The sequence below is a fragment of the Leucopleurus acutus genome, assembly GCF_964270905.1.
Source record: "Leucopleurus acutus genome assembly, chromosome: 8".
Taxonomy (NCBI): domain Eukaryota; kingdom Metazoa; phylum Chordata; class Mammalia; order Artiodactyla; family Delphinidae; genus Leucopleurus; species Leucopleurus acutus.
This window is the reverse complement of record NC_139151.1, coordinates 100,384,942-100,525,348: the sequence shown is the minus strand read 5'-3', so window position 1 is coordinate 100,525,348 and position 140,407 is coordinate 100,384,942. Positions and strand designations below refer to the sequence as shown.

Below are 140,407 nucleotides of genomic sequence, written 5' to 3'. Positions count from 1 at the left end.
TAGCCCACTTTGGGGTGTACTGTAGGATCATATCACCTAGGTCTGTGGTGTATTTGCACAGACTGCTGCTTCAAGGATCCCCAAGGGCAGCCTCAGCAACTGCCTTGATATTGGGGCCCACTCTAGTGCTGTTTCCTCCCTTTTTAAGTTTGGGAGACAGATTAGACATTTGAGCTGGTCCCAACAAGAGGAGCACCTTAGGAGAGAGAACGAGAAGTTACACCTACTGTGTGCTCCTTGAGCACTTTCTTTAGAGATGGGGAAAAGCCTCAGCAGTTGTGACTTGCTCAAGGTTAGATCCTGAGATGTCTGCCTCAGGTCCGCTGCTCTTTCCACAGCCGGAAGCTGTGGAAAGCTGTGGGTTGATCAAACACAGCAGGAGCTGCTTAGCCCAGCTGATAGGCCCCTCCATCTCATGGTCCTTGTCCCTGGGGCCTCCCTAGCTCTCTTCCTCCCTCCCTGGCCTGAGCCAACACCTTGGTAGTGTAGGGAGGAACTGACCACTATAACATTCTAGGGGGAAGCAGCACCCTCCAGTGTCTTCACTCAGCTGCCACCATAGCAGGTTCTGCTAAATGCCTTTAAGTGGGCCGGTGGCTCTGGCTCCTGGTGGGTGCACTCCACGCAGCCCGCTTACGCGGAAGAGAGGCGATCTGGCTGTAGCCCGTGGAGTGCGGAAGGTGCCCGGTGGGGGCAGAGCTCCCCAACCAGGGTTAGGGAGAGGTTGCAGAACTCCCATTCTGGGAGAGGACCGACGGCAGAGGGAGAGAGTAACAGCCCTGAGGAGGTTGGGAGTCTAGGGACAGTGCGGGCTTTGTGGAGGATCCGCCTTTATTCACTAGGTAAATATGGCGTTGAGGATACAGTCTCTACTGCCCCTTGAAGGAGGACACAGCCTGCTCTCGACCACCCAGCAGGGAAACCGCCTGCCGTCAAGCAGCGGGCCCGGCGAGAAACCCGGCACACGCTGTGGCTGCCTTATGAATATTCATGACCTTTGGGCCAATCAACGTCTGAACAGCTCAGAGCACGCCAGTTGGCTTACCGCATGCAGATAAGCATCGTAGATGGTATTCCTAAAGCTGGTAGAGACTTAAGTCGGGCTGGAAACGGAACCTTGAGCGGAAAGAGCTCGGTTTTCGGAGGCGTGTACCGCGCGATTGGGCGACGGCTACGTCACTTCCTATCGGACGGGCGGAAGTTGCTTCCCAGCATGTTGCAAATTGTAGAAGTGAGTTCCGGTCGTGGCCGAAGCGGTTGCATTTTGTTAGTACCGGACAGTTGTGATGGCTGCGGTGGATTCGGATGTCGAACCGCTGCCTCGCGGGGGTTTCCGCTGCTGCCTCTGCCACGTCACTACGGCCAACCGTAAGCGGTGCCTAGTGAGGGGGGTGTTTATGGGCTTTCGTCTTTGGGTCCTAGCGAAAGTTAGGGTTATAGGTCATAGTTCTTGCCAAGTCGGTTGGTAGGGTCTCACCTCCGTTTTCTCTCCGCTGTCCGAAGGGCTTACAGAGTGGGGGAGAGTCCCACCATCTTACACCCCAGCTTCCCAGTATCCGAAATCTCGACGACAGAAGTTTCGTTATTTTATTTCCTCTTTAACCGTCATCTATTGGATATTCCCTTTGTGCCTGCTACTCCGCTGGGTTCTAGAGCGGGGAGAGGGGATTTAGAGATGAAGGAGCTCACCACCTAGAGATGGAAACAATTTCAGTACCCTATAGATGTGTTTGGAAAGCTGCCCGGTCACAGAGAAGGTAGTAATTAAGTGAGGGAAGCCCTACAGAGGAGCTTCCCAAAGGCAGAGATGGGTGAAGTAGTATGGTATGCATGTTTGGAACGTGAGTTTGGAAAAGGAGACAAGGTCCTTTTATGACAGCGTGAGAGGCTCAATGAAACCTCATATTCCACTTTTGAAGTCTGGAATCATAATCTCCCCTAAACATGATCTTTCATTCTTTTCCTTTGTGAATGGCACTACCACTTGTCCAGTAGGGCAAGCCAGAAATCCAGGATAGTCTTCTCTGGCCCCACATATACACTGGTGACATCAAGCAGCTGACTCAAAATGTAATAAAAATTTAAAAATCAGCTAAGTTTTCCCGCATTCACCATGTACCAGACTCTCAGGCAAGTGCTATATATGAATAATATCAATGTGGTAGGTACTATTATTATCTCCATTTTATACCTGAGGAGACATGAACAGCGAGGTTAAGTAAGTTGCCCAAGATTTCGCACAGCTTGACAGAGCTGGGATTTGATTCTGGGTAGTGTGACTTCTGATCCTGCACTTGTAATCTCTATAATATACCCAGAAATGATAAATAGTCTAGGGTCCTGATTTATTTAGTTCTTCTATAAATGACCTAGATAGGTTACCTGTTAATTTCTTTACAGTGTGCAGGTGTTGCTCTACCTAGCACTTGTAGATGGTTTAAGAAATACTTGTGGGGCTTCCCCGGTGGCGCACTGGTTAAGAATCCGCCTGCCAATGCAGGGGACACAGGTTCCAGCCCTGGTCCGGGAAGATCCCACACGATGTAGAGCAGCTAAGCCCGTGCACCACAACTACTGAGCCTGCACTCTAGAGCTTGCGAGCCACAGCTACTGAGCCCATGTGCCACAACTACTGAAACCCGTGCGCCTAGAGCCCGCGCTCCACAACAAGAGAAGCCCTCACACTGCAACGAAGACCCAATGCAGCCAAAAAAAAAAGAAATTGAAAAAAAAAAAATACTTGTGTACAGCCAGTTCTCCTGGGAACCACTTAAAATGCTTTATATAGACAAATGGACAAGAGAGGAAGCTGCAAGGAGCCAGGACTTTGTCATTCAAATGTCACATTTTCTATGGCTTGGAAGAATCAGTAGGATCTAGGTATGCCGAGAAAAAAGTCGGGGTAGGTACACTGAAGAGCAATTCGGATGTTTTTGTCCTCACGTTTGTCTTTGCAGGACCCAGCCTAGAGGCCCACCTGGGAGGCCGAAAGCACCGGCACCTGGTAGAACTACGAGCTGCTCGAAAGGCCCAGGGACTTCGAAGCGTGTTTGTCAGTGGCTTTCCCCGGGATGTGGGTTCTGCTCAGCTCTCTGAGTACTTCCAGGCATTTGGACCTGTGGCCAGTGTTGTCATGGACAAGGACAAGGTAGAGTGAGTGGCTCTGGGGGTAAAGAATGAGTCAGGTGTCCTGCACACCAAAAGAAATGGGGCGGGAGACCAGCAGCCTGTTTCTGCTGGTTCCTAATGTGGCTTGCCCTTGGTGGACACTCCAGTACTTGGGCTAGTCCAGCTTTGTGAGTCTCTCACCCTCGCCCCCCCACCCCTGCTTGGATTTTATCAGTTCGTCAGAATTAGTCACTGGGGAACTTGTTGGTCATTTATTTATTCAGTCAGTCTTTTATTTGCCAAATATTTATTAGCTGCTAACTTTGTACTAGGCACTGCTTAGAACTGCATTCTGAATAGTGCATAGGTTAGTCATGGTCCCTGCTTGCACAGACCTTACAGTCTAGTGGAGGAAGTAGACAATTAAATGAGTAACTACTACAGTGAAGTGGGTGCTTTAAGACCACACCATTGGGAGATCTATCCTAACCCTTCAAGAAACTGGTTGATAAACCAGCTAGCAGTTTATTAACTTATGCTGAAAGGTACTGAGGTCATCCGGTCAGAATACCCTGTCCTCTGGACAATGCAAGACAAACAGACTTGTTCTTTGTGGTCCTTTTTGTCTTGCTTCCATGCCGACCTTTTGTCAGAGTCTCTCTAGTCCCCTGGAAAAAGTTTGCCATTGTGGTGATGTGCTCCGTAGTCATATTGTAGCTCTGAGGCTACACTCTGGTTTTGTGGGCTTAGATGATCCCAAATCTACTTAGGAGCTCAGGTCTTCTTTTACCACGCCGTGGGGTCTGTTTTTCTTAGAAATTGCATTCAGCAACCGACTCACAATGGTTTAAACAAACAGGGTTCAGTTGTTCTCTTATAACAAGAAGTCCAGACCTGGGCCGTCCAAGATTTTACTGTTTTCCTGCTCTGTCATTATTGGCATATGGCTCTCACTTCATAGTTGTGATTATGCTGGTTCCACATCTTCCGACAAGAAGCAGCAGCAGGTTGAAGGGCAGACTATCAAAGGCTAGGGTCATCTGAGTCTGATCCCTTCCCCCGCTTTCTTTATTTCCCAGGAAAATATTTCTCAGAGGCCTCTTCAGCAGACATCTCCTTATATTTCATTGTCCAGAACTCTGTCTGTTGCCTGGTTACTCCTAGCTACAGGGAAGCCTGGGAAATGAAGTTTTCTTAGCTGGGCACTTTGCCCCTCTGAGCAAAAAGCAGGGTTCTGTTAGTAAGGAAGTTGGGAGAATGTATATTGGGTGGGCAATTGGCAGTGTCTGTCCCAGGTGACCTCTTCAGAAAGCTCAATGCCACCATTTTTGTTCATATTTATTTCAATTGTAAAGAAAGATCTTTTCCTGAACTTAAACCTCAAGCTTTTGAGGCTTCTATCAATAATTATAACAATAATGACTAAAATTTTTATGGAGCAATTATTATGCACCAATTATATGCTAAGTACCGTATATCTTTTTTTTTTTTTTTTCCGGTACGCGGGCCTCTCACTGTTGTGGCCTCTCCCGTTGCGGAGCACAGGCTCTGGACGCGCAGGCCCAGTGGCCATGGCTCACGGGCCCAGCCGCTCCGCGGCACGTGGGATCTTCCCGGACCGGGGCACGAACCCGCGTCCCCTGCTTCGGCAGGCGGACTCTCAACCACTGCGCCACCAGGGAAGCCCTAAGTACTGTATATCTTATTTAATCTCCACAACATTTCCTTGAGATCATCACTGGGGAAGCTGGAGATTTGGGGGAGTCCCTACTTGGGAGGCAGTCACGAGTTACTTAACCTCTCTGAGTTTCAGCTGCTTAATTTGTAAAAAGGGAATAATAACACATACCTTGTTGTAGGAATCTTATGAGACTTTGAGATAGCTTACGTGAACTGTTCGGTTAATAATAAGCCCTCAGGGGGCACGGGTTCAGTCCCTGGTCGTGGAACTAAGATCTTGCATACCACACAGCGCGGCCTAAAAAAAAAAAACAACTTGCAAAAAAAAAATAAAGACCTCAGTAAATAGTGGCTGTAGTTGGGGATGCTGGTATTGAGAGGAGAAAAATGGCCGGGATACATCCTTCTGAATCTGCTTATCCCACCCTCCCTGATGCCTTTTGTGCCGTTCTTGAGAGAAATACGTGCACACAGACAAGGCCAAGCAAAGAGACACCTAATTGCTAGCTGGGGCTTCGGCTGCAAACTTGGTGTTGCACTGCAGTCTGTTGAGCTGTGTGATTCCTCAGAATCAGAAGATTCACTTGGGCAGGCCCAAGTGGCTGCCTTTCTCCTTAGTTTCACTTTGGTTCTTTGTGCTGTTTGACATAGGGTAGAAGTGAGGGTAGACAGGGGACCCCCTTTTCTTTTTCCCCTCCTTGTATTGTCAATTGATATTATATATTATTAAGATATATAATTCACTGGTTGTTAGTATATTTGGAAGATTCTGCAACCATCATATGATCTAATTCCAGAATGTTTTTTATCACCCCAAAAAGAAACTGTGAATCTATTATCTGTCATTCTCCAATTGTGATTCAGGCCTGTGTGCTGGTGAAGCCATCCCTCTGGTTAATTTTTGTATATGGCGTGAGGTAGGGGTCCAACATCATTCTTTTACATGTGGTTATCCAGTTATCCCGGTTGAGAAGACTGTTCTTTTCCCATTGAATGGTCTTAACACCTTTGTTGAAAATCAGTTGGTCATAGATGTACGAGTTTATTTCTGGAGTCTCAATTACATTCTCTTCATCTGAATGTCTGTCTTTTTTTAAAAAAAACCAATTTTTGGCTGCGTTGGGTCTTCATTGCTGCATGCGGGCTTTTCTAGTTGTGGCGAGCAGGGGCTAACCCTTCGTTGTGGTGCACAGGCATCTCATTGCGGTGGCTTCTCTTTGTTGCAGAGCATGGGCTCGGGAGCGTGGGCTTCAGTAGTTGTGGCTCGTGGGCATAGTTGCACTGCAGCATGTGGGATCTTCCTGGACCAGGGCTTGAACCTGTGTCCCCTGCCTTGGCAGGTGGATTCTTAACCACTGCACCACCAGGGAAGTCGTGAATGTCTATCTCTATGCCAGTACCACACTGTCTTTTTTTTTTTTTTTTTTTTTAATTAAAAAATTGTTTGGGAATTTCCTGGTGGTACCGTGGTTAGGACTCAGCGCTTTGGCTGTCAGGGCCTGGGTTCAATCCCTAGTCAGGGGACTAAGATCCCGTGAGCTGTGCGGCATGGCCAAAAAAAAAGTTTTTTTTAATTGAGGTAACGTTGGTTTGTAACATTATATAAATTTTATGTGTACAACATTATATTTCTATTTCTGTATACCCTACAGTATGGTCACCACCAAAAATTTAGTTTCCATCCATCACCATACAGTTGATCCCCTTTACGCATTTTGCTCTGCTTCTTCCCCTCTGATAATCACTACTCCTCTCTGTATCTATGTGTTTGTTTTTGTTTGGTTTGTTCATTTATTTATTTATTTATCTATTTAATAGATGTTTTTATGGTACATATAGTATTTTATTTTTTAAAAAACTTTATTTATTTACTTATTTATTTTGGCTGCGCTGGGTCTTAGTTGCAGCACGCAGGATCTTTGTTGAGGCACGTGCGATCTTTCAGTTGCAGCATGCGGACTTCTTAGTTGTGGCATGCATGCAGGATGAGTAATATTCTAATATTCTATTGTATATATACACCTCATCTTCTTTATCCATTCATCCATTCAGGGGCACTTAGGTTGTTTCCATACCTTGGCTATTGTAAATAATGCCGCAGTGAACATAGGGGTGCATATATCTTTTTTTTTTTTTTTCCCTGTACACGGGCCTCTCACTGTTGTGGCCTCTCCCGTTGTGGAGCACAGGCTCCGGACACGCAGGCTCAGCGGCCATGGCTCACGGGCCCAGCCGCTCCGTGGCACGTGGGATCTTCCCAGACCGGGGCACGAACCCGTGTCCCCTGCATCGGCAGGCGGACTCTCAACCACTGCGCCACCAGGGAAGCCCTCATATATCTTTTCAAATTAGCGTTTTCGTTTTCTTTGTAAAATAACCCAGGAGTGGAATTGCTGGATTGAATGGTAATTTTAGTATTAATTTTTTTGAGGAATCTCCATACTGTTTTCCATAGCGGCTGAACCACTTTATATTCCCAACAGTGCATGAGGGTTCCCTTTTCTCCACATCCTCACCAAGACTTATTTCTTGCCTTTTTGATAATACCCATTCTAATAGGCATGAGGTGATATCTCATTGTAGTTTTTTTTTTTTTAATCTTTTTATTTTTGGCTGTGTTGGGGCTTCATTGCTGTGCACGGGCTTTCTCTAGTTGTGGCAGGCGGGGGCTACTCTCCCTTGCGGTGGCTTCTCTTGTTGTGGAGCATGGGCTCTAGGCACGCTGGCTTCATTAGTTGTGGCACGTGGGCTCAGTAGTTGTGGCTCGTGGGCTCTAGAACACAGACTCAGTAGTTGTGGCGCACGGGCTTAGTTGCTCTGCGGCATGCGGGATCTTCCCGGACCAGGGCTCAAATCCATGTCCCCTGCCTTGACAGGCGGATTCTTAACCACTGCGCCACCAGGGAAGTCCAGTCTCTTTGTTTTTAAAATTTTGGTTGAGTTGTATAAGTTCTTTATATATTTTGGATATCAGCCCATTATCAGATATATCATTTGCAAATATCTTCTCCCATTTGGTGGGTTGTCTTTTTATTTTATTGATGGTTTCCTTTGTTGTGCAGAAGCTTTTTAGTTTGATGTCGTCCCATTTGTTTATTTTTGCTTTTGCTAGTGTTTCTCTTGCTTGAGGAGACATATCTAGAAAGATATTAAGAACAGTATCAAAGAGCTTACTGCCAGTGTTTTCTTCTAGGAGTTTTATGGTTTCAAGTGTTACATTCAAGTCTTTAATCTATTTTGAGTTTATTTTTGTGTGTGGTGTGAGATAGTGATCTAGTTTCATTTTTTGCATGTGGCTGTCAAGTTTTCTGAACACTGTTTATTGAAGAGACTGTTCTTACTCCATTGTATGTTCTTTGCTCCTTGTTGTAAATTAATTGTCCATATACATGTGGGTTTATTTCTGGGCTCTCAGTTCTGTTCCATTGATCTGTGTGTCTGTTTTTCTGCCAGTACCATGCTGTTTTGCTTATTATGATTTTGTAATATAGTTTGAAATCAGGGAGTGTGATACCTCCAGTTTTGTTCTTTTTTCTCAGGATTGCTTTGGCTATTTGGGGTCTTTTGTGGTTCCTATAAATTTTAGAATTTTTTGTTCTGTTTTTGTGAAAAATGTCCTTGGGATTTTTTTTTCTTTTTTTTTGAGGTACGTGGGCCTCTCACTGTTGTGGCCTCTCCCGTTGCGGAGCACAGGCTCCAGACGCGCAGGCTCAGCGGCCATGGCTCATGGGCCTAGCCGCTCCGCGGCATGTGGGATCTTCCCGGACCGGGGCACGAACCCATGTCCCCTGCATCAGCAGGTGGACTCTCAACCACTGCACCACCAGGGAAGCCCTCCTTGGGATTTTGATAGGGATTGCATTGAATCTGTAGATTGCCTTAGGACATTTTGACAATGTTAATTCTTCCAATCCATGAACATGGAATGTTTTTCTATTTATTTGTGTCTTTTTCAGTTTTTTTCAACAATGTCTTATAGTTTTCAGTGTATATGTCTTTCACCTCCTTAAAGTTTATTCCTAGGTAGTTTATTCTTTTTGTTGTGATCGTAAATAGTTTTCTTAATTTTTCTTTCTGCTGGCTGATTGTTAGCATATAGAAAGAGAACAGATTTTTGTACCCTGCAACGTTACTGTATTCATTTATTATTTCTAGTGGGGTTTGGTAGAGTCTTTAAGGTTTTTCTATATATAAAGTCATGTCAACTGCAAATCGTGATGGTTTTGCTTCTCCTTCCCAATTTGATGCCTTTTATTTCTTTTTCTTGTCTAATTGATCTGGCTAGGACTTCAATACTGTTTTGAATAAGAGTGGTGAGAGTGGGCATCCTTGTCTTGTTCCTGATAGCTTTCAGATTTTCACCATTGAGTATGATGTTAGCTATGGGTTTGTCATATATGACTTTTATTATATTGAGGTGCATTCCTTCTCTACCCATTTTATTGAGAGTTTCTATCATAAATCGGTAATGAATCTCGTCAAATGCTTTTTCTACATCTACTGAGATGATCCTATTTTTACTCTTCAGTTTGTTAAAGTATGTGTCTTGTTGACTGATTCATGGTTGTTGAACCATCCCTGCATCCCACTTGATGGTGTGTATGATCCTTTTAAGGTATTATTGTATTGTATTTGCTAATACTTTGTTGAGCATTTTTGCATCTATGTTCCCAAGAGATATTAGCCTGTAGTTTTCTTTTTTTGTGTTGTCTTTGTATGGTTTTGGTATCGGTGATGTTGGCCTTGTAAAAATAAGTTAGGGGGCTTTCCTGGTGGTGCAGTGGTTGAGAGTCCGCCTGCCGATGCAGGGGACATGGGTTCGTGCCCTGGTCCGGGAAGATCCCACATGCTGTGGAGCGGCTGGGCCCGTGAGCCATGGCCACTGAGCCTGTGCGTCCGGAGCCTGTGCTCCGCAACGACGGGAGCGGCCACAACAGTGAGAGGCCCGCGTACCCCCCCCCCAAAAAAAAGAAAGGTTAGGAAGCGTTCCCTCCTCTTCAATATTTTGGAATAGTTTGAGAAGGATAGGTATTAAGTCTTTGATGGTCCTGGACTTTTGTTTTTTGGGAAACTTTTTGATTACTGTTTCATTCTCCTTACTCGTGATCAGTCTATTCAGGTTTTCCATTTCTTCATGATTCAGTCTTTGAAGGTTGTGTGATTCTAAGAATTTGTCCCTTTCTTCTAGGTTGTCCCTTTGTAGGTTTGTTGGTGTATAGCTTTTCATATTCATAATATTCTCTTACCCTTTGTATTTCTGTGGTATCCATTATTATTTCTCCCTTTCATTTCTGATTTTATTTATCAGAGGCTTATCTCTTTTTTTTCTTAGTGAGTTTAGCTAAAGTTTTGTCACTAGTACCACACTGTCTTGATTACTGTAGAGAGTACCTTTGTATAAGCAGGATGAGGTTCTAGCTTTACCACTGAAGAAAATATAAAAAAATATGGCCTTTTGCCAGAGCAGTTATATTTTTTCTGCTCCTGCTAACGTTTTACCTTAAAAAAAAAAATGACCCAATGAATATCATTAAACTCAACCAAATCATAGCAGCAGTGCTGTCATATTGCTGGTAAGTTTGTTGAAGATAGGGTTTATATGTTTATATTTATGCCTAACACAGTGATCATTACATGGATTCTTTTTTTTTTTTTTATTTTGCGGTACACGGGCCTCTAAACCGCTGCGGGCCCCCCCCCCCCCCCCCCCCCCCCCCCGCCGCTGCGGAGCACAGGCTCCGGACGCGCAGGCCCAGCAGCCATGGCTCACGGGCCCAGCCGCTCCGTGGCATGTGGGATCCTCCCGGACCGGGGCACGAACCCGCGTCCACTGCATCGGCAGGTGGACTCCCAACCACTGCACCACCAGGGAAGACCCTACATGGATTCTTAATATTAAAAAGAGTCTAATTAAAGCAGGAAAAGTTAGGGGGTGAGTCATAGTATTACCAGTGAAATGTCATTGGGAAGACGGGGGTTTTATAAAATAGGTAAAATGAGGTTTTTCAGAGGCAGGCTTGGGTGAGAATAAAATGTATGCGATTTGAGTGAAGGAGATAATTGCTTTTCTAAATATGTTCCCTGGTGGGAATTCCCTGGCGGTCCAGTGATTAGGACTCCACGCTTTCACTGCCGAGGGCGTGGGTTCAATCCCTGGTAGGGGAACTAAGATCCCATAAGCCTCGAGGCGTGGCCTAAATAAATAAATAAATATGTTCTCTGATGTTATGGAAACAGCAAACAAATTTCCCACTTTATATGGTGGTCCCCATTTTAAAGATTCTCACCCACTGTCAGACCATGTGTTTGGATTCTAGGTTCTAAAACCATCATCATTGTCCCTGTTGTGGTTTGACAGGGAGTGTTTGCCATTGTGGAGATGGGGGACGTGGGTGCCCGGGAAGCTGTTCTCTCACAGCCCCAGCACAGCTTGGGAGGACATCGCCTGAGGGTCCGGCCACGGGAGCAGAAAGAGTTCCAGAGCCCAGCCTCCAAGTCCCCCAAAGGAGTGGCCCCCGACAGTCACCAGCTGGCAAAAGCACTAGCGGAGGCCCCGGACGTGGAGGCACAAATGGCGAAGCTCGTGGGGCTGAGGGAGCTGTCTGAGGCTGAGCGGCAGCTTCGGAGCCTCGTGGTGGCCCTGGTGCAGGAGGTCTTCACAGAATTCTTCCCTGGTGCGTCACCTCCCTCACTGTGTCTGAGCCCTCCCTGTCCTTCCTCCCCTGTGTTTGCATCCCCAGTCCTCCCTCAGCTAGTGGTGTTCATTTGCCTGCTTTTCCATCTTTGTGCCCCATTTTGTTCTTCCACCACTTACTCCCTGCAGTGTCTCTTGACCTTTATTCTCTGCTTGGCACCCAGGCTGTATGGTCCATCCTTTTGGCTCTTCCATAAACAGCTTTGACGTCCATGGCTGTGATCTTGACCTCTTCCTGGATCTGGGGGACTTGGACGAGCCCCAGGTATGTGACCATGGAGGCAGCTGTGAAGAGTCAGTGGAAATGGTCATGTCTGGGCAAACACTTGACCTCTCGTGCCTTAATTCCTCATCTATAAAATGGGGGTAATAGGACCTGCCTGAAAGGGTTATTATAATTGGAGAAATGTGAATATGTATGGATATTGGATAGGATAAAATGAATCAACATGGGATAAATGGCATTTGTAACAGGGAAAAAAACAGATTTCAAAATAGCATGTATAATATCTTATTTGGGGAGATAATGGGTTATGTTTTTGCTTATCTGTGTTTTCTAACATCTAATGTACAGATCCTGCCTTGGGAATAGGAAAGGGTCATTATTTTTTAAATAGACTATTTTTTAGAGCTGTTTTAGGTTCATAACAAAATTGAGCAGAAAGTACAGAGTTCCCATATACCTCTCACCCACAAAAGGTTTTGTTTTTTTGCTGCACCTCACAGCTTACGGATCTTAGTTCCCCCACCAGGGATTGAACCCGTGCCCCCTGCAGTGGAAACGCACTGGATTCCTAACCACTGGACCACCAGGGAATTCCCTTTTTAGTCTTATTTAATCTGGAACGGTTCCTCTGCCTTTTTTTGTTTTTCATGACAATAACGTTTTTCTAAAATACTGACCGTTTATTTTATGGCATTAAAAGGTTAATTTTTAAAAAGGCTTGTGAGGGCTTCACTGGTGGTGCAGTGGTTGAGAGTCCGCCTGCCAATGCAGGGGACACAGGTTCGTGTCCCGGTCCGGGAAGATCCCACATGCTGCGGAGCGGCTGGGCCCGTGGGCCATGGCCGCTGAGCCTGCGCGTCCGGAGCCTTTGCTCCACAACGGAAGAGGCCACAACAATGAGAGGCCCACGTACTGAAGGTTAAATGAGTTGATATTTATAAAGCCTTTAGAATACAGCCTGGCACATAATAAGCAGTAATAGATGTATCTTAGGGATGGAATGTTCCCTGGTTAGGGGACCGCAGGTGAGGCAGTTACTCAGCTCGTTTCCATCCACAGCCAGCCCCAAAGGCTGCAGAATCTCCATCCCTGGACTCGGCCCTTGCATCCCCACTGGATCCTCAAGCCCTGGCCTGCATCCCAGCCTCCCCTCCAGACTCACAGCCTCCAGCTTCTCCCCAAGACTCGGAAGCCCTGGACTGTGAAGTCCCTTCCTCCTCTCTGGCACCCCGGACTCCAGACTCTGCTTTGGCCTCTGAGACCCTCGCCTCTCCCCAGTCCCTGCCTCCATCCTCGCCACTGCAGGAGGACCAGGGAGAGGGGGACCTGGGGAAGGCCATGGAACTGGCAGAGGCCCTGAAGGGGGAGAAAGCAGAAGGGGGAGCCATGCTGGAGCTGGTGGGATCCATTCTTCGGCGCTGTGTCCCTGGAGTGTACCGAGTCCAAACTGTGCCATCTGCCCGACGCCCTGTGGTCAAGTTCTGCCATCGGCCTTCAGGTCTCCACGGTGACGTCTCCCTCAGTAACCGGTACCTTTGTTTGAGGGGTGGCGGAGAAGGCCGGATGGGCACTCTGGGGAGGTTGAGGAGGGTGCCCTGCACCAGCTGAGCCTTGAGGTTGTCCTTATTTGGTCCTGTCTCTCTTTCTGATGCTCATCTCATGTCTGGCTTTCATTTCAATGTTTGGAAAGTGTGTTTCTTGGGATACTGTTTTTAAGGATTTAGGAAAGAGTTCCATGGTTGAATAAGTTTTAGCATTGGGAAATGCTGAGTTAAACACGGGCAGGTCTGTCCCTTCCCTCCCTCTCCCCCACTTCCTCTTTCTTCCCTCTCCCTCCCTTCCTATCTTTCTTTGCATGGTAAAGGCTCTGATCAGTCTTACAATAACACGCTCTGCAACCAAGACATTTATAGGAGCAGCGTTTCCCAGGCACGCTTGATTCTTTTGTACACACTGTCTCCAGACCATGTCAGAAAACTCGGGAAACCCTCTGTTGGCCTTCTTCCAGCTGGCCCCCATTACACAAGCCTGGAATAAGAGCTGGGGGTCATAGGTTCCTGAGCCCTAACACCCTTGTCCCCCCCCTCTGTCCCAGGCTGGCCCTGCATAACTCCCGCTTCCTGAGCCTCTGCTCTGAGCTGGATGGGCGAGTACGGCCCCTTGTGTACACTCTGCGCTGCTGGGCTCAGGGTCGAGGGCTGTCAGGTGAGAATGAATCAGGACAGACTTGGGGCTGTGTTCGTGTCGGGGCAGAGGCAGGGGCTCAGGGAGAGAAGGAAGGTGGCAGGTACAGGAACCAGGGTTGCGAAAACTGCCAAGGAGGGGATCAGAACCGCCTCTAATCTAACTGGAATTAATTGATTATTTACCCAGGGAGTGGCCCACTTCTCAATAACTACGCCCTGACCTTGCTCGTGATCTATTTCCTTCAGACCAGGGACCCTCCTGTGTTGCCCACTGTGTCCCAGCTCACCCAGAAAGCAGGTACAGTAGCCCGGCCTCCACCCGCTCTGTCTCGTGAGCTTCATCTCACTTAGACATATTGAGTTTCCCTGGGAATGAGATCTCTGCTATCACTCCCATATCCACCCTCCCCCGCCCCCCCTTAATCTTCGTGCTTCCAGGCTCACCCTCACCTTTTTTACTTTCATAGGTGAGGGCGAACAGGTGGAGGTTGATGGCTGGGACTGTAGTTTTCCCAGGGATGCCTCGAGACTGGAGCCCAGCACCAATAAGGAGCCCCCGAGTGAGTCTGGGGAGCCTGGGAGAGGACTAATAAATGGTGCTAATGACACAGTTACTGGCACACAGCAACCTCGTGGGATAGCTAATATTGTTATTGCTACTTAACAGATGAAGAAACCATGCCTTGGAGTAATTAAGTGGCTTGCCCGAGGCCATGCTGCTGGCAAGGGGAGGGGGCAGTATCTGGGAGCGCCTCGGGAGAGAGGTGTGACCTCCTGTTTATAGGGATCAGAGGAGCCTGGCTCTGGCACTCTTCTGAGCCACTTGGGAGGGAAAAAGAAAGTCCAGCTAAGGGAATGGCTCTGGCACAGGGCTCATCTCACTTCTGGCCTCCAGGTGACCCCTTTTCCCTGGGTTTTCTGTTCCTCCAGGTTCCCTGCTGGCCCAGTTCTTCTCCTGCGTCTCTTGTTGGGATCTTCGTGGCTCACTGCTGTCCCTGCGGGAGGGTCAGGCACTGCCTGTGGCAGGGGGCCTGCCCTCTAATCTCTGGGAGGGTCTGCGCCTCGGTCCCATGAATCTCCAGGACCCCTTTGACCTGAGTCACAACGTGGCAGCCAATGTGACCAGCCGGGTGGTCGGGCGGCTACAGAACTGCTGCCAGGCGGCAGCCAGTTACTGCCGAAGCCTCCAGTACCAGTGCCGTTCCTCCCGGGGTCGGGACTGGGGGCTGCTTCCCCTTCTGCAGCCCAGCTCCCCTAGCTCCCTGCTGTCTGCAACACCCATCCCCTTACCCCCCGCTCCCTTCACCCAGCTCACTGCTGCCCTGGCCCAGGTGTTACAGGAGGCTTTGGGGTGCCATATAGAACAGGGAACCAAGAGACTGCGGTCAGAGGGAGGTGGGACTGGGGAGCCTTCCCAGGGAGGGACAAGCAAAAGATTGAAACTAGACGGACAGAAAAGCTGTGAGGGGGGGCAGGAGGAACAGCAGGGACGTGCAGGGGCCCACGGTGAAGATGGGGTGGAAGAAATGGCGATAGAGGCTGGAGAGTCAGTGCAAGACTGGGCCATGAGGAGCCCTGGGCAGCCAGGGGAGCTGGCCCCGATGACCGGAAAGCATCTAGGCACTGGAGAAGAGGGGCGGTCAGGCCCCGCAGCGCTGGCTGAGCAGGGGCCCAGAGGACCTGAGGCAGCCCGAGAAGGGTCTCAGGCCGAGGCAGGGAAGGGGGCGTTGCTCTCCTCAGTGGGCTGGCGCTGTGCCTTGTGCCACCGAGTGTGGCAGGGGCGGCGGCGTGCCCGAAGACGCTTGCAGCGAATCGAGGAAGGAGGTGGAGCTGGTGCTGGCACGGGAGCAGAGTGGCTGGCAACTGAGGCTCGGGTCACCCGGCAGCTGCGAGGCCTGAGCGGTACTGAACAGACGCCAGGGGCCGAGCCACTCCTGACCTTCGTGGTGTCTGTCTCCCAGGCTGACCAGGCTCTCACTGTGACCCCACTCCGGGATTCTCAAGGCCTGTTCCCTGATCTCCATCATTTCTTACAGGTTTTCCTCCCTCAAGCACTTCGAAACCTGCTCAAGTGAAGATGGGGACCCTAAAGGGCAATAAAGCTGCTAGTTTAATAAACGCTAGTTTCTGCTAATTTCCACCTGGTAATAATCCTCCTTCCCCCCAGTGCTTAATGCAGCCTCTCCCAGGTACCCTCTCTCGCCACCCTAAAATAGGTCTCTCAGTATGTTTCCTTCAGAGCCCAGGAGGAGTGTGTGTTTGGCACCTGGACCCACTCAGTAGAGTTCTGGAAAGATGGAGTGCTGGGTGGGTGGCTTGAGCAGCACCTGAGAAGTACCAAGTTTGCTTCCACATTTACCTTACTGCCGAGTTGTGAATGGTGACAGGGCTTGAAATTTGGATTCAGGGTTCTTCATTCTCTCACTTAATAGAATTCATCCTGTTCTTAAATTGGGTTCAGATCTGAGCATGGGTAAAGGGCGACCCATCCATTGAATTGTCAGCCCTTCCCGGGTGACAGGACGCGGCTGGGTTCTCCCTCAGCCCCTCCCTTGTTGCAGGCCCGAGGACTAGCTCCTCTTCTAAGCAGTAACAGCATCCTTGAGCTGCAAGGTCGTTTAATGGCAAAAAACCTCTTTTACAGAGGGCTTCGGACTTGGGCTCGGGTTAGATGTACAAGCTCTCCTCTAGAAAGAGCCGGAACAAAAGGAACGTGGCACCTCGCCACCTCCTCGCAGTTGCTTCGGCTCCTATGAGTGTCACACAACCACGATGTTCGGGGGTCTGGCAGGACCTCCAACAAATCACCGCGGGCCCCGCGACCCGGAGGGAAACGCCTCTGGGGCCCGGCGCGATGCCGGGCTGGCAGCTCTGCCACGTAGCTGCAGAGGGCCGGCTTTCCAGCTAGTTCTCACAGTCTCCCCACCCTCCGCGCCTTCTACCTCCATGTCGGGACTCGGATTGGGCCCCCCCCTCACCGCGCAGGCGCGAGCTTTTTCCGCGCAGGCCCCAGGCCCCACCTCCTGTTTCCTTTCAGCTGCCGCGGGATACCGAACTGTCGTGCGTAAGCCTTCTATGCCGTCCTCGCTTTCCGGCTGCTGTTTCTCCACGGCTCTCCCCTCCCCCCCACCCCCGCCGTTCTCTCCCTGACGGCTTACTTTGCGGCAGCGCGGAGGGCCCCACCCCCTTTCTCTGCGGAATCACCATGGCGGCTGGGGTAAGTTTGCCGGCTCTGGCAATCCAGGTCACCCTATCCGACGCCATCCTCTGCCGGAGTGGGTCCAGCCGGCGTCAGAGGGTTTCTGGAGCCGAGTGGGGAACTGATCCTGGGTCTAGAGATCGTACTGTTGGAGAGTAGGGCTTCCAGGCCCCGGAGGGGAACTGAGGCTGGGGCTCTGGGAGGCCAAAGAGGTGGAAGGGTCTGGGGTAGAAGAGAAAAGGGATGCCAGATCCTGGCAGTCTGGGACCTGAGAACGGAGTTCGGTTCGTTGCCTTCTCGAGACGTGGGATCCGGGCAGGTTGACAGAACTTTTGCGACCGTTTTGTGGGGCAACAGGAGGGACAGGGGAAGAGGAGGGTCTTTGTGGGCACGTACGGCGGGCCACGGTTAAGGGTCGTCCTGCGGGGAGGTTTGGCAGCGAGAGGAGTCTCCGGACGCTGGAGTCAGACCAGTTGGACCCCGCTGGCTACGTTAATAGAAGGAGAGAAGGAAACCCCTGGGAACCCACTGCGGGACAGGACCGGAGGGATGGTACGCGTGACAAGGAATGAAAGGTTTTTCAGGGAGACCGAGTTGGCTTAGGAAGAGAAGATGCCATTCGGTCTCTTTGTGGCTGTTCGGAGGGGGACTTGGAAATGTCTTGGTTGGTGTGTGTGTCTTGGAAACAAGGGTGATGCTTTTGAAGGGTGAGCGGCTCAGTAGAGTAAGCAGGCGCTCAGTGACCATCAATGAATGAACAAGGGCTCTGGGAAGGGAGGGGTGTGTATTTGTCGGCAGATGGAATCTGAGGGAGCTAGAAGTTGTGCATTTCTTAGAGGTGTATTTGAGGGGAAGAGAACGCTTCCAGAGACGTCCTTACGGAAGGTCACATCTGTCAACAAGCTTTATTTAGCAGTTGGTGTGTAGTTCTGTCCTCGTATTTTGGAGGACTCTGATTACACAAGACTGCAGATACTGAAGAACTAACTTGGTTCACCAAAGGGAGTAAAAGAGTGAGTCGAAACAGATTGGGATTACTCGAGGAAGTTGTTCCCGGGTAACACTTAGGACTGGGACCCTTCTAGTCATTAATGGCTTATTCCCCGCCTTTTCCCCACAGACCCTGTACACATATCCTGAAAACTGGAGGGCCTTCAAGGCCCTCATTGCCGCTCAGTACAGCGGGGCTCAGGTCCGCGTGCTGTCCGCACCACCCCACTTCCATTTTGGCCAAACCAACCGTACCCCCGAGTTTCTCCGTAAATTTCCTGCTGGCAAGGTGAGTAGGGAAGTGGAGAGGGGGCTTTGGTCCTGAGAACCCAAGGAGAACTGAGATTCCATCACTCTGAAGATGACCTCCATCTTTAAAAGGGAGCTTTCCATGTTACTTTTTTTTTTTCACGCTTCAGAGAGTTGAAAACTTTTATTTTGAGACAGTTGTGATTTATTTGTTGTTAAAAATAGTACAGAGCTATTCAGTCATTTCCTGTGAAATTCACAGGCTTCTTTTTATTTGTGGGAGAGAGGATCAGTTTTGACTGATTTCAGTGCAAATAGATCACATGTTTGCTATGAGTAGAATTCTTGCCCCAAGAGGCTTACAGAGATAGATAAATAACCATGCTACATGTAGAAGAGATCAAGTGCAGTGGGGGAGTACTATAATACTTGGGATAATATAGACAGAAATATCAGACTCGGGTTTCTTGCCTTTTGCTTATTTGACTGAGATTATATACAAATATCTAATAGCTAAAATTTGGGGGTCTCTTATGTGAGTTCAGATTGTAGGGGATGGCAAGTTACTCATACAGTTTTGGTTCTTGAGTTTCAGATAGTGTCAAGAGTTTGGTCAGCAAGGGTTCTCAGCCTTATATAAAAAACTTTATTCAAAACGATTGAGTCCCTGGGCATGACTAGTGAGAAACTGCTGTGTATTTACTTATGACTGCTTTGTCCCCAGGTTCCAGCCTTTGAGGGTGACGATGGATTCTGTGTGTTCGAGAGCAATGCCATTGCCTACTATGGTAATCTGCAGTGGCTGGGGAATGGGAAGGTCTGGAGGTGGTGGGGTGCAGGAGAGGGTGAGGGGAGCTGGAGCGGGCAAGAAGAGGAATTTTCAGGGACCTGCACTGGCTTTGACACAGCCCCAAAGTTCTGACCTTTATGTTCCGCCTCTGCAGTGAGCAACGAGGAGCTGCGGGGAAGTACTCCCGAAGCAGCAGCCCAGGTGGTGCAGTGGGTGAGCTTTGCTGATAGCGACATAGTTCCCCCAGCCAGTACCTGGGTGTTCCCCACCTTGGGCATCATGCACCACAGCAAGCAGGTGAGCCTTGGAACTTGGGGAGAAACCAAGAGCAGGGGTGGCGTCAGCTTCTCAGTACCAGGGAGGAAGAAATAAAAAAGATTGAGGAAGGGTGATGCCAAGAATATGTGGATAATAAATACCTAATCTTTGAGCTTTCAGTTGGGAGCGCTGGGCTGTTGATGGTATATGGATTCTTTGTCGGACAGACCCAGTGGAGGTGGGAGGTCTGAGTGGCCAGAGGAGAGGCCTCTGCTCTAGAAAGGTTGTACCAAATGGTAAGGGAGTGGTTAGACCAGATGACCTCTAAGGTTCTTTCTAAAATTCAAAGATATATGCCTACGATCAATGCAGTGGGAAATGAAGCCAGACTGCGCCATGAAGAAATTTAACGTTGAGAGCTTCATTTGTTATACATTTGGAAGGAGCCAGGACTCAGTGGAATAGCTACCTTAGTTCTATTATTGGGGGAGAAGGGCAGGGACAAGGGTTGGTACCCACTGCCAAGTCTGATCATTTTAAATCAATAGGCCACAGAGAATGCAAAGGAGGAGGTGAGGCGAATCCTGGGGCTGCTGGATGCTCACCTGAAGACAAGGACTTTTCTGGTGGGCGAACGTGTGACGCTGGCTGACATCACACTTGTCTGCACCCTGTTGTGGCTTTATAAACAGGTGAAGTTTGTAAAGAATCTGGGTTGACAGAGGGTAGGTGGGGATTAGAAACAGAGTGACAGGCTTGCCAGGTTATCTGTATCCTGCTGATGTGAGGGAGTCTGAGGCAACAGCTAGTCTTTAGGAATTCCAGGATTGAGTACCACTGTTAACGGAAAACTGGGCGCCGCTCCGCGGCATGTGGGATCTTCCTGGACTGGGTCACGAACCCATGTCCCCTGCATCGGCAGGCGGACTCTCAACCACTGCGCCACCAGGGAAGCCCTGGGTTTTTTTTTTTTTTGCTACGTCATGCAGCATGCAGGATCTTAGTTCCCCGACTAGGGATCGAACTCGTGCCCCCTGCAGTGGAAGTGCGGAGTCCTAACCACCCGACCACCAGGGAATTCCCAGTGTCTGCATTCTTTTGTTCCCTTAAGATCATTAATTACAAAGACCTGTTCAAGGACAAGTATTACAGGCAGGTTCAGATCACAAAATGGCTTAGGCCGAAAATGGCTTCTCTTATGTCAAGAAAGTGCCTGGTTCTCTTTTTCCACAGACCCTCTACCCTGTCTTCTCACACCGCAACTGCTTTCCCTCCTGAGAAGTTTGATCCTGTTCTGTTGCCCTTAGTTTCTGTTTGGCAGCTAATACGTTTAGTTCCCGTGTTTCTCAGGTTGCCCGGTTGTGCTTAGTTGTGAAGACAGAGGTACAGGTGATAGCTTCAGCATCAAGATCTTTGGAGGCAGAACTAGGATCAGTTCTTGGCTTCAGTACTTACTGGTTGTTGGGGGGAGGGTGTGTGTGGATTCATTTAGTCCTCTTTTTCCCCCCTGTGGAAGCTATAAAACCAAGGTAGGAATAATCACTGTTGAGGTTATTGGGTTAAAGATGGCATATTGCTGGTTCCTAAACAGCAGCTCTTGGACTGTTGCTGGACCAGAATAGTAATGTGATAACAGCAAAGAAAAAAGCACCTACTACGTGTCAGAGCCTGTGCCAGGGCATAACAAGGACAACCTTAGTGAGTCTTTGCTTGTTGTGTGGGTGAAAGAAATGTAGCCCGGAAGTTGTGGAGTAGGATTTGAACCCAGGTACTGCAGAATCAGCACTGCAGAGCTGACTGCGATGTATCCTTGACAGGATTATTTTCCCTCTGATCTTGGCAAACCGAAAAAATGGTAGATGAATTTTTCATGAAGCTAAGTTTAAGCACCCTGTTATTCTGAAATAAACTTTTTTGCTGTTGACTGTTTACTTTCTGAAGTTTCATGATGCATGTATATATCTCTCACATATCACATAGTTCACATAGAGAGTTTTCATTATTTGCTTGGCAAAGTGAATAGTTCGTAGTTCTCTGTTGGTCCCCAGCCTTTTAAGTTCTATTGACACGTGAAATTATAGGTATGAAATGGCTTTGTAAAAGGAGTAAGGCACAATATAAACATTCCTACCGGGTAGATTCGCAGTGAATAGAGGGTGGGACGAAGCATCCATTAAATTGGATTGGACTGCAGGAGAGAGATGAGGAAGGTAAGTGGGCAGTAGCCCTCCAGGGAAAGCTGGTGTTCTGGGGGCTGAAAGGAAGCTGGAGCTTTGGTGTGGAAAGAAACAAGGGGTTCTGACTGGAAACTCGTCAGGATTTTTCCCTCCGCTGAGTTTATGTCCACTCTTGCATCCTGGCAGGTTCTGGAGCCTTCTTTCCGCCAGGCCTTCCCTAATACAAACCGCTGGTTCCTCACCTGCATTAACCAGCCCCAGTTCCGGGCGGTCTTGGGGGAGGTGAAACTCTGTGAGAAAATGGCCCAATTTGATGGTAAGTCTGAGGAGGTAGGGGAGCGTGCCGGCAGGGTCAGGGGACTGGTTTGCTCAGTCTTAACCCGTTGACTTCCTGTCTAGCTTTTGGGTTATGTGGACCCACAGAACGTAGGGCATCGCATGTAGCAGCTAGTATTTTGTGATACTTGTCTTCTGCACACACATGCTCCCGCTCATTTGTGTTAATGTGTAGAATCATGATGCACGTGTATGTGTTGCTGAGGGTTGCATTCTTGCTCAGGATGTACTGTGAGGTGGTGGCAGTGTAGCGTCAGATCCCTTAGCTCCCGCCCAGCAGGTATCCTCCGTTACTTTGCTTGTGCCTGGCTTGGGAGGGTTGTGGAAAGAGACCAGATGTTGACTTTTCTCCTTCCCTTTGCACCAGCTAAAAAGTTTGCAGAGAGCCAGCCTAAAAAGGACACCCCACGGAAAGAGAAAGCTTCTCGAGAAGAGAAGCAGAAGCCCCAGGCCGAGCGGAAAGAGGAGAAGAAGGCAGCTGCCCCTGCTCCCGAGGAGGAGCTGGATGAATGTGAGCAGGCGCTGGCTGCTGAGCCGAAGGCCAAGGATCCCTTTGCTCACCTGCCCAAGAGGTACGGATGGTGGAGGGTAGGGGGCATGGGGTCCAGGAGGGCCTGTGCTCACCTCTGTGCATCCCCCTCATACTGCTAGGGCCTAGGATTTTAGGCTGTCCATACAAAATTGAAAGATGTATTTTAGTTGCAAATAAAGCAGCTTCCAGACTTTACCGTCAAGAGTTGGGTGACTTTTGAAAGTAGCAAACAAGTTCCTAATGCATCTGGTATTTGAGGATATCAGAACTCCCTTTCTAGCAAAGAAAGCACATGGGTGTGGAGGTGAATTGATTGGTCTTGCGTGCGCACGTTAGGATTTGAGATTGAGAACGCTCGGAACTAATGCACTGAGGGGCGCAGGAAGGAAGAAAATGCAGAGAGCCTCCGTCTGCTCTGCTCTGCTGCTTTGCTGAGGCGGCGGACACCATGTCAGTGTCCTCTGATTGTCTTTTTGCTATTCTGATGCATCAGCCTATATAAAAATTGCTCACTTTAAGAGAAAGGATGATGACCATGGCTACGTAGTGTCTGTCTGGTTTATTGTTTCCCAGCGTGGGGGAGTTAAACCCCACAAGGAGAAGGAAGTATATGGGGTGGTCATCTGTGTCCTCTTCTCAGTCACCATAGGGGTTCCTGGAAGAAAGAATGCAGTAAAGGGGGGATTTTTAGTGTGAAAAAAGTGGGACAGCCAGTACTTGCCCAGTTGTTCACCATCAAATCTTTCTTCAGTCACTGCTCCGGGCCATCTTATTAGAATTTCAAGCAATATGAGAAATGTCTTTTCCATGGTCACGTCACTTAGTTCGCTTTTCTGTTTTTCTTGCCCATTTTACCTTTCCTAAAGCCATCTATCCTTTCACTAGTTGGTTTGTTGGGGTGCAACAGTGTTTGACCTCCCCATTTTGTAGTGGTTTGTATTTGGGATGAAGGAGCACGCACTGGTGGTAGGCATAAGAAGAAGTATGTGGAGTTGTAAGCGACCTAGTACTGGATGGTTGCCATTAGGAACCGCTGCTTCCCCATTTGGGGAGCAGCTTGGGGTGTAGCTGAGAGCTCTTACTCCCAGGCACTTCATACAAGAAGGCTCCTAACGCAGCTGCTTTTTAAGGATATAGTCCTTTCTGAATCTAGCACAGGGGCAGGTCAGGAGTGAGCAGCGTTTTTGGTATCTGTAAGTAAGCTATGATAACCAACCCAAATTATGTACACCCTTGTAACATAGGTACTGCTAATAGCTAGAGATATTCATGTATATTGGGTCTGTACACTGGGCAGAAAATAAATCAGGCAGTAAACTTAAAATCTTTAATAAACTTAGCATTTTTTTTAAAAATAATTTTTTAAATTTTTTGGCCGCGTTGGGTCTTCGTTGCTGCACACGGGCTTTCTCTAGTTGCAGCAAGCGGGAGCCACTCTTGTTGCAGTGCGCGGGCTTCTCATTGCGGTGGTGGCTTCTCTTGTTGCGGAGCACAGGCTCTAGGCGCGTGGGTTTCAGTAGTTGTGGCACGCAGGCTCAGTAGTTGTGACTCACGGGCTTAGTTGCTCCGCGGCATGTGGTATCTTCCTGGACCAGGGCTTGAACCCGTGACCCCTGCATTGGCAGGTGGATTCTTTTTTTTTTTAACAGTTTTATTGAAGTATAATTTCCATTATGAAGTATAATTTCCATTACGAAGTATAATTTTCCATATAAAATTCAGTCGTTAAGGCTTCCCTGGTGGCGCAGTGGTTGAGAGTCCGCCTGCCGATGCAGGGGACACGAGTTCGTGCCCCGGCCGGGAAGATCCCGCATGCCGCGGAGCAGCTGGGCCCATGAGCCATGGCCGCTGAGCCTGTGCGTCCGGAGCCTGTGCTCCGCAACAGGAGAGGCCACAACAGAGGCCCGCGTACCGCAAAGGAAATAAAATAAAATAAAATAAAATTCCGTCATTATAAGTATATAGGTCAGTGCCTTTAACTAAATTTATAGATCTGTGTAACCACAAAAATTAAATTTTAAAACATTTCCAACACTACAAAAGTTCACTGGCAGGCGGATTTTTAACCACTGTGCCACCAGGGAAGCCCCAGCACTTTTTTTGTTTTCTTTTGTATCATTTGGGAGTGCTTATTAGTACTTATTCGTTACATTACCATGGTGTACTCCTGGGCTGCCAAGATGATTTTCCCCAGGATTCTTAATGACTCAAAAGTGATGTCTTCAAAGACAAGACTCATTTGTCCAGAGTTAATTTTAGTCCTTTTAAGACCTTCCAGCTACCCTAAGCCTGTGGTCATTTGTTTGGTTTTTTTAAAATTTTATTTATTTTTTTATACAGCAGGTTCTTATTAGTTATCCATTTTATACATATATCAATCCCAGTCTTCCAACTGTGGTCAGTTTGGGGAGAAAAGTGGACACATGGTCATAAATAATAAAGTTCAAACAGCTCAGGAGAGAGTGAAGAAACACTCCCCAGCCCTAATTTTTTTTTTTTTTTTTTTTTTTTTTACTGAATTTGTTACAATATTGCTTCTGTTTTATGTTTTGGTTTTTTGGCCCTGAGGTATGTGGGATCTTAGCTCCCCAACCAGGGATCGAACCCACACCCCCTGCATTGGAAGGTGAGGTCTTAACCACTGGACCACCAGGGAAGTCCCCCCCAACCCTACTTTTTGGGTGGTTGAGGAAGTAAAGCACCTCAGATGAGGTCTCTGATGTGCATTTGGGAAGGAACCTGGGACCTCGGGTTAAAGGACAGATTCTCTGCTTTGCTACATTGCAGCAGTGAGCAATTCACACCACTTAACCTTACTGGTAAAGGGAGGGATGGTAACATTCTCTGACTCTAGGGTTTGTTGACATTAATTATATACTAATGAATAATTGAACCAATTAAACATTCAGTATAAGGGGGTTTAATAGATTTATGGCACATTCATGCAGAAGATTATTTAGCCATTAAAACATCTGCAAAACATTCTTGAGAGCCAGGCAGTATTAAGTAAGCAAATTGTGTAAGGCACAGAATTACATGCATCATCTTTGGAAAATTGCTAGTGGGAAATACATTAAAATATTAGTTATCTTGTTTGCTGGCATAGTGAGTGATTTTCTTCAGTCAGTATGTGTTTTTATAATTGGAAGGAAAGAAAAAAAAACAGAAGCCCTACCATGGGGGAAGGAAGCCCTACCTCTTCTGAAGCTGGCATCCTTGGCTCGGTGTGCCAGATTGCTTCAAAGATACCTGAACTTGTTTCTGAGCAGAGTAACTAAAGGACACGGGTGTAGGCCCTTTGCAAACATTCACTTACATTGCCGTCATATTATAGTGTGTGTAACCTGAAGAGGCCTGTGTGATGGGGAGGGGTGGGGGCAGCGACTTGGGTGAGTCAGGAACTGAGGGTGACTCTTGGATAAGAGCCCGGGGAGGGGCCGGCCAGGGGAAAAAAAAAAAGAGTCCTCGCTGTGAGTCTCCACCAGGGGGCAGCAGCTCGCCGTGTCTTTCTTCGGGCAGATCCTGGGCCCCACCCTCCACGTGCCAAGCATATTTAGGCTGGGGGTGGGGGGATACGGGAATGCCCTGGGCGCCTTTCATACCCCCCAGCTCTCCTCCCTTGGAAGTTGATACACGTCTGCCAATCCAGTGACCCTGCCTTTAAAGCAGTATATTTGAGTGGAAATGCCCTTAGTTTCTCTTAGCATGGCAACGTTGCCGCAGTAGGACCTTCTCCACCTTGATCTCCTTGCTTTCTTTCCTTCATTTAGTACCTTTGTGTTGGATGAATTTAAGCGCAAGTACTCCAACGAGGACACACTCTCCGTGGCGCTGCCGTACTTTTGGGAGCACTTTGATAAAGACGGCTGGTCCCTGTGGTACTCTGAGTACCGCTTCCCTGAAGAGCTCACCCAGACCTTCATGAGCTGCAACCTCATCACTGGTGAGCAGAGGGTAGCTCTGGGAAGAGGAAGGGAGGAGACAAGGTAGTGGGTGACATGATTTCAAAGGCTGAATGTTCTTCCTTGCCCTTCAGGAATGTTCCAGCGATTGGACAAACTGAGGAAGAATGCCTTTGCCAGTGTCATTCTGTTTGGAACCAACAATAGCAGCTCCATTTCCGGAGTCTGGGTCTTCCGAGGCCAGGAGCTTGCCTTTCCGGTGAGGAAGGTGCAGGGGAGGGGTCTTGTCTCTTTAGGGCGGGGCGAGGGTTTGGGAAGTGCACTCGTATTCCTGAGCCGGTGGGCATTCCGGAGAGTTCAAGGAATGTGTCCACGAAGGAGCTGTCATGTTCGCAGGAGTCCTGGGGTCTGATGACGGGTGTCTGAGCTGGAAATAGCAGGTGTGGGGCAGCGGCCAATAGCCTGACCACATGCTTCTACCTGGCTTTTCCTCCCCAGCTGAGTCCAGATTGGCAGGTGGACTATGAGTCATACACATGGCGGAAACTGGATCCCAGCAGCGAGGAGACCCAGACACTGGTTCGAGAATACTTTTCCTGGGATGGGGCCTTCCAGCATGTGGGCAAAGCCTTCAATCAGGGCAAGATCTTCAAGTGAACATCTCCTGCCATCGCCTAGCTGCCTGCACCTGCCCTTCAGGGAGAATGGGGGTCATTAAAGGAAACTGAACATCGAACCCTCTCCTGCCCTGCCTCCTTTGTGGGTGATGGCTTCTTCAAAGGGGAGTAGATATGTTGAAGCAGGGTGTTGTGTATACCTGCAGGACCTCCCTGTGTAGGAGAGAAGTCAGAACAGCAAAAAGAGAGGCCTCTCCTCAGTTTTGATTTTTTTTTTTTTTTTTTAATTGCCTTGCCTCTCCTGTGATGACCATCTTCTAGCCTAGCTGGGAGAGATTGGATGTAGTTAGGAGGTGGTGACACGGGGCTTTTGCAACTACCTAACTCCAGACCTTCCCGCGTGAAGGGGGAGAATACCTGCCGATGGGGTGAGAGCACAGCATGCAGAGCGACTTAACACTACTTCCCGCAACTGCCCTGTGAGGTGGGGCAGCAGCCGTATCCCAAGAGTCAATAGTTTCAACACTTCAGACAAACAGCGAGAAGAGACTCCTTGGAACAGATACTGGCCTGTGGCCCCTGACCTGGCTGCGGATCATCTCTGGGGTATCCCTACTTTCTAACAAGGAAGTGGGGTTCAGAGATTTAAGCAACTTGCCTGTGATCACACATCTTAGGTGGTGGAGACAGGGTTTTGAACCCAGTGGGTGTCCCTGGAGCCTGTACCCTAAAAACGCCCTAGCGCTTCCTGCAATGTAGAGCAGTCATAAATGTCTTTTAACAACCCTGCTCAGACCAGTGGTTGCTATTTTTTCTCCTTTGAGCTTAATTTTTTGTCACACCCTTTTCAGGGATAACTTGCCCCTACTCTGATTGTCTTTTCTGTGTCTTCTGAAGAGCATTAAGGATCTCTCTGTAAATTTAACAGCTCAGGTGAAGTTGGAAACCTGGTTTGATTCACATTTTGAGGCTTTGGTCTCCAGGTTGTGGTTTTCTGAGTGGTTATTTTTTCCCATCCCTTAAGTCCAAGCACAAAGCAAGGGCAGGGGGTCTTGGCTTGGGAGGGGAAGAAGGTAATTAACCTTTCCCAGTACAGGTGGGGGCTGCTAGCTTTTGAGGGAGTAGGACTGTAATCTCGCTGGTGCCTTAACTGCAGTTGGGGTTCTGTGAACAAGTGCGCAGGGGAGAGTGGCGGTTTGGAATCCAGTTGGGTGAGGATGGGTTGATTCTTGCGCAGAATTTGCACCTTGGTAGTTGTGAGTTGGTTCCAGACTTGCCACCTGTCTTGCTTCTGAGCATTCTGGGCTCCTGGAGGATAGGAGCTAGAAGTGCTAGGTGCTGGCCAGGGTGTGCCCTGAGCTGGTTGCCTGCGCCTCACAGAACCAGTCAGACTCCCCTTCCGGGTTCCATTTCCCTCCACACCCTCTGCTCCTTGGCTTGTGTAATTTCCACGACCTTCCTGGTATCCTTAATCTTCCCAGGACCTGAAGATGGAGGCAGGAGATTGAGCTGTGCAAGGAGGTTTGCAGGGTTAGGCCCGAGAGGCCCGGGGAAAAGGGGGCGGCTTGGGCAGCGGCGGGCCTGGCAGCCCACGTGCATGGGGGGCGGTTCTGGCCTGTGGGGGGGGCTGGACCGCCTCCTAGCCTCCCTCAGACTGCAGGCAGAGTGACTCATCCACACGTCCTTCTTCTTGTGCCTGTAGCTCTGGCGGTTGGTGCCGAGGAGTGTGGCCAGGTTGGTTGAGGCCAGGCCTGCGCTTGGGGGAGGGCCAGGACCCACAAGCAGGAGGTGGGGTGGGAGGCCCAGAGGAGAGGGGGTTGTGTGGCCTCAGGAAGGTTTGCTGTTGGCCTCCAAAGGGTGGTGGTGGGGGCTCTACCCTGCCGGGGTGGGCAGGAAAGAGATTAATATCAGGAGATTCTAGGGCAGATGTGGGGCGGGGAAAGGGGGAGTACAGCTGTAGTTAGGTCGGTCCCCGCCCTGCCCCGGGGAGCCCTGAGTCACCACCGCACCGCCTGAGGACTCGGGATCTCTCCAGGATCCCACCGGGTGCCCGCCCCGCCCTCCGTGCTGCGCTAGAGCCCCGCCCCCCGCTCCTCCCAGTGCGGGGTGGGGGCGCTCGGCCCCGCCCGGCTCGCTAGCCACAGCCAGTGAGCCTGCGCCGTGGGGACGTCTCCCGTGGTGGGGTCGTTTTCCAGACGTGCCGGGGAGGCTCACCGTGCAGCTGGCGTCCCCGCGCCCACGGTGCTGCTCAGGCCGGCAGGGGCTGGGGTCGCGGGGCGGAAAGGGAAGGGGCCGCTGCGAGTGGGTGGAGAGCTGAGGACAGGGCAGGATCTTGGAGAAATGGGATAGGATGGGGGGAGGAGGAGGAGATTTCACCCACTTACGGAGCCAAATCTCAGAGCCTCCAGAAAGGGAGGGTGAGAAACTGGAGAGGGGGCCGGGGCTCAGACGTGCGTTTGACTGCAGATACAATCTACAGTGGCTGGAGTGTGAATGGGAGGCTGAGACTTGGTTTAGCTCGTAGATAAACCAGTTATAAACTGGTTATAAGCGGCTGTTTATTTTAGCTTTGTTGGCGTTTCTGCTTAAGTCACTTATTAAAAAGTCAAAAGCCTTTAAAGTTCTTCCAAGAAACACCTAGGTTGTCTTTTCTTCATGTCCTGGTTGGAGCTGGACATCTGCTGCTCACACTGGGTCAGTCCCATCCATCCCACCAGCTGCCCACATGCCCCAAATGTGCCACTTCCCCTTTTGAAGGGTGGGGGAAGGGTCTAGAATGTTGAAGGGAGAGGAGTGAAGCGCTTTGAAGACTCCACCCAGTCATTTCTGAAATTAATACCGTGATTTTCATGGCAACCTTTCATGGCATGTCCTCAGAACCCGAACTTTCCCTCCACACATCAGGTGGGTGTTCCTGGGTGACTGTGGCTTACCTGGCTCACCCCATCAGTGGTACCTGCAGGACACTGTAACTTCCCCAACTTGCTTTGGTCCTCTATGTTTTTTGGTTTTTAGGTTTTTAAAATAAATTTATTTTTGGCTGCATTGGGTCTTCGCTGCTGTGCACAGGCTTACTCTAGTTGCGGCAAGGGGGCTACTCTTTGTTGCGGTGCGCGTGCCTCTCATTGCAGTGGCTTCTCTTGTTGCGAAGCACGGGCTCTAGGTGCGTGGGCTTCAGTAGCTGTGGCGAATGGGCTCAGTAGTTGTGGCTCGTGGGCTCTAGAGCGCAGGCTCAGGAGCTGTGGCGCACGGGCTTCGTTCCTCCGCGGCATGTGGGATCTTCCCGGACCAGGGCTGGAACCCGTGTCCCCTGCATTGGCAGGCGGATTCTTAACCACTGTACCAGCAGGGAAGTCCCCTCTCTGTATGTTTGAATGTAATTCTGGGGCACCCACCTTATTTATTCTTCCCCTAATGCTATGGAGCTAAAATATTGGTGCTCCAGAAAGGTTAAGAGAAACTATGCCACCTGCTCTTGTCTGTTTGCTCTAATCAGGCTGGCATGGCTCCCAGAGAAGGCTGTTGTTTTACTCCAGTGGAATGACTGGGGTGTCCCAGTGCCTCAGCACGCAAGGGGTGGGTGGAGTGGGGGTAATGGCGGTTGCTGGGGAGTAGCTCTGTATTCATTTGAATCTCTTGTAAGAGAGAGAATGCCTTGGGCAGGTGGGGCTGGTTCAGTGGCAAAGGTATCCTTGGTGACCCTGGATCTCTACATGTTCCTGGATTTTTTTCATTCTTGTAGCCCTCTCCCCTCATGTGGCCGCCCCCTTTTGTTTTGCTGATTTCCTCAGGATTCCAAAGGGAGCCTGTTGACCTTACTTTGTTTTACACGATGGGCAGCAGGCCTTGCGCTGAGCGGGAGCTGGATGGTCATTAAGGGTTTGGGGCTATTTCTGATCAGATCTCCCATGGAATGTGCCTCCCTCTACTTCCAGCTGCCCCCTCCCCTCCGCAGCAGGAACAGCTGTCATGTGAGGGCCTCTCCCGCTGGCTCAGCCCTTTTGCAATCGTTTGGCTGGCTCTGCCTGGATGGGGGTGGATAGTGAGGATGGGCAGAGCCAAGGGGTAAACGAGGGGACACGGCAGGGCAGGGGAGCCATTGGAGGGTAGGGAGGGCTACGGAGTTGAGGGCAGAGGGGTTGCCAAGGCCAGGCAGGAGGAGTGGAAGCTAGACCAGGGAGGTTAGGGTGCTCATCGAAAGACGTGGGGCCCACACTGGGATCGGAAGCTTTCTAGGTGTAAGGGAGAGTTGGTTATAGCGGGACCCTGGCCAGTCATTCTCCAGGGAGATCTGCATTTCCCCTGATTCACAGGAGAGCCACGGGGTGCTTTCCTGCCCATTGGCCTGTATTCAGGACCTGAGTCACCGAGTTGCCTAGAGTGTTGGCTGTCCTATAGTGGCGGTTCCTGTGCGGTTCCTGTGCCTGTACCCCATCCACTCCTACTGTTAGGACAGGGGTTAGCAAACACGCCCCTTTTATCCCGCTGTCTTCAATAGCAACTTTCCATCTCTTTGACTCAGTCTTACAGAATGTACCTCGGGGAGACCACAGCAAGTAGTCCCTTTCTTTTACCCAAGAGAAAACTAGAGCCCAGAGAGGGGAAGTGACTCATCAAGGGTGCATGCTTCTCTTTCCACAGTTCTTGCAGCCGCTCACCGAGTCGCTTTTGCTCCTAAGAAGAGGAGGAGGACGCATCCCTCAAAAGCTATGGACAGGGGCTTCCCTGGTGGCGCAGTGGTTAAGAATCTGCCTGCCAGTGCAGGGGACACGGGTTCGATCCCTGGTCTGGGAAGATCCCACATGTCACAAGCGACTAAGCCGGTGCGCCACAACTCCTGAGCCTGCGCTCTAGAGCCCATGAGCCACAACTACTGAGCCCATGAGCCACAACTACTGAAGCCTGTGCTCCTAGAGCCCATGTTCCACAACAAGAGAAGCCCACACACCGCACCAGAGTAGCTCCCGCTCGCCGCAACTATAGAAAGCCCGCGGGCAGCAACAAAGACCCAATGCAGCCAAAAAGTAAATACAATTTTAAAAATTAAAAAAGAAAAAAAGCTGTGGACAAAGTACAGTAGTTTTGGAAGCGAGGAGAGGGTTGTATCTAAGGCTGCCAGCAGCTCGAGTAGGCAGCCCTGACCCGGGAAAGGATTATGGAAGTGGAGCAGGTCCTGGGGCAGGGGCAGGCCCAGCAATCCAAGTCCCGGGGCGGGCAGAGGGCACAGGGTGTAGCAGAGGCGGGACTTCGAGTGACAGGAACCTCAACTATGTGGTGACTCAGGCTCTGGGCAGCCTAGGCCCTTCCTTCCCTGCTCAGCCTGCTTCTCCTTAAACTGGACTTGAGAAGTATGGGCACAGGAGGGAGAGAAACCCTGGGCTGGTCTTCCCTTCCCTGGGGAACTGAGGGAAAAGCAGAGGAATTTGGAAAGGATGGCAGAAAGGCAGATCCCAAAAAAGGAGAGAGGAGGCTGGTGTTCCCCTCTCCCAGCCCCTCCCTCCCTGCTGCCCGCTCCCTGCTGCGGAGGGGAGCTGCCTGGGGCGTTGGCTGCTCTGTCCATTCCAGCTCCCTCCCTCGGCTCCTGTTTACAAGTCCATCCGCCCAGTCCCTGGCTCAGCTCTGGGCTCTTTTTTTCTCTCTCTCCCTCCCTCCCTGTACAGCCTCATTCAGTCCTGTTTTGCCACTTCTTTTCCTTAATCTTGGGTCTCCATTTCCCATTGTCTTTTTGCTCCCCCAGCATCCCGGCACCCACAGCTCAGGTGCCTCTCGGCCATCTCTCTCTGCCGCTGGGGATCCAGCTGTCTTGATGTGGCCGCCTGCCCCACTCTCCCTGCTCACATCTGTTCCCCGTCTCTTGCCTAGACAGCCTTTCTTTGCCTTCTTACATCCCAGAGTCTCTACTCAGGGCCCTGTGTCTCATCTCTTGTTCTCTAATCAGCTTTAACTTGGGTTCTGCTTGGGCCTGAAGATTTCAGTTAGGACTGAGTATAATGGGAGGGTTTCCGGTATCCTAGCTGTCTGATCTGCGTAATTCAGGAACTCCTTATTTGAAGCCTGAGGTTTAACACAGGCTGGGATTTGAATTGAGCTGGAGAAGGATGGTTTGACTTGGCTTCCTATTTTGGGTTTGGGTTAGGAGTTTGGGGTTTGAGAATTGCTTAGAAAATGATGTTTGGGTCCCAGAATCGCCCAATAATTTTGCTGTTCCACTAGGGAAGATGATAGATTAGAATCAATGACAGTGAATGGAGAAGGACCTGGTGCTTGGCAGGGATGCTCATCTCTGGGCTGGTGTGGGTATGGGGTAGAGGTGGGGTCTGGGAGATCCCAGATGGCTCGAAGAAGGGGTAACAGTAATTTCTGTGCTTCTAAGGCTGACATGCCAAAGGGCCCTCATCCGGGGAAAAAGTCTGCTTTCAAAGAGACTGCAAGCAGACTGCACACTTCGCTTCCTTTCTGGGATCAGAGTTTAAAAGCCATGATGACTCTTTGAGCAGTTGGCTTCTTTTCTTCCTCCTAACACACTGATTTCAGAGAAGGGGACTGTGGAGAGAAGGGAGGGGAAGGGGAATCCCCTGGCATGGGGCCTGCCCACGGAGCTCCCCTTTGTGGTTGCTATGGAAACAGGCATAATAAGAACAAAACAGAGGCACGTTGCCTGGCAACAAAGGAGCCCAGGGTTCATCACACACATACTACATACATATCAGGGAACCCCCAGGGAGGGCGTGACACTTCTGGGGAAGCTAGGGTATCCCAGTGATGAGGAGTCCTAGAGCTTACCTAGCTTTTCCAGTGAGTCTGGAGGACTGGTGTGGGATGCTTCTGAAGGATGGTGTAGTGGCAGGGGAGGGCTCACGTCCTCTCAGATCCCTGGGTAGCCCTTATTTTGACAGGAAAGTCTGAAGCAAAGGTTTTCTTTGCGATGTTGGAGCCAACTGAGGGGACTCATAACTAAAAAATAGTGTGTCTGTGTGGGAGGAAGTAAGGTAGGGGTGTAAAAGATATGTAAGAAAAGATAATGTCCAGTTTTTCCAAAGCATAGGACTCAGAGTACAAGGTAAGGTGGCATCAGAGGATAGATCCTTCTGGACTGAGCGCCTTGAGGGCAGGGATTCCATCTTGCCAAGTACTCCATTACCTGCACAAGCACCACCAGCACCACCACCCCCAGCGGCCCCTGACCCAGTGCTGGACACAGTGAATGTTTGTGCAGCTGCATGAAAGACCTACACGTGGGGGAAGTGCTCCCTGAGGCTGAGAGCAAGGGGAAGCTGACTTCCCCTCATGGGAATCACGGGGTACAGGATGCTGTTGTATAAAGAACAAGGGCTTTGGGGCCATTTATACCTGTAGTTCATTCACTCATTCACACATTTAACCAAGTGTTCTGGAGTGATTGCTTGGTGCTAACTACTGCTCTAGGCGTGGCGTATACAGCAGAGAACAAAGAATTCCTGCCCTCGTGGAGCTTAGATGCTGGTGGGAGCTTTGACTCCTGTTTCTGAGGGTTGTGTGATTTTAGGTAAATCACTGCCCCTCTCTGAGACCCTTTCCTTCCTGCATGTGAGGATTAAATGAGCTGACACGTCAAGTGCCTGCAGCAGTGTCAGGCACAATCCCCACTGAGGTAGCTTCGGGGAGTGAAAGCTGGGGGCTACGGCAGTGGGCGGAAGGAACAGGGTTGGCAGAAATTTCTAAAAGTGTGTGTCTCCAGTTGCACCATTGCCACCTGTTGAAGATACTCCCTTCGCCTGGGCTGAGGAGGCTGACCTAGGAAACCCCAGCTTTGGTCTGGCAGGCACGATCATGGCTTTTTAGAGGGCAGGGTCTAGGTTACCGCTTATCTACCCTCCTAGCCTAGAATGCGGCAGGAGCCAGTCCCCAGGACCACCTCCCAGCAGGTATCCTGACCCTCCTACCGCTGAATGAAGTACCTGGACAGTAATCCCTGCTCTGCGGCTGCTCCCCGACCATCCTCTCCGCCTTTTTCTCTGTTGACCAAGAGGGTGGCCGGGACAAACAATGGAGCAGATAAGTTGGCTCTGAGCCCAGGACACTAGCCTCTGCTCTTTCACTCCTGGGGGGCTGATGGCGCCCAAGCTGAGGTGAGGGGACAATATCCACACCGTTCCCCACTCTTCCTTTCCTGCTCCAGCCACCTCCCTCCAAAATCCCATGGCCATCTCTCCAGAGCTATCTTTCTGAAAAACCTACCTGCAAATCAGCTCCCGTCTTAATATGCACTGGAAACCCTTGTACTTTCAAGGAGCCAAATGATTCATTTTGTAAAGTTAAAATCCTCCGGTAAACTGTTAACAGTGATTACTTTTGGGGAGAGGGACTGGGTGGGGGGGGAGATGTCTACTTTTTTTTTTTTTTTTGCGGTACGCAGGCCTCTCACTGTTGTGGCCTCTCCCGTTGCGGAGCACAGGCTCCGGACGCGCAGGCTCAGCGGCCATGGCTCACGGGCTCAGCGGCCATGGCTCACGGGCCCAGCCGCTCCGCGGCATGTGGGATCTTCCCGGACCGGGGCACGAACCCGTTTCCCCTGCATCGGCAGGCGGACTCTCAACCACTGCGCCACCAGGGAAGCCCGAGATGTCTACTTTTCTGTACTGACATTCTTCACCCTATGGAGGTATTGATTTTGTTTCAGAAACAGCAACAAGGATTATCTGACTTGTAGGATCACAGGCCACTTTGTCTGTATTCTTGGTTCATATTTAAAAACTGAGTAAATGTTATTTAAAATGAGATAAAATTTAAAAAGCCATTGGTATAGGAAATAATTAGCTCTTGGTCTCTATTTTTATTTTTTAAAGCATCCCAAAGTTGAAAAGTTTAGATTTTTTCTTTAAATAAAGTAGGTGCTGGGAAAGGGGTGCAGACCACAATGGAGGTGGAGGTGATTCTTCAGAAAGTCTGCGGTTTCTGATTGTGTGCTTGTGATATGGGTGGTGGAACCGACTCTGCTGCGGGTTTGAGTCACTGTGTGTGTGTGCGCGCGCGCGCGCGTGTGTGTGTGTGTGTGTGTGTGTGTGAGAGAGAGAGAGAGAGAGAGAGAGAATGAGAGAATGCTGGTGCCCAAGTCTGTGCTTTGCCTATGTGTCTGTGCATGTCTATGCTTGTCTGAATGTCTACACATGTGTCTCCACCTTTCTGTGTCCATTATCTGAGTGTCTGCCTGTCTGTGGCTCCTTTGGCTATCTCTTCCCTCCCCCATGCCTGTACCCTGTGCTGGTAACTGGACCTGGGACACAGCCCCCAGGGCTGGCAGCAGAGTTGGCTGCTGGGTATTTTTAGCCTGTAAACATGCTTGCCATTTCAGAGGACAGGGCCGCTGGTCTCAGCCCCAGCCCACTCATGATCATACAGCGAGGAGGGCGCTCCCTGCCGGGGCCAGGTCTTCTCAGGTCCCCAGCCTGGGGTCTCCCTTCTGCACGCAGCATTCCAGAAGGAAGGAAAACTGGCTTCGCGTGGGTAGTGGGTGGCCATCCAGGAAGGAGGATAAGAGAACTCACGGGGTAGAAGCAAATGAGGGTGTAGGCAGAAGGCCCCTGCACCCCGTCATTAAGCATTTAATAAAATCTCCGTGTAGTTAGAAGTGCCTGTGGGAAATGGCTTAAATTTGGAAACTCTGCGTCCGGCCAGTGGGGTGGTGGAGGGAAGGGGTCGGAGAAGAAATAGGTAGGAAGAGAAAAGCGGGGGGCAGGGAGGTAGACAGCGGGCTCTGCTCCTCCAAGGGGTGCAGGCCTGACTCCGGTGTCGCTGCAGCGGCCGGAGCAGCAGGGTGGCACGGGGGGCACTGGTGACCCTGACTCCAGCAGGTGGGGCGAGCGTCTCCAGGCTGGTTCTGTGGGGGGAGGGCCCCCAGAAAGAGGGAAGGTGAGAAATGCGCGCGGCTGCGTGGAGCCTGGGAACCGAGTGAGGAGCCTGGGGCCGAGGATTTGAAGGGTAGCTGCCCGTGTTGAGAGAAAACTCAAAGGTCCGCGTCAGGCTGGCGGTCGCGGCTGAATCACCCAAGTCCCCCAGCCGCAGCCTGAACCCCTTGGTCCTTCCTGAAAAATGGGCTGATTCGCAGTTCCAGCTGTGAGGATGAACCTCAGGGAGCTTCGAGGAGTTTCTTGCCGAAGAAGCCACATAGCGCATCCTTTGGGGGTAGATCCAGGCCCGGGCCAGGACGGGGGGCAGTGGATGGGGGGAGGGGAAGGCAGCACCTCGGACGTGCGGCGTCCCCGGGTCCCCGCGGCCCCCAGTGCCCTCCCAACAGCGCGTTCCCTGGTGCCTCCAGGGTTGGCCCCGCTCACCAGTCCCAGCCCCGCTTCGGCCTCGCCCGGCCCCGCCCTCTCCCCACCGCTCAGGGCAGACCCGCCCGCCCGCCCCAGCCGGAGTTACAAGAGCCGCCTCCGCGCACGGGGGCCGGGCCACTCGGAGCAGCTCCGCCGCGGGGACTGCACCGCCCGCCCTGCCGGACCCGCCCCGACCGGGGCTCGCCGCCCGCAGCAGCCGCAGCACCGCGACCTCGGGCCCTGCGCTCGCTATGGCTGTGCCCTGGGGCTGAGCGCGCAGGTAGGGGCGCCGGGCGCACCTCGGCGCAATCGGGGAACGGGACTCCGGGAACGCGCGAGGGGAGGTGGGTGGCAGGGCTTGGGCGAGGCGCCTTGGGCGGGTGTCACTGGGAAGATTCAGTTCGGCGCAAGGTGGGCAGCCCCGGGCCGCACGGGGAGGCGACGCGTCGCGTCCTGGGAGCCGAGCTCTGCCTCCGGAGTTGGGTCGCTGGTAGGGGCGCAAGTTGGGCAAAGTTGGAAAATCGCTCCGAGACGCGGTTTGCTCCAGTCTGTCTTTCTCTCGAGGGCTGGCTGTGGTCCCTGCTGCACGGCCGGGCGCCCGTTCTTGGCCTGGTGGCCCCTGTCCCACCCCCTCCTTCTCCGTGGGGCGGTGGCTGAGCGCGCTGCTTCGTTCCTATTCCATGTTTACTGGAGAAGTTTCCGAGATCGCGGCGCGGCCCCTCGGCCCCGCCCGGCGCCCCAGCGGCCCCGCGCCGCGCACCCCCTCCGCCGTCCCTCCCCGCGCCCCACACCTCCGCCCCTGACTTCGCGTCCCGGGTCCTCCCGGCCCCACCCAGTTCTGCACCACCAGCCTCTCCTTTTCTTGCTCCGAGCGGCCCCTCAGCCTCCCTCCAGCTGCCCCGCCCTAGTCTTGCCCCTCTGTGTTCCCAGCTCCAGAAAACTCCCTTCTTCCGCTGGGGTCGCTGAGCCTAGGAGTTTGCAGCTCGCCCGGCAGCGGGACGGGTGGGAGTGGGGGTGGGGGACATAATTGGAGAGATGCCTGCGCTGGGGTGGGCGGGGAGGGGGGCTGTGCCGCGGCATAGCCCTCGGGACCGCCCCTTCCCCTTCCGAAGCGGCGCTCTCTCCCCAACCCCACTCCCAAACCCGGCCGGGTGGGACGGCCCCCGCCCCAGCGCCTGGCTCGGCGCCAGCAGCCTGAGGAATGTGGTGGTTGGAGCCGGTGACTAATTCAAACCAGAACTCGGGGAGGAGTGGTGAGGGGCAAAGGGGAGGGCGGCGAAGGGGCTGGTTAGGGAGGCGGGGGCAGGAGCCCGGCTGGCGTGGGAGGAGGGCTCAGCTGCCCTCCCTGGCTGGAGCCCTCCTCTCCAGAGACGCGCTCCTGGAGAGGCGGCTGGGGGGCGAGGTCCTGCCGTGGAGTTGGAAAGGCACTGGGCTTAGGGTGTGTTCAGAGAACTGTGTTATGTAAGGCTTTCCCATGCAGGGAGAGGGTGTGCAGTGTGCGAGGGCCGGCCCTCCGCTGGCGGGCTCGGCGCCCCCTGCAGTGCCAGGGCCTTGGGAGGCGGGGGCGCAGCCCTTTGGCGTCTCTGGCCACGAGGGACACGTGGGGTCTGAGCAGGGCTGACTGTGCCCCATGCGTGGGAGGGGAGCCGAATGGGCAGATGGGGCATCTCACGGCACTAGCTGGGCCCCAGCACCACGTGGGGACAGCTCTGGCGCCTCTGCACGTTGTGGCCACGGAGAATTGTGTGCCTCGTGTGTGTGCCTTTCACAGGGCGTGGCTGCCACCGAGGAGGAGGTGAGGTGCCCCCAGGGAGCCTGCCGCTGGGTGCCCTGCTCTGTGGAGTGGATTTGTGGAAAGGCAAAGTGGGATCTTCCCATGGCAGTGAGGTCCTTAGAGAATGACCTGGGCTTTCGGGAGGAAAAGGGACCCAGATATTTACCTCTGGGTCCCCAGCACTGTGCTGGGCTGCCAATAATTGGTTTTGAAACAGTTTATTAGAATCCAGCCTCTGACTGCAGGGGTCGCATGCCCTGTGCACAGCCTAGCACAGGATAGGGATTGGGTTGATTCTGTGGGACACAGTGACGCATTGGAGGGTTGCGGTGACAGGTGACGGTGAGGGATTTCAGGGAAAGGAGGGAAGGACTGAAGATGCCTTGGAAGGCATTTTAGGGCCTCCTCACCTGTAATGGGTCTAAATTCAGGGAGTAGATTCTGCTTTCATTCCGCCCCTCTTCCCCTGCCCCCCATGAGGGAAATCTGTGGGGCAGGGTGTGGCTCTCACTTCCTTTCCGAGGCTGAGCGGGGCAGCTGCCTTCACCTTGGCACCCAGGGGTGATGGGTTGGGCCAGCACTTGGTTGGTGTGTGTGCAGAGTGGGGAGTAGAAGGGAGCCCCAGGCTGAGGGGGTACCTCCTTGCTCTGAGCTGGGAGCTGTGGGATGAGGTAGCGGGGAGAGGACCTGGGACCATGAGAGCTGGGCTAGCAGAAGTCAAAGGGTCTGGAGTATTGGCAATGCGGATTGGAGGGTGCCTGAGCCCCTCTGCAAAGCCCTGTCTTTAAAGGTTATATGCAGGGACATTGTTCAGAGAACCAGGACACAGAGGGAGCCACAGAAGTCATGTGGGGCTTAGAGCTGCAGCTGTGGGCCCACAGCAGTGAGTCAGGGGTCCTGGTTTGGGCAACTTCTTGCAGAGCTAACCTCACAGAGCTGAGAACTTGTACCAGCCAGACTTGGTTGAAGGGCATGCGTCTACAGGTCCAGGGCTCAAAGTGGGACCCAATAGAGTAAACCATGGGGGACTTGTGGAAGGAGAAAGCCAGAATCAGCCAAGGGCAGGGTATGGGCCGGGGGTCCCCAGGGTCACCCGAGTCCCAGGAAGGCCGTGGGTGGAGGTGCTCGGGCACTGCTGGGCTGGATTCTTAGGCTCACTCGGAATTGGCTGGCTGGCCCTGGCAGAGCACGCCACCCAGAGCCTGAGGAGCTTGTTTGAGGGGTTGGGGCAAAGCTGTGGGAGTGGAGGAGTGTGTGGGACTCTGGGGTGTGGCTGTCACTTTCTTCAGAACCTGGGAACCACTGGGGGACGGACAGAGAGGCAGACTGGGAGAGCTAGTCTGACTCCTGCTGGGAACTCTCCCATGCCGGCTCCGTCCTCCCCACCACACCTGGAAGCCCCAAGCTTCTCTCCCTGGAGCTGGGCTGATCAGGTACGTGTGCACACGGGGAAAGGAGGTGGCCCCTGGAGAGCGGTGAGAATGGGACGTTTCAGCTGGTGGGTGTCTGGGGCCTTCTGTTCTCCCTCTGACCCCCATGGGCTTTATCCAGGCTCCTAGGGAGCTGCCATTTCCCTGGGCGGCGACCATCCCGCTGGGCTCCCTGGCCTTCCTGAGAACAAGCGGTTTCCTCCAGGCCTGGGCGAGCCGGAGGAGTTGTGAGGACCACGCCGGGGGGAGGGGGCACAGCGGGCTCAGCAGGAACGTGTGTTTTGATTGAGCCCCTCTTCCTCCCTGCTGGCCTCAGTCCACATCTGGGGGCCTGGGCTGTTGTACTGGAGGTCTTGGGTCCGGGGTCCCTGTTTCACTGTGGCCTTGAGTCCCTGTGACCGCTAGTGTCACAGCAGAGAGATACGTGTTATTACCTATGAGAGGGTGTCTCTGGCTGTGCTCACTGGTCCTGGATGTGTCACCTCTGCTTGCGTCTGGGGTTTATAGAGCAGGGGACAACAGTGGGACTCTGTCCCAGTGGTGGAGGTTTCATGGGGGCTTCAGGGGCTGTAGGTAAGGGCTCAAGTAAGTTTCTCCATCCTGGACAGGTTCCAGGCCCTGGAGTTTGTGTCCAGAGGCCCCAGGGAGGGTGAGCACAGCCGTGGGAGTGAGGCTGCGCCGATCCAGGCTGAGCGACGCGCCGCACAGGGCCGGTCAGGGAGGGGCATCCTGCCCGGTCCCCGGGGGCTGGAGCGGAGGTTCTAGGGAAGGGGAAGCGCCTGGTTTTGCGTCCTGGCCGGGCTGGGTGGGGGGGGGGTGGCTCTTTGGCAGCTGAGCCGAGTGGCCTGGCCCCGAGCCCCTGCACTAGCGTGACCCGACCTCTGGGCGGAGAGATCCGCCTTGGTCTTGTCCGCGGGCAGCTCCCAAACTGTAATCTACCCCCGGGGCGAGACCCGGTGAGACAGCGAGCTCTTCTTCACCCCTTGCCCCAGTCAGGAGGACCCCCCCATCCCCCAGCTGCTGTCTTAATCCCAGCCATCCAGGGTCAAGGCCCACTCTTCCCTGGCGAGGTGGCCAGGTGTGGGGACTGCCCGCTGGAGAATGGAAGCTGTCCCCAGTCCCTGCCAGAAGGAGAGGGGAGTCCGTCTTGGTCAGGGGAGGAAGAAGGAATCTCTCTCCCTGTTGGAAGCTTGAACTTGGAGCGCTGGGGCTGCGGGAGTGGGAGGGGCCAGGGGACAGAGGGTGGAGAAAGGTGGCTGGGCGGAGCCCTGAAAGCGGCTGGCTGGCTGGCTGGCTGGAGTGGGGGTGGGGGGCTGCTCTGGAAGTCGAGGGGCAGGAAACTCTAGTGTGATGGTGAGGGGCCAGGGGAAGGGGCTGACGTGGAGGAGAGGGCTGGAGTGATGAGGCTGGAAAAACTTGCTCCAAGTGGGAAGTGTGGGCGGGACCAGCAGCCCCGGTAGCCAGGGAGGAGCTAGGCGGGCGCACGCGCTAGAGGGAGGCACGGAATCTGGGCACCAGGTTAACAGGTAGAGGCTCCCTCCATGATGCGCAGGTCCTGGGGCCGCGCAGACAGGTGTCTGTGGTGAGCTGGGGGAGGCAGGGGCTGTGGGCCTGCTCTGGGCTGTGAGGAAGGGGGACTGAGGAGTGTGTCTGCGTGCCCGGGTTGTGTGTGCTTCCCTGTGTGTCTTTCTTTGATTGCTTCTCCAGTGCCCATGTCGCCTGTGTCTTGCAATATGTTCGTCAAATTCTCCCTGATGATTCGCCCTCCCCAACACACATACCCCATTCAAGTTGAAAGTGCCCCCTGGGGGTGTGCCGTCCAGAATCAGCTGACCTCAGAGTTGTTGGTTCCAGCGTAGACTCTGAATGGAACGCGGTGCTACTCCAGTTAGAATGGGGCAGGTTGTTTTCCAGACCAAGGTCTGGCGGCTGCCTATGTGGAGGTCCGTTTGGAGGCTTCGGCGCTGGAAGAGAGGCGCCCCTGTATTCCTCCTTGTTCCTCTGGACCTGGGATTTCCCAGTGAGTGGAAATGTTTGCCTTGCCCTGCGGGTGCCTGTCTCTAGAGTGGGTCTGGTGCCTGCCAAGCCCAGAAGGGGATGATTCTCTTGGTCTTCACCGGCTGGGGTCCAGAGAGTCTGCAGGTGAGCTGGGTTCCGGGTGGCTCAGGATCTCTGGCTCCTGGGAACACAGCGTTGATGAGCCTCAGAACCAAAAGGGCCCTCGGATCCTGGGCTCTGGGGTGCCTGGGACCCTGCCCATTCTGGGCTAGCTGTCCCCAAGCTGGGCCAGGACAAGGCTGGTGTGTGGGCAAGAAGCTGATGGCCACTCCCCCTTGCCCGTGTGCTGGTGCACCTTGACGGGCATCACTGCTTCCTGGGGTCTCTACCCGCGCCCCTACCCGAATCTCAGCCCCTCTCTTTCTGTGTGTTTCTGTCCCTCCGAGACATCCTCCTCCCACCACGTCTGCTCCCTCTGGATGAGCGTGGAGGCCTCTCCGCCTTCCTGTGGACGTGCCTCTCCAGCTCTCACTCTGCCCCCCTCCAGTATAGGTCTCTCGGTCTCTCCCTCCCGTGTATCTCCCTTGTGCATCTTTCTCTGTGGTTTCTCATCCTCTCTTGTGTGTTTATTTGTGCCTTTGTCGCTGTCCGTGGGTAGAGAGGCCTTGGAGTCAGAGAACCCCGGGCTTGTATTTCAACTCTGTCTCATACTCGGGCAAGTCATTTTACCTTGGGGCCTATTTCTGCACTCTAAAACCAGGATATTAATTCTTAACCACATAGGGTTGTTTGGGGAAGGAAGGGGACCCCTTGGTGTCCTGGGGCACCATAGGAGCTCCGCAAAGTTCTCTTTCTCTCCCCCTGGGGCGGGGCCGGGGGCGGGGCCGGGGCCGGGGTGGGGGTGGCGGTGGCGTTTTCTTTTAATGCGGAGCTTTCTCGTCCTTGTGACTGCCCGGGGAGTTCGTGAGCGTAGACGGCCTCTCCGGGCGTGTCTCTCTTTTCTCCGAATGTCTCAGCCCCTGGTCCTGGTTATAAGTGTTCACAGCTTTCCCGCTGGTGGGAGTCTGTGGCTCTGGTGTGAGTCACCTCATTGTTCCGAGCTTGGGGACTGCTTCCCCCTGGCCTGTGTGTACGGTGGCCCGGTTTGCTCGTGTGCTGGTGGAAGTTTCATTGCTGTCAGCGTCCTCCCCACCGTGGGTGGGTGTGCTTCCTTCTGCCTTGGAGTGTCACCTCCTGTGTCCCGCCTGTGCTGGGCATATGGCCAAACTTCTGTCCCTCTGCTGGGTGTCTTGACTCCGGGGTTGGTGCGTGGAGGCCTTGAGGCCCGTGGGCCTGACTCTCGGGTGTGTGTGTTTATCAGTTCCTGTCATCTTGACGCTGACGCTGGCTGCGAGGTTGTCTTCGGCTGCTGCAGCAGTTAGGCTGGGTCCCCTCCCTGGCTGTTTTCTTACTGGATCTTGGGCAGAAGGGGCTCTGTTTCCTGGGAGCAGTGGGAGAACATGTTCCTCTGGAGGTAACACCTGGCGGAGACCATCTTCCTGGGGCAAAGAGTCTGTTTCCTGGGCCTTGTCCCGGATTTGCCTGGGTGTTGCCCCCAGTCTGCAGAGGTGGCATGGGCACAGCCCTGCTGCTCTGCACATCCTCCTTTGTGGTTTTGAACTGTCAGGGCAGCTTCGCTCTTCTCTAGCCGCTTCTGGCCTGAATTACACTCTGTCCCTGCAGCCTCAGTTGCGTATCCTCTCTACCTTGAAGCTGGAGTGGCCTCACCAAATCACTCCTTTTTTGCCCTCCAGGCAGCCCTGTGTCTTAGAGGGTCTCCAGTCCAGCCCATCCCATCACGAAGGTTACTGTGAGCCAGTGTCGGGTGGACTGCGGGCAGGGAGCTAGCAGTCCTGGGTTCTAGGGCCCCAACACTCCGCCATTCTCAGGGCTCTGGACCTCGCTATCCCCATCTGTAAATAGCAGGTGGTGCTGTCCCACAGGACTTTGCAGCGGTAGAAATGTTCTGTACTTGCGCTTCTAATATGGTAGCCCTGCGTGGCTGTTGAGCTCTTGAAGTGCGGCTACTATAACCAATGGACTAAATGTTTAAGTTAAATTAACTTACATTTAAATAGCCACATGTGGCCTAAGGTTTCTTCCACTCCGAGGGCTTATGCCACTTGACTGAATGTGTGGAATTCCCCAAAGCTCCAGAGACCCTGCTTTGGGCAGCAGCAAGGTGGAGCCCCAGCCCCCCAGGTAGCTGGCTTCACCTGACTTGTGCGGGAGGAGAAGGAAGGCCCATCTGGGCTCGGTACGGGCCCCAGGGGTGGGCGAGATGGAGGGCTGGGACCCAAGTGCAGAAAATAGGCCCTTGCCACCGTGGCCTCGAATTCCCTATCAGCACCCCCGTGCCCGGCCAGGTCAGATGAAAGAGGAGGGGAGTCTTTCCTGGCTGTGCCAGGAGGTGAGGCCTGAGCCAGAGCAGGCGTGGTGGTTGGCAGCCCTGCCTGGCCGGGAAGCCAGCGGGTGCCCTGCCAGGGCCAACCTGCAGCCTTGGGTCCAGCGCCTCCTCTTCTCACGGACTGTGGCCCTTTCTCTGCTCACGATGGCCTCCTCGCTAGCCCCAGGGGTTGAGGCATGTGGTACATCCGTCCTGAGCCTCCCAGCTGTGCTTCCCTGGACTCCGGGCCTGGGGCTCTGTGCCGAGCAGCTGGCAGGGAAGCCCCCTGCCTCTCACCGGGCCCCAGCCCCTCTGGCACCCGGGGGTCTGGCCCGTGAAGCACTTGGTCGATCGGGTTTGAGGCGTGACCCTTGGCGTGTCTGGAGCTACTGCGGCCGCAGTGACTCACTGGGGAAGGAGGGAAGGTGGGGCTGAGACGTGGGCGAGGGTGAGCTGTCTGGCTTGCTGCCCCATCGCCGCCTGCTGGCTCAGCACCAGATGCTGGGCTGAAAAAAGGGGCCCTGCTCAAGGAGGAAGAGGGGCGTGCCAGTGCAGGCGGTGGCTTCGGGGATCTGAGAAGCCCTCGGGTGGAAGCCCTTTCCTTCCCTGCCCTGCCTGACTCCTTGTCTGCAGGGCTGGCTTCTCAGTGCTGGACGCGGGGGAAGGCACCATTTAAGCTCCAGCTTGCTGTTTCCCTATGGGTAGGGTCAGCGGGACTTCCAGTAGGAAGGAAGGAGGTGAGTTCCTCAACTCACACCTGTGCCAACTGGCTGCCGCTGGCCTCCTAGCCGGCACCTGTGCTGACGTAACTACCGCGTGAGCGAGTGCAGGTGGTTGGCGAACAGGGTGTCTGTGGCTGTCTTGACCCGTGTTGTGATCTGCCTGACACTGGAAGTCCTAAGTGCCTATGAATTTCCATGAATCCCGTCCTCAGAGGCAAACTCAGCACCTTCAAGACTCCATTTAGATTTCATTCCCCCAGAAGGCTCCCAAGCCTTCCGGAACATTCAGAGGCGAAATTGGTCATGCCCAGAGCACCTTGCTCATAACTTATATCCGGGACAGAAGCTAAGTCTTTTAACTCTCCATATCTGGCACGTGGAGTGCATTCAGTAAACGTTTGGAGGATGCATGAGTGAAGTGAGGTGATAGCCTGACGCAGTGTAGAGTTCAGTGCTGGGCTGAGCTGTGTCTGTCCCTTGCTAGACTTCTCGGCAGTGTCCTGTACAATGTTGGACATACAGGAGACGATCAGTATGCCTGTATTTATTGATTGGTTGGCTAATTTCTGGGTGTCAGCAGATTTAGGGCGGAGCTTTGGGCGAGGTTCTCCACGATTTAGAGCACCCCCCGCACGGTTTCACAGGCGTACTTCTGCGTGTCTGGAGGCTGGAGGCCTGCCTGGTGTCTTCCCCGGCGCCTCTGCAGCCGACAGTTCATCCCGTGGCTGGAGGGTGTCTTTGCTCCCTCAGTGCCCGCACCTATGGGGGCCTGGTTTCAGGGCCCAGCAGGTGTAGCCAGATGGGCCCTGACTCACCACATCCTTGAGGCAGCACAGCTGGACCACAGCCTCTTGGGCTTGAGCTGGTGCTGGGGGGCCTGGGGCTTCCATTGTTTGGCCTCTGCCTGTGGCAGGGCTCCTGGAGCTCGCAGCTGGCGAGCGTCCCCCTGGTTCTGAGGCCGGGGTTAGGGTGACCCGGAGTCACTCACTGTCGGCCACTGGGGGAGGGAGGGCACCACCAGCCCTGCTTGCAGGTTGCCAGTGGCCCCCAGTGCCGGAGAGTCTGAGGAGGGGTCTTGCACAGGTTAGAGCTGCAGGCCTGATATGGCATCGGAGGAAGAGTTACAGGCTCAGAGCCCGATCATAGCTGCTCTCTCACGGTGCACCCCCGGCCGGCTGGCCTCTCCGAATCTCAGTTTCCCCACCTGCACTATGGGGGCTGAAGCTGTTACAAGGGACCTAATGAGAATGGGGTTGTTGGGAGGCTCCGATGGGCCAGAGCTTTTCTCACATGCTTTCTCTTGCTCCTTCAGTCCTCATGGGAATTCTTTATCGTCTCCATTTTCTCAGATGAGGAAATGGAAGTTCAGAGAAGTTAAGTGACTTGGCCCGGGTCACACAGCCGGGAAGATGCAGAGCCAGGATTTGAATCTGAGTCTGGCCTCTTCCAAACCCCCTTCCTGTGATCCCAGGCTGCAGAGTCTTGTGTGAATGGAGCTGATGACAGTAGCGGGGTTGGGGATTTGGTTTGGCCCGGGGGGGGGGGGGGGGCAAAACAACCGGCCGTCTCTTGCACAGCAGCTGGTCGGGGTTTCGACAAGCCAAGTGCTGAGTGTGAGCCCGAATGTGACCTTCTCCCTAGGCTGTGTGACCGAGATTCCCAAGAGAGAGACACTCCGAGAAGAGGAGAGGAAGGAGGGGCGGGCTTCTGGCAAGGCATCCGCTCCTGAACCAAGTCCTGCCAAGGTCCGTAGGAGGGAGGGTGACGAGGGCGGTGGACGTGAGAGGATGGGGAGGGTAGAGACCCGGGAGGCACGTGCTATCGGGAGGCAGGGCCGGGGGGGACAGGACGAGGGGCCGGTTGCCTCCGCTGCGGCTGTGTCCACCGTCCACCTTGGGAGCCCGCCCACAGTGGAGGCAGGCACCTCGGAGACAGTGCCCCACGCCCAGGGGGATCCCTGGCTTCCCCATCCCCTCATGCCCCCACTGCCCCGTTTCCTTACCTCATCCAGATGGAGAAGGAGGAAGAGACGACCCGGGAGCTGCTGCTGCCCAACTGGCAGGGCAGCGGCTCCCACGGGCTGACCATCACCCAGAGGGACGATGGCGTCTTTGTGCAGGAGGTGATGCAGAACTCCCCTGCGGCCCGCACTGGGGTGGTCAAGGAGGGTGAGTTACCTCGGGGTGCGGGCTGCTGCTGGGGCGGGGGGGGGGGAGGGTGCTGGAGGGAAAGGCAGGGGCAGCACAAGTGGGTGGGTGGTTGTGGAGGGCTGGGTCCCAGTGGCATCGAGATGGCCGGTACCTAAGCCCTGCCCTCCCCTGCCCGCTCTCTATCCTCGGTTCCCTCACAGTCCTCGCGGGAGGTGGTCCTGAGGACTGGTGGACGCGCCGTCCTCTGTTCCGACTCCACCACCCATGAGCTCTGCCACTTTGGGCAAATTAGATGGCCTCTCTGCCTCAGTTTCCTCATCTCTACAATGGGTGTTACCACACGTGCACGTCAGTCTGAGGGCCCGGCACAGAGTGGTTGTGTGTTGTTTCCCCGAGACCCTGGGTGGTCTTACCCGCTTCCCGCTCCTCCCTGCTCAGGGGACCAGATCGTGGGTGCTACCATCTACTTTGACAACCTGCAGTCCGGAGAGGTGGCCCAGCTGCTGAGCACCATGGGGCACCACGCCGTGGGCCTGAAGCTGCATCGCAAGGGGGACCGTTCCCCTGAGCCCGGCCAGACCCGGACCTACGATGTCTTCAGCTCCCACAGCCCTGACGTGGTTCTGGTGAGTGCCTGGCCGGCTGGCCGTGCCCTTAGCTCCCCCGACCACGCCGACGGGCTGGTCCCCCTTCCTGAGCCTCTGTCCGCCCGCTGGGCAGCTTGTCCTTCCTGGCTTCTCTCCTGCTCTCACCCTCTGCTCTCTGTAGAGCCAGCCTGTTTCTCCTTTTCACGTGTGGCTGCCGCTAAAAGTCTTCTGTCAGTCTCTTCCGAGGGTCCCCGCCTGGGGACCCACTCGTTGGTCTATTCCTCGGTGCCAGGAGGAAGTTGGCTGCTTTGCAGGCATCTTTGAAATGATTTCACAGGTGCCCAGTTCTGCCTCACAGACATCATTTTTCTACTTCCAGAGGCCTGGACTCATCTGTGAGTCAGAGGCTGGGCAGCAGAGTGCCTGAGGGACAGTTCTCTGCTGCTTCTGATGGCTTGTTTATTTAACAAATAATGAGTCCTCAAAGTGGAAATGTTAACCCTGGCACAACCAGGCTCAACAAATGCTTTCCGAAGGGTCCCTGGGAGGATTCCCCTGCAGATTAAACACACAAGCCAGGCAGGTGAGAGGCGAGAGGTGAGAGCTGAAGGTCCAGTCAACACGGAGCTAGTCACCGGGAGGCGTCCCTGAGACCTGCTGGGCCGATTCGAATCTAGAATTGATTGTAGATCCTTCTCCCAGACGCCACTGTCCAGGAGTCTACCCGTCCCCACTCCCCAGGGCTTTTGCTTACCAGAGATTCCCCAAGTAATTTCTGTTCTCCTCCTGTGGTGTGGCCGTCAGCCCCTCTCTTCAGTCCCCTGTGCTGTGTCCCAGGAGGCTCCGTGGGCCTCCCTTACAGTCCCGGCTTCTTTGGGAAACAGGCAACCATGCTGTGGGCTGGGCTGCGGCCAGGCGGCTGTCACTCACGCAGACGCTGCTGCAACCTGTGGGGGGCGTGTGTTTCTGCAGAGCGGGGATGACGAGGAGTACCAGCGCATCTACACCACGAAGATCAAGCCTCGGCTGAAGCCGGAGGATGGAGTGGAAGGGGAGCCTGGGGAGACCCAGAGCCGCACCATCACGGTGACCAGGAGGGTCACAGCCTACACTGTGGACGTGACAAGCCGCGAAGGCGCCAAGGACATCGACATCAGCAGCCCTGAGTTCAAGATCAAGATTCCACGGCACGAACTGACTGAAATCTCCACCGTGGATGTGGACACCCAGCCTGGGAAGACAGTGATCAGACTGCCCTCGGGCTCGGGGGCACTGTCCCCCACCACAGGCTCCACTGTGGACATCCAAGCAGGGTCCATTTCCACTTCAGGACCAGAGCTCCAAGGTGCTGGCCACTCGAAGGTCCAGGTCACCGGGCCTGGGATAAAGGTGGGAAGCCCGGGTGTCAGTGTCAGTGCAAAGGGCTTGGACTTAGGTAGCAAAGGAGGGGTCCAAGTCCCAGGGGTGGACGTTCTGTCTTCTCTTGGGGGTGGGGCAGCAGAGTGGCAGGGCCCAGCTCTTGAGAGTGGCAGTGATGGGAAAATTAAATTTCCCTCCATGAAGCTCGCAAAATTTGGTGTCTCAACAGGGCTTGAGGGTCAGGCCCCAGAGGCAGGGTTGAGTGTTTCTGCCCCTGAATTCTCTGTGGGGCACAAGGGTGGCAAGCCAGGCTTGACCATTGGCGGGAACATCCAGACCCCTCAGCTAGAAGTCAGTGGTCCCTCTGCCAGTATTAAGGGGCTTGAGGGGAAGCTGAAGGGCCCCCAGATCACTGGGCCATCCCTTGAGGGTGACCTGGGCCTGAAAGGTACCAAGCCACAGGGGAGTTCAAGGGTGGACATCTCTGTGCCCAAAATCGAGGGCAGCATCGCTGGCTCCAGGGTGGAAGTTCAAACTCCTAACATTGATATTCACGGGCCAGGGGGCAAACTGAATATGCCCAAGGTGAAGGCCCCCAAATTCTCTGTATCAGGTTCTAAGGGAGAGGGAGCGGGCATTGATGTGACACTTCCTGGGGTCTCTGGGGATGTTGGCCTACCTGAGGTTGCTTCTGGGGGACTGGAAGGGAAGGTGAAAGGTCCTAAAATCAAGACTCCTGAAATGATTGTTCAGACACCTAAAATCTCCATGCAGGATGTGGATCTGAGCCTCAGGTCCCCTAAACTGAAAGGAGACATTAAGGTTTCTGCTCCTGGGGTTCAAGGTGATGTTAAAGGCCCTCAAGTGGCAGTTAAAGGCGCCAAAGTGGACATAGAGACACCCAGCCTAGAGGGGACCGTGACTGGCCCCAAGTTTAGTGGTCCTTCTGGGAAAGAAGGAACCTGCAAGATCTCTATGGCAGACGTAGACTTAAATGTTGCCGCACCAAAGGTGAAAGGGGGTGTGGATGTCACGCTTCCAAAAGTAGAGGGGAAAGTCGGTGTCCCTGAAGTTGATGTCAGAGGCCCCAAAGTGGATGTCAGTGCCCCAGATGTGGACATTCGTGGTCCGGACTGGAACCTGAAAATGCCCAAGATGAAAATGCCCAAGTTCAGCACTCCAGGAGTTAAAGGGGAAGGGCCAGATGTAGATGTGAATCTCCCCAAAGGTGATGTCAGTATTTCAGGGCCCAAGGTCAGTGTGGAAGCCCCAAATGTCAACATAGGGGGCCTGGTGGGCAACCTTAAAGGCCCTGATGTTCAGCTGCCTGAAGTGAGTGTCAAGACACCAAAGGTCACCATGCCTGATGTGGATTTGCATGTGAAAGGCCCAAAGGTAAAAGGACAGTATGATGTAACAGCAACAAAACTTGAAGGAGAGATGAGAGGCCCCAAAGTGGACATTGATGCCCCTAATGTGGACGTTCATGGCCCAGACTGGCACCTGAAGATGCCCAAGATGAAAATGCCCAAATTCACTGTGCCAGGGTTCAAAGCAGAGGGCCCCGAAGTGAATGTAAACCTGCCTGAGCCTGACGTGGACATTTCTGGGCCCAAGGTAGATGTCTGTCCTCCAGATGTGAGTATTGAGGGACCAGAGGGGAAATTGAAAGGACCCAAGTTTAAGATGCCTGAGATGAATATCAAAGCCCCGAAGATCTCCATACCAGATGTGGACTTACATTTGAAAGGCCCTAGTGTAAAAGGAGAATATGATGTCACAGTGCCGAAGGTGGAAGGTGAGATTAAAGTTCCTGATGTTGAACTTAAAAGTGCCAAACTGGACATTGGTGCTCCAGATGTGGACATTCAAGGCCCAGACTGGCACCTGAAGATGCCCAAAATGAAAATGCCCAAGTTCAGCATGCCCGGCCTCAAAGCAGAGGTCCCAGAAGTGGATGTGAACCTGCCCAAGACTGACATTGACATCGCTGGACCCAAGGTGGATGTTGAACTTCCAGATGTGAGTATTGAAGGACCAGAAGGAAAGCTGAAGGGTCCCAAGTTTAAGATGCCTGAGGTGAATATCAAGGCCCCCAAGATCTCCATGCCTGATGTAGATTTGCATATGAAAGGTCCCAAGGTAAAAGGGGAATATGATGTTACAGTGCCAAAGCTGGAAGGGGACCTGAAGGGGCCAAAGGTAGACGTCAGTGCCCCAGATGTTGGAGTTCACAGTCCTGATTGGAACCTAAAGATGCCAAAGATGAATATGCCCAGATTCACCAGGCCCAGCCTTAAAGGAGAGGGCCCAGAATTGGATGTGAACCTGCCCAAGGCTGATGTTGACATTTCTGCACACAAGGTAGATATTAGTGCTCCAGATCTGAGCCTTGAAGGACCAGAAGGGAAGTTGAAAGGCCCCAAGTTTAAGATGCCTGAGATGCACTTCAAAGCTCCCAAGATGACCCTGCCAGATGTTGACATGGATTTTAAAGGACCCAAAATGAAAGGGAATCTAGATATGTCTGCACCAAAAATAGAAGGTGAGATGAAAGCTCCACATGGGGACATCAAAGGTCCCAAAGTAGATGTTAAAGCACCAGATGTGGAGGTTCAGGATGCAGACTGGAGTCTGAAGATGCCCAAGATGAAAATGCCTAAATTCAGCATGCCAGGCTTCAAAGGCGAGGGCCCAGATGTGGACATGAAACAGCCCAAGGCTGACATTGAGGTCTCAGAACCCAAGGTGGACATTGAAGCCCCAGATGTGAGCCTAGAGGGGCCAGAAGGAAAGCTTAAGGGTCCCAAGTTTAAGATGCCTGAGATGCACTTCAAGGCCCCCAAGATCTCCATGCCTGATGTGGACTTACACTTGAAAGGCCCCAAAGTCAAAGGGGATGTGGATGTGTCTGTGCCCAAGATAGAAGGTGAAATGAAAGTGCCAGATGTGGACATCAAAGGCCCCAGAGTGGATGTTGATGTTCCAGATGTGGATGTTCAAGGCCCTGATTGGCACCTGAAGATGCCCAAGATGAAAATGCCCAAGTTCAGCATGCCTGGCTTCAAAGGAGAAGGCCCGGAAGTGGATGTGAACCTGCCTAAAGCTCACATTGATGTCTCAGGACCCAAGGTGGACATTGAAGCCCCAGATGTGAGCCTTGAGGGGCCGGAAGGGAAGCTCAAGGGTTCCAAGTTCAAGATGCCTGAGATGCACTTCAAGGCCCCCAAGATCTCCATGCCTGATGTGGACTTAAACTTGAAAGGCCCTAAAGTCAAAGGGGATGTGGATGTGTCTGTGCCCAAGACAGAAGGTGAAATGAACATGCCAGATGTGGACATCAAAGGCCCCAAAGTGGACGTTGATGTTCCAGATGTGGGCGTTCAAGGCCCCGACTGGCACCTGAAGATGCCCAAGATGAAAATGCCCAAGTTCAGCATGCCTGGCTTCAGAGGAGAGGGCCCTGAAGTGGATGTGAACCTGCACAAGGCTGACATAGATGTCTCAGGACCCAAGGTGGACATTGAAGCCCCAGATGTGAACCTTGAGGGGCCAGAAGGAAAGCTTAAGGGTCCCAAGTTTAAGATGCCTGAGATGCACTTCAAGGCCCCCAAGATCTCCATGCCTGATGTGGACTTACACTTGAAAGGCCCCAGAGTCAAAGGGGATGTGGATGTGTCTGTGCCCAAGATAGAAGGTGAAATGAAAGTGCCAGATGTGGACATCAAAGGCCCCAAAGTGGATGTTGATGTTCCAGATGTGGATGTTCAAGGCCCCGACTGGCATGTGAAGATGCCCAAGATGAAAATGCCCAAGTTCAGCATGCCTGGCTTCAAAGGAGAAGGCCCAGAAGTGGATGTGAACCTGCCTAAAGCTGACGTTGACGTCTCTGCACCCAAAGTTGAGATTGAAGCCCCAGATGTGAGCCTTGAAGGTGCAGAAGGGAAGCTCAAGGGTCCTAAGTTTAAGATGCCTGAGATGCACTTTAAGCCTCCGAAGATCTCTATGCCAGACATTGATTTAAACCTCAAAAACCCCAAGGTGAAAGGTGATGTGGATGTTTCTCTGCCCAAAGTTGAAGGCGGTCTGAAAGGGCCAGAGGTTGACATCAAAGGTCCCAAAGTGGACATTGACGTCCCCGACGTGGATGTTCATGGCCCAGACTGGCACCTGAAGATGCCCAAGATAAAAATGCCCAAGATCAGCATGCCTGGCTTCAAAGGAGAGGGGCCTGAAGTGGATGTGAACCTGCCTGAAGCTGACATTGATGTCTCAGGACCCAAGGTGGATGTTGAAGTTCCAAATGTGAATATTGAAGGTCCAGATGCAAAACTAAAAGGTCCTAAATTTAAGTTGCCAGAAATGAATATAAAGCCTCAGAAGATATCCATGCCTGATGTTAGTCTGCATTTGAAAGGCCATAAAATGAAAGGAGATTATGATGTTACGGTTCCAAAAGTAGAAGGAGAGATTAAAGCTCCTGACATTGACACCGAAGGTACAAAAGTAGACATTAATGCACCAGATGTGGGAGTTCATGGTCCAGACTGGCACCTGAAGATGCCCAAGATAAAAATGCCCAAGATCAACATGCCTGGCTTCAGAGGAGAGGGCCCAGAAGTGGATGTGAACCTGCCCAAGGCTGAGATTGACGTCTCAGGACCCAAGGTGGACATTGATGTTCCAGATGTGAATATTGAAGGTCCAGAGGGGAAACTAAAGGGTCCCAAGTTCAAGATGCCAAGCATGCATATACAAACACACAAAATCTCTATGCCTGATGTTGGACTTAACCTGAAAGCCCCTAAACTGAAAACTGATGTAGATGTTTCTCTTCCCAAAGTGGAAGGAGACTTGAAAGGTCCTGGAATTGACATAAAATCCCCTAAAATGGATGTGGATGTTGGTGATATAGATGTTGAATGTCCAGAAGGAAAGCTTAAGGGTCCCAAGTTTAAGATGCCTGAGATGCACTTCAAAGCCCCCAAGATCTCCATGCCTGATGTGGACTTAAACTTGAAAGGCCCCAAAGTCAAGGGGGATGTGGATGTGTCTGGGCCCAAGATAGAAGGTGAAATGAAAGTGCCAGATGTGGACATCAAAGGCCCCAAAGTGGACATTGAGGTCCCAGATGTGGACGTTCAAGGCCCCGACTGGCACCTGAAGATGCCCAAGGTGAAAATGCCCAAGTTCAGCATGCCTGGCTTCAAAGGAGAAGGCCCCGATGTAGATGTGAATCTACCAAAGGCTGACATTAATGTTTCTGGCCCCAAAGTGGACATTGATACTCCTGATTTGGATATTGAGGGACCAGAAGGAAAATTAAAAGGTTCTAAATTTAAGATGCCTAAGTTGAATATCAAAGCTCCCAAGATATCCATGCCAGATGTGGACTTGAATTTGAAGGGACCCAAACTGAAAGGAGAGATGGATGCTTCTGTGCCAGAACTAGAAGGTGATCTCAAAGGTCCGCAAGTTGATATCAAAGGTCCTAGTGTGGATGTGGAGGTGCCTGACGTTGATCTGGAAGGTCCTGATGCAAAGTTGAAAGGCCCTAAGTTTAAGATGCCAGACATGCACTTCAAAGCCCCCAAGATTTCCATGCCTGATGTAGACTTACACTTGAAAGGCCCCAAAGTCAAAGGGGATGTGGATGTGTCTGTGCCAAAATGGGAGGGAGATTTGAAAGGTCCCTATGTGGATGTGGAGGTTCCTGATGTTGATCAAGAATGTCCTGATGCAAAGTTGAAAGGACCTAAGTTTAGGATGCCTGAGATACACTTCAAGGCCCCCAAGATCTCCATGCCAGATGTGGACTTACACTTGAAAGGCCCCAAAGTCAAAGGGGATGTGGATGTGTCTGTGCCCAAGATAGAAGGTGAAATGAACGTGCCAGGTGTGGACATCAGAGGGCCCAAAGTGGACGTTGATGTCCCAGATGTGGACGTCCAGGGCCCAGACTGGCACCTGAAGATGCCCAAGATGAAAATGCCCAAATTCAGCATGCCTGGCTTCAAAGGCCAAGGCCCAGATGTGGATGTGAACCTGCCCAAGGCTGACATTGATGTCTCAGGACCCAAGGTGGACACTGAAACCCCAGATGTGAGCCTGGAGGGGCCAGAAGGAAAGCTTAAGGGTCCCAAGTTTAAGATGCCTGAGATGCACTTTAAGGCCCCCAAGATCTCCATGCCTGATGTGGACTTAAACTTGAAAGGCCCTAAAGTCAAAGGGGATGTGGATGTGTCGGTGCCCAAGATAGAAGGTGAAATGAAAGTGCCCGATGTGGACATCAAAGGCCCCAGAGTGGATGTTGATCACCCAGATGTTGATGTTCAAGGTCCCGACTGGCACCTGAAGATGCCCAAGATGAAAATGCCCAAATTCAGCATGCCTGGCTTCAGAGGCGAGGGCCCTGAAATGGATGTGAACCTGCCCAAAGCTGACATAGACGTCTCAGGACCCAAGGTGGACATTGAAACCCCAGATGTGAGCCTGGAGGGGCCAGAAGGAAAGCTTAAGGGTCCCAAGTTTAAGATGCCTGAGATGCACTTCAAGGCCCCCAAGATCTCCATGCCTGATGTGGACTTAAATTTGAAAGGCCCCAAAGTCAAAGGGGATGTGGATGTGTCGGTGCCCAAGATAGAAGGTGAAATGAAAGTGCCCGATGTGGACATTAAAGGCCCCAAAGTGGACGTTGATCACCCAGATGTTGATGTTCAAGGCCCCGACTGGCACCTGAAGATGCCCAAGATGAAAATGCCCAAATTCAGCATGCCTGGCTTCAGAGGCGAGGGCCCTGAAATGGATGTGAACCTGCCCAAAGCTGACATAGACGTCTCAGGACCCAAGGTGGACATTGAAACCCCAGATGTGAGCCTGGAGGGGCCAGAAGGAAAGCTTAAGGGTCCCAAGTTTAAGATGCCTGAGATGCACTTCAAGGCCCCCAAGATCTCCATGCCTGATGTAGACTTACACTTGAAAGGCCCCAAAGTCAAAGGGGATGTGGATGTGTCTGTGCCCAAGATAGAAGGTGAAATGAACGTGCCAGATGTGGACATCAGAGGCCCCAGAGTGGATGTTGATGTCCCAGATGTGGATGTTCAAGGCCCTGATTGGCACCTGAAGATGCCCAAGATGAAAATGCCCAAGTTCAGCATGCCTGGCTTCAAAGGAGAAGGCCCGGAAGTGGATGTGAACCTGCCTAAAGCTGACATTGATGTCTCAGGACCCAAGGTGGACATTGAAGGCCCTGATGTTAATATTGAAGGACCAGAGGGAAAGTTGAAAGGTCCTAAGTTCAAGATGCCAGAGATGAACATCAAAGCCCCCAAGATCTCCATGCCTGACTTTGATTTGCACCTGAAAGGTCCTAAGGTGAAAGGAGATGTGGATGTTTCTGTGCCTAAGGTGGAAGGTGACCTGAGGGCCCCTGAAGTTGACATCAAAGGCCCCAAAGTGGACATTGATGTTCCAGATGTGGACGTTCACGGCCCAGACTGGCACCCGAAGATGCCCAAGATAAAAATGCCCAAGATCAGCATGCCTGGCTTCAGAGGAGAGGGCCCAGAAGTGGATGTGAACCTGCCCAAGGCCAACATTGATGTGTCAGGACCCAAAGTGGACATTGAAGGCCCTGATGTTAACATTGAACGACCAGAAGAAAAGTGGAAAAGTCCAAAGTTTAAAATGCCTGAAATGCATTTTAAGACTCCAAAGATACCCATGCCAGATATTGATCTTAATCTAACAGGTCCAAAGATGAAAGGAGATGTGGATATCACATGCCCCAAGGTAGAGGGAGATTTTAAAGGACCTGAAGTTGACCTCAAAGGCCCCAAAGTGGACATTGATGTCCCTGATGTGGATGTTCAAGGCCCAGACTGGCACCTAAAGATGCCTAAGATGAAAATGCCCAAGTTCAGCATGCCTGGCTTCAAAGGAGAGGGCCCCGAAGTGGATGTGAACCTGCCCAAGGCCGACATTGATGTGTCAGGACCCAAAGTGGACATTGAAGGCCCTGTTGTTAACATTGAAGGGCCAGAAGGAAAGTTGAAGGGTCCTAAGTTCAAGATGCCTGAGATGAACATCAAAGCCCCCAAGATCTCCATGCCTGACTTTGATTTGCACCTGAAAGGTCCTAAGGTGAAAGGAGATGTGGATGTTTCTGTGCCTAAAGTGGAAGGTGACCTCAAGGGCCCCGAAGTTGACGTCAAAGGCCCCAAAGTGGACATTGATGTCCCAGATGTGGATGTTCAAGGCCCTGATTGGCACCTGAAGATGCCCAAGATGAAAATGCCCAAGTTCAGCATGCCTGGCTTCAAAGGAGAAGGCCCGGAAGTGGATGTGAACCTGCCTAAAGCTGACATTGATGTCTCAGGACCCAAGGTGGACATTGAAGGCCCTGATGTTAGTATTGAAGGACCAGAGGGAAAGTTGAAAGGTCCTAAGTTCAAGATGCCAGAGATGAACATCAAAGCCCCCAAGATCTCCATGCCTGACATTGATTTTAATCTGAAGGGCCCCAAAGTGAAGGGTGATGTGGATGTGTCTTTACCAAAAGTGGAAGGTGAGCTTAAAGTTCCTGAAGTTGACATGAAAGGTCCCAAAGTGGACATTGATGCTCCAGATGTGGACGTTCATGGCCCAGACTGGCACCTGAAGATGCCCAAGATAAAAATGCCCAAGATCAGCATGCCTGGCTTCAGAGGAGAGGGCCCAGAAGTGGATGTGAACCTGCCCAAGGCTGAGATTGACGTCTCAGGACCCAAGGTGGACATTGATGCCCCAGATGTGAATATTGAAGGTCCAGATGCGAAACTGAAGGGTCCCAAGTTCAAGATGCCAGAGATGAATATCAAAACTCCTAAGATATCAATGCCAGATTTGGACCTTGATCTTAAAGGCCCTAAAATGAAAGGAGAGGTGGATATTTCACTTCCAAATGTAGAAGGTGATTTGAAAGGGCCTTCTCTTGACATCAAAGGCCCGAAGATAGATGTAGATGCACCAGATATTGATATTCATGGCCCAGAAGGCAAATTAAAAGGTCCAAAGCTGAAGATGCCTGATGTGCATGTAAACATGCCCAAGATCTCCATGCCAGAAATTGACCTGAATTTGAAAGGCTCAAAACTTAAGGGAGATGTTGATGTTTCTGGACCCAAATTGGAAGGTGACATTAAAGCTCCCAAGTTAGATGTAAAGGGCCCAGAAGTGGACATTTCTGGTCCTAAGCTCAATATTGAAGGCAAGTCAAAGAAATCTCGTTTTAAGCTTCCCAAATTTAATTTTTCAGGCTCCAAAGTTCAGACACCTGAGGTAGATGTCAAAGTCAAAAAGCCAGATATTGATGTAACAGGTCCAAAAGTTGACATTAATGCTCCCGATATTGAGGTCCAAGGAAAAGTGAAAGGATCCAAGTTCAAAATGCCTTTCTTGAGTATTTCGTCTCCTAAAGTGTCTATGCCTGATGTGGAGTTAAACCTGAAAGGTCCTAAAGTCAAAGGAGACTTAGATGTTGCAGGTCCTAATTTAGAAGGTGATTTTAAAGGACCCAAAGTGGACATTAAGGCACCAGAAGTTCATCTTGATGCACCTGATGTGGATGTTCATGGTCCAGACTGGAATTTGAAAATGCCCAAGATGAAAATGCCCAAGTTCAGTGTGCCCGGCTTAAAAGCAGAAGGGCCAGATATGGCTGTGGATCTGCCAAAAGGAGATATCAACATAGAGGGTCCCAGAATGGACATTGAGGGCCCAGAAATCAATGTGGAAGGTCTAGAGGGAGGCTTAAAAGGTCCCAAATTCAAGATGCCTGATATGAATATCAAAGCTCCCAAGGTCTCCATGCCTGATGTGGACTTACACTTGAAAGGCCCCAAAGTCAAAGGGGATGTGGATGTGTCAGTGCCCAAGATAGAAGGTGAAATGAATGTGCCAGGTGTGGACATCAGAGGGCCCAAAGTGGACATTGATGTCCCAGATGTGGATGTTCAAGGCCCTGACTGGCACCTGAAGATGCCCAAGGTGAAAATGCCCAAGTTCAGCATGCCTGGCTTCAAAGGAGAGGGCCCCGAAGTGGATGTGAACCTGCCCAAAGCTGACATTGGTATTTCTGGCCCCAAAGTGGACATTGATGCCCCAGATGTGAATATTGAAGGTCCAGATGCGAAACTGAAGGGCCCCAAATTCAAGATGCCAGAGATGAATATCAAAGCTCCCAAAATGTCCATGCCTGACCTTGACTTTAACCTGAAGGGCCCCAAACTAAAGGGTGATGTGGATGTGTCTTTGCCAAAAGTGGAAGGTGACCTCAAGGCCCCTGAGGTGGACATCAAGGGCCCCAAAGTGGACATTGAAACTCCTGATATTAACATTGAAGGCCCAGAGGGGAAACTGAAGGGGCCCAAATTCAAGATGCCAGAGATGCACCTGAAGGCGCCCAAGATATCCATGCCTAACATTGACTTAAACCTGAAGGGGCCCAAGGTGAAGGGTGATATAGATGTTACCCTTCCCAAGACTGAAGGAGATCTGAAAGGCCCTGAGATCGACATCAAAGGTCCCAAAGTGGATATTGATGCTCCAGATGTGGATGTTCAAGGCCCAGACTGGCACCTGAAGATGCCCAAGATAAAAATGCCCAAGATCAGCATGCCCGGCTTCAAAGGAGAGGGGCCAGAAGTGGATGTGAACCTACCCAAGACCAACATTGACATGTCAGGACCCAAGGTGGACATTGAAGGCCCTGATGTTGACATTGAAGGCCCTGATATTAACATTGAAGGACCTGAGGGAAAGTTGAAAGGTCCTAAGTTCAAGATGCCAGAGATGAACATCAAAGCCCCCAAGATCTCCATGCCTGACTTTGATTTGCACCTGAAAGGTCCTAAGGTGAAAGGAGATGTGGATGTTTCTGTGCCTAAGGTGGAAGGTGAACTAAACGCCCCTGACGTTGACCTCAAAGGCCCCAAAGTGGATATTGATGTCCCAGATGTGGACATGCATGGCCCAGACTGGCACCCGAAGATGCCCAAGATAAAAATGCCCAAGATCAGCATGCCTGGCTTCAGAGGAGAGGGCCCAGAAGTGGATGTGAACCTGCCCAAGGCTGACGTTGATGTCTCAGGACCCAAGGTGGACGTTGATATTCCAGATACGGATATTGAAGGTCCAGATGTGAAACTGAAGGGCCCCAAGTTCAAGATGCCTGAGATGAACATCAAAGCCCCCAAGATCTCCATGCCTGACTTTGATTTGCACCTGAAAGGTCCTAAGGTGAAGGGAGATGTGGATGTTTCTGTGCCTAAGGTGGAAGGTGACCTAAAGGCCCCTGAAGTTGACATCAGAGGTCCCAAAGTGGACATTGATGCCCCAGATGTGGACGTTCATGAACCAGACTGGCACCTGAAGATGCCCAAGATAAAAATGCCCAAGATCAGCATGCCCAGCTTCAAGGGAGAGGGGACTGAAGTGGATGTGAACCTGCCCAAGGCCGACATTGATGTCTCAGCACCCAAGGTGGACATAGACACTCCTGACATTGATGTTCATGGTCCAGAAGGGAAACTGAAGGGCCCCAAGTTTAAAATGCCTGACCTGCACCTCAAGGCACCCAAGATCTCCATGCCTAACGTTGACCTGAATCTGGAGGGCCCCAACATAAAGGGTGATGTGGGTGTTACTCTGCCCAAAGTTGAAGGTGACCTCAAGAGCCCTGAAGTTGATGTCAAAGGTCCCAAAGTGGACATCGATGTCCCAGATGTGGATGTGCATGGCCCAGACTGGCACCTGAAGATGCCTAAGGTGAAAATGCCCAAGATCAGCATGCCTGGTTTCAAAGGAGAGGGCCCTGAAGTGGATGTGAACCTGCCTAAGGCTGACATTGATGTCTCAGGACCCAAGGTGGACGTTGATGTTCCAGATGTAAATATTGAAGGTCCAGATGCAAAACTGAAGGGCCCTAAATTCAAGATGCCGGAGATGAACATAAAAGCCCCTAAAATCTCCATGCCTGACCTTGACTTTAACCTGAAGGGCCCCAAAATGAAGGGTGATGTTGATATCTCTCTGCCCAAAGTTGAGGGTGATCTCAAGTCCCCTGAGGTGGACATCAAGAGCCCCAAACTGGACACTGACACTCCTGATATCAATATTGAAGGTCCAGATGGAAAACTGAAGGGGCCTAAATTTAAGATGCCAGAGATGAACATTAAAGCCCCCAAGATCTCCATGCCTGACTTTGACTTAAGTCTGAAAGGGCCAAAGGTAAAGGGGGATGTGGACTTTTCACTGCCTAAGGTAGAAGGTGATCTGAAAGGGCCAGAGGTGGACATTGAAGGTCCTGAAGGGAAACTCAAAGGACCCAAATTTAAGATGCCTGATGTCCATTTTAAAACCCCACAAATCTCCATGAGTGACATTGATTTGAACTTGAAAGGACCTAAGATAAAAGGAGAATTGGACACTTCCATCCCTAAACTGGAAGGAGATCTGAAAGGCCCCAAAATAGATGTTAAAGGCCCTAAGCTGGACATAGACACTCCTGATTTTGACATTAATGGTCCAGAAGGGAAACTGAAGGGCCCCAAGTTTAAAATGCCTGACCTGCATCTCAAGGCGCCCAGGATCGGTGTGCCTGGCTTCAAAGGAGAGGGCCCTGAAGTGGATGTGACCCTGCCCAAGGCTGACATTGACGTCTCAGGACCCAAGGTGGACGTTGATGTTCCAGATGTGGATATTGAAGGTCCAGATGCGAAACTGAAGGGCCCCAAGTTCAAGGTGCCAGAGGTGAACATCAAAGCCCCTAAGATCTCCATGCCTGGCATTGACTTAAACCTGAAAGGACCCAAAGTAAAGGGAGATGTGGATGTTTCTCTGCCTAAGATGGAAGGTGACCTCAAGGGCCCCGAAGTTGATGTCAAGGGCCCCAAAGTGGACATTGATATTCCAGATGTGGACGTTCATGGCCCAGACTGGCACCTGAAGATGCCTAAGGTAAAAATGCCCAAGTTCAGCATGCCTGGCTTCAAAGGAGAGGGCCCCGAAGTGGATGTGAACCTGCCTAAGGCTGACATTGACGTTTCAGGACCCAAGGTGGACGTTGATGTTCCAGATGTGAATATTGAAGGTCCAGATGCAAAACTGAAAGGCCCCAAGTTCAAGATGCCGGAGGTAAATATCAAAGCTCCCAAAATCTCCGTGCCTGATGTCGACCTGGATTTGAAAGGATCCACAGGCAAAGGAGGTTTCGATGTGTCTGTCCCTAAGATTGAAGGGACTTTCAAAGGCCCCAAAGTAGACCTTAAAGGTCCAGGTCTGGATCTTGAAGGCCCTGATGCCAAACTCAGTGGCCCACATTTGAAGATGCCCTCACTGGATATATCTGCCCCTAAAGTAACTGCACCTGATACTGATTTGCATCTCAAGGCACCCAAAATTGGAGTTTCTGGTCCCAAATTAGAAGGCGGTGAACTGGACCTCAAGGGACCCAAAGTTGATTTCGAAGCTCCGAGCTTAGATGTACACGTGGAGAGCCCAGATATTAACGCCGAGGGGCCAGATGTGAAAATTCCCAAATTTAAGAAGCCCAAGTTTGGGTTTGGGGCCAAAAGCCCCAAAGCTGACTTCAAATCACCTTCCCTCGACGTGACGGTTCCTGAGGCAGAGCTGAATGTTGAGGCTCCTGAAATTGGTGTTGGTGGCAAGGGCAAGAAGAGTAAGTTTAAAATGCCTAAAATTCACATGAGTGGTCCTAAAATTAAGGCCAAAAAACAAGGATTTGATGTGAATGCTCCTGGGGGTGAGATTGATGCCAGCCTCAAGTCTCCTGATGCAGATGTCAACGTCGCAGGGCCGGATGCCTCTCTTAAAGTCGACGCGAAATCTCCCAAGACCAAGAAACCTATGTTTGGAAAAATGTACTTTCCAGATGTCGAATTTGACATTAAGTCACCTAAATTTAAAGGTGAAGCTTCCCTCCCTGGCCCCAAAATGGGGGGTGAAATCCAGGCACCTGACCTGGATGTTTCCTCACCAGAGATTAACGTGGAAGGTCCTGACATCAAGCTGAAGGCTCCCAAGTTCAAGGTGCCAGGTGTGGATGTCTCAGGGCCAAACATAGAGGGCGACTTGAAAGGCCCCAGGGTGCAGGCAAACTTGGATGCACCTGACATCAACATTGAAGGCCCAGATGCTAAAGTCAAAGCACCATCATTCAGCATTTCTGCCCCTCAAGTCTCCATCCCTGATGTGAATGTTAACTTGAAAGGACCAAAGATGAAGGGTGATGTCCCCAGTGTGGGACTGGAAGGACCAGATGTAGATCTGCAAGGTCCAGAATCGAAAATTAAGTTCCCCAAGTTTTCGATGCCCAAGATCGGCGTCCCTGGTGTGAAGATGGAGGGTGGGGGAGCGGAGGTCCAGCTGCCCTCTCTAGAAGGAGGCTTGAGCGCACCAGATGTTAAGCTCGAAGGGCCCGATGTGGCTCTGAAAGGGCCAAAAATAGACTTGCCTTCAGTGAACCTCTCTGCGCCAAACGTCTCTGGACCTGACCTTGACCTGAACTCGAAAGGACCAAGTTTGAAGGGAGGCCTGGATGTCTCTGTTCCCAGCATGAAGGTGCATGCTCCTGGGCTTGACCTCAGAGGTGTCGGTGGAAAGGTGAAGGTGGAAGGTGATGGTATGAAAGTGCCTGGAACTGATGCCACAGCAATGCTTGATGTCGGTGCGCCAGATGTGACCCTGAAGGGACCAAGCCTGCAGGGAGACCTGGCTGTCTCTGGTGACATCAAGTGTCCTGAAGTATCAGTAGGTGCTCCTGACCTAAGCTTGGAGGCACCTGAAGGTGGTATCAAACTTCCTAAGATGAAGCTGCCCCAGTTTGGCATCTCCGCTCCAGGGTCCGACTTGGACATCGGCGTCAAGGGGCCACAAGGCGCTGGAGAACTAAAGGGGCCCGGCATAGATTTGAACCTCAGAGGCCCGAACCTGAAAGGGCCTCAGATCTCTGGCCCTCAAATCTCAGCACCAGATGTGGACTTGAACTTGGAAGGACCAAAAGCAAAAGGCAGCCTCGGGGCCAGTGGTGACATGAAAGGCCCCACGGTTGGAGGAGGTCTTCCGGGCATCAGTGTTCAAGGCCTAGAAGGAAACCTCCAGACGCCTGGAATTAAGTCATCCAGATGTGAGGTGGAGCTGCCAGGTGTGAATGTGAAACTCCCAACCGGGCATATTTCTGGTCCTGAAATCAAAGGTGATCTGAAGGGTTCAGGAATAGGTTTCCACGGGGCCCTTCCTGACATTGGCATGAAAGGGCCTTCCTTTAACGTGGCATCTCCTGAGTCAGATTTTGGTGTCAGCTTGAAAGGCCCGAAAATCAAAGGAGGCATGGATGTTTCAGGGGGTGTCAGTGCCCCAGATATCAGCCTGGGTGAGGGGCATGTGAGCGTCAAAGGTTCCGGCGGGGAGTGGAAAGGACCCCAGGTCTCCTCTGCTCTCAACCTGGATGCACCTAAGTTTGCCGGAGGACTTCATTTCTCAGGACCAAAGATAGAAGGAGGTGTCAAAGGAGACCAGATTGGACTTCAGGGTCCTGGGCTGAGCGTGTCTGGGCCTCAAGGTCACTTGGAAAGCGGATCTGGAAAAGTAACATTCCCCAAGATGAAGATCCCCAAGTTCACCTTCTCTGGCCGTGAGCTGGTTGGCAGAGAAGTAGGGGTGGATATTAACTTCCCTAAAGCGGAGGCCGGTGTCCAGTCTGGTGCCGGAGACGCCGAGTGGGAAGAGTCTGATGTAAAACTTAAAAAGTCCAAAATCAAAATGCCCAAGTTCAACTTTTCCAAACCTAAAGGGAAACCTGGTGTCACCGGCTCACCGGAAGCGTCCATTCCAGGGTCCAAAGGTGAGCTGAAGAGCTCCAAGGCCAGCCTAGGCTCTCTGGAAGGAGAGGCAGAAGTCGAAACGTCTTCGCCCAAAGGCAAATTCTCCTTATTCAAAAGCAAGAAGGCACAGCACCGCTCAAATTCCTTCAGTGAAGAAAGGGAGCATTCTGCGTCTTCTACCCCTCCGGGAACTTTGGAGTTCGAAGGTGGGGAAGTGTTGCTGGAAGGCGGGAAAGTCAAAGGGAAACATGGGAAGCTGAAATTTGGTACCTTTGGTGGATTGGGGTCAAAGAGCAAAGGTCATTATGAGGTGACCGGGAGTGATGATGAGGCAGGCAAGTTACAGGGGAGTGGAGTGTCCTTGGCCTCTAAGAAGTCCCAACTGACATCTTCTAGCAGTGACAGTGGGACTAAAGTTGGCATCCAGCTTCCCGAGGTGGAGCTGACAGTTTCCACAAAGAAAGAGTAGCAGGCCTCTGTGTGTGTGTACATATATGTATAAAAATACATCAGCCTTGGGTGAGTTTGTATATAAACTCCAAAGAGAAACACGCCGACAGCCTCAGCAGTAACGCAAACACCTGGCCTCTGGCAGGGGCGAGCGCTGAAAAGACCAGCGCCTTTAGGCTCCTCCTGGAGCTTTACAGATAGGTAAAGAGTTCTAAGTTCTTCGTCCAGCCCGTGTGCAAAGTCAACAGTATTTGCCTTAAGATTTCAGGTTTTTGTTTTTGCATTGAACGCTGAGAGCTCCTGTTTACTAAGCAAGCTTTTGTGTTTATTATCCTCATTTTTACTGAACATTGTTAGCGTTGGGGTCATGGAAACCCACTTTTTCATTGTAATGACTTTTGGGGCTTCTGTTAGTCAGGGTGGGGGGTGGAGAAGGCAGTAGAGGGGGGCCAGACCTTCATTTCTCCTGCCGTCGGATCAACTCAAACAGGAAACATCCCAAGATGGCTGAGAGGAGCCGCCAGGCGGGGCGTGTGGGTGTTTCTAGAACTCTTTAGCGTTGCTTTTTCTTCCCCAGGGGTGGCGGTCCCAGCCCGTTTGGGGCTCACGATGAGAGGGAATTTAGAGTCTGTTTGCAAATTAGCCAACCCACCGACTCGACACGAGGGCCTTCCATTCTGTGTTGTAAGAGAAATGTTTTCTTTGTGATCGCCACGTTCCTGATATTAATTCTGATTTCTTTTAACAAATGTTATCGTGATTAAGGAAATTTCCAGCACTTTAATGGCAAATTAATTGAGAATGTAAGAAAATGGATGCTGTCAAGGGCAAATAAAGCTGTTTATTAACCCGGATGTCCTGTGCCTTTTATATTCTGTAATGGGAGGATGAGGCCTAGGGAGGCTGCATACCCAGCCCCGACAGGTCAGACTGGGTCCCCTCAGTGGCGTTGCTAGTTGCATTAGTGGGTGATGGGAGGGGTTCTTTGCTTCTCGATTCTCATGGTGAGGCTGGTTGTACCATTGCTGAGAAGTCAAGAGAGGCTGGGCACGCTGGCAGCCCGAGCCCCAGGACCTGCCCACCAACTTGGCATCCTCAGATAGGAATATACGATTCAGAAATGGTTCAGACGTGAATGGAAGGAAAGGCCTATGGAATGGCAGAAAGGGATCTGACCGTGGGTCACAGACCTGCCAGCTGTTCCAAACTTGGCTGTAGGTTTGCTGGCTGGCCTCGTTACCTGCCCTTCTGGGCCTCAGTTTCCCCTTCGAAATAAGGGTGCTGATCTCGAATCACATGTCTTTATGCTTCCTTCTAGTCCACGTGAGCGCTAAACTTTATGAAAAATCTCTTCTGACAGAAGTCCCCTCCCCCACCCCCTTTTTTCTGGCCTTCCCTTGAGGCACGCAGGATCTTAGTTCCCCGACCAGGGATCAAACCCACGCCCCCTGCGTTGGGAGCACAGAGTCTTAACCACTGGACCGCCAGGGAAGTCCAAAAGTCCCCTTCTGATTTGCAGCTCTGTAGACAATACAGAGTGGGGGGACCTTCTAGGAACTGGCTTCTGATGTTGGTCATGGCTGGGCAGAGGGCAGCGCCTTCTTAGGCCAAAATGATCGAACCAAGCTCATTCCCCTTGCCATTCCCCAGAGCTGCTTCCTTTCTGCCAGTGGAAGCAGCTCTGTACCTCTCCCATCAGCCCTGGAGTGGAGATACCAGCTCCAACCCCCTCCTGCCCTCTCCAGAGCCAGCTTATCTGCGGGTCTCAGCGCAGAGCAGCGGGATCTCCTGCCCAGCGTGAAATCCACCTGCCCTCGCTTGGATTTCAGATGGGCCCTTGCCAGCTTCATCCACTCCCGCCTCAGCCAGCAGAGCCTGTGTCCCTGGGGGGCTTTGGAGCTCACGGGTGGCTCTTGCTTTTGGAAAGAGATAGGTAGCAAGGGAGGTGCTTGATCCCCTGTGGCTTTTTAAAATATTTTTTAAAAATTTTATTTATGTATTGAAGTATCGTTGATTTACAATGTTGTATTAGCTTCAGAAGTATAGCAAAGTGATTCGGTTTTATATAAATAAATAAATATATAGATATATATTCTTTTCCAGATTCTTTTCCCTTGTAAGTTATTACAAAATATTGAATATAGTTCCCTGTGCTATACAGTAGGTCCTTGTTGGTTATCTATTTTATATATAGTAGTGTATATCTGTTAATCCCATACTCCTAATTTATCCCTCCCCCAGCCCCCGTGGCTTTTTAAAAGCTGATTTTGTGAATTGGGCAAGAGTTTCCTCACCCATAAACTAGGGGTAGCATCCACAGGCCCAGAGTCTGTCTGTTCAGGTATTTGGGTTGTCTGCTGTGCAAGGGCATCGCATTTAAGGGTATAGCATTCATGTCACAGCCATTTGTTTGTTTATTGAGAGCATGAGGGTGGGCATGGAGTCCTAGGGAGGTGGGTGTGAGCCCCTGCACACACACTGAAAAGCTAGAGTGTGCACACGCCCACTGGCACACGTGCCTACACGCAGCTGCCTTCCGTCCTAACCAGGTCTGGGCACCCCACAAGTGTGCTGCTTTCAACCACGGCTCAAATCCCAGTTCTCCGTTCTGAAGCTGATGAGTGTGGAGTGGGACAGAGCGTGCAGATGTGTGGTCCTGGCGTCTGGAGGGGGGATAAGTGGGTGACAGTGCGGTGCACTTGTGTACACAGCCAGGGGGATGCCCACTGGGACGCTGGAAAGATCTCCCAGGCAGAACTACCCAGATTGTCCAATAATATGGCAATTAAAAAAATTTTTTTTTAGCTTGAGGAAGGGGTGATGTACACTAGTGTGGCCCTCAGCGTCCATTCATTCAACAAGTATTTTTAGAGCATCACGTAGTTAGATGCTGTCCCTGCCCCCTGGTCTCAGAATCCGCCTCTGCTGACCTCCACAGACCAAATGATGTGATGGATGTGGGACACTGGAACACTGGAAATACACACGTGTAAGTGACGCTTCTACCAGGGATGATGAGGATGATGGTGATGTTTCCCTGGACTCTCAGGGTGAGATCTCATTGGTTGGGACAGTCAGGAGTAGTGGGTCAGATGGATCAGGAACATGGCAACGGGCCATTCAAATGTGAGAAACTTCCCAGCTGCCCTCCTCCCACATCAGGCCCAGGCTGGAGGCAGTGACCACAGGACAGGAGCCCTCCCTGCTGCAGTGACTGTTACCACCGGAAGGGGGAACAGGGAGGAGGTGCCAGGGGGTGGAGACGCATATGGAGGGCCCATCCCAGCGAGCTTTCCTTCGCTTGTTCTGCCCACCCACTCTCAGTTCCCCCCTTCCTCCGTTCTTCCTGACGCCTTCTCACTGCCTACCTGATGGGGATGGTCCAAGTTATTCCCCAAAGTCCTGCAGGGCCCAGATTCAGGAGGTCTTAATACTCTGAGGTCCCAGTTCTGGGTCCTTCCTTGGAGTTCCAGCACGGAGCCACAGCAGGGCCTGCAGCCTGACAGTGCACCTTGCTTTAAGCAGTGTGACTGACTGTGGGCGTGGCTAAGGGGACGTTTGGCAAATTCAATTCTTTTTTTTTTTTTACTTTTTTTGGCCACACCCCACGGTATGTGAGATCTTAGTTCCCCGACCAGGGATCGAACCTGAGCCCCCTGCATTGGGAGTGCAGAGTCTTAACCACTGGACCGCCAGGGAAGTCCCCAATTCAATTATGTTGAAATGCACCCCATGCTCACAAAAGGCAGTGTATGTTTTTCACCAGCTCAAACTCATTTCTGTACGTGTCAGGGTCGGTCCCTACAGGAAACGTTCGTGAAGACAACTCAGCCACAGAGAATTTAACGGCGGCTGTTCGTGCAGTAGTGGGCCAGGACCAAGCAGCCAACAAGGGGTGGTGAGACCCCCAGGGACAGCGGGGGACTGGTGCTACCCCTGGGCAGGAAGGGGCCTGGGAAGAGATGGTATTCCTGGAATCTAGCCACGAGGGGCCACAGCATCTGCCAGGACTGCCTGCCATGAGAAGCAGGAAGAAGCTCCCTGACCTTTCCTTCTGCTGGTGCCTTGCGCTGGAGGGCAAGCGAGCCCAGGTCTTTTCTTTTAAAAAAAAAGTTTATTTATTTGGTTGTGCCGGGTCTTAGCTGCGGTAGGCGGACTCCTTAGTTGTGGCGTGTGAACTTAGTTGCGGCATGCATGTTGGCTCTAGTTCCCTGACCAGGGGTCGAACACGGGCCCCCTGCATTCTGAGTCTTACTCGCTGCACCACTGGGGAAGTCCCGAGCCCAGAACTTGCGGGTAGAGGGATCGGCCTTCCGCAGGCACAGAGCAGGGCAGAGAAGCACGGAGAAGGGGTCTCAGGGTGGATGGCGAGACAGAGAACGACCAGGACAATGCCCTCATCCTCATTTTTCTGTTTGGCAAGTGTGACTGACTATGTATTGAGGTTTCTTAAAATAGCCACGGTTATGTGGGGTGTAGCTAAGGTATGATCATAAAGTAATATGACAATTTTTGTTTTAAACAAACACACTTATACTCGGGAGGTGCTACACTTCTGTGAAAATTTTACGGTTAAGAATATTTTTGTCCCCTCTCTTTTGGAACTGCTCTCAACATCACTTGTGCATTTAAAAAAGGAACAATTTCCTTGGGGAAGCACAAATCTTCCTCTCTTGAGGCCTGCAAATGGCCAAAGGGCCTGGAAGATCCTCCAGGGTGTCCAGGACAAAACTCTGAAAAGACCACTAGCCTGGGAGTAAGTGGGATTCGCCATGACCTTCAACAAGTGAAGGCCCCTCTTTGAGCCTCGGTTTACTCATTTGTAACATGGATAAGGCATGCATTCTCTAAGGCCCTTGCCAGTTCCAATAGTCTATGATCTTTTCAGAAGCAAGGCTGGTTAATTAGGTGGATGGGGCTGTTTGGGGTCAAAAACAAGGCATGATTATAATGTAGCGCAACTAATTTTCCCATGTGGCTGGTAAACCAACTCAAATGTTTTGAGCAACAGCACTGTTGAAATACTGCTATGTCTCTAGTGGCCCAAAGCCAAGGCACTGCACCCCCAGGACTTTGCATGTTGCTGGCACGTGCGTCTCATTTCTCAAGTCCCATCTTAGCTCTCTGGCATTGCGTGTTAGCTGTGACGTGAGAGATGCTGCTCAGCTTGTAACTGACGTTCCTTTTTTTTTTACAGTGTATTTATTTATTTTTGCGGTACGCGGGCCTCTCACTGTTGTGGCCTCTCCCGTTGCGGAGCACAGGCTCCGGACGCGCAGGCTCAGCGGCCATGGCTCACGGGCCCAGCCGCTCCGCGGCATGTGGGATCTTCCCGGACCGGGGCACGAGCCCGTGTCCCCTGCATCGGCAGGCGGACTCTCAACCACTGGGCCACCAGGGAAGCCCTACAGTGTATTTATTTTGAATTCAGACCTACAGAGAAGTTGCAAGAATGACACAGTGAATAACCATATAACTTTCACTTAGATTTCCCAGTTTTACCTTGTTGGTTTTAATCTCTCTCTCTCTCTCTCTCTCTCTCGATGTTATAATTATCATTATATCTGCTGAATCATTTGAAAGTGGATTGCAAACATCATGACCCTTTACTCCTAAATCCTTCAGCATGTATGGACATTCTCTTATATAACCACAAGATAAGAGCCAAATTCAGGAAACTTAACATTGTTATTATTATCTGACATATTGCCCATATTTAAATTTTACCAATTGCCCCAGTAACTACAATTTCCTTGTAGCAATGTCTTTTTTCCCATTTAGGCTTCAACCACCTGTGATCCCACGTGACCTTTAATTGTCATGGTCTCTTTAGCTTCTTCAGTTTGGAACAGTTCCTTTGCTTTTTGTTGTCATTTGTGACACTGAGATTTTTGAAGTGTACAGGGCCAGTTGTTTTGCAGCAACGTCCCTCGGTGTGGGTTTGTCTGAGGATATTTCCTCATGCTTGGGTTCAGGTTATGTGTTCAGGGGCAGCGATCCCACAGAAGTGGAGTGGGGTCACTGCTCAGGACCCTCATGACTTGGAGCCCTCGGTGAAGGAGGAGATTGCCAAGTTTCTCCATTGTAACAGCGCCAAGTCTTTTCCCCCTTTGGAATTAACAAGTAAACCCAAGTTTTCAAGAAAGAAGTCCAAGTTTGGGCAAGTTTATTTTGCAAGCAAAATAGGGCTGAAAGGGCTGGTGGCCTTGAAAGGGTTGGTGGCCTGCGTGCCTCGGCCTTGGCGTGCTTTCCGGCTGCTGTTTGGAAACTGGAGTTCTGGCTTTGGGCTTTGCACCACAGAGCAGCTCTCTGTCTGTCCTCATCAGGACAAAGAATTCAGTGCATGAATGCTTGCCACGGGTTGGGAATGCCAGAGCTGTTTACCGGCCTCTGAATCGCCCCGTGGAGTCAGGCATTTGCTAGAGCTTCCCAAGGCTGACTGATGCCAGCAGAGGTGCTGCCGTGAATGGGCCAGAGCAAATGTGTGTGGAACATTCTGCTGAGGCCGGTGGTTTCAATTCCCTTTAAAAATCTCTGTTATTTTCCACCACAAACTTGAGACCTGGCCTTAATGGAAAACCTCCCAGCAGCGGGGCTGAGGATCGGAAAGGGTTAAGAACGAAGAGCTTCTCTCAGGACAGGGACTGGTGGTCCACAAGGTGCCCATCTCTTGAGATCTCATGCTGAGTTCTCACTCGGCCCCTGGCCAGAAGGCTATAGAAAAGTGAGGTTCAGAGAAGTGAAGCAATCCGTCTCCACCCTTAGAGCTGGAAGAGGTGACTCTGTCTAGGTCAATCCAAGCTTACTAATTAAAAAAAAAGCATTTTGGGACTTCTCTGGTGGTCCAGTGGTTAGGACTCCATGCTCCTACTGCAGGGGTTCCATCCTTGGTTGGGGAACTAAGATCCCGCATGTCAGGGTGTGTCCAGAAAAAAAATAATTTTTTTTAAATTTAAAAAAGCATTTTTCCCCCTTTCCCCTGATGCCATTGCTGTTTCCCTGAGGAACCCGGGAATTTTTTTCTGTGGAGGTTTTAGGAAATGGAAGCTGTCTTTCAAAATTTGTAGGGCCTTGACCTTTTGAGAACTGAAGCAGTTATTAAATACTTATGGGCAAAGCCCGTTTCCTCAAGGAGACTACAAGGGAATAAGTAAGGGAATAATAAGGGAATAATGATGATGATGATAATGATGATGGTAGCTATCAGTTCTGCCACTTCCTAGCTGTGTGATCTTGGGCAAGTTATTGAACCTTTCTGTGCCTCACTTCCCTTATCTATAAAATAGTGATGATACATTACCTCTCTCAGAGCAGTTTTGTGAGGAGGATGTAAGTCAACACATACAGTATAATGTATTTGGCATATAGTAAGTACTGGAAGTGTTAGCCATTTCTATTGAATACTTACTTTGTGTTAGGCATTGTATATGTATTGTACACACTTTATCTCTTTTGATTTCTACAACCCTATGAGGTCGGTATTACTTTCCTCAGACACAGAAACTGAGGCTCAGAGAGGTTAAGCAATTATGTTCAGGGTCACACAGCTAGTAAGTAGCAGAAACTGGAAACCCCGGCAACTTGGCTGGTTTCTGGTCCAGCCCAGAAAAGGCTCTTATTCATTTGCCCATTTGCGGGGTAAGGGCAGGCTCCAGGCCTCAAGTGAAGTGAACCCTTGGCCCAGGTTCAACCTTGTCAGCTGCTGCCAGCCCCTCCTCCCCAGCGTTACCCTGGGTTTTTTCCCCTCCTGAGTATTCACTCTTCCAGGATGATGATAAACAAGGGAGAAACGACAATCAAAGCATGTACATTATAACTGCCTCACCCACTGTCCCTGACGGCTGTCCAGGAAGCCTGGAGGCCCCTTCCACCACCCCATCCAGTGGACTGGCTGCCCCCCAGCTTCGGAATGCAGGCCAGCTGAGGCCTCTGGGTATCCTCTCTTGGGGAGGACCTGGGAATGTGAGGGGGCTCCAGAGAGGAGTTTTGGGCAGGAGAGTTGGTCCCAACCGTGGACAGTCTCCCTCATCCCTTCGCCTGCAGGCCTCCTGGGCTCCAAAGCTGAGGCTAATTGGAGCCCAGCTGGAGAGAGAACTCGCTAATCGTGAGCGGTGTGAGCGGAGCACTATGCTCTGTCCCACCCACCAGCGGCGCCCCGCCCAAGGGGAAGGAACTGAGGCCTCCACGAGTTTGGACCACGGGCTCTTTCCTCCGGAGATTATGGGGGCCCGAGGGAAGAAGGAAGTAAAAAGCAATCTATGGGGAAAACCGAAATGCGAGGCCGGGACAGGGCAGAGGTGGATGCGGCGTGGCCGGTGCCGGGAGGGAGAAGGCAGCAGGGGAGGAGCAAAGCCCCAGGAAGGGGGACGATTTGGAACGAGCAGCTGGGAGCGTGTCAGGGCGTGCGGAGGGAAGGAAAGAAGAGAGGACCTACAGGGAGCAGGGACTGCGCCGAAGGGCTTTGAGGGGACTTTAGCCCCGCTCCCTATCTAAGTCCCTCCTAGCGCCCCAAATGAATTTACCACCTAAATAAAACAGCATTCTTGCAACTTCAAGTTCTTCCGCTCCAACCAGAAACCAGGTGACACCCTTAAGCCCCCCATAATGTAATCATGGGGCCGCCATTTTCCAGGGAGTAAGAGAGCCTTCCGGAGACTCGCGGTCCCGGAGAAGTGAGAGGGAGCATGGGAGGGAGGGACGGGGTGGGGGGGGCGCACAGGACAGTCTCTAGGGAGCATCTGACGCCACGCCCCGTTCGGCCGAACTGCCAATTGCCAGGCCGCATCCAGGTCCCCGTGACTCGTTGCCAGGCAGATTTCTATCCACCTCTGGGCTGCTGCGAGCCACCAGCCCAGCTTTGGCCGAGTGGGGTACGGCGCGGGGCACAGCGGGGAGGAAAGAGGGGAAGGAAGACCGGGGGTGGGTGTGGGTGAGGGGCGTGGTGCGTCGAGAAGTTGCTGGAGGCCAGGTTCACAGCGCCCAGGGAGGGCGCGGCCGCGGGAGCTAGCCACCTTACCCTGGTGGGTCCCTAAGTCCTAAGCCTTGCAGGGACACGAGCTTTTCCCTTAGTCAATCGACAGCTTTGTACTCTGAGACACTGCTGTGCTGGCGGGTGCCGGGGCCCTGTATGTTAATTCTTTGGGATATTTACATTTAAAAAGAGGACTTTGGGGCCCTGAGATGTGGGTCCCTCCTGGTGGTTATTTCAGGCCTTTGGGCAGGCCAGCTCTGGTATTTTGGGCCTGGAAAGCCTTTCAGCAAAGCCTCACACACAGCATGGGTAGGTGCCCACCTTGCTTTCCCCTCTGGGGGCCTGACATGGCCCCTCGCCTGTAGCCCGGCATTCAGACTCTTGCCTTTTTGTTTTTGTTTCGTATGGCCACGCTGGGCGGCTTATGGGATCTTAGTTCCCCGACCAGGGATCTAACCCATGTCCCCTGCAGTGGAAGTCCAGAGTCTTTACCACTGGATCGCCAGGGAATTCCTGTCCCCTGCCTGTCTTAAGGTCCCCCACTGCAGGCCAGGTGAGGGAGGAGGCTTTTGACAACCCCTGGCTTTCCAGCCAGTGCCCTGTGGCCTGGGTTTGGGGTTTTACCTGGGGGTGTGGTCTCCACCAGGGCGCAGGGCCACCATCCTGGCCTCCATCCTCCGGCTCAGCGGCCGGGCAGTGGGGAGGGCTGGAATGCGAACAGGCGGGAGAGAATATTGCCAGGGCTTTTTCTGCTTGTAAGAGTGCAAGTTCGCTCACAACTTGAATTTCAAGTGGGCCCTTCAGGCAGATTAGGGATGTTAAGTGAGAGAGTGGAGGCATTCGGTGTGGATTGACTAAATTCCTAGAAAATAAATTCTAGGAATTTAGCTGCGGGAGGGAGAAGTGTCAGGTGGGCATTGTCGGTGCCACGCGTGGCTGGGGTTGGAGCTGCTGCTCCAGGAGGCCTGGAGGGGGAGAGGTGGTGTTTTTCTTTCCTTCTTCTATTTAAACACCCTGTGTTCCAAAAAGTGCTTGTTTCTTGAATCTTATCTAAGAGACAAATGAATGCTTTTAGCTAAAGTTAAAAAAAATTATTATTATTTGAAAAAACTGAGCTACAGTTCTCTTACGGAGGAGAACCAGTCCCTCCAAATAATGGAACCGCCCTTTGGTAACTGCCCTTTGTTTGAAGTAATTATTGTCCCTAAAAATGGGAAATTACACGTTACTGTTTATCAGAAGGAAATAAACACCTTGGGCTAACAGGGTTCTTGCCACTGGATGGTGATTCCAGACCTTGCCAGCAACCCAGGGAAACAGCCTGCACTGCATGTTTTGCTCACACACACTTTCGGTGTTTTGCGATTTTTTAAAGGGGAAACGTCTGGATTCCGTGCGTCCCCCAAAGATTGCTTGCCCTGTTCTTGTTATGTAATCGTGGAGAACTGATAGGGCTTTTCTGGTGGCTGAAATAAGTACAGGAAAGAACACGGGGGTGGGGGGTGGGGGTGGGGCGTGTCTGCCGCTCCCTTTGCTCTGATGTGGATGGGCCCCTTCTCACTAAGTGAGTGAAGAGTTGGCCAGGGATGCTTTATAGAGACAGCATGTAGGTTCACAGAGGGAAGAAAAGGTCTTGGAGGTGGCCCTGGGCGTGTCTCAGCCTTTCGGGCTCCACCCAAGGCCCCAGGGAGTCCTCGAGCACTCCCCTATTTTTTTTTATACTTTTATGAATTTTATTCAATAACACCTGTATAGATTCACGTAATTACCACCACAATCAGGAGAACCTCCTCACGCCCTGAAACCCTTAGCTCTCCCTTTATAGTCACACCATCCCTCGATTCCCTGGCAACCACAAATCTGTTCTCCCTCAGTATAGTTTTGTCTTTTTGAGAATGTCATGTTAAAGGAATCGCACAGATCATGTGGTCGGTAACCTAAGACTGGTTTATTTCATTCAGCATAATGAACTTGAACTTTATCCAAGTTGTGTATATTGATAATTCATTCCTTTTTATTGCTGAGTATTATTCCATTGTATGAATGTACCATAGTTTGTTTATCCATTAAACTGTTGAAACACATTTGGGTTATTTCCAGTTTGGCACTCCCCTCTTTCTAACTCTGGTCCTTGTCCGCCCCTGCAGCCTCAAGCCGGCCTCTCCAGCCACACCCAGCTCTTTCATCTCCTGCTCTCTGGCCCCCTGGCTTTCAACAAGCTTCTCTTCCGCAATCCTTTGGGTTTCAGCTTAGGGAGCACTTCCTCCTGGAAGTCTGCTTCCCCTGACTCACAAACAGCGCCCCCCGTCCTCCCCCCACAGTCTGTGCACCCACGTTGCTCTGTACTTTCCTGTTCTCAGCACTATTCACATTAGATCATCAGTAACTGGTTGCTTGTCTAGCTGCCTCCGCATCAGACTGTCAGCTCCGTGAGGGAGGGAGGCGGTCAGCTCATCCACCATCATATCGCCAGCGCAGTGCCAGACAAATGGTGCACAGCTTGTGGCAGAAACTCCATCAGCCCTCCTGTCACTGTCTTATCACTTAATACCCTTCCCCTTAGCGACACGGACTCCTATTTTCCTTCTGTCCATTACCGCATATTTCCCTGATCTCCAATGCATTCCCTTAGACTTTGGGTAAAAACAATCCAATGAAAACAAACAAAATGAAATCCAAAAGCAAACGAAAGAAACAAACACCAGAAATGATTCCTTAACAAGTTATTATGCAAGTTGTGCAAATCAGCTGCTCTCCTTGAGCTGTTCATGGGCCTGACCTAACTTCAGTAAAGGATGGAAAGTCAGCAAACTTCAAAATCCACACTTTTCCAGCATGTGGGACTGCCTTGTTGGGCTGGAAAAGGAGGTAAAGCAAAAGCTTGGAGACTCAATCTTGTAATAACCTATAATGGAAAACAATCTGAAAAAGAAATATATATATATATTTATATATGTAATGGAATCACTTAGCTATACATCTGAAACTAACACAACATTATAAATCAACTATACTTCAATAAAAAAAAAAGGCTTGGAGACTGAAAAAGTGAAGAACTGATCTAAGAAATGTGGGGTGGCTGCTTCAGAGGGGGTGCTGAGTGGGGAAGAGACCTGTGGGGCTTTGGTGGGAGACGCAGGTAGGTCACGGGTGGGTTGGAGATGGCCCCCACCAGAATTACAGCAGAGATTTGATGGCCAAGAATTGCAGTTGATGAAGGGGGAGGGGAAGAAAGCTGGGGTGTGAAGGAGGAGGAGGGTCCCCAAATCTGGTCAGTTTGGTCCAGTACCGGTGACGGACACCTGAAATGTCAGTTAAGTCTGGAAAGTGTGACCTTTGATTATTCTGTTCCCAATTGATTATTTTGTTTGTATTAAAAAATGCATCTTTCGGATGCGATTCTTTTTTTTTTTTAATATTTATTTAGGGACTTACCTGGTGGTCTGGTGGTAGAGAATCCGCCTTACAATGCAGGGGAGGCCAGTTTGATCCCTGGTCAGGGAACTAAGATACCACATGCCGCAGGACAACTAAGCCCGCGTGCCATAACTACTGAGCTCGCACACCTCAACTAGAGAGCCTGCGAGCTGCAAACTATAGGGCCCACGCACTCTGGAACCTGCGTGCCACAACTACAGAGCCCACATGCCCTGGAGCCTGTGGGCCACAACTAGAGAGAAGCCTGTGCGCTGCAACAAAGTGTCCGCGTGCTGCAACTAAGACCCGACACAGCCAAAACCAAAAATAAATAAATAATTAATAAATCTTTAAAAAATATATTTATTTATTTGGCTGCACCGGGTCTTAGTTGGGGCACGTGGGATCTTTGTTACAGCAAGTGGAATCTTTAGTTGTGGCATTCAGGCTCTTTTAGTTGTGGCATGAGGGATCTAGTTCCCTGACCAGGGATCGAACCTGGGCCCCCTGCACTGGGAGCACAGAGTCTTAACCATTGGACCACCAGGGAAGTCCCTCGGGTAAGATTCTGATGCCCTGACTAGGCTTTGTTATTTATCATTTATTTATTTATTTGGCTGCATTGCGTCTTCCTTGCTGCGCGCGGGCTTTCTCTAGTTGTGTCGAGCGGGGTTTACGCTTTGTTGTGGCTTCTCTTGTTGCAGAGCACAGGCTCTAGGCGCGCGGGCTTCAGTTAGTTGTGGCACACAGGCTTAGTTTCTTTGTGGCATGTGGGATCTTCCTGGACCAGGGCTCGAACTTGTGTCGCCTGCATTGGCAGGAAGATTCTTAACCACTGAGCCACCAGAGAAGTCCCTAGGCTTTGTTTTAAGGGAGCAATACAAAAAAAAAAATCACCGTCATTTTTCTCCCCCATCCCTTCCTTCCTAGTGAGATTTGTGACCAGAAATCCCAGCCAGGATGTGCAGAGTTGTGTTTTCCCCCTGAAGCAAGGTGGGGCTGACCCTCTCTCCATGGCAGCTCACTGCCACCCTCCACCCAGCTGTTCTTTCTGAGCTGGACAGACACAGTGACAGTGGCTCCGATGCCAGTGCAGACTGTTGCAGATTGAGACAAAGCCCTTGTGTATTTTGCTGGGAAGCACTTGGCTGTGAAATAGTGACATGTGAGCAGGGGAGCACATGTGGTGTCTGAGCACATGGCACTCACATCCACGCCTTTCAGGGCGTTTCCAAGTCTCTGTTGAGGACAGTGAGGCTGGGGTTTGCCAAATGTGTTTATCTTCTCAGGTTTGGGCAAAGTCCTTCTAGAAAGTAGATTTGAAAAAAGAAAGAAAAAAAGAAAAAGAAAGATTTGGAGGCACTGAGATCAGAAATCTCCCGGGGAATTGTGTATTTTAAAGCAATGCCATGTGTTTAAGCAATGTACACCCCGAGTTGCCAAGAGAGAAACACCATTGCAGCCCCATGCAGACTTGTGCAAATGGTAGATGACCCAGGTGCCTTATGCTGGTTCCTTGTTCACAGACCAGGCTCCTGAGCTGGGAAGGACTTGCCAGCCGAGAGCGAGAAGAAAGCATTATTATTTTAATAATTAAAAAAATTTTTATTCAAGTATAGTTGATTTACAATGTTGTGTTAATTTCTGCTGTACAGCAAAGTGATTCGGTTATACATATATATATATACACACACATTCTTTTTTAAAAAAATAAATTTATTTATTTATTTATGGCTGCATTGGGTCTTCATTGCTGCATGCAGGCTTTCTCTAGTTGCGGCGAGCGGGGGCTACTCTTCGTTGCGGTGCACGGGCTTCTCATTGCGGTGGCTTCTCTTGTTGCAGAGCACAGGCTCTAGGCGCGCGGGCTTCAGTAGTTGTGGCACACGGGCTCAGTAGTTGTGGCTCGCAGACTCTAGAGCTCAGGCTCAGTAGTTGTGGCACACGGGCTTATTTGCTCTGTGGCATGTGGGATCTTCCCAGATCAGGGCTTGAACCCGTGTCCCCTGCATTGGCAGGCAGATTCTTAACCACTGTGCCACCAGGGAAGCCCCATATATGTACGTTCTTTTTCATATTCTTTTCCATTATGGTTTATCACAGGATATTGAATATAGTTCCCTGTGCTATACGGTAGGACCTTGTTGTTTATCCATTCTCTATTGAAAGGATTATTTACTATGTGAAGTGGTGGGTCAGGAATCTCCCCGTTGATTCTCTGAGTTCAAAGTGGAAAAGAAATGAAGTGGAGGTGATTCTTTAGCTTGAGGTCCAGTCCAGTCAACTGGGCATGGTGGTTTTAAACCCACTTGGATGTTATAAATCATCAGACCTCTGCAAAGCTGCTCACACCGCCCTGCGTTTCTCCCCGTCTTGCTCTCTGAGGTACAGCACGTGGGTCTGGGAAGAACAGGTTCAAACCTGACACTGATCTTTAACAGAGCCAGTCTTCCCTAGCAAACATGACTTTCCAGAATAATTAGATTACCTTTGCCTCCCAGCACCCGTGTGAACTGGCATCACATGACGCTGGCTGGGTCAGGGTCAGCTGGGGCATCCCTGGGGCCTCTGAGGGATGATCTGAAGGCCTCAGGAGAGGCTGCCCGAGCCTGAAATCTCTCCCTTACTGGCTTTTTAAGGATGTCCGCCATTTCACTATTATTGAGTCATTCCTCTGTGTGTACCCCAGGGCCCGCTCCTTGCCATCATTCTGTGGAGGCAGGCTGTTCTGGGTTATAGGATTCCCTTAACCCTCTCTCCTTAAACTGTATGTTTAATCTCTTGAGTAAACCACAGATTCAGTTCCACTTTTTCTTTTTCCAGTTTTATTGACATGTAATTGACATGTAATGTTGCGTTAGCTTTAGGTGTACAAGGTAATGATTTGATCTGTGTATATACTGTAAAATGATGACTATGGCAAGCTTCGTCTCAGTTCTGCTTTTTCAGGTTAGACCTCTCTGGAGTCACTTCACCTGTCCTATTCCCTATTCCATTCAGCTCAGACCGGAAGCAAAGCAGAAATCAGGTGCCCTGGTGTCGGGGACAGAGGGGCAGAAGGAGGGGAAGTGAGGATGCTGAGGAAGGACAGGCTCTCACATAGCTCCCAGCACAGTCAGGGCTGCTGGGCCTTGCTCTGGCGCCAGAGGACACTTGAAGGGAGAGACGGGCTCCCCGCTTTTGGCCAAGGTGGAGCAACGCCTGCTCCTCCACGAGCTCCTTTCCTCTCTAATCTTCCTTCCTTCCACTCACTTTCCTCTTACTCTCTGTCCCTCTGTCACCCTACTTGTTGGCTCTCAGCCATCATCATTCTAAGTGGCCCCGTGCAGGAAGGGAACTCTCCTCGGTAGCCCTGAGGACCCAGGCCTCCGAAGCCAGACCAGAGCTTGGCTGTCCCCTTCCCTCCTTCCGTACTTGGTTCTCAATCCCTTCACAAGGCCTGGGGAGTGGCACTGGAGCTGCCCAACTGCAGACGCCTCTTCCTTTTTCCCTGGCCTAGAAGAGCTGACCCTGCCTCTGGGCATATTTTATCAACCCCCCAGCTTCTCTCCCAGAGACACGCGCGCAGCAACGAAGACCCAACGCAGCCATAAAAAAAAAAAAAAAAAAAGACCATAGCATATTGTTTTGCAATTTGCTTTTTTCCCCTTAACAATATGTTTTGGAGATGTTCTGTGTAGGTAAATACAGATCTGCTTCATTCTCCTTCACTGTTGTGAAATATTGCATAGCCTAGATGAAATATTGTATGTTGCATGTTGTTTCCCGTGTCTAGGAACACCCCAGCACACGCCATTTTGAGCACATGTACAAGGATTTCACTCAGATACCTAGCAATGGAATTGCTGGGCAAAGGAGCACATGCATTTAACATTTTAATAGCTGCTCCCAATCGCCCTCCCAAAAGGCAGTATCTATGTACATTCTGGGTATGAAAGCCCCTGCTTTCTCTATACCCTTATTTGTTTTTATTGAGCTCTTTTATTTTTTACCAATCTGTTGGTCAAAAAAACATGATTTCATTGTTAGAATAAAAACTTCAGTTCAATCTTCCTGGCCAGGAAACTGTGAGCGATTCACATTAGTAACATAATAACATGTACAGTAATAACACTATTTAACCACTGTGTGCTTTGTTACTATTTTACAGGGAGTGAGTAACTAAGCCGGTCTCTACCCTTTTGCAGGGGAATCTCGTTATGTATCAATTTTCTCCACACACTTCACTGTACCTTTTAGATGTAAAACGCCAGCGTCTGGGGTCTTGGAGGGCCTCTGGGGAATGCCCCACCCAGTCCCCCATCCTCTCTTCTCTGGAATGGCTCCAAAGAGTTCTTTGGCCACAGCCTGCCCTTCCTTCACATCCGTTCCTGCCACACAGTGGTCATGCCCTGGAATGATGATGCCAATTGTCTGGTCTGACACAGCAGTGCATTCTCTGCTCCCGCCTCTGGGTTTCTCCTTTGATCAGCGTGGGACACGTCAGCAGAAGTCGTTGGTTTTGTCCCTTGCTTGACTTAGATGATGCCAGGCTTATCTTCTGGTACATCAGAAACTGTACCACCAGCTGGATCCTGCCTTAATCTTTTCCAAGCTCACATGTCATCTAATACAATGTTTTCCACAGAGGAGTCCCTTTTATTTATTTTTTATTTGTTTTGGCCACACTGTGCAGCATGCGGGATCTTAGTTCTCTGAGCAGTGATGGAACCCTGCGCCCCCTGCAGTGGAAGCGTGGAGTCTTAACCACTGGACCGCCAGGGAAGTGCCGGGGAGTCCCTTTTGTTTGTTTGTTTTTGTTCGTTTGTTTTTTGCGGTACGCGAGCCTCTCACTGTTGTGGCCTCTCCCGTTGTGGAGCACAGGCTCCGGACGCGCAGGCTCAGCGGCTATGGCTCACGGGCCCAGCCGCTCTGTGGCATGTGGGATCTTCCCGGAGCGGGGCACGAACCCGTGTCCCCTGCATCGGCAGGCGGACTCTCAACCACTGCGCCACCAGGGAAGCCTGGGGAGTCCCTTTGAAAAGGAAAAGCTTTAAGAGCATTTAAATTTTTACACCATTTAATTTCATGACTCTTTCTCTTCCCCATCTCCACCTCGATGTCTTGGGTTCCTTGTTCTATTTTTCTCATCCTCTGTACTCAGGAAGATAGCAAAATGGTGGCTGTGAAAGGATTTTTCTCCCTGAAAGTTTCCTCTGGACACTGTTCTCTGTTACTAACAAGACACACCTTAGAACCACTTAGTGCCTTAATATTAATCTCTGGGGATTGAACTGGACTCACCACTCAGTACGGCTGTATTTAATAGAGGCTTCCTTCCGAGGCTTACATTTTTAGAGGGATCATAGGATTTTAAGGCAGGGTGACTTGTTCTGATGGTTTCAGGTTAATTTCCTATTTGTATCAGATTAATTTCCTATTTGTATCAGAAAACCATTTGCTTGCTGGTTTGATTATCTCCTTTCCTGAAGTCAATTGAAACCGAATTTGGTTTCTACCCCTTTATCCAGTCCGGCTACTACAGAATCTTTGTTTTGCCAGTTCAGTAATATTATTCTCTTGTTTCTAAAGTGCTCTAGTTCTGGCTGTGAGTTCCGCCAACAGGACAGTGCAAGGCAATCGATATAATTAGCAAAGAACCATATTTTCTTCAGGATAACTTCTTCTTTTGGATATTTTGGTAACTTTGCCTTGGACTTTTTTTTTCTTTCATATTTTCTAGTATATGCTGGGAAACATAAGTGGATGGTTTAATAGTTTTGCGTGGGGGTTCATGAACCAGGTGGCCTGGGTTCAAATCCCAGCTCTGCGACTTCCTAGCTGTGTGACCTTGGGCAAGTTACTTAAGCTCTCTGTGTCTCAGTTTTCATGTCAGTGGTTGTTAAAGAAATGCAAGTATCATTCAGTCAAAAAAATATTCCTTCCTTCCTTCCTCCTCCCTCCCTCCCTCCCTCCCTCCCTCCCTTCCTCCCTTCCTTCCTTCCTTCCTTCCTTCATTCCTTCCTTCCTTCCTTCCTTCCTTCCTTTGTCAGTCATCTATTCAAGCCACAAACTTTTCCAGAGTGCCTGGGACAATGTGCTAGGCTCTATAAACAGGGATACAAAGACAAATAATCCATGGTCTCGGCCCTTAGGAAAGTCTAATGAGGGATGTGCTTGTTACTTATGGTGAGGATAGATCACCTGGAAGAGGAAAGCATGAATAAGAAAATTGACCAATTTGAAGTTGAAGATCCAGACTCATTCTTTCATCAATCTCCAAGTTACTTTCTCCCGAGAAAGAGTAATTTCTTGGGCTGATGTTCAACTTGAGCAAACACCTGAAAGGAACAGCCTGTGGAAGCTACTGATAGTAACTCTGTTCTCCACAAACTGGTTTCCATGTTGTTGCCAGACAGGATTCTGGCATTGGCCAGGGAATCCCGTGCTCAGGTAGGCTTCCCTTCCTCAGGGGACCCCCTACTCTGAGATGGTGGTGACCCTTGCGTTGGAGATCTACCACATAGGCTTCAGGAACTCTTAGTGGAATTCAATCCACTGGTTAGAGCTCCTGCCGCATGGCATCCGGGTCAGTTGTGGTACAGAGAAAAGATGCAGAGTGGACAGTAACACACCCTCCTTTCTACACGTTCCTCACTTGACAACATCTTGTTCCTCAGTATTGAATTGCACCTTATCTCTTTTCTTCTGCCACCGCCAAACCCTTGAGGCCAGGGACTGGGTCTGCTGTACTGATGAACCTGAGATGGCATTGTCCCCTTTCTATGAGGGTCACTGGACTTTCACAGAAGGATGTCTTTCAGCTGATGCCAGCTCCCTTCTTAAGATCCTGTTATCTCTCCTACAGGCAGAGCTTCCAAGTGATGGGTGGGCTGGACTGAGATGCGGTGGGGCGTAAACGTGGGGCTCCTCGTTTTTTTTATATATTAGGCATTTGAGAAACGTTAATTGGTTGGGTGATTTGATGTGCGACTGGTAACAACCCTTGTCCTTGTTGTTAGAATGCACCACAGCCATCAGCCCTGGAATGCAAAGACCAGAATAAACCTGAGGAAGCCACCAGCCAAGCCCGGGCAGAGTCAGTCTCCACCCCAAACACAGGTGAGAGAAGTTTCGTGGGCCCCGAAAGAATGGTAACTTTAATTGTAATAATGATACCTCCATCCAGACATGAGGCTCATGGGAGCCTGTGCAGATGACCATGCCTCCCTGGACCAGAAGCCACACTCAGGAGAGAGCTGGCTCGGAGCACCAGGGCCCCCCCACCTTCCTCTCTAGGACCTAGAAATTCAAGTCTTCCTCTCTCCTTTCAGCTGTTTGAAAAGCCTGTGGAAAACGCACAGAAGAATTAGAAGAATATAATTGACTCCTTCTAAAGGAGTCTCAAGGGTTTCTTTGTATGTAGGGCTGTTAACATGTGTGGCATATGAGGAACATTCACACGGCTTATAGGACAGTATCTGTTGAATTCAGGGTGGGGCAGAGACCAGAGACTCAGAACTTAAGGATTAGTAGCTACTTCTAGTGAAGAGCCACAGAGTTGAGGAAAAAGTATTTTGGATCCTGTAGCGGAAATGCTTTCTCCAGAGGCGAGACGCCCACATGAAGGGGGAGATGAGAGGAAGAAGTAACTGTGGGAGGTGGAAATCCTGCTCATGGGGATCTTAATTTGGGCCATAGTCAGGGTTGGGGCTCACTGTATTTGAGGTAGTTGCGAACATTTAAAAATCAGGCGATTTCCAGAGAATCGGGAACGTGTTCAAGAGGACTAGCCTAGCTTCTCTTGAAATGTTGAACTCGCCACCGAGCCTGCATCTCACGCGGCACCACCAGCTGGAGCAGTCACTGTTCGTCACTGGGGAGTATTGGGGTTTCCTGTCCCTTCGCCCCTGCAGACGCCGCCCCCCCCACCTCCTCCATCCCGGCATTAGCCTTATCCCTCCAGGGGTTCTGTGCATACCCTTCCCTCACCTCCCTCAGTCACCCCTGCTCTCCTCAGCACCCCACCTCTATCTTGGCATCTCCTTTCGGCAAATAAATACACTCTCGCCCTTCCCCCTTTAAAGCAACCCTCCTTCAGCCCCTCCCGCCCTTGCTGTGGTGTTGTCCTTGTAGAGCCAACCTGCTTGGAAAGGTCACCTGCTTTCTCTATCACCTCTTCCTCGTGCCCCACTCATGCCAGCGCCCCACCCGCTGCTGTGGGGCTTCCCCCGTCTCCACCCAGAGGGGCTATTGCTCATCCTTCATTCTGCCCAGGGTAGTCTCAGGGCGTTTGGTGCTGTGTCCTTCCCCTCCCGGAATCCCCCTCCTCCCCTGGCTTAGTGATTTCTCTCTTTTTTCTTTCTTTTTTTTTTTTAAGACTTATTTTTTTTGAGATTTATTTATTTGTTTGTTTGTTTGTTTTTTGGAGGCGTTGGGTCTTCGTTGCTGCACGCAGACTCTCTCTAGCTGCAGTGAGTGGGGGCCACTCCTCACCGCCGTGTACAGGCCTCTCACTGTGGTGGCCCCTCCCGCTGCGGAGCACGGGCTCTAGGTGCGCGGGCTCAGCAGTTGTGGCACACGGGCTCAGTAGTTGTGGCACGCGGGCTCAGCAGCTGTGGCGCACAGGCCTAGTTGCTTCGCGGCATGTGGGATCCTCCCGGACCAGGGCCCAAACCCGTGTCCGCTGCACTGGCAGGCGGACTCCCAACCACTGCGCCACCAGGGAAGCCCTCTTTTTCTTTTTTTTTGACCTCACTGCACAGCTTGCGGGATCTCAGTTCCCCGACCAGGGACTGAACCCAGACCACAGCTGTGAAAGTGCCAAGCCCTAACCACTGGACCGCTAGGGAATTCCCTAGTGATTTCTCTTCTGTCTGCATGGTTAGGACGACCTTCCCAGGCCCCTTATGGCCTTGTCTCTTCCCGCGAGCTCACAAGTGGCAGAATTTCCCGAGGACCTGTCCTGGGCTCTTTATTTTTCTCGCTCTGGACTCTCTGGGCAACCTCTTGGGGCTGCTGATTCTGAAGCCTGCTTTCCATCACTGGGCCCACCTGCGCCTCCCCTCACCCTGCCAACCGGACCCCCGTCGAGTTTTCTCTGCCTCTGATCAGCTCTGTAGCCATCTGGTCGCCACACCAGCACCCCCCCTCCTTAACATCCCTGACATCTTAGGTTTTCATTATTGACTGCAGTTGCCACCATTATTTACGGGTCCGCCTGTCTTAGACCTTTTCCTCCACAGAGGGAGTGAGCTTTAAGTAGAGGCCAGTCTAAGAGAAAACTCGGATCATGTTACTCCCGTGCTTATAATTCTTCAGAGGCTCCTCTTGGCTTTCAGGGTGAAGTTCATGTCTTTGTCTTAGCACCCAAGGCTGCCATGACCTGCTTGCATTTCAGCACCCACGGCTTTCCCATGTGCACCTGTCGCCCCACGTGAAAGTGCTTGCTGGTACCCAAATTCATGATGTTGGTCCCTGCTCCTGTCTTCACAATTCTCCCCAACACTCTTTCTGCCCCCCGTTTTTCTGGGCCTTTGAGTCACTACCTCAGACCCCCTGAGCCTCTGGGTCTGGGCTCAGTGCCCTCCTGCGGTGCCGGGCACCCCCATTTCAACTCCCACAGTACTGGGCTTCTGCTAGACTTCACATCCCCTGGGGACCCGGGAAGGTCCCCTGCACAGTATGCCTGGCACATACAATAGAGAGATGACGGCAGCTTCCGTCATCTGGGACTGGCTTCCGTCATCTGGGACTGGCTTCCCAGCTCTCACATGGCTGCATACTCCTCGTCCTTTTGGGAGCAGCTTAGACTCTCACAGTGTTTGCATTTCCAACGCAGCACTTTTTTCTAGTACGATGTACTTCAACATTTATTAAGTGTCTCAAGATTTAAAGACGATTGGGATTTGACCCCTTTCCCCAAAGGACCTGTTATACACCGGATGCATCACATCTATTCACTCAGTAAGCATTTACCGACAGCCAGCACAGAAGGAGGTAGAATTCATGCAGCCAGGCACGGGGATTCACATAAAGTCTGCGGAGCTTAGAAGAACTCGCTGGGGCTTTTCATCTTCGCGAGCTTTGCTTTCAACGACGGGAGAAAGATTACAGCTGTCCTTGCTGGGACTCCTCTACTGGCCAGGTTACAGGCTTTTCCCTGATCACAAACGTTTCCTTTGAAACCTGCCTTCACGGCCCTCACTTTCATGGACTTTGAAGTGGGAATTTCATGTAAACCTGACTTCAGCTGAAACGAACATTTCCTGCCCCCGCCATTGGCCTCGGGCTTTCTCTACTTCAGCTTCTCAAGAGGTTTCTGCCCTGTCCCTTAATAGTTAAAAACAGAACAGAGCTTGGGGTCGGCTTTCTCACAGCAGCACTGCTGTCAGCTGTTGTCATAAAGAGTCATTTTGGTAAATAAGCAGAAAATCAGTGTGTTTGATCAGAGAGCCGTGGCTGGACTTTGTGATAAGACCGTGAGGTTCAGACCAGTGGGACTTTTGCTCAAGACCTCTATCTGGCCACGTGGTGTCTTAAGTGCCTAAGAGGGTTTTGAAAGATGAAATGCTGGGAAGTTGAATCTATAAATGTCCACCCCCAAAGTCACAATGTTTGCACGTCACACCGTCTGGCATTGAGAGCTGGGTAGCCTCGTGGTTAAGAGCTCCGCTCCGGAACTGGGCTGCCGGGGTTTCAATCCTGTTTCTGCTACGCTAACCTTCTGATGGGACGGGTTCTTGTTTCCCCATTTGTGAAATCAGGATGATTAGAGTATTTCCCTTGTGTGGTGGTTGTGAGGATTAAGCCAGTTAGTAGCGAGCAGGGCTTAGACACAGAGTAAGTACTCAGTAACGCGACCTCTTGTAATTACGCCCCTTTATCGGCTCCACACAGGATGTTAAACACAATGACTTTCTCTGGGTCACCAGAGCCGTCATCAGATCTCCCCACCTTTGCTGGTCCACAGCATCCCTGCTCCCGTTGTTTCAATCCTCTTTCCTTCTCTGGCGTCTTATTCAAGTCCTCTCTCTCTCTCTCTTTTATTGGCTGTGCTGCATGGCTTGTGGGATCTTAGTTCCCTGATCGGGGATCCAACCTGGGCCCCTGGCAGTGAGAGCACCAAGTCCTAACCCCTGGACCACCAGGGAATTCCCAGTCGTATCTCTTTCATATGTTCTTTCTGCCTGGAATAGGCTTCTGTTTCACCTCTGCCCCTCCCCCCGTGTTCTGTCTCTCTCGGTTGAAGCCCTCTTGGCGGATTACGTGCAGATATTCCTGCAACCACCACTAACCATGGGGAAACTCTAGGATGATTTTTTTTTGTTTTTTTGTTGAGTTTGTATTTATAAATCTCTAAAGCCTTTATTTATTTATTTATTTATTGCACATTCGGGATCTTAGTTCCCTGATCAGGGATCAAACCTGTGGCCCCTGCAGTGGAAGTGTGGAGTCTTAACCACTGGACCGCCAGGGAAGTCCCTCTAAAGCCTTAGAGAGCCCTTGCCAGTGGACTAACCTGTGAGATTGCCATCTAATTTTTTTTTAATTGTAAAATATCCATAAGATTTAGCGTTTTAACCATTTTTAGGTGTACAGTGCAGTGGCATTAAGTACATTCACGTTGTTGTGCAGTCATCACCATTCTCTGTCCCCAGAACACTTTCATCTTCCCAAACAGAAGCTCTGTACCCATTAAACAATAACTTCCCCTTTTCTCCCTCCAGTTCCTGGCAACCACGATTCTGTTTTCTGTCTCTATGAATTTAACTACATTACGTGCCTCATATTGGTGGAGTCATACATTTGTCCTTTTTAAAAAATATTTATTTATTTATTATTTTTGGCTGCGTTGGGTCTTCATTGCTGCACGCGGGCTTTCTCTAGTTGCAGAGAGTGGGGCCTACTCTTCGTTGCGGTGTGAGGGCTTCTCACTGCAGTGGCTTCTCTTGTTGTGGAGCACGGGCTCTAGGCGCACAGGCTTCAGTAGTTGTGGCTTGCGGGCTCTAGAGCGCAGGCTCAGTAGTTGCAGCGCACGGGCTTAGTTGCTCCGCGGCATGTGGGATCTTCCCGGACCAGGGCTTGAACCCGTGTCCCCTGCATTGGCAGGCGGATTCTTAACCACTGCGCCACCGGGGAAGCCCCATACATTTGTGCTTTGATGGCTGGCTTACTTCACGTAGCATAATGTCTTCAAGGTACGTCCATTCTGTAGCATGTGTCAGAACCTCCTTTCTTCTATAGGCTGAATTGTATGTACAGGTCACATTTTGCTTATCCAGTCATCTGTCAATGGACATTTGAGTTGTTTCCACTTTTTGGCTATTGTGAATGGCACTGCCGCGAACATTGGTGTACAAGTATGAGTCCCTGCTTTCAATTCTTTTGAGTGTTATGCCCTGTGGTGGAATTGTGGGATCATATGGTCCATCTCTTATGCAAGGTTGACTTTATAAATCAAGATCAGAGCTTGAACACCTGGTGGGAAAATTCTCTCTTTACCTCCCTTCTCCCCCACCCCAGGCCCTCCCACGGACTTTATCTCCATCAATGTCAACTCTACCCTCAGGCGCTTCAGGCTAAAACTCTGGCGTCATCTTGGACTTCTCGAATTCTTTTACAACTCATGTTTAGACAGTGAGCAATTCCCATCGGCTCCATCCTCCGTACCCAGAATCGAGTCACTTCTCACCATCCCGAACATTGCGGCCGGATCCAGGCCACCACACCTCATCTGCATTATGACAATTGTTTCCTAACTGGCCTCCCTGTTTCAGTCTTGGTCCCCCTCTGGTCTCTTCTGAGCACAGCAATAAGTTCAACCCGTGAAAAACATTAGTCAGATAATGTCATTCCTCATTCCAGCATCTCACTCCCCATCTCACTAGAGGCAAAATTTAAGTGCTTGCAAAGGTCTGTTGGCCCTCACTGCTCATCTGACCCCACCTCTCCTTCCCTCATCAGCTCAGGCCACAAGTGTCCCCTTGCTGTTCCGCCTCAGGGCTTCTGAGTTTGCGGAGAACTATGCCTAGAATGTTCTTCCCTTGACAAACTCTTCGCCTTCCAATGTCACGTCTCTAGAGAGCCCTTCTCTGAAAACTTACTTAAAGTAACAAGCCCTTGCTCTCCTGATTCCAGGCGTCACCCATGCCTTTTACCCACTTACTTATCACAGTCTGACACATACTCCCTCCCTAATCTGTTCCTTTCCTTCCTCCTCACTAGAATGTAAGCTTCATGATGTCAGGGGCTTTGTTTGGTTTCCTGTCATATCCTCAGTGCCTGTAACAGTGCCAGGCACACACTAGGTGCTCAGTTAGTATCTGTTCAATGAATGGATGGATGGTGCTCTGAGGTCCCCACCTTAACGGCCCACAGATGTTCCTAGTCTCTGAGAGTTATGCAGACGTATGAAAGTCCCATGGCTACCAGGCTCCAGTCTCATCCTTCTGGCCCAGGGCAGCTTCAAAATGAAGCAAACTGGGTTGATCACTTTTTGCAGCCCCCTTTAGCCTTAGTAGTTCTTGTAAATGCCCCTGATCACTGCAAGGATTTATCCTATAACAAACAGCCCTTCAAAAACCTGTGCCAAAAAAACCCCAAAACAAAACAAAAAACAAACCTGTGCCGTATCTGAGTTCCCCAAACTGAACTCTGTGGGCATCTTCTGAGGGGCTCAAGGAGTCTACACAAATCAAATAGTGTTTTTACATTTTGATGACAATCTGAGGGGAAAAAAAGCCAACAAATTCTTGGTCTTTCGATGACTGCCTTACAGCTGAGGAGTGTCATATAAGTGGTTCCAGGGTGGCTGCATGTGTGTGTGTGGTATTCTTGGTGCCCAGGGATGCCCTGAAGTGATGGGCTTTCATTTTTATTTGTTCAAACTGGGGTCGCTGGTTCGTGAATGTCTTCTTGCAAATCCATGATAATTTTTTTTCCCCTGTAAATGTGTCTGAAAGATATGTATCCAGACTGCACAGCTAATAACCCTGAGCTACTGTGCAGGCTGAAATACAACACCAGGCTAGAAATCTTCCAGGCTCCAGGTCTCAATTTTACATGGGTCTGAGTCAGCCTAGGGCAACAGGGTATGAAGCAGAGGCAAGAATATCGGTCTTAGAGTCAGGAGACTGGAGGTGGCACCAATCTCGGTCTCTGAACTAACCGTGTGACCCTGGGTTTGTCGGCCCACCTTTCTGGGTTTCATTCTTCCTCTATAAAATGAACCAGAGACTCTGAGTCTCTTCCAACCCTGACAGTCTCTTTTGTGACATATGTTGGGGAGAAATGCCCATTTGGACACCAGGAAAAATACACTGTTGGCACCAAACCCTGGCACCAACAGGACTGGCCATGAGGATAATAGTGACACTTACTGAGGTGTCCATTCAAGGCTCGTCTTCTCTGAGTGGACTTTGCTGAGGATTCTACCTAGAAATCCCACCTCCATCTCTATCCTTTTTACCCTAGTTGATTTTTCTTCATATTCTTCTCCTGTGCTTTTGAGGAAATCTGACCTTTATTAAGGTTATTTCTTATTATCTGTCTTCTCCTTCTAAAATTAAACTCTATAAGGGAGAGTCTTTTGTTTTTTTGTGCAAGGCTGTGCTCCAGTGCCTTGGAATGGTGTCCGTCCCTTACTGGGTACCTGATCCACATTTTCTGAATGATTTGGGCACCTCCTCTGCTTTGGGTCCTGTGCAAGGTGCTTTACATTTTAATCAATAAGTGCATGAAGTAAGTATTATTATTAGCCTCGTGTATTGGCTGAGAAAACTGAGGCGTCACAAAAATCAGGTAACTTGCCTGTAAGTGTCACAGCTGAAACTTAAACCTGGGTAAGTTGCACACCTTCTTGTATTCATCCTTAGCTTTGGCACCTCTCAGCCAGGAGGGCTCTAGTGCCAAATGCATGAAGCACAGATGGGCTATTCTGTGGCTCCATTTTTTTTCCTTCTTTTGTGCAGCTCTGTGTACAGGGAAGGGGAAATTAAACTCTCATTTATTGAAGAGACTATCTTTTTCCCATTGTATAGTCTTGGCTCCTTTGTTGTAAGTTAATTAACCATAAATGCATGGTTTAATTTCTGGGCCCTCTATTCTGTTCCATTGATCTATGTGTCTGTTTTATGCCAATGCCATACTGTTTTGATTACTACAGCTTTGTAATATAGTTTAAAATCAGGATGTGCGATGCCTCCAGCTTTCTTCCTTCTCAAAATTTCTTTGGTTATTTGGAGACTTTTGTGATTCCATAAAAATTTTGGGATTTTTTTTTCTATTTCTGTGAAAAATGCCTTTGGAATTTTGATGGGGATTGCTTTGAATCTATAGAGTGCTTTGGGTAGTATTGATGGAAATCAAACTCTCAGAGTCCTCCTTGACTGCCTTTGCTTGCTCTGACTGCGAAAGAACTCACTGTGCAGAATTGCAGAACTGGGTGGTTTGTTAGCTATCCTCTGGTTCCACCAATCCCTTCATTTTAAAGTGGAAGAAACGGAGACCCAAAACAGCTGAGTGCCACATAACTCCTGTATTGTCTTGATCTATGGACTGATTCATGAGCTTTCAGTGGTCTGGGTGGTAAACCAGAAGGCCCTTGGCAGCAAAGCTGGGAGCCTGCACAGTGTCAGGGGCCCACCCCACCTTGATACTGTGGCCATCTGCTGGCCCCTTGGGCCCTGGGCCTTTGGGGTCTTCTGTTACTTGGGTGCTGTTCAGTTTCCAGGGAGCAGACACTGGCTGAGGGCCCTGCCTCTGGTCAGACCACCCCCCCAGACAGTGCTTCTTGATGTGAAAACCATGTCTGTCAAAATGTCATCTTCTTGGTGTTCAAATGTTCCAGGAGGATGGGTTTCAGGACCATTCTGTGGGCATTTTCATGTCTTCCTGTTCCTGACATGTTGTCCCTATCTTTTCCCTCCTGGGTCTCTTAGGGGTTAAATGCTACCAGGAAGAAACAGGGCAAGTTCTCCCCCTTATGCTGAAAGTAAAGAATGAGGAATAGTTTCTGTTCATGAATAAGCTGTTGCTTATTGATGTTCTGATCACAGAAAAAATGTTCTTGTTCCTGTTTGTTACACATGAAATTGCAGCGAACAGTACAAGACTGACTATAATTAAGTACTTGAGTGATGTGGTCTCTATTATACCAGGTGTAGAAATTCAGGGGAAAGAGTCTTGGAGAGGGATGAAATGGTCACGTAATAATAAAAATGAAATAAGAACTAACCCTTATCAAGTGCTTTCTGTGTGTCGGGCACGATACAAATGTTTTACGTGACTTGAACTCATTTAATCTTCTCAGTAACCCTGCGAACGCTGTTCATCTCCATTTTCCAGTGGAGGAACCTGAGGCACAGAAAGATTGAGTAATTTGTTCAAAGTCATACAGAGCTGGAAGTGCAAAGCCAGGATTTGAATCCAGACAGCCTGGCTCTGGAGTCTTTTCTCCTAAATACTGCACCTAATGGCCTTGATGAAGGCTTTGTGAAGGAGATGAGACTTGAGCTGGACCTTGAAGAAGGAAAGGTCTGACAGCGTGGGGACATATCTGAGTGATGGAGTGGGCATGGCAGACCCCAACAGGGAGGAAGGGACTGGCCTCACTCGGCAGAGTGCGTGTACTGGGGAGCAGCAGGGAAGACGGCGGGGCAGTAAGTTGGGAACAGATTATAAAAGGTCTTAGCATCTAGTCAGAGGGTTTAGACTTGATCTGGAAGGACCCAGCCTTCGAAGTGTGCTGAAGGATGACTTGCTAGAAGCAGAGGTTCGGGGAGGTTTTTTTGGTGGCAGTGGTAGGTCTGAGGGTAGGAGGTGCGGAGGCAGGAATGAGGCGCTGGAGGGTGGAGCCTAGAATGCTGGTCTCAGCTGGGCCAGCTTGGGAGGGAAGATGCATGCAGAGTGGGAAAGATAGGGGACAGACCGGAAGGGCTCGCACCACCTGAGATCACCATGATGCAGTGACATTCTGGGCAAGCAGGGGCCCCGCACCCCAGAGCTGCACACACCTGGCCCAGGAGTGGAGGGGCTTCGGGCCAGTGGCTGCCCCAGCACTAAGAAGTATGCCTGAACTGCCCCGCATCTGTCTGCCCTGCTCCACCCTCAGAGCACAAAAGGGCTGCGCTTCCCCTGCACCCTCCAAGTCCTGCACACCTTTCTCGTGGCCACCCCAACCTAGGACCCCACAGGGAGGGGAATTCTGGAAATTCCACATACAGAGCAGATTCACTTTTCTTTCATTCTTCTCTTTCCCTCCTCAGCGATTTGACTGAAAGGGCTTCCACAGATGCAGCATAAATTTTCTCAGCGAATCAGTTGTAGCCAAACATCATATCTGAGGATCTCCCGCCCTCCCTGCAAGTTCTTGATAAATCTCACCTCTTCTCTGAACTTCCTGAAGTTTCATCTGTGCCACTCCCATCCGGGGCACGCGGTTTTCTACAGCTGCATCTTCTGTGCGAGTTTGCTCGGGCCTCCAGGACCAGATGGCTGAGCAGCAGACGTTTGTTTTTCACAAACCTGGAGGCTAGAAGTCCAAGATCGAGGTGTGGCAGGGTGGGTTTCTCGAGGCCCCTCTCCTTGGCTTATAAATGACGGTCTTTTCCTGTCTCCACGCGGTCGTCCCTCTGTAACTGTCTGTGACCTTATTTCCTCTTGTTATAAGCACACCGGGGTCATGTGGGGTTAGGGCCCACCCTAATGATCTGATTTTAACTTAACTGCTTCTTTAAAGACCATCTTCAAATACAGTCACTTTCTGAGGTACTGGAGGTACTTCTACATGTGAATTTGGGGGGCAGGGGCCACAATTCAGCCCATAACACCTTCCTTCTCGTGCAAGTTACCTCAGGGTGAAGGGTCAGCCCAGCAATTACCCAGGCTGCGCTGTTCTTACATCCAGTCCCTCATGAGAGACAGCCTCTGGGCTTTTCTGTGAAGGGCGTTATTTACTGAGGCCCGGTTTCCTACGCAGTGTCGCAGTGTCGTCCTTCTCCAGGCCAGGAGCTTTCTCCACGCAGGCATTCCAACTTGGTCAGATCCGAAAGTAGTAAATCCAGGGGAGTTTTTTTTTTTTTTTTTTTTTTACTGTGTGCAGAATTCCTGGCATAGCAGAGAGCTCAGGAAGGAAGGCCCTGTTTGGGGCCAGAGATCAAGGCTTTGGAGGCTTACCCCTCGGAGAAAGGGTTAGGCCCTCCTCTCACTAATCCTGTTTGCTCGATTAGCCTCTGAATTGATGTACCTAGAATGACGCACTTTGTCACAACCAATGATTTAATGTAACCCTTGAGCTTTTTTTTCTCCCACCCTTAGAGTACCAGTCACTGGGGGATCTAGAAAGGAGTAGAGAGGCAAGATTGGCAAAGGGGAGGGTTCTGTGGCTCTCAGGGTCCAGGACAGGTCACTGGGTCCAGTCTGCTCTCCCAGCGGGCACCAGTGGGGGCCAGAGGGCTGCCCGCCTGGCAGGAAGTGGGGGTCTGGGCGAGGTGAGGCTTCCCAAGCCCTGCCTACTGTCCTCCTGCTGGAAGTGGGGAGAGAGTGGGTGACAGCCTTCTACAGATCCAGCAGAATCAAGCCACAAGGGCACCGGGCATCTTACTCCCTCTTCTCTAGATTCCAGCTCCCAGGCACCGGCCAAAGTTGCCATCGTTTTTTATTAAAGTGAAAAACACTTCACTGAAGTGAACTATTCGAGATATGAATATTCTCCAAAGCCATTTTGGAAATTTTTCAAGAATAATTTCTTAGGCAAAACAGGGAAAAGGACAAGATTGCACGCAGGGCTGGATGACCCACTTGGAGAGCCGGTTCTAGAAAGAGGACTTTGATTTTATGCTACGGCCTCACGCAGAGGGAAGGAAGGGAGCGGGAGGGTTGGGTTGGAGGGCTGGAGGCCTGGCCCTTCTCCAGGGTGTCCTCCTTGGTACGTGACAGGCCCTTGGGGAGACACCTTAATAAAGGGGTCGCGAGCAGCCTGGCAGCCTTCCGACCCTCCTGGTACCCAAGACAAAAGTGTTAGCCTGAAGTGACTCTTTAGGTGACTTCCTAGCACATTTACCCCTTTACAGACCCCAAACTACGCAAGTAAATGGACCTCTTTTAAAAACATAAAGGTATTAAAAACATCCAACTCTCTTATTACGGTAAGTGCTGAAGGAGATGCACTTTGTAATCTTAGCTGTCACATTAGTGAAACACTTTTATCCCCAAAGGCCTGGGAGGTATTATTTTAAAGCTATTTTTGTACTAGTGTAGACTTTCTTCTTTTCTAAACATGGCTAGAGGTGGTCAGTTTGGGAAAAGTAGAAGAGGAGAAAAAAGGAAAAGAAGAGACACTTTCGTACCAGTGCTCTCCTGATGTCTGGAAGCCGGTAGAAATGGCCTGAGTGAGAGCTGAACCAAGGGCCCTGGGTCGGCGGCGGAGGCTGGGAGGGGCACTGGCAGGGCCGGAGGGGTCCAGTTTTGGTGTGAGGCGGCCTTGGGGCCTGCCCTACCCCCCTCCCAGCCCGTGGGCTCTTGCTGAGAGGAATGGAATGTGTGTGCGGACCGGACCTGCCAAGCCGAGGCCTCTGAGAAGTCAGGACCCTCCTTACCTATTGCCAGATGTTGTTTCTGGCAGGTAACTCTCCGGAGGCCTGAGCATGGGGGAAGGGAGACCCCTGCGGTGTGCAGGCGCAGGGACCTGAGGGATGACGGAGGGCAGGTCCCGGCTCAGCTTGGTACCCAGGCTGCTCAGGAAGTGTTTGCGGACCGACTGTCAAGTTCACTTTTGTTGGGCAGCTCCCACACTCCTGGCACATTGCATTCCTCCTCTAGTGTAATCGCACAAGAACAGGTGAGGAAAGTCTCACGTCCATTTCCAGACAAGGGACTTGGGGATCCGCACGTTCTGTGACTTGACTGAGGTCGCACAGCTAAGAGGCCATGACATTCCCGGCTCTCATGCTGAGGGGCATAAGAACCACTGGGGAGCCGGTTAAAAACGTGGGCTTCCCCGCACCACTCAAGATTCTGATTTTGTCACAGCATTTTTTTAAAACTGTGGTAAAGAACACAGAATAGAAAATGTACCATTTAACCATTTTGAGTGTATAGTTCAGTGGCATTAAGTACATTCGCATGGCTCTGCAACCATCACCACCAACCATCTCCAGAACTTTTTTCATCTCCCCAAACTGAAACTCTGCCCCCATTAAACAACCATGCCCCTCCCCCTCCCCCAGTCCCTGGTGACCTCCGCTCTACTTTCCGGCTCTGAATTTGACTACTCTAGGGACCTCTGTAAGTGGAATCATGTAGTCTGTGTCCTGTTGTGTCTGGCTTATTTCACTGTCACAGTATTTTAAACAAGGGCCCCTGGCCATCCTCATGTAGGGGTCTGGACCTCTCTGAGGAATTCCGGCAGAGGCTGGGAGGCGGGTGAGGGGAAACGCCTTCCTGGCACAGGCTTTGCTGGCTGAGTTTATATGCATGGGAGGGCTGGGATGAGTCAGGGAGTGCTGGTGGAGAGGTAGGAAGTGGGAGGTGACGGTATGGTGTCAGAGGGACCCTGGGGTGGGCAGTGGCTGGTTTCTGGCAGGCATTGCTTAGGGTAGGGTGTTGACCAAGGCCTAAGAGCTCAGGGCGGGAGGACGGGAGGGACAGTTGTGTGGACTGGTCAGTTCAGGGAAGGCTCCCCGTTTCTTCTTAGCTTCTCTTTCTCCTAACTGCTAAGGAGGATGGAGGTGAGGCGCGCATACACTGCGCCTGCGCACGCATCGCACTCTCCCGCCCCCCACCCCCCACCCCCCACCTGGCTGCGGTCTGCCTGGCCTCCTATTGGTTGCCTGGCCCGGGGCCGGTCTCCCTCCGTCTCTGTACCTCTCTTTCCCCATTTATGACATTTATAGTTACAGTACCAATCGCATAGGTGTGTCGTAAGGATTAAATGAGAGAATTCCTGCAAGGGCTTAGAACAGTGCTTGGCACAGATTAAGCGGCCAATAAATACCCAGCATAACGCAGAGGTTTCTGGTGGGGCTGTGATTTGCCCCGACTGTTTGTTTTTTTCATAGTAACGCAAATACAGACTCAGAGAGGAGGTGGAGGACTTGTAGCCGCAGGGTGTACTGATAACACGGGTAGTGAGGGTGGGCGCTGGTGGGTGGTCCCCTTGCCAGCCTGAGCCCGTTCCACGTCTTCTGCTTGGTTTCAACCTCTCTTTCTCTCAGCCATATGACTAAGAGGTCGTCGGCAAACCGGGAAGAAGGTTCTTACCAGAACCCTACCATGCTGGCACTCTGATCCCAGACTTTCAGCTTCCACAGCTGTGAGACAGATTACTGTCGTTTAAGCCACCCGTCTATGGTATACAGTGTTTGTCATAGCAGCCTAAACCGACTGAGACACAAGGGATGGGGCTAAACATCCTACAGTGCACAGACCCGTCTCCCACAGCAAAGAATTATCCAGCGCAAAATGGTTTTTTTATTTTATTTTGGCTGCGCCAGGTCTTAGTTGTGGCACGAGAGGTCTGTAGTTGCAGCGTGCGGACTTCTTAGTTGTAGCATATGGGATCTAGATTCCCGACCAGGGATCGAAACCGGGTCCAGGCCCCCTGCATCGGGAGCGCGGAGTCTTACCCATGGACCACCAGGGAAGTCCCAGCACGAAATGTCTGAAATGTCACTTCGAGGCACTCTGCTCAATGGTAGCTTTTTTTTTTTTTTTTTAATATTTCTTTATTTGGCTGCACCGAGTCTTAGTTGCGCCACACAGGATCTTTAGTTGCGGCATGTGGGATCTAGTTCCCTGATCGAACCTGGGCCCCCTGCATTGGGAGCGTGGAGTCTTAACCCCTGGACCACTTAACCACCAGGGAAGTCCTGCTCTAGGGTACCTCGAACTGTGCTTGCAGCCAGAAAGCCCTCCTGCAAGGACTGCCGGCATCCCCATAGTTCCAGATGGTGACCCTTTTGTCCTCATCCCTATGGCTGCAGGAGGCTGACGCTCATGCCCAACTTCTCCTGTAGTGGTGCAGATAAGCTCAGAAGTTCTTTAACTTGCCGTGGTAGACCACTGGCGGAGCCGGCATCTGGGGCGTGGCAGGGAGGGTCAGGCCCGAGGGGTTGCAACAGACCCATGATCTCGTATGATCTATGTATTGAATTGACATTCACCAACTGGGTTAGCACAGGGTTATTGTGGATAACTGGGCTGTTTAGAAGTCCCACTGCTCCCCCCTCCCCCACCCGGAAAGAACAGAGATGAGTTGAAGATTGTCAGGAGATGATGATCTGCTGCAAATGGTCATTCACAAAGTTATTGACCTGCCCACCTGCGATGGCCACTCATTGGACCCTTTACTCAGCACTCAAGCCTCACTCCGTGGCTGCATGACAAAGCAATTGGATGATGCGATGAGTTTTAAACTTCTCAGCTTTTGCGGTTTTGGTGGCTAGGAACCAGAGCCCTAGTTACAGGAGTGTTTTCTAATCTCTATGGGGTTTTTCCATGTAATTTTTGGTTTATGATCCAGCGCTCATACGTGGATGAGCTGTACTTTCTGCTTTCCCCGTGTTGTCCACTTTGTAAACTTGAATGGTTTCACGTGTCACCTTCTCTGTCCCTGACACCTCTCCCTCTTGTGGAATGACCTGTTCCTTTACTTGTACCCACACAGCCCGTTATGCTGTGAGAGCCCATAGCTCTCATTATAGTCTGGTTATGTCAATATAATCCCAATATGAGGAATATAACTCACATAATTCTCCCCAATGGAAGAAGATTGTGGAGGGGAGGGACTACATGTTTTCTCATCCTTGAGCCCTCAGTACCGGGGCTGGGTCTGACCCAGGATCAGGCTGCAGGAAATGTTTACTGAGCTGAACTGAACTTCAAAGGAGTAAAGCATGTGCAACGATTTGATGGTGAAAATGGCAGATCTGGGCCACTCGATAGATACATGGAGGAAAGAAAGACACTGCAGCAATTTCTAGCAGGGTATGTGGAAACTGCCTGAAAGCGTGTCCATCTTTCTTTTTCCAACCCACTACAGCTGCTAGCATGCATTCCTCAGTGTCAAAAGGCTTGAGTGTTTCAAGATGCATTTTTGGAATGCTGGGCTAGCCATCGAGAATTTAAGATGTTTATAGGATATGCTTTCTGGTGAGATCACTGCAAAAGTTTGAATTGTAGAATATGAATTTTCTTTTAAAGAAATGCAATTATATTACTTTGAAGACTACACTAAGTGTAATTGAACTAAGCTGAGAGGAAGGACCTAGGCTTTGCATAACCACCAAGTAAACTAGGTCTTTTAGAAGAGAAACTTGGGGACCTTAATGAGTATACAAATGATTCATAATTAGCAGGCATGTTGTTTGTAAATAGTTTATTATCCCACATAGTTTAAATGCTTCCTCATTTTAGATATACGATCAATTTGCTTAATAGCCTCTGTTTAAACGATCACAAATACTGGATCAGGGATATTTAAAAATTTTTTATTTTATTTTTATTTTTGGCTGCGTTGGGTCTTTGTTGCTGCGTGTGGGCTTTCTCTAGTTGCGGTGAACGGGGGCTACTCTTCGTTGCGGTGCGCGGGCTTCTCATTGCAGTGGCTTCTCTTGTTGCGGAGCATGGACTCTAGGCGCACGGGCTTCAGTACTTGCGGCATGCGGACTTTAGAGCACAGGCTCAGTAGTTGTAGCGCACGGGCTTAGCTGCTCCGTGGCATGTGGGGTCTTCCCGGACCAGGGCTCGGACCCATGTCCCCTGCATTGGCAGGCGGATTCTTAACCGCTGCGCCACAAGGGAAGTCCCGGCATGTTTGAATTGATACGTTTTTGTTTCATTCATTGATCTAACCAGTATTTATTGAAAGCCCATTATGTTCCAGACCCTGGGCATAGCAATGAGCAAAATCAAGTCCTTGTCTTCTTGGAACATTCTAGTGAGGCGAGGCGTGATAAGGGTTGCAGAAATCCAGATGGCTAATATTCTGTATAATTAACTTGTATCAACGCAAGGCACTTTTGTGTTGTCCTGGAATAGCTAAAGATGGATACATCATTAGAAACACATTCCTGGTCTATAGGACTTGGAGATAAAAACAGAGAGAATGACACCTTCACCCTCACCTTGGATTTCTTCCATTAGGGACTGCTCACACTTATAGTGCAAACCCTTTAAAACCACATCACCCTTTGGTTCATCCGCAGAAATGCGTTGGTGGCTTGTGTATACCCAACACTTCTTTGCAATTAACAATTACAGTGATTTGCATGAGAAACGATTTAACACTCATGGGAGTAAAAGGTCATTTTCAGGCTTGATTCCACTGACCTTCATATCAAAGGCGCTCAGCTGGATTGCCAGTTTTTACTTATTCTGCCCATTCTTTTGGCAGATTTTAGAGAGCAGATATTTTCAGAGTTGGTGGTTCAAAAAGTAGCAAAATACATGGATTTGGAGTGAGAGGGCCTGTGTTCACGTTATCCACCCACCATTTATTGGTCAGGTGACCTTATGAAGCTCCTCTAACCTGTAGACCTTAGTTTCATCATAAAAATGTGGCTAAAACTGCCTGTGCTGGTTACTTCGGGGGTGTAAGTGATTTATAATAATTTATAAATGAAAGTGTCCTATGTTGAATGAACATGGGCTGTTGCTATGATAATTTATAGCACACTTCCATGACTTTCTCCAGTAGTTTTCAGTTCTGTAGCTTTAATAAATAGGGACAGAGAAAACTGCTGACCCACTGGGCGTGGCAGCTGCGTTTTCAAGAACTGTTAGTCCTAAGGAGGGATGAGGTGTAGGGCTAGAGACCAGAGATGAAATGAGAGGGGAGGGCAGGTGTGGTGGGAGTGAGGAACAGCCGGTGGCTGGGCGGGGGTCTGTGGTTATAGAGGGAAAGTTCTTTTTTTTTTTTTTGTTAATTATTTTATTGAAGTATAATTGATTTACCATGTTGTGGCAATCTCAGCTGTACAGAAAAGTGACTCAGTTATACACACACACACATTCTTTTTTTAATATTCTTTTCCATGATGGTTTATCCCAGGATATTGAATATAGTTCCCTGTGCTATACAGTAGGTTCTTGTTTTTTATCCATCCTATATATAAGAGTTTACATCTGCTAATCCCACACTTCCTTCCCCCACCAACCTCCCCCTTGGCAACCACAAGTCTGTTCTCTATGTCTGTGAGTCTGTTTCTGTTTTGTAGATAGGTTCATTTGTGCCATGTTTTAGATTCCACATATAAGTGATATCATATGGTATTTGTCTTTCTGACTTACTTAACTTAGCATGATAATCTCTAGTTGCATCCATGTAGCTGCAAGTGGCATTATTTCGTTCTTTTTTATGGCTGAGTAGTATTTCATTGTGTGTATGTACCACATCTTCTTCATCCATTCATCTGTCGATGGACATTTAGGTTGTTTCCATGTCTTGGCTATTGTGAATAGTGCTGCTATGAACATAAGCGTGCGTGTATCTTTTTGAATTATAGTTTTGTCCGGGAATATTGCTGAATCATATGTTAATTCTGTTTTTAGTTTTCTGAGGAAGCTCCACACTGTTTTCCATAGTGGCTGCACCAACTTACATTCCTACCAGCAGTGTAGGAGGATTATAGAGGGAAAGTTCTGCATGTAAGATACTGAAAGTGGAGTAGTTTCAGGCCCTCTTAAGCCCTAGGGTGCCACCCAGCAATGGGGTTGCTGAGACGAGGTCCCAGCTACCCTGTTTTAGAATGCAGGAGGCCAAGAGGCCGTTTTAGAAAGACTTCTATTTAAAACTTTAAATGTCTATCCCTTAAAGGTTTCATCTTCAGCCATTCAGGAAATTCTACTCTATAAAGTGACTCATTCATTCCCCGAGGGTTCCACAACGCCCAGGTTTTACTGGGCCAACCACAGAGACGTCCATTCCTGGAAGATTGTTCCCATTTTGTCATGGACTTGGAGGGAATATTTTTGAATTCTCAATTATGCAGAACTCAAAACACTTTTTTAGAAATTAGTTCTAAAATCCTTAGGTATTGTCCTTCTCTTACTCTTGAGTATGAAAATTGGAAATGTCTTATGATCTCCAGATTAAATAATCTTAATGTGCTTAAAAAGGCAATTTAGATTCCAACCCTACTGCGATACAGACACCCCCTCTCCAGGACATCCCAACCACCTTCCCTCCAGTTAGTGGGGGATCCTTTGATCTTCTTTCTTTCTTTTTTTTTTTATAAATTTATTTATTTATTTACTTTTTATTTTTGGCTGTGTTGCGTCTTTGCTGCTGTGCGCGGGCTTTCTCTAGTTGCAGTGAGCAGAGGCTACTCTTCATCGCGGTGCGCGGGCTTCTCATTGTCGTAGCTTCTGTTGTTTTGGAGCTCGGGGTCCAGGTGCACAAGCCTCAGTAGTTGTGGCACACTGGCTCAGTAGTTGTGGCCTGCGGGCTCTAGAGCACAGGCTCAATAGTTGTGGTGCACGGGCTTAGTTGCTCTGTGGCATGTGGGATCTTCCCGGACCAGGGCTCGAACCCGTGTCCCTTGCATTGGCAGGCGGATTCTCAGCCACTGCGCCACCAGGAAAGCCCTGATCTTCTTTCTGTAATCTCATCCTCAACCTTAAAATCCCACTGTCCTCACCTCTCTGCTTCCAAAGCTCAGGGCTTAGCTTCCTGCTCTTCTCTATCCACTAAAGAAAGGCTTATTTTCCCTTGAATCATTTTTTTCTTTTTTTATTGAAGGATAGTTGGTTTACAATACTGTGTTAGGTTCAGGTGTACAGCAAAGTGATTTGGTTACACATATATATTAAAAAAAATTCTTTTCCATTATAGTTTATTACAAGATAGTGAATACTGTTCCCTGGGCTGTATGATCATTTTTTAAAGATATGACAAAAAAGCCAAATTTTTACCAATTATTTCAGACAACTCAAAACTGTTGAAAGGGAAAAGTGGGCGTCACCCCCGATGCCCTCTCCAAGGTAAGCCCCACTTGGCCTGGGTATGCACTCTTTCTGGGAAAGCTCTCCAAGGCTGAAGGCTTCGGGACAGGGTCTCTGGATCCAAGTGTCCAGCTCTTTGTGGTCCAGCCCACATTTCTGCTGGACACTGTCACGTGAGTCCCTCATTTCAGATACAGCAAACCTTAAGATCTGCTGCAGAATCCACTTCTATAGCCACTGTGGACAGGCATTAAGTGACCTGCAAGACAGGTTTCCTGTATGTAACCGTGGGAACTACCTTGGACCTCTGTGTGCCTCAGTTTCCTCATCTGTAACGTGGGTTAGAGCACCATGATCCCTCACACACTCTTTTGCTCTGATCAGTCTATGCGTCCAGCCCCCTCCTCAATTAATATTTCTAGTTTCCCTTCCTGCACGGGTCATTTTTTTTGCCCAGCAGAAGGGCTTGTGGAGGAGTGTGGAGAACAGGAAGACTGAGGTCACCTTTGGGCTGTTAGCTGTGTGACCCTGACAATCATGTGGTCCTCTGGACCTTAGTTTTCTCATCTGAGAAATGGGGGACCAGGGCTGTCTGATCTCCAGGAGACGTTCTGGTTCTCCTCTGAACCCCATGATTCTCATGACCTCCTCCTGCCCAGGGTGACCCCTCTGATCCTGAGGGAACAGTCAGCTCAGCGTAGGTGTTTGCTTCTTTCAGCACACAGTTGCAATGGTAGGTTTTGGGGAGGGGACAGTCTGGGGAAGATGGGCCCTTTTCTAGAGCCCCTGAGTCAGTTCCTCATGGTCTGACTTCCTTTTTTCCTTTGAAGTGTTGTGAAATCTCAGCATATCACCCACGCTCACGTGCGGCTCTGAGAGCATCCCAACACCATTCCAATCCCAAGTACGAGTGATTTGGAGTGATTTGGATATGCGTCCTTGCGTGGGGTTTTGAAGGGGCTATAGGATAACCAAACATCCCGGCTTGCCCTGGACTGTCCTGGCTTTAGCCCTGGAAGTCGCATGTCCCAGGAAACCCCTCATCCACACCAGGATGGTTGGTTCCCCTCCCTGTGGTCCCCATCAGGGCCTGGCTGATTTCCCCAGTGGGACGGGCCACGGTTAAATAAAGGAGTCAGCACGGCAGTGAGTCTCAGAATCAGCTGGGGTTCTGGACACATACAGATTCCTGGGCCCCATCCTGGAGGGTCTGAGTCAGTAGATCTGAAGGGGGGGCCAGGAATTTGATGTGATCAGGCCCCCAGGTGGGTCTGGGGCGGGTGGTTCAGGTTCCACACCTGCTAGGCTTGGGGAAATGGAGGAGACAGAGTCAGCTCCTGCTCTTCTGACACAGGCAGGAGCCAGGTAGAGCCAGAACTCCCTCTGATACGCAGGGGAACGAAATCAGAGCTGTAAAGTGAGTAACGTGAGTACTGGCCAATGTTTTTCCCTCCTCCCACCCTCCAAAGTCATTCAGTGCTTACAAAGCTGGGCTCTGTTCATTATGAGGGCTGGCGTGGCATGCTTTGGCAGGGGTCTGCACAGAGGGTGGGTTAGTTGCAAGAAATGGCCATCGCCTGAGGCTCGCATCAGACTCTCCTGTCTCAAAACACCCCTGCACCGGGTGACCCCTCTGGTGAGGGGACTGAGGGGGACCATCACTAAAGCCCCTTGCGGCTCTGATGTTCTGGCCCCGGGCGGTGAGGAAGTAGCCCTGTCCTTATTCTTGGTGGGCAGCTGTCACTGCTGTCGCTTACAAACTAAGCCTTATTCTAAGGTGAAGTGATGCTCTGGTGTCCTCAAGGGCCCTTAGTGATAGGGTTGGTGGAACAGGACCTGGAGGTCGGGTGGCCGTAAAGGGCTCACTTATCCTCTGGGTTCGGGGATGCTCCCTTGTCCCTGATGCCAAAGGATAAAGTGGCAGAGATGTCCTTTTTTTTTCTTTTTCTAATTGAAGTATAGTTAACTTACAATGTTGTGTTAGTTTCAGGTGTACAGCAAAGTGACTCAGATATATGTATTCTTTTTTTCAGATTCTTTTCCCTTATAGTTTATTACTGAATATTGAGTATAGTTCCTGATGTCTTCTTATTCACACCTCGCATTGTTATTTCGATGGTCTGGTTTTCCACAGTCTCTCTGTCCATGGTCGTTCTGAGGGCGCTGGCTGGTGGTGGAAGATGATATTCTTTCCAAACCCTTTGGTGGCCTCAGAGTTAACTTAGAGCTTCTGACTGTGCACGTGGCAGTGCGTTTAGACACAGTCCTCCTGCTGAGATGTGTTCCAGGAGCAGCGCCCCTACATCCGGACCTACAATTCAAACTCCAGCTCCTGCTTCCAGTCTCCTCCAGTCCCCACTCCTCTGGGTGAGCTGAAACCCCCCCTGAGGGCTCTCTCTCCTCCTGTGGACACCAGACTGTGACCTTCTTGGAAGAAAGTGGTGCAGTGCCAAGTTCAAGTCCTGGGTTCAAATCCTGGCTCTGCTATTGACTAGCTGGGTCTCCAAGACAAAAACATGGCAGGGACTGTGATGGTTCTAATGAGGCGGTCGCTAGGAGACTGTTCTGCCAGTTCCTTCCCACCTTCCCCACCCCTCAAATAATAGCAACTAGCAAGAAACTACAGGAATCTAACAGACCCTTAATCCACTAACCCCTTCTGCAGACAATGCAAAGGAACAGGCTGTGCGGCATCGTGGGTAGGACCTCTGGCTCCAGAGAGGGGCTGCCTGCATCCAGTTCCAGCCCCCCCACCCCCTACAAGCTGTTCTTCCTTAGCCTCAGTTTTCCCCTTGCCTTGTAGATAGGGTTGTGTTATTAAATGAGGGACCATACGTGAAGTGTTTGGCACGGTGCCTGGCACATTGTAAGTGCTCAATAAACGTTAGCCATTGCTATTTTTGTTATTGTTGCTATTGTCTGCTTTAGAGAGGGCCCCCTGGCATGCTGGGTATTGGCTGGTGCGAGTGAACTGTGCCAATAAAGCCAACCCCGGCCAGAGATGGATGCTTAATAGGATGTATGGCCAGCATCTGCCGCGCCCTCCCCGGTTGCCGTGGTTACTGACCCGGGCACCTGGTTCTCTCTCTGTTGCTGGTGCCTCTCCAGCTCAGGTCTAGGTGACGCCATTCCAGCCTGGTGTCGTTCCATGACTGCTTCTCTGCGGTCCCCTCCTGGATGCTCTGGTTTCAGTTTTGCTCCAGCTGAGCAGAGGCAGACCCCACAGGTGACAGAGTGAAGGGTGAACTGGAGGGACCAAAGGCCAGGTGTTGGTTGAAAATCTCCAGGGGAGGCACGGTGAAGGCTGGAAGGGCACGAGCCATGGCAAGGGAGAGAGGACAGCTTTAAGAAGTGTTCTGAATTTAGAACTAATAGGATGTGGCATTCTAACACATGAAGAGAAGAGAGGAAGTGAAAAATAACTGATACTTCTAACTTGAAAAGCCCTATTCTATTCTTTCTATGCTTTACTCAATGGATCGCATCAATTCCTGTGACTTTAAAGACCGTTTCTAGGCTGATAATCTCCAAATTCTCAATTCCTTGAGCTCCAGCCTTGCCCCCTTCACTTGGATGTCTCTGGAGGCATTTCAAACTCAGCATTTCCAAAATGAAACTCCAAAAATGGCTTGCCTCCCTCACTCCCAAATTCTTTTCTCCATCTCAGTAAATTGTGCTACTCTCCCTTGTGTCCAAGGTAGAACATATGAGTGTCATCCTCCATGCCTCCCTTTTCCTCATCCCTTGTATCCCACTCACCAGCAAGTCCCATCATGTGCATCTTGGGACTACATCACAAAGGAAACACACCATCTCTCTCCATCTCTACTGCCACCATCCAAGGCCAAGCCACCACCATCTCTCACGTGGGAGACTGTGAGTCCACACTGGGCTCCTGCTTCCACTCTGGCTCCAAATTCCAGCCATTTGTTTTAGGAACACAAATTTGACTGTTCATCCTCTTACCCAGTGATTTCCAACTGCACTTAGCATGACAATCACCACCATCCCATGGCTCACACTTTTCTATCCTGGATCTCACCTTCATCTGACTTCCCGCCTCCCATCACTCAACATCCTTCTCGTCGTCCTCTTTATTTATTTGTATTTATTTATGGCAGCGCTGGGTCTTCGTTGCTGCACGCGGGCCTTTCTCTAGCTGCGGCGAGAGGGGTCTACCCTTCGTTGTGGTGCGCAGGCTTCTCATTGCGGGGGCCCCTCCCGTTGCGGAGCACGGGCTCTAGGCGCGTGGGCTCAGCAGTTGCGGCTCGAGAGCTCTAGAGCGCAGGCTCGGTAGTTGTGGTGCATGGGCTTCGCTGCTCTGAGGCACGTGGGATCCTCCCGGACCAGGGATCGAACCCGTGTTCCCTGCATTGGCAGGCGGACTCCCAACCACTGCGCCACCAGGGAAGCCCCTCATCGTCCTCTTTAGCCAATCATTTCACTCAGAGCGCTCACTGTTCACAACTTGACATTTTCACTTGTTCATCTTGTTCATTGTTTGTCTTCCCCACTGGAGTGGCAAGCCTACAGGCAGCCTGGCACAGAGAGGTGCCAACAGGCATTTGTTGAATCGATGAACAGGTGGCTGATGGGGCTATGCGCTTAAGGAGCACAGGGGGCCAGGAGAACGCTGATAGTCAAGGGGTGGCAGAGGGGCTGTCAAGGGGACTTGAGACCAAGGGATAGGGAGGTAGTGTCAGTAAAAAGAGAGGAGTACCACATTGGTAGGGTATACTTTTGGCTGCAGGTAACAGCAAAAGTGTCCAGTGGTGATGTAGACAAGAGGGATTATTTTTAAAATTAAAAAATTAAAGTATAGTTGATTTACAATATCGTGTAAGTTTCAGGTATACAGCACAGCAATTCAGAATATATATATTCTTTTTCAGATTCTTTTCCCTTATAAGTTCTTACATAATATTGAGTGTGGTTCCCTGTGCTATACAGTAGGTCCTTGTTGGTTATCTATTTTATACATAGTAGTGTGTATATGTTAATCCCAACCTCTCAATTTATCCTTCCCCCCACCCCCTTTCTCCTTTGGTAACCATTAGTTTGTTTTCTGTGTCTGTGAGTAAGAGGGATTCTTTTTCTCACGGTTGAGATGGTCAGTAGCAAATCTCTGGTCAGTGCCACTGAGGTCCTTTTCAACTCCCCTCAGCTTCAGGCATCACATCCTCACACGACTGAGTTCAAAGACAGAAAAGGGAGCAGCCTGGGCAGACATTGTCCTCACGGCTCCCTCGTATTGGTGGGGGTGGGTGGTGGTAGAGGGGTTGTCCCCAGAAGACCCCCGTTTATCTCCCCCTATATCCCGCTGGTCAGAAAGGACCCATGCTGCCCTTGGACCGGAAGCTGTGCCCATCTTGCTGAAATAAAAGAATCTCTTTCCTGTCCTTGAACTAAGCTGGGATTCTGCCAGCGAAGGAGAAGGGAAATGGCTTTGAGTCAGCAACAAGCAGTGCTGGCCCCAAGTACATCTCACAAGGAAGAGTCTTTTCCGTTGGGTTCACTGCTACAGAGAGGTCAAATGGGATGGGTGTTGAGAAGTGGCCGCTGGATTCGATGCTTGTAGACTATTTGTGGCCCTTGAGAGGCAGCTCCCATCGAGTAGCCGGGCTGGGCTGCACCTGGCAGGGGCTTAGGAATCCCTGGGAGAAGCTCAGGAGATGAAAGTGGGCTACAGGAAGTTTGGAGTTAAAGCGAAGAGGAGAGATGGGACGGTCTCTGGGCACAGGAGGCAGACACAGGAGGTCTGACTTTTCATCCGGGACAGACTTGAAGATGTTTATAGGCGGAGCAAAAGAAGCCAGCAGGAGAGAGAGGGTAGGGATTTTGAAGCAAGATGGGGTCGTTGATTCCTGTGCTCTGAAAGAAGTATGGGAATGGGATCAGTGCACAAGAGGTGGTGGCTGTTACTGGAACAAGTGGGGAGGCTTTTCTGAAGAGACTCAGATGCCTTCTGAGACTGGGAGGAAGGAGGAGGGAAGTGGGGAGGACGGTGAAGACTCCCAGGAGAGACAGAGATTCCTTATTTTCCTTGATGTGACAATGGGCTCACTTAGAGATTGAATTCATGATATTGATCTTTCCATCAACCCATCATTTTAACATCTGATATAATAGACTCTAAAGAGACAGATCACGTTCCTGTGGTCGTACACCGGAAGGTCCAAGGACAAAGCCTATCCCTGAGTTTTCTTGTTCAGATGGACGCAGCCACCCAGGACGTGGTCAGGGGCATGGCTATTGCATGATGCAATCCAGAGGGTGGAGGTCACTTCACACACAGCATGGAGCTGCCAGATCCTGTAGCCGACGGGCAGCAGGGCGGAGAGGGAGAGTCCTGGGCTGCACACAGAGGACTTGGGAGCCAGGTCAAGGTCCCCCACTTACAGGCTGGGGTTCGCTGGCATCTTCCAAGCCTGAGCTTATCTGCTGGGGGGTGGGTTACGGTGCTTGTCTCCTCCCTCCGCTGCCCACAGTTATAAAACATGCTGGCTTCTCACAGGGATGAAGGGAATGCCTTCTTGCCCCGTCACCACCCCTCTATGGGGAGTTTGGACCCTGCTCGGTAGCCCCTGGAATAGGATGGTACTTTCTTCCCCATTAGCCCTGGCCTGTCACTTCCGAAATCCTTCCCCTTGTGTTTCACGGGATGATGGCGCAGCGCCCAGCTCGTAGAACTGGGAGCCAAACCTTCTCCTCTGTTTACTCAGATCGTAGCTATGGCTGCAGCAAAAAGCAAACAGCAGTTTGACTAGATGCATGAGCTCAATATTCCACAACCTCGGAAGCTCGTGTCTGCTTACGTAGGAGGCATAGCACACAATATTATGTTGAAGTGACTAATAGCCCCAACAGAAAAAAAAATGCATTTTTAAGAAAAAGTTCTTAGCAGGCATGTTCAGATGCTGAGTTGGTTAGACTGACACTAGTTCTGTGTGTCTCCTCTTCAGAATCTCCTTCCTGTCCATCCCCATCACATGCTGCCTCGGGGTGTGGGTTCTGAAGGGGACATGTCTGCCATGTGGTTACCCTCTTTACCCAGCCCGTGGGGTAGGACTTTGGGCTCCACACACGTTCACGGAGTCGCTAGGGGAGGCTGATGCTGGTAAGAAGTGAGGAACAGAATCATTTGATCCCATTAAAGCTGCCATGATTGGATCAGTCCTGCGCATTGGCTGGGTCGCCTGGACCCCGCTTCGTCATTTCTAAAGTGGACCCCACTTCGTCATCTCTAAAGTGGGACTAACGATAGTTTCTCCGGCACGGGATGGCTGTGGAGAGTCAATGAGTTTATACCTGTGAAGTGTTTAGGAGGATGCCCAGAGGCAATCAGCTACTCAATCAACAAACACAGAGCGCCTGTAACTTGTCCCTGTTGTGCCCTGTGGGAAGGAAACCCCAGATGCGTCTATGCCCTCGAGGAACCAGCATCTATCTGGAGAGGGAAAATTGGACACTGTGGACATCAATAGAGAACAGTGAGGCCTGGGGGAGCAGCCTTTCCTGTAGCGAGGACGTCCTGGAGGGTGAACAGCTGCTGGGTGGGGTGCGCTGTCAGCCAGCCCTGCTTAATCTCTTGGCAGCCGAGGCAGGGAGAAAGGAGAATCTGGTATTCATTGTGTGGCTGTTTCTGATTTCCTTCTGCTTTTGAGATCCTCTTCTGAGAGAGAACAATGGCCCCAGAGGCTCAGGCTTCCTTGGCCAGGTACCCGCCAAGCTCTGGGGGGAGGCAGCGCCCAGAAGGAGGCAGCAGCCAGCCGGGCACTCGCAGGCGGGTAGCGTTTCATTCCCGTCTTCTGAGCATCTCTGGGGACACCGGGTTTTGGTGGCTAGTTCAAATCCCAGCCTATTATTTATCATTGTATCCCTGGGGCTTTGAGTGAGTTCTCCCAATCTCATTTGCGAGTATTCTTTTAAAACTTTCTCTATTTGACAAGGAAGAGCAGTCCTTCCTGTACCACCAGGAAGGCAGTACCATCAGAGGCTGAGTGAGCAGAGGGGGCCGTCGAACACATGGGACTCCCTGTGGGCTCTTGATTTTGGAGGCACGAGGTTGCTCCCTGCCACTGTGTCCCCAGCAGGAGGTGGAGAGTGCAGGGTCCTCGAGCACATCGTCCAGCCCACAGACCAGCGCCTGGGAGGGGTCCTCAGCGGAGGACCCCGGGGCTGGCGTTTCCCCAGCTGGTGCCTCGTAAGGCCAGCTGGGGGCAGAAGACCGAGGACTGTGTCCAAAGAATGGGGTGGGGTTTCCTCATTCCTCTCTGTCATCACACTTGGCCTCTTGTTTGTGGATTTTAGTTCATTTAGCGGCCTTGCTGGATTACTCTTTCATCACCAGAAAGCAGAGAGAATCCAAAAGTGACTGACCCACATGTGGAAAGGGGCAGAGACAGCCGGAGGGCCACTGGATTACGATCTTCAAGTCTATTGAGAAAGAGGCTCTGAGGACGGCAGGTCAGCGTAAGAGGAGGGAGGGGGAGGCACAGCCCTGCAGGGGCTCGGGCAGGGGTCAGCTGTCTTCAAGATGTGACAAGACCAGGGCAGGGTTGCCCAAGCTTAAGTGACTCCAGTGCCATCATCACAATTTCTGCCACATCCACATGCCATCGTATACTATTTGTTTAGTAACTGTCTTTAAATAGATTTATTTTAAAAACCGTACTTAAATAAAAAACTTACATTTAATTAGAAAAAAAAATCTTTATGTAATTACCATAAATGAAACCCAGAATTTTTCTAATAAGCACTGAAACAAGTTCATAACTGTTAAAGTAAAAATATTCGTCATCAGGCTTCCCTGGTGGCGCAGTGGTTGGGAGTCCGCCTGCTGATGCAGGGGACACGGGTTCGTGCCCCAGTCCGGGAAGATCCCACATGCCACGGAGTGGCTGGGCCTGTGAGCCATGGCCACTGAGCCTGCGCATCCGGAGCCTGTGCTCTGCAAGGGGAGAGGCCACAACAGTGAGAGGCCCACGTACTGCAAAAAAAACAAAAAACAAAAAACAAAATATTTGTCATGTACCACTAAAATTTTGACCACCACCCAGAGCTTTGCGTAAGTTCTTGGTGTAGGCTTTCTTTTTGAAATTTATTTTTATTTAACAATTTTTAAATTGAAATATAGTTGATGTACAGTATTCTGTTAGTTTCTGGTGTACAGCAAAGTGATTCAATTTTATATATATATATATATATATATATATAATTTTTCAGATTCTTTCCATTATGGTTTATTACAGGATATTGAATATAGTTTTCTGTGCTGTACAGTAGGACCTTGTTGTTTATCTATTTTATATCTGTTTTGTACTTGTTAATCCCATACTCTTAATTTATCCCTCTTCCCCCTCCCCCCTTTGGTAACCATAGGTTTGTTCTCCATGTCTGTGAGTCTGTTTCTGTTTTGTAAATAAGTTCATTTGTATCATATTTTAGATTCCACATGTAAGAGATATCATATATTTGTCATTCTCTGTCTGACTTACTTCACTTAGTATGATAATCTCTAGGTCCATCCATTTTGCTTCAAAGGGCATTATTTCATTCTTTTCTTTATGGCTGAGTAGTATTCCACTGTGTGTATATATATCTTGGTTTTTACACACCAGGCTTTTACACACCAGGGGGTCCACGCGTGTCTGAGGGGGGTGAGGTTGACATTAGCTACAAGTAAGGAGCAGGGTGATTTGTGTTGACTTGTCACCCCATAAAGATGCTTCAGGAGAGGAACTGCTGCTTGCCCAAGGTTTCCCCAGGCCCCATACCCGCATCTCCAACATGGGAGAATGACAGTGTCTCCGGGGGAGGATGGACTGAATTCATGTATTTACAAGGTATTTAGAACAGCGTCCAGTGCACAGCAAGGTCTCGACAAGTGTTAACGCCCACCATGACTTGAGAGATGCTGGCTGAGGGCTCTCGGCTACCCTGGGCATCCCATCGCCTGTCTTCCTGGAGACAGGGCCAGGACTGACAGGGTCTTGGGGTTCCCTCCCCCTCTCATGGTCTCTTGCTCTGTAACTTCTCCACTGGGACAGGTGTGGCCGGGTGGCCTGACCATCATTTACCTCATGATTATAGGATTAAGTTAGGATGCAGTCATGGCATTAGTCAGCACGAAACATCCCCGTTGGAACTGGTGGTCATCTGTGTCCACTGGAGGCTCTGGCATGGCTCCCAGGGACAGGCACTCATGGTGGATCTGGGTCTGCACCTCCATCTGAGCAGCCCCGTGTTGTTTCTGGAATGGGACTCACAGCTTGGAGAAAGAAATGAGCTGTGGGAAGCAATCCCAGGTTCCCCGGTGGGACTGGAAATACTGCTTCAGGCCCTGGAATTTTACTTTCCTGTTTGGCCTGGCACTCGTCCTCCCCTCCCCCAGCCCGCCACATATTCGTCTCGGATGCATCCTCTCCCTCCCCCTCTCGAATCCGTTTCCTCATCTGTAAAAGTGGAGGTTGTGCTAGATGGTATCTGAGGCCCCTTTGAGCTTGAGAAAGCTATGATTCACCTCTCAGCCACCCCCTCACTTTTCCCGCGGGCCTCTTGATTGACACTGAGAAGAAAGGTAGGAAGGAAAAGAGAGAAACAGGGAGAGCCGTGCATCCTACAGTGTAGGCACCGGCCCCCACGACACAGAAGTATCCGGTCCAAAATGTCAGTAGTACTGAGGCTGAGAAACCCTGCTTTAGGGAAGGAGAGCCAGAAGGAAAGAAATGATTTAAAAGGCAAATGTATAACAAATGTGCCCGAGATGATAAGTGATTAGACAAATGATAATGAAAGGGAAAATTCAGGGAGCACAGGAAATGCATGGGAAAAAGGTGTATAAATGGGGAGAGAAAACATCGCTAGGGTGGAGAAGGATGTGTTTGTAAGGTGATCACGGTGTGGGTTGTGAAAGCGAGCTGCTGGCCTGAGAGTATAAACCAGCGCTGGGGGGATTGCCATCCCCCTTCCTTGGTCACTCTGGAAGATGCCGCTCCTCTGCAGCTCCTCCTATGGAATTTCAGCAGTGCAGCCAGTCAGCAATGGTGCCTGTTAATGCCACCAAGTGGCTTTAAGGTAACAGGCTGGATGGTCCAAAGACTTAGGCAGTCATTACCGTGTGACCATTATCATGCTTCATTTTTTCTGTGAGACCTTTGCTCCTCATTGAACTAACAACCACTCAGTTCTCTCCAGCTCCAGAGGAAGACACCACGAACACACGATGAAAAGAAACTAGCATAGAGTGTATTCATGACCGCAGGGGTAGGTAAACATTTCTAAAAAAGAACACCAAAAGCACTTCTAACCATAGAAGAAAAATGGCTACATTGGACTGTATCAAAATTAGAAGGCTCTCTTCATAATAAGGTACCATGAAAAACATGAAAAGACGAAAACGCTAATTCAAAAAGATACATGCACCCCAATGTTCATTGCAGCCCTAGTCACAACAGCCAAGACATGGAAGCACCTCAATGTCCACCGACAGAGGAATGGGTAAAGAAGATGTGGGTGTATATGCATATATTTACAATGGAATGTTACTCAGCCATAAAAAAGAATGAAATAATGCCATTTGCACATACATGGATGGACCTAGAGATCATCATACTAAATGAAGTGAGTCAGACAGAGAAAGGTAGACATCATATGATATCGCTCATATGTGGAATCTAAAAAAATGATACAAATGAACTTATTTACAAAATGGAAATAGACCCACAGACATGGAGAACAAACTTGTGGTTACCAAAGGGGAAAGGGAGGGGAGGGATAAATTAGGAGTTTGGGATTGACAGATAAACGCTACTATGTATAAAATGGATAAACAATAAAGCTCTACTGTATAGCACAGGGAACTATATTCAATATCTTGTAATAACGTAGACTGGAAAAGAGTCTGAAAGAGAATATATATGTGTGTATATGTGTGTGTGTGTGTCTGAATCACTTTGCTGTACACCTCAAACTAACACAGCATTTAAATCAACTATACTTCAATAAAAAATAAATTTTAAAAGGCACCATTAAAAACATGAAAAGGCGAGTCTTGGTCTCAGAAGAAGATGTCTGCAGTACATATAACTGGCACAGTATTCATTTCCAGAGTAAATGAAGAGCCACTAGAAATCAGTAAGAAAAAGGCGAATGACCCAATAAAAACTGGGCAAAAACCTCACGGACACTCACAAAAGAGCACATCCAGATGGTCAAAGAAACTATGAAAAGGTGCTCAACATCATTACTCATCAGGAAAATGCAAATTAAAACCACAGGAAGCTCCCACTACACAGCCACCAGAATGGCAAAACTGAGAGCGGGCACCAGGCGTCACTGAAGACAAGGGGCCACTGGAACCCTCACGCATTGCTGTGCGGGGTGTAGGAACGGCACAGCCGCTTAGGAAAATTGTTGGGCAGATTCTAGTAAAGCTAAACCTTTCCCAGGCTAGAACCCAGTAATTCCACTCCCAGGTACACAAACCCAGTGCCCGAGCTGACAAAAGGATACGTATAGAGTGTTCAAAGGAGAAATTCCCTGGCGGTCCAGTGGTTAGGACTCCGTGCTTCCGCGGCAGGGGGTACAGGTTCGATCCCTAGTCGGGGAACTAAGATCCTACATGCCACGTGGTGTGGACAAAAGATTAAAAAAAAGAAAAAAGAATGTTCAAAGGAGTTGTCTCCAAATCCCATCCACAGAAGAGGGGACATAGATTGTGGTATATTCATACAAGGGAGTGCTACACACACAACCATGACAGAAGACACGTTGTCTGAGTCCATTCGTATGAAATTCAAGAAGAGGCAAAGCAAAGATATGGGTCAAATCATGGTCGTAGCTGGTGGGCATATGGATTGAGATGTGCAAGGGGGAACTTTCTGGGCTGCAGAAATAGTCTGTCTCTGGACTGGGGTGGTGGGTATACACATGCATATAAACGTAAATAATTATCAAGCTGTCCATTTAAGATGAGTGAGTTTTATGTACTTTATATATGTTATGCTTCGATTAAAAACAATGAAAAGACGCAGATTCTTATGTCCAAGTGAAGTAATAACAACAATAATAATGTATTGAATACCTTCTATGTGCCAGGTGCTTTATACAGATTATTTCACTTCATCCACCCAAACTCACCTGTCGGCCAGGGATTATTCTCATTTTACACGTGAGGAAACTGAGGCTTCGAGAGGTTCACTAGCTTGTCTGAGACTCACAGCTAGTAGGCGCCGGGGCCAGGACTCGAGCTCCACAATCCAAGCTCTTGCCACTCGGCTTGGGATCTCAGAGTGATTCTTTTTTTTTTTTTTCCGGTACGCGGGCCTCTCACTGCTGTGGCCTCTCCCGTTGCGGAGCACAGGCTCCGGACGCGCAGGCTCAGCGGCCATGGCTCACGGGCCCAGCCGCTCCGCGGCATGTGGGATCTTCCCGGACCGGGGCACGAACCCGTGTCCCCTGCATCGGCAGGCGGACTCTCAACCACTGCGCCACCAGGGAAACCCCCGTAGAACATTTTTGAGTAGGGAGGTGTACGAGGAAGCCCGGACGTGCACACCCACGTGGGAGGGAAATCGACTCGGTCAGGAGGCCAGTGAGGAGAGAAACGTGCGGGTCCAGGTGGAGATGAGTTGGGTGCACCTCAGGGTGGAGGTGGTGGGATGGAAGGAAGGTGCAGGTAGATGGGGAAGGGGGTGAAGGAGTCCTCAAATCTGGGAGCCACTCTTCTGAGTTTACGAAGCAGGGAGAAAGTCAGTTTGGAGATGATGAAAGGGATTCCTTAATGGCTAAGACCAGAGGGCGTGCATCTCATCCCGCCCTGCTTCTGCACCTCCTTCGGCCTGCTATCGGCACATTCTCAAGAACACACTGTCCTCTTCTGGCCTCAGACTTGCACAGGGCACCCGAAGGACAGACACTGGCTTTCTACAAGCTTCCTTTCCACCCTTGCCACACGGGAACCCACAGAGGGAGATGTGTCAAGACCCAAACAGATCCCACAGCGGAATCGTTTCCATATAGGCCCCTCCCCAAAGTAAGAGTTTGTTGAGGTGCTCTTCCAAGGGGTGGGGGGACCTTTTTTGTTCAGCCTGTGAAAAGTTAACAAAAGGCCTCCCGATTTTATGGAGAGATGCAAACAGTGTTTTGAATAAAAATCCCTTTGTTATTGTTGTTTTACAGAGCTGTAGCCGTGGCCAGGAAGAAATCCGCCCCCTCTGAAGGCTGTTTTTGTGACTGTTCTTGGGAGCATTGTTCTAAAAATGGGAAATTACATATCACTGTGCCAAAGGAAACAAACACCTGCAATTAGAGGAATACCTTCCACGCGGTGGCTTTTAGAGTCCCGGCCAGCTCTGGACGAAGGGCTGCTGCGCCAGTTCTTTTTGGTGCGTTTCTTCACTTCTAAGGGAATCGGGTTTGTAACCAGAGTGGGCTTTGGCAACGATGGGGCTCGGGTGGTGGTCCTTCACTTATTCACTCAGTAAACATCTATCAAGCATCTGTGCTGGGTCAGTCTTGGTGGTTTTCACTACTCCCTTCCCTGGCGTTGTTAAAATTACTGGGAGCGTTGGCTACAGGCAGCGACTTTCTGACACTATTTTTCAGAGTCAGTGTTTGACTTCTGCCCCCAGATGAGGGGGTACCAGAGAGAACACCAACGTCTCTCCTTCCTCTCCTTTCTTTCTCCCCTTCCTCTCTCCCTCCTTTCTCTTCCTTAGTTACAGAAGTAAAACCGCTATTTTCAACATGTCAGTCAATACACTTCTTTAGGCAAAGGACTTTTCTTTTCTTTTGTTTTTCTTTGGCCGCGCCGCGTGGCAGGCGGGGTCTTAAGTTTCCCCAACCAGGGATGGAACCCGTATCCCCTGCAGTCTAACCACTGGACAGCGAGGGAATTCCCAGGCAAAGGATTTTTCAAAGTTTCCGGTCACTGGGGTACAGTCTGAAATTGTTGTCTGTGGTGTAAGATATCGAAAGATAAATTTTTGGTTATCTGGTTAATATTTAACATTTTCAGCATCAATATAATTGCAAAATAATCAGGTCTTGAAATGTATTGATCGTGAAACGAATACATTTTAGATGGATTTGTGGTTTCAAAGAATCCAGTTTCCTAAGCTGATCTCATCTCTATGAGAAACAAGAACGAAGAAGGGAGCGATGGGAAACAATGAGCTTCTAACTTTTGGGAAAGCGTTGACTTTGGTTAGAACTTCCTGCCCATGAAGTGCTTGCCTTCCTCCAATGGGTTGGCCAGAGAGTGATGGCAGGTCCCACCGGGAAGTAGAGAGATGGAATAAAAAGGCTCTCCAGTCCCGTAATGTACTTAATCTACTGTCTTAGTTTCCAGATGGGTCTTAACTTAGCCACTGGAGGAAGAGCCTAGGAGCTGAGTCTTGAAGGAATCTTAAGGTTGCCAGATTTAGCAGATGATAATACAAGATGTCAGGTTAAATTTGAATTTTTTTTTAGGTTTTTAAAAATATATATATTTATTTGACTGCACTGGGTCTTCGTCGTGGCATGCGGGACCTTTAGTTGCGGGATGTGGAATCTAGTTCCCTGACCGGGATCGAACCCAGGCCCCCTGCTTGGGAGATCAGAGTCTTAACTGCTGGACCACAGGGAAGTCCCTAAATTTGAATATTAGTTAAATAATGAATTTTTTTTTTTTTTTTTGGAATAGCTATGTCCCAAACATTGCATAGGGCACGGAGGATGGAGCTTGGGTCTTCAAGTGACTTTGGGAAGGGGAGACATCATAGTCTGTGGAGGTGGGAACAGCATGGGTTTGTTGCCTGTTTAAATATTCATGTGTGTGCCTCATGGTAATGCAGGGAAGTGTCACCCGAGGAAGGAGGTCTGCCCGCCAGGAAGATGGTCTGTTCTGGGCTGGTGGCATCAGGAGATTGACCCTTTGCTCTCCCTTCTCTGGGCTGGCGGGAGACAGATGAGAAGTGGGTCCTGGTTGTCCCTAGATAGCACTGCCCGGGTCTGCCTTGTGGTTCTGTGGCATCAGGACCTGCCTGAGGGACACGATGAGAAGGGCTCCATGTCCCGAAGGCGGCTGCACACTAACTGAGCATCCAACCAAGAGCTTCAATGAGAAGCACGTGGGTGGATTAATCAATCAGAGGCTAGTGGACCAGACGGCGTATCCTCCCCTGTGGACGGGCGTCAGGAAGGTCGGGAAGTAAGCACAGACTTAGAACCAGTAAGCGTTCTTCCATTGCTTTTTCTCCCTGCTCAGGACCTCTGTGCCTCCCTCGCACTGCTATCCATCCCCTCCTCTTTGGCACAGGATATCAGGTTAGATTTCCACGTCCTACACGACACTCAGATTCTGGTCCTGCCCCCCAGATGACTCCCTCATCACCTTGCTGGAGTGTAGGGTGTGGCTGCATTCTTTTCTCCTAGTTAGAGACAACCTCTTGTTTCATCCCCATAGATAGCTCACCCCATCTACCATCTGTGAATTTACCAGCCTAACCTGAAGGGCAATCTTTTTTTTTTAACATCTTTATTGGAGTATAATTGCTTTACAATGGTGTGTTAGTTTCTGCTTTATAACAAAGTGAATCAGCTATACATATACATATATCCCCATATCTCCTCCTTCTTGCCTCCCTCCCACCCTCCCTACCCCACCCCTCTAGGCGGTTACAAAGCACCGAGCTGATCTCCCTGTGCTATGCGGCTGCTTCCCACTAGCTATCTATTTTACATTTGGTAGTGTATATATGTCCATGCCACTCTCTCACTTCGTTCCCGCTTACCCTTCACCCTCCCTGTGTCCTCAAGTCCATTCTCAACGTCTGCTTCTTTATTCCTGTCCTGCCCCTAGGTTCTTCAGAACCTTTTTTTTTTTTTTAGATTCCATATATATGTGTTAGCATATGGTATTGGTTTTTCTCTTTCTGACTTACTTCAATCTGTATGACAGACTCTAGGTCCATCCACCTCACTACAAATAACTCAATTTTGTTTCTTTTTATGGCTGAGTAATATTCCTTTGTATATATGTGCCACATCTTCTTTATCCATTCATCTGTTGATGGACACTTAGGTTGCTTCCATGTCCTGGCTATTGTAAATAGAGCTGCAATGAACATTGTGGTACGTGACTCTTTTTTTTTTTTTTTTTTCTTTTTTTGCGGGACGCGGGCCTCTCACTGCTGTGGCCTCTCCTGTTGTGGAGCACAGGCTCCGGACGCACAGGCTCAGTGGCCATGGCTCACGGGCCCAGCCACTCTGCGGCACGTGGGATCTTCCCGGACCGGGGCACGAACCCGTGTCCCCTGCATCGGCAGGCGGACTCTCAACCACTGCGCCACCAGGGAAGCCCTACATGACTCTTTTTGAATTATGGTTTTCTCTGGGTATATGCCCAGTAGTGGGATTGCTGGGTCATATGGTAATTCTATTTTTAGTTTTTTAAGGAACCTCCATACTGTTCTCCATAGTGGCTGTATCAATTTATAATCCCACCAACAGTGCAAGAGGCTTCCCTTTTCTCCACACCCTCTCCAGCATTTATTGTTTGTAGATTTTTTGATGATGGCCGTTCTGGCTGGTGTGAGATGATACCTCATTGTAGTTTTGATTTGCATTTCCTGGAGGGCAGTCTTATTTCCAATCCTTGTCCACTGCTGTACCCCCAGCGTAGGTGGGGGAAGCAGCAGGATTTGAGGCCAGAGCACCGGGGAGGACCAGGCTCTCAGGAGGGCCTCCTGGGCCAGGCGAAGAGTCTGGAATTTATCCTGTAGGAGCCTGTTAGCAAAGGGAAATGAAGGCTGCAGATGGAATGAAGGTTGCTAATCAGCTGATGCTGAGATGAAGAGACCATCTTGGATTACTGGGGCGGGCCCAGTGCAGTCACAAGGGTCCTTCCGCATGGGAGAAGGAGGCGGAAGAGGAGGCCAGAGGCAGAAGAGGAGGCTGCACTGCTGACTTTGAAGGTGAGAGAAGGGGCCACGAGCCAACGAATGAAGGGGGCCTCTAGAAACTGAAAAAACAAGGAAAGAGACTCTCCCTTAGAGCCTCCGGAAGGAACACAGGCTGCCAACACTTTGATTTTTAGTTCAGTGAAATCATTTTGAATTTCTGACCTCCAGATCTGTAAGATAATAAATGTGAATTTTTTTAAAAAGCCATTAAGTTTGTGGTGATTAGTTACAGGAGCCATAGGGAACTAGGTTAGAGGCTATTTGCAATACTCCAGGCCACAGATGGTAAAGCCCTGCTACTGGAATCAGAGTAGGGAGAAGGGGACACATGCAAGGTAAACTGAGAAGAGACAGACTCAGAGACCAATGGACACATAGGGTCAGAGGTCAAGAGATCCTTCCTCTGGCCCCAGTGCCCTGAGGCCTGACCCTCATCTTCTTTCTCCCAGGGAGTCCCTGACCCGCATCTCCATCCTGTCCCAGAGCTGAAGGACTATCTACATGTGTCACCAGGGCCATAAGAGGGAATTTTAAAGGACTCTCTGTAGCTACATGTCTCGCAGTCACACAGGATGCTTGGGTGCGGCAGGCACATACCTTTAGATATTTTAGGAGTTATCTAGGCTACTGTCATAGGCTAGGCATCCATTCACTTGATGGGGGACGAATCTGAGTTCCAAACGCCTGGTTTATCCATTCTGATGCGACCGTGCATGCTAAGCTGAATCTATTTTCAGATTTATTTATATTTGCACGTACTACAGCTTTATAATTTTAGTTTGCTCACAGAAATCCATTGGGTAGCTAACTCCTAATGATTCATGCTCACATTGTTTCCACGTGCCCGCTGGTGCGTTCCGTAAGTGCCTGGGAGGAACGTTCCCTAATTACACGTTGCAGAAGGCATTTTTTGTGTGGCCGCTTCCTCATCAATCAAGGTTTTCTTTATCATTTGTCTGAAGCCATTCTGAACAGCAGTCACCCTACGGTGAATTACTACCCACAAATCCCCTGGCATTCGCAAACAGCACGCTGGCATTAGCCATAAACTAGGCATCATTTTATCCACATCATCTACATAAAGTTGGTAAGGGCTGGTTTCACTTCCTCTTCCTGCTTTGTGAATCATTTATAGATTTTTCTGCCTGGCTGACATCAATCCACTCACATGTTGAGGGTGTAAAACTACAGCTTTCCTACTGATCCATCAATTTAGGCATTGACATAGCAAGGGCAAGTGTTTGGATTTTGCAACATGGTGGCAATGTTTGGTAATGACCACTCCTCTTTAGCTTTTTTTTTTTTTTAACATCTTTATTGGAGTATAATTGCTTTACAATGTTGTGTTAGTTTCTGCTGTATAACAAAGTGAATCAGCTATATGCATACATATATCTTTAGCTTTCTTCAAGAGTAAACGTTCCGGGCTTCCCTGGTGGCACAGCGGTTAAGAATCTGCCTGCCAATGCAGGGAACACGGGTTCGAGCCCTGGTCCCGGAAGATCCCACATGCCGCGGAGCAACTAAGCCTGTGTGCCACAACTACTGAGCCTGCACTCTAGAGCCCGCGAACCGCAACTACTGAGCCTGCGTGCCCCAACTAGTGAAGCCCACATGCCTAGAGCCTGTGCTCTGCAACAAGAGAAGACACCGCAATGAGAAGCCTGCGCGCCGCAACGAAGAGTAGCCCCTGCTCGCCGCAACTAGAGAAAGCCCGTGTACAGCAACGGAGACCCAGTGCAGCCAAAAGTAAACAAATAAAAATAAATAAATAAATTTATTAAAAAAAAAAAGGAGTGAATGTCCCTTTGGTGGCAGACTGCGGGAGTAATATACTTTTCAAAGATCAATTTCACCCAGATTCACGGTTTCATTGACAACGTGATCAAGAAAAAATGTGGTCTTTCCCCTGGGCTCCTCAGAGGTATGAATGCTAAAAAATGCTAAAAGTAATATAGTGCTAAAAATACATTTCTTGTTTTTAATCTTTTTTTTTTTGGCTTTACTGAGATGCATTTTACATTTTTTTTTTACACAGTTTGTGCATAATACTTCTCAAATGCAGGAAGCTTATATTCATACATTGGCCTCCTTGTGTTCTAGAGTTCGGCAGATTCATAGTGAAAAAGGCTGATTATATAATTATATATTTATATGATCCAGGCCTGGACACGCTTTTTCTCCTCCTCCTCCTTCTTCAAATGTACAAATCATTCTTAGCTTGAGGTCTGTTCAAAAATAAGCCATGGCTTGAGTGTGGCCTGCCAGCCATAGTTTGCAGAGTCGTGCTATAACGTAGGCCAGGGAAAAAAAAAAAAAAGACAAAAAAGAACCCAGAGACATACCTTCATTTCTCTAATCTCCTTTTGCTTTCTGGCAACATGCGTCACCCAGATACGTGCTCTTTCTGTGGCTGTGATCAGTTCATCTTGCCTTCTGCTCTTTTAAAACTAAATGTACATTTCTGTGTGCTGACAGCTCACATTCTTTGGATCGCCTACCTCTGCAGCTCCCTTGAGGTGGAGACTCCCTTTTATCCGCAGATACCTGTTGTATTTGCCCTAGGTAAATATTTCCCCCGTTGTGACTAGGTAATTAAAATTCTGAACCTTTATGACCCTGGATCCTTATCTGTTTGAACAACACTCATCTAGGTGGATGGCTCAGAGGAGCCCCCGGGGAGTCCGCAGTGAGGAAGTTGGGGAGGAGGGGGAGGCAGGAGGCGCCCCACCCTCTACCAAGAACCTTCTGGAATAGCCAATCCCCCTGACCTGCACTGGAATTTTTACAGTCACAGGCCCTCTTTTGTGGCAGACAATAAGGGAGGGGTGCGATGGCTTTATGGTTTGTGTGTGTGTGTCTGCGCAAGCGTGCACACACCTGTGTGTTTGGGGCAGGGTGGGTGGACGTTTCTCATCGGTATCACTTGGTGGGTGGACATTTCTCATCGGTATCACTTCAGTTATTAGCTCAGGAAATTCCTGCGTCTGGGATCCTACGCTCTGTAGGGCAGGGGTTGGGGCGTGGGCTCTGGAATCCGGGTTGTGTGAGGAATAAACAAGAAATTGCAAAAATGCCTGCCAGCGAGTAAGCGATCAATAAAAGAAATTGGTAGGTTACTTGAGACTTTAAAAATGGAGTGGATGGAGGTCAAAGGTCAGCTCCACCAGCGCCCCGTGGTCCTCTGTACCTCCGGGGGCCATCGTTGTAGATTCCGTTGGACGCGCCCTTGGAATTGTTCGGGAATGGAATCATTACTAATTCCCAAAGTGCTGACACATCACTGGCAGCGTTCAGCGAGCGGCAACTTGGTGTGACTGCCCTTGCTTTTCCTCAGAATTCTGATGAAAAGCCCCCTGAAAAATCAAATGAAAGCAATCAAAGATGATAAAAGATCCCTAGAAAGGAACTGTGCTTCATCATCTGTCCCGCGGAGTGAGCCGGACTGGGTGGAGCCGCAGGGCTCAGAAGCTCCAGGGCCGGACCAGCGCGTCCGCTCCTGGACGCCTTGGTCGACACTGCCCCCCAGTGGCCTCGGCGGCACCGGCCGCTGAGGGCGGGGAAGGCGCGTCCCCGTGGGACCACGTCGCTTCTTGGAAAAATCCGGACGGAAGAGGTTTCTCTCTCTCTTCAGACCTCTCCTTGCGTGCTCTCTGCTTATGCCCTCTCCATTCCCGCTTCCCCTGTGCGCGTCCTCCACTTTCATTCAATTGCTCGGGATGGTGTGGCTTGGACAGGGACCGTTTGCCGCAGGGACAGGGGATGTTTGGGGGATATTTATATCCACATGGGACCCATCTTTAGGACGAGTTCTAGCCTTTGCCCATTTCGCTCTAGGACGAATCCCCCCCTCCCCCGCACCAGGAGGCATGTGGGATCTTAGTTCCCCCTAAGGGGATGGAACTAAGGGATGGGACCCGCACCCCCTTCATTGGAAGCGCAGAGTCTTAACCACTGGACCTCCAGGGAAGTCCCTAGGGGGAATTTTTACAGCAATCATCGATAGTTTTTGAGCAACTTATGCTGTGTGGCCTGTGTAAAGGCCCTGAGGTAGGAAGGGGCTTGGTGGCTTGGTTCTTAAAAATACTGAAGTCCAGAGGGGTGGACTGCAGAGATGGAGTGAGCAGTGGGAAGGAGGGTGGGAGATGAGAGCCAGGGATGAGCACGTTCTGCATTTGAAGTTTATACGAAGAGTGCTAGGAAGCTTTGAAGGGCTTTACTCGGTTGGGGTGGGGAAGTGGCCCAGGAAGGGGGTTTTCATTTGATAAAAACTGCTTGGGCCTCAGTGTGGCGTGTGGACTGCAGGGGTGCTGGCGTGTGAGCTGGGAGCCAGTTAGGAGGCTCCCCTCCCCCGGGGTTGTGCGGCAGAGGATTGCGTAGTGTGGCCCAGGGTGGCTCTGTGGACGTGGAGACGGTTCCCAGAGGTGCTTTGGAGGTAACCTACTTGGCTGGACGTGACAGTGCTGGAGAGGGAAGGGCTGGGGATGCCCCTTGGACTTCAGGCCAGAGCAACTGGGCGGCTAGGGATAGAATTTACAGAGATTGGAAAGAGATGGGGTGGGGTGGGGGGGAATCAGACTTCTGTTGGACAAGAGGAGTTTGAGATGCTGGGTAGACGGTAGGATCTAAGGGGAAGAGGTCTGGGCTGTTCTGGTGGCGGTGATAGAAACCTGGAGGTAAAGTTCTTTCTTTCCTTTTTGTTTTGTTTTTTTTGCGGTACGCGGGCCTCTCACTCTTGTGGCCTCTCCCGTTGCGGAGCACAGGCTCCGGACGCGCAGGCTCAGCGGCCATGGCTCACGGGCCCAGCCGCTCCGCGGCATGTGGGATCTTCCTGGACCGGGGTACGAACCCGTGTTCCCTGCATCAGCAGGCGGACTCTCAACCACTGCGCCACCAGGGAAGCCCTTTCTTTCCTTTTTTATTTTTATTTTCGCTGCACCACACAGCTTGCAGGATCTCAGTTCCCCAACAGGGGTTGAACCTGGGGCCTGTCAGTGAAAGCCCAAAACCCTAACCACTAGACCACCAGGGAACTCCCTTTAGAAGGTTCTGAATTTTCTCCTGGGGTCCAAGGGCAGGGCTCAGTGGGGCCTCAAGAAGGGCAGAGGCTCGGGAAGAAGCCCAGGCAGCCTCCCCTCTTCCCTCTTGCTTCGCCCTCTGCCTGCAATGCTCTGTCCGCCTCCCCCCATCTCGTTGAATTCCTCCCATCCCTGCTCAGACCCTGAGCGGGGCGGGGGGACTCCCGGGCTGGCCTGTCCGTGCTGCTCTTGGTCACTTCACTCCCTGCATTTCTTTTATGCTTTAATCAGAGCTCTATCTATCTGTCTGTCTGTGTCCTTGTTGATTGGCAGGGCGCCGACCATCTTCCCTGCTAGCTGGCCAGCTCCTTGAGAGCAGAGGCCATTGTTTTCTTCACTCCGCTCTACTTGGCCTCAGTGTGGTTCTGGCGCCGAGCAAGGGCTTCGTGCATATTTGTTGGGTTATGAAATCTGCTCCCGGGTTCCTCAGAGCGCCCAGCACCACTATGAACACATGGAAAGTGCTGGTAAATACCCAGGGATTGATTTCACGCCCGAAGACTCCTTTGCCGCAAGAAAAAAAGGGGGTGGCGTGAAAGATGGCTGGGAGGGGACTCAGGGAACGGCGGGAGGTGGGGGCAGGTCAGAGAGGGGCTTCGGGGTCTAACAAGAGCACCATCGCCGGTGGACGGCAGTAATTAGGTGCTGACCAGCCTGGTCCCGACCCACCCACCCCCCAGACTCCTCTTCTGGGCAGTGACTGACGTGAATGGACAGTTTGACACGGAGGCCTCTGCAATTTCAGCCTGGAAATAGGATGTCCTAACAATGATGACTGATAAAGGATCTAGAAAATGCATGAGTAGAGGGTTTTTGCTTTAAAAAATAGTTCGACAGATAATTTCGTGTAGCAAATATGAAGTGAGCGAAACAGCCTGCCTTCTCTGGGAGTGCCCCTCAGAGTCTATTGCTCCTTGAAAGCAGCCCCAAGGACCCTGGATTGAGTCTGTTCCTCCCTCCAGCCTTTGTTTCCTAAGTTTCTTAGGAATTTGCTCCTTCTGTAGGTGGAGGGCATCAGTCGTGTGCTGGGTGTGATTTGCAGGACTGTCACAGGGCCGCTCAGCCCCTCATAGCACCCTACTGCTCTGTCAAAATGCTTGAAACGTCCACCATTTATCTTTGGGAGACAGAACTCTCTGGAAATCTCCATCTTTGTGTGCAGGCATGTCTGGGTAGCATAATCACCTGACATATTTTTTTTCCACCCAAGAGTGGGATTCCAAAGGGTCTGGAAGAAACAGAACACTTAACTTCATTATTAAATGGGTGTTAGGGGGGTCAGCTTCAGGTCAGCTGCCACCCTGTCTAACCTCCCCCCGCCTTCCCCCATAGGTCAAGTTTGAGCAAGGCCCTGGGAACGTTTCCAGGCCAGCTGTCTGCCCATGGAAGGGAGTATATGCTAGAAGCTGGTCTGCCACCTGTGGACGGGAAGTGAGACAGGGTCTGGGCCCCTTGGGGATGTGTTTCCATGGCCACTGCTTTGTTTTGCTCTAAACCTACCCCAGCAGCGGCACACCTTCTCACTCTAGCAGGTGAAGAAAAAAGAGATGGGGACACAGAGATGTGATGCTTGTCCTTTATTGCAGGGAGCCAGGCAGGGCTGGTGGGGATGGAGTGAAGGAAACATCCGGGGAGTGGCAGGGGCCTCGGCAGGTGGAGATCTTCAGCTTCTAAATCCTCAGCACGGTGTGGGCTTTGGATTAGTTTGTCCTAAAGCAAACAAACAAAAAACCCAATACAATAGTGAATGAACGTCAAAGTCAGACCCAGAAACTTTAATGTCACCTAAGAGGTTCGGTGTTTCTGGGAGGAGCTAAGCTTAGACTATTTCTCAGAAGCTTCTTTATTTTTATTTTCTTATTTTATTTATTTATTTATTAATTTTTAAACTTTTTGGCCGCACGGCATGCAGGATCTTAATTCCCTGACCAGGGATCGAACCCACACCGCCTGCAGTGAAAACGCCGAGTCTTAACCACTGGGCCGCCAGGAGAGTCCCTCAGTAGCTTCTTTAAAAAAGGTAAGATAGGGCTTCCCTGGTGGCGCGGTGGTTGAGAGTCCACCAGCCGATGCAGGGGACACAGGTTCGTTCCCCGGTCCGGGAAGATCCCACATGCTGCGGAGCGGCTGGGCCCGTGAACCATGGCCTCTGAGCCTGCGCGTCTGGAGCCTGTGCTCCGCAACGGGAGGGGCCACAACAGTGAGAGGCCCCGCGTACGGCAAAAAAAAAAAAAAAAAAAAAAAAATAAATAAATAAAAAATAAAAGAGGTAAGATGGGGCTTCCCTCGTGGCGCAGTGGTTGAGAATCTGCCTGCTAATGCAGGGGACACGGGTTCGAGCCCTGGTCTGGAAAGATCCCACATGCCGCGGAGCAACTAGGCCCGTGAGCCACAACTACTGAGCCTGCGCGTCTGGAGCCTGTGCTCCGCAACAAGAGAGGCCATGATAGTGAGAGGCCCGCGCACCGCGATGAAGAGTGGTCCCCGCTTGCCACAACTAGAGAAAGCCCTCGCACAGAAACGAAGACCCAACACAGCCAAAAAAAATGGTAAGATGGCTGTGCCCTGCTCCCTGGGGACATTTGCACTGTGACTCTCCTCTCTGGATTAGAAAAGGGTCCCCCAAGGGAGTTGACGCTGCAGCTGAGGGATGTGGGAAATCCTCCGCTGGGCAGTGGGAGTGGAGGGAGCCGTGTACCGTGAGCTTTGTCATGCTGTCCTGGGCCTTCTGGGGGAGGGTGTCCACCAGCATCTTCAACTGGGCCCCTACATTTTTCATGTCTTCCTCAGGGCTGAAGGGTTCAAGGGCAGCCTCATAGCTGGGAAGCGTGCCCATGAAGAGGTTTTCGATGACATGTAGAAAGTTCAGGCAGACCTCTGTAGATGCTGGAGCACAGAAAAGAGAGAGCGCGTGTATCCAGGCCCTTGTCTACACTGGCCAGCTTCCTGCCTGGGCCTGGCCCAGAGGCACACAGCTGCGCCTGTCAGCAAGACATAGCGGCCCTTTCGTCGACGGCCTTGATTGGGAGACCTGGTGGCGCTCCAAGCAGTCGGCTCTTTGACGCCATGTGGATGCCTTCTGGGTTGTGGCCAGCTTTTCGTGGCTTGCCGGAGCCTCCCTTGTACTTCCTGGGTTGCGGCGGCAAGGTGCTACTGGCTCTTTCTGATAGAGTTCTGGGCAGGGCGCTGAGAACAGAAGCTGCTGATCTGACTTGTTTGGTGTGCCGTGCAGGGGCTGGGAAGAGGCCGTCGAGGTTTTGGCTCCCACCGGAAACATGCCTCTCACCGATGGTTAGTGATGGTCTGAGCCACACGTGACAAAGGCAGGCTCTGGCAGGAAGAGGCACTTGTACCAGCCAAGCATGAGCCCCAGAGCCTGGCCCAGAAGAGGAATCCACTGTGGGCACCAGGCCTTGTGGGCTCATCCACACACAGACACATCTCTGCCTCTATTCCTGGCCCCGCCGTGTTCCCTTCACCGGAGTTCTCCCTACCCCGCCTCCGGTTGTGCTCCTTTTTAGGTCCCTGCCCCCAGGAATGTGGGGAGAGTCACCATCCCCTACTCCCTGCTGGCCCATCTTCCTACTGAGTTTCAAATCCCTGTCCTTGAATTTGCTGCCTGGTGTGCAAACTCCCCTGCCTGGGCTCCAAGGCCCCACTCAAAGTGGCCACTCCAAGTCAGACCCTCTCCAGAACTTAGATCCCTGCTTTGCAACTTACTATGTCACCAGCCAAGTTACTTTATCTTTCTTTAGCTCAGTTTTCTCATCTGTAAAATGGGGATAATGTCCCCACTTCATAGGGTTGTTGTGAACGGGGTTCAGCACGGTGATGGGCACATTGTAAGTGCTAAATAAATGTTAGACCTTATTATTGGTATTATCATATGTGCACCCACAGGAAATACCAACACATCCCGGCCCCACCTCCTAACATATTTCAGTCCTGTCTTGCTGAGCCACCCGCCTCTGTACCTGGCATTGAGATCTTCTAATTAACATACGTTTCAGTCCAAATGATGTTATTTCCCCTTTAAAATAGGCATCTCTGCACCATAGTTGTTCCCACTGCCTCTTGGCCTTGGTTTTCTAACTAACTCCCCCGTCTCGCCAAGGTCATAAAACTTATCTCCACGGTTGTCAGGAAACTTTGAAAGTGAACTATCGGGAATTTGTTTAAAATTTTTTGTTGTAGAAGGAGTAGAAGAGGCTGATACAGAGTAAAAAACAGTTCAGTAACCCAGCTCCCAAGAGATCAGGGGGTTTCCGGGGAGGTGTGATTCACCCCACCCCCATTCCTCTTAGTGACAGCTGCAACTCTTCAGAGACTCCTAACCCTTGTTTTGCAGAGGACAGAAAATGTTTAGAAACCTCCGTTCTGAGTTGGCAGTTTCCCAAAGGGAAGAGCCCTTTCTAGAATATTCCTCTCTGTGCAGGATGGGAGACCTTGCCTTGGGTTGGGTTTCTTTGGAACCCATGAGGCTCCTTCCAGCCCCTTTGGCTGCCAGAGTGGTGTGTTGACCCCAAATCTGGAGGCAGCACCCAGGTCTCTTGGCATCTCGGGGTCTGTCCAGCCCTGGGCTTTGAGAAGCTTGTTTGTTCCTCTTATTCTGCTGGTCATTGCATCTAGGTGGGATATTCTCCATCCCTTCCTCCAGTCTGTTCCATTCCCTGCACTTCTGAGGTTGTTGGATATGGAAGATGGGGTCCTTTTCAGGTTTCCCCACAGCCTCAGGGCTCTCCCCAAGTTCCCAAGATGAGATTGCTCGCTGGACCCAGCTTCCTGGCTGGGAGTCAGCTTTCCCAGCCTCTCCCGGCCGCTAAACAGAGGGCATGGGCAGCCGTCCCCTCCCCCGAGCAGCACTGGGAGAGTTCTTGAGCTCGGCTTGGGGCAGAGGGCTCTGGACACTCACCAGGGCTGCAGAAGAGAGTCAGGGTGACCAGGGTGAGGGCAATGGCGAGCTTCATGGTGGGAGGGAGGCTGGTGAGAGAGGCTCTGTCCCTGTCTCTGGATCTGGTGGTCTTGTGGGAGATGTGCCCATCCGGGTATCTTCTTATATGCTCCTGGAGCGGGGAGGGCAGGGCGAGGGCTCCACTTATGGGACCACACTGTTGACATGGGCATCAGCTCAGTGGAGAAAGGAAACATTCTTCTTTCTCAACCCGGTTTCTGTCCCCATGGAAACTGAGCTCACACAATAGGCCACTTGGGAGAGGGGAACCCAGGGTCCGGTGTGGAGGCAGCAAGGGTTCCCAAGTCAGAGGGTCTGGAGAGCTGGCCGCCTGTGCCACTCTCTCTGAACCTGAGCACTGGGCAGTCCAGATCGACAGCCAGAAGCAATTGTAGAGCCCACCTGGACCCATCACCCTGGGAGAAACTGAGGCTTAAGGCGCCATAGCAGTGGCAGCCACAGGACTAGGACTCGGGACTCCTGATACCTCAATGGGCTCCTCCCCAAGGAAATGGCTGGACCTTAAGCTTCCAGGGTCCCACGGTCCAGAGCATCTCGTGGTCAGACTTGGGGGAGACCCTGGACTGAAGCGTGTTGACAGGTGAAGGAGTTCTCCAGAAGGCCCCTGAAACCCAAGCCCCAGGTCAGGCTGGAGGACACACTGCACCAGCTGGGTCTGGAGTCCTGCCCTCCTGGCGGCAAATCTATGGGCACTTTGGGCCTTATTGCACTTGACCTCTTAATGGCCTTGACCCTCTTGCTGGAGCTGTTCTCTCGCCTGCACTCCCACGACTCAGTCCTTTCCTGTTTTCCTCCCTGACCGACCTTCTTGTTCTATAGACGTTGATTCTTCACTGACTGAGCATACGTATTGGTGGTTCCAGGCTGTGGCCGTGGCCCCTTCTGGCCTCCTGACGCTACGTCAGAGGCTGCCTGCTTCTCTCTCCAGTGTCTGTGCCTTAGAGCACAGGCCTGCCGGGGTCAAAGTCACCTGCTAAACGGCCTTCTGCCTCCTAACTTGTCCTCCTTGGCCATCCTGGGAAAGGCCACCAGAAGGATATTTCTAAGCCTGCTAAGCACATCCTCCTCCTTCTTGAAGCTTCCTTGGGTGGATGGGATAAAATTCAAGTGTGATTTATTACCAGGCCCTTGTCCACTGGCCTTTGCTTACCATTTGAGCCTTATTCCTCTGCTCCGCTGCGTGGGGATTTAACCCTATCTTAGTATTTGCCGATTTGGGAACATGCCTCGTGTTTCTTCATGCCTTTTTACCTTTGTACAAGCTGTGCCTCGTGCCTGGAACACACATCTGCCTTGCCTCCTCCAAATCCTATCTGTACTTCAAGATTCAATCAAATGTTCATTCATTCATTCATTCATTCAATAGGTGCTGACCACCTGCTAGGAGTTTCAGGCACTGTGCTAGGCGTTAGGCGTCGGCTCAGACACGGAGCAGCCCTGCTCTGGAGCCCCTTCAAGATGAAATTGCCGCTGGGCTTCGAGGAGTGAGGTCAGCAGGGAGCAGCCAGTGACCAGCCCCGGGAGTCTGCCCAGTCCCTGGGGGTCTGCCGCAGCTGCAGGGAACAACTTGCTCAAGGTCACACCCTCCCCGGGACAGCTCTAGCAGGCGGTCCTTTTACTCTAGAGCGCTGTGCCTGGCTGGCCAAGTCTTTGTCGGGCCTGTGTGGCCTGCAGGCCGGTTTTCCCCTCTGCCCAGCCCAGATTCTGCCCATTTCCCTTCACAGTTATTGATCCCTAGGAATAATCTTGTACCCCAGACTCCAACTCAGCATCTGCTGTCAGGACAGCATCAACACACAACAGGGATGCAGGAATGAACCAGGCGGGCCCAGGTCCCTGCTGCCGTGGAACTTCACTCTGGTGGGGAGACAGCAAGCGGCCAGTGAAACAAATGAAACACTCGCAGGTGTGCTGAGCGCTACGGGAGGACGAAGCGGGGACCCTATGGTGGAAAAGGAGAGTGAGACTACTTAGTGGGGGGATGGGGCGGTCCTCTCTGAGCAGGTGACTCGGTGCCGAGATCTACAGGGGAGGGGCCTGCGCAGAGGGGGTGCCCAGCACTGAGGCCCTCAGGTGGGAAGGACCTGGGTTTGCCCGGAGCACTGAGGGGCATTGTGCCTGGAGTGGGGAGTGGGGACCAGATCCCAAAGGGCCTCCAATTAAGTTCTTTATGCTCTGGAAGGGGTTTCCTTTTTCATTGCTTTAAAAAAATTGTGTTAAAATGCACGTAACATAAAATTTACTGTCTGAGCCGTTTTTAAGTGTCCTGCTCAGTGGTATTAAATACTGTCACATCGATGGGCGCCCATCACCACCATCCACCCCCATAACTCTTTTCATCTTGTAAAACTGAAACTCTGTACCTGCTAAACACCAACTCCCCACCCCGCTTCCTTCAGCCCCTGGCAACCACCGTTCTACTGTCCATCTCCACGATTCTGACAAGTCTAAGAACCTTATAAAAGTGGAATCGTGCCATAATTGTCTTTTTGTGACTGGCTCATTTCACTCAGCATAATGTCCTCAAGGTTCACCCATGTAGCATATTGCAGGATTCTTTCCTCTTTGAGGCAGAATAAGATTCCATTTTATGTCTAGATCACATTCTTCTTATCCATTCATCCGTTGATGGACACTACAGTCGTGTCTGCATTTTCGCTATCGTGGATGATGCTGCTGTGAACAGGGGTGTACAGCCTGGAAGGTGTTGATAGGGAGTGATGGGGTCTGATTTCCCTTTTGATGAGATGTCTCTGACTACTGCTCTGAGGGGAAAGGATGGGGTGGCGTGGGAGTGACTGAGCGGCTCAGCAGAAGGGATAGTGGGTTTGGACCAGCTGATAGCAGTGGGGTGAGGATGTGAGAGACCCAGGGACAGGCTTGACGTTGGATAGAATAAGACGGGCTGGGGAGGGAAGCATCAGGCTGGGGCAGCCAGGGGCCTGGGGTGCTATTTCCTGACCTAGAAAAGACTCGGGGGCTTCCCTGGTGGCGCAGTGGTTGAGAGTCCGCCTGCCGATGCAGGGGACACGGGTTCGTGCCCCGGTCCGGGAAGGTCCCACATGCCGCGGAGCGGCGGGGCCCGTGAGCCATGGCCGCTGAGCCTGCGCGTCCGGAGCCTGTGCTCCGCAACGGGAGAGGCCACAGCATTCTTCAACCTGCGGTGCCCGTCAGCCATCGCTCTCACTGGCAGCCTCTACGGCCCTCTGTTTCGTGCTTTAACTTCTCAATTCTTTACTTGTTCTAACCTCTTACATAATGTTTGCTAAAAAGGAATCCGTGTGGCATTAATCGATGAATGTGAGAGTTGGAGGCTCAGAGCCGCCTTAACACGGTTAAAAGCACAGGTTCTGAAGTTGCCATCGTGTGGACTCATGGAGTAAATTACTGTGTAGCTGAAAGATCAGGAGAGGAAGGTCTTCTGAACTGATCATGAAACGATCTCCGAGGCAGGCTGCAAAGGGGGAAAACAAACAAACAGACAGACGAACAGGGGACTTCCCTGGTGGCTCAGTGGTTAAGAATCCGCCTGCCAGTGCAGGGGATACAGGTTGAAGTCCTGGTCCGAGAAGATCGCAGCTAAGCCCGTGCGCCACAACTACTGAGCCTGCACTCTAGAGCCCACGTGCCTAGAGCCCGTGCTCCACAACAAGAGAAGCTACTGCAATGAGAAGCCCTCGCACCGCAACGAAGAGTAGCCCTCACTCGCTGCAACTAGAGAAAGCCCGCGCGCAGCAACGAAGACCCAACGCAGCCAAAAATAAAATAAACAAATAAATAAATTTATAAAAAAAGCAGACAAAACCAAAGTGGAACAGAGTAAAAAACAGAACATGAGAGCAAAAGAATCCACATATGTAATTGCTCGTCTATGCAGAAGACATCTCTGGAAGTGGAGGGTGCTGGTTGTTTCCACAAGGTGCATGGAGGGGACCCAGAGAAGGAGACTTCACCGTAAGCACTTTGGTGCCCTTTGCATCAGGAATTATATAAAAATATTATCAATAGAAAAGGAAGAATAGGTCTGACACTTGCTACAACATGGATGAACCTTGAGGACACAGAGCTAAGCGAAATAAGCCAGTTATAGAAAGACACGTGCTGCGTGAGTCCAATTCTACGAGGTACTGAGGGTAGTCGGATTCACAGAGAGAGAGAGAAGCATATTGGGTGCCAGGGGCTGGGGGGAAGGGGACGGAGAGCTGTTTTTGTTTAATGGGGACAGAGTCTCAGTTTGGGATGATGAAAAGTCCTGGAGGCGGATGGTGGTGATGATTGCACAACAATGTGAATGTGCTTAATTCTACTGAACTATATACACTTACAAACGGTTGAGATAGTAAATTTCATGTTGTATGTGTTTTCTCATAATTAAAAAATAATAATAATAAAAAAGGGAGAGAACAGCTCAGAGAACGAGCCTGAGTTGAATCCCAGGTGCGTCGCTTACCAGTTGCACTATCTTGGGCAAAGTACTTCACTCCTCTCTGCCTCGATTTCCTTGTCTGTGTGATGAGCATAATAATATTATGTATTGCATCTGGCCATGAGGATTAAATCTGGGTGATGCACGTTAAGGGGTGCCTGATATGGAGAAAGTGCTCAGTGAATGTTGGCGAGTATCCTACTGACGTGTCTCCACGTCGAAGGCGCAAGAGAAGTACTTTCAATTTTGAGTTTCCTGGGCTTCCCTGGTGGCACAGTGGTTAGGAATCCACCTGCCAATGCAGGAGACATGGGTTCGAGCCCTGGTCCGGGAAGATCCCACATGCCGCGGAGCAGCAAAGCCCGTGCGCCACAACTCCTGAGCCTGCGCTCTAGAGCCCACGAGCCACAACTACTAAGCCTGCACACCACAACTACTGAAGCCCACGCGCCTAGCTCTGCAACAAGAGAAGCCACCGCAATGAGAAGCCTGGACACCGCAATGAAGAGTAGCCCCTGCTCGCCACAACTAGAGAAAGCCTGTGCTCAGCAACGAAGACCCAATGCAGCCAAAAATAAATACAATAAAATAAAATAAAGAAAGAAAAGAAAATGCATGGTATTAAAAAATTTTTTTTTGAGTTTCCTTGTTCAAATTCACACACTTGACTCTGGGGGATGCAGAGGATCTTGGGTAAACTGCCCTGCATTCACGCTGGGCCTGGGCCCCCAGGATGAGGGTTTCCTTTGTTCCTTCTACACTGCTGTGTCCATCACATACACCTGTGGGCTTAGCTGACTCCCACGTTCCTGACCTGACCCCAGGGCAGGGCTTGATAGGCAAGGTTACATGAACAAAGAGTCGTTCTGAGGTCCCCCGGTTGGTAAGCCTCTTATCCTCATCCTTGAGTCATAGAACTAGGATGTCTCCATGAAACCTCCCCCAAACTGGCTGTCAGACAGGGAGGGCCTTCTGGGCACATGGCCTGTCTCCTTAGTGACACCGCCCAGGGGCTGTGTAGAGAAGGGCCCTATGAGTGTCATCAAGACAGTTCATCAGGTCAAAAACCTTCAGCCTTCATGAAGAACCTTGGGCTAATCCCCCCAGAGCGGTCTGCGTGCTGTTCTCCAGGGCTGTGTCGTGCAGAATCGTGAATGTACTGTTCCTGCTTCTGTTCCTCTCTCTGGATACTCCATTGCTGGTTCCAAGTGTCCCAAGACGGGCTCTTCCATCCTGGCCCTTGGTGGGATGGTGGGGAGGGGCATTTCTCTCCCCCGCCCGGGAGTCTGCAGAGCAGCTGCTTCTCTGCCTTGTCCTGTGGGCAGTTAGGCAAAAAGGGTCAGTCAAGGCTCAGAGCCCAGAGCTTCTTAGACCCTAACAACTGCTCCTCAAACCTTAAACACCCCCGCACTGCGAATTCCAGGCCAGCACCTGCAGCCCACCGTAGCACATGGTAAGAGCCGGGAGCCACCGATTCTGGCCGCGTGTGGGCAGTCCCCTGGTCAGTGTGCAAAGACAAACTGTCTGCAGGAAGATAAGGCTCTTGGTTATTAGCACCATGGGTGTGGTAGTGAGCTGGCACAGTTCCTGCTGGGTCGTCCTAGCAAAAAACTGCACCTTGTGTTGCCTGGGCCTGGCTCTGGAGCTTCAGGGAGAGGGACTGGCCACAGCTAGGGCAGTGGCCAAGGAGCCTGTCCTGGGTGCAACCTTCCCCAGGCTCCAGCTCGGAGGGTGAGAGCACCTTGTGCCTGGCTCCAGCATCCGCTGGGGCCCGAGGGTGGGAGGGACCCAGGGGATCTAGAAGCCCTGCTTGGGGATCTGGATTTTAAGGTGTGCCGATCCCTCTCCCCTGCATGCGGCGTGTGTGTGTGTGTGTGTGTGTGTGTGTGCACACGTGGCTGCCAGCTTGGTGAGCTCTGTTCAATGCCCCCTGGGGAGCCTGCCCAGGTCCCCACTTAGAGGGCCGGTAGGGATGGTGGTGGGAAAGCCTGGGCCGGAGGCAGCCCAGGGAAGGTATTGACTGAGACCTGCTGTTGGCCCCTGGGCTTGGTGTCGACTCTGAGCCAGAGGCCGGGGTGCAGCCTGGGCTGGCGTCTGGCCTATTGCAAGTCTCAGCCTGGCCCAGAAAACAGGTTGGAGGCTGTGGGAGGGCCATGCTGATCCTATCCATCCGGCTGGGCCAGCAGACTGGGACTGGTCAGGCCATAGGCTCGCGGGGTCAGCTCATGGGTCAAGCTGTGGAGTGTTTCGCCTCCTCCCTCCCCCCCGGGCTTCTGGCTCCATGCCCGTTCAGGAAACGGCCCCTGAGCAGAGCAGGATTTCCCTTGTGGGTTTGCTTCCTTCTTTTCTGCCTCAGTGGCTCCTGGGGATGGCCCCTGCTTTGACCCAGCGCTACCAGGAGGGGTCTGGCAACTTCTGGACATTTCAGCCAGAATGAGCAAAACTCCGCTGGCCGTGATGCCTGGGGCCTGTGAGCTTTCAGAAGACCTAAAAATTTGTCATGTATCTGTTGGATTCCAAGTGTAAAAAGAAAACCAAAATTGTAATTAATGAATATTTATCTAGGTAACATTATTTCCACTAGCTTACTGGGACTCTGTTCAACTATGATATAGTTATATGTGGATGCAGTAAAGTTTAAGTTGTATGAACCCAATGCAT

General features: G+C 50.8%; 3 protein-coding genes across 5 annotated transcripts; all 3 read left to right on the top strand.

The window, feature by feature from the left end:
• The first annotated feature begins 1,260 nt into the window (after window positions 1–1,260).
• On the top strand, window positions 1,261–15,993 carry TUT1 (terminal uridylyl transferase 1, U6 snRNA-specific). The gene is made up of 9 exons (XM_082844047.1): window positions 1,261–1,368; window positions 2,958–3,148; window positions 11,147–11,462; window positions 11,647–11,747; window positions 12,768–13,237; window positions 13,804–13,913; window positions 14,082–14,192; window positions 14,362–14,454; window positions 14,825–15,993. The coding sequence occupies exons 1-9, from the start codon at window positions 1,287–1,289 to the stop codon at window positions 15,967–15,969; spliced, it is 2,619 nt and encodes an 872-aa protein (XP_082700173.1). The 5' UTR covers window positions 1,261–1,286; the 3' UTR covers window positions 15,970–15,993.
• Window positions 15,994–16,969: 976 nt separating this feature from the next.
• EEF1G (eukaryotic translation elongation factor 1 gamma) lies at window positions 16,970–27,824 on the top strand (the record flags this gene model as incomplete). Its single annotated transcript, XM_082843764.1, is given in 11 exon segments — window positions 16,970–17,035; window positions 17,037–17,111; window positions 18,214–18,372; window positions 19,057–19,120; window positions 19,277–19,419; window positions 19,929–20,072; window positions 21,744–21,873; window positions 22,261–22,465; window positions 26,196–26,368; window positions 26,462–26,586; window positions 26,826–27,824. Coding segments are annotated over 11 exon segments (1,443 nt in total). The 3' UTR covers window positions 26,985–27,824.
• A 9,564-nt stretch (window positions 27,825–37,388) lies between these two features.
• On the top strand, window positions 37,389–120,121 carry AHNAK (AHNAK nucleoprotein). Of its 3 annotated transcripts, none has more exons than XM_082844050.1 (6): window positions 37,389–37,516; window positions 47,227–47,330; window positions 47,597–47,753; window positions 48,174–48,361; window positions 85,402–85,501; window positions 119,504–120,121. In XM_082844050.1, exons 3-6 carry the CDS (start codon window positions 47,597–47,599, stop codon window positions 119,509–119,511), a joined length of 453 nt encoding a protein of 150 aa, XP_082700176.1. In that variant the 5' UTR covers window positions 37,389–37,516; window positions 47,227–47,330; the 3' UTR covers window positions 119,512–120,121. The 3 variants fall into 3 exon arrangements, with proteins under 3 accessions (XP_082700176.1, XP_082700175.1, XP_082700177.1); XM_082844049.1 differs by lacking the exon at window positions 119,504–120,121 and adding an exon at window positions 107,356–107,425; XM_082844051.1 differs by lacking the exons at window positions 85,402–85,501; window positions 119,504–120,121 and adding exons at window positions 49,295–55,189; window positions 55,391–66,866.
• Window positions 120,122–140,407: the final 20,286 nt, after the last annotated feature.

What these genes read in the sequence shown, in the direction of transcription:
- TUT1 (XM_082844047.1), top strand. Translation starts at nt 1,287, where the DNA reads ATGGCTGCGGTGGATTCGGATGTCGAACCGCTGCCTCGCGGGGGTTTC. An exon ending in CCACGTCACTACGGCCAACC is followed by an intron (nt 1,369 to 2,957) that starts GTAAGCGGTGCC and finishes TTGTCTTTGCAG; the next exon opens with GACCCAGCCTAGAGGCCCAC. An exon ending in TTGTCATGGACAAGGACAAG is followed by an intron (nt 3,149 to 11,146) that starts GTAGAGTGAGTG and finishes GTGGTTTGACAG; the next exon opens with GGAGTGTTTGCCATTGTGGA.
- AHNAK (XM_082844051.1), top strand. Translation starts at nt 47,597, where the DNA reads ATGGAGAAGGAGGAAGAGACGACCCGGGAGCTGCTGCTGCCCAACTGG. An exon ending in CACTGGGGTGGTCAAGGAGG is followed by an intron (nt 47,754 to 48,173) that starts GTGAGTTACCTC and finishes CTCCCTGCTCAG; the next exon opens with GGGACCAGATCGTGGGTGCT. An exon ending in GTCCTAGTGTGGATGTGGAG is followed by an intron (nt 55,190 to 55,390) that starts GTGCCTGACGTT and finishes GTGGATGTGGAG; the next exon opens with GTTCCTGATGTTGATCAAGA.